The sequence below is a fragment of the Schistocerca piceifrons genome, chromosome X (assembly GCF_021461385.2).
Source record: "Schistocerca piceifrons isolate TAMUIC-IGC-003096 chromosome X, iqSchPice1.1, whole genome shotgun sequence".
Lineage (NCBI taxonomy): Eukaryota > Metazoa > Arthropoda > Insecta > Orthoptera > Acrididae > Schistocerca > Schistocerca piceifrons.
The window spans coordinates 225,549,846-225,694,024 of NC_060149.1; the positions used below are offsets into that span (position 1 = coordinate 225,549,846).

At 41.2% G+C, this 144,179-nt stretch overlaps 1 protein-coding gene across 1 annotated transcript; it reads right to left on the reverse strand.

The window, feature by feature from the left end:
* Positions 1–51,597: 51,597 nt before the first annotated feature.
* Positions 51,598–95,137, reverse strand: LOC124722264 (glutaryl-CoA dehydrogenase, mitochondrial-like). The gene is made up of 6 exons (XM_047247452.1): positions 95,124–95,137; positions 94,096–94,315; positions 75,790–76,019; positions 66,967–67,127; positions 66,759–66,881; positions 51,598–51,660 (listed from the first exon to the last, which is right to left on the reverse strand). Exons 1-5 carry the CDS (start codon positions 95,135–95,137, stop codon positions 66,817–66,819), a joined length of 690 nt encoding a protein of 229 aa, XP_047103408.1. The 3' UTR covers positions 51,598–51,660; positions 66,759–66,816.
* Between the last annotated feature and the right edge of the window lie 49,042 nt (positions 95,138–144,179).

The following is a 144,179-nucleotide window of genomic DNA, read 5'->3' on the forward strand; positions in this document are numbered from 1 at the left end:
GGGGAAGGCGAGCCAAAGGTTGCGTTTCATTGGCAGGACACTTAGAAGATGCAACAAGTCCACTAAAGCGACAGCTTACACTACACTCGTTCGTCTTCTGTTAGAATATTGCTGCTCGGTGTGGGATCCTTACCAGGTGGGATTGACGGAGGACATCGAAAGGGTGCAAAAAAGGGCAGCTCGTTTTGTATTATCTCGTAATAGGGGAGAGAGTGTGGCAGATATGATACGCGAGTTGAGATGGAAGTCATTAAAGCAAAGACGTTTTCGTCGCGGCGAGATCTATTTACGAAATTTCAGTCACCAACTTTCTCTTCCTAATGCGAAAATATTTTGTTGAGCCCAACCTACATAGATAGGAATGATCATCAAAATAAAATAAGAGAAATCAGAGCTCGGACAGAAAGGTTTAGGTGTTCGTTTTTCCCGCGCGCTGTTCGGGAGTGGAATGGTAGGGAGATAGTATGATTGTGGTTCGATGAACCCTGCCAAGCACTTAAATGTTATTTTCGTTATTCGTCATAGTTACTGTGCTGCACGAAATTGAGTACATAGCTGCAAGAAATTTTTAAGAATTTCCTGAGGTAAAATCACATTGCGTAGACTTTCCGTGTAGTTCATTTAAGGCCATAGATTATTTCGTATGAAATGTAATCAATACATATAAATTGTATTTAAAGTTGAGACCGGAATGAAATCTCTTTTCATTCTTGAGATATTGGTTGTTATATCCACGGACGGGTCGCTCGCGGCGCGCCAGAACCCTTCCTGCAGTTCAGGAATCAAGTGGTCGTAAAACTCGTCGTATCTCATAAAAGGTTCAAGATATCGAAACGACGAATTTTGTAAATGACAGCACGCAGAAAGGACTATTTTATCATATGATTAACACTCGATACGTTTTTGAAAACGTGTGAGTAGAGCGAAAACAAGACTCCCTACAACTTACACCATGAGGTTTTCTCCAAATTTTCATAGCCAAACAAAGGGTGAGAAACAAGTAAACGGGGTATCAAAGTGACCATCATGAGGTCTAGTTTGGCATGAAAATATTTAACTGCTTGAAAGTAATCAGGGTAATTAACGAAAACTTAATTAATAAGCTGAGGAAAAATTGAAATATTTTACGAATAGCTACTGTAAATGAAGTGTCAAAAATTTCATCTGTTCAAGACCAAATTATTTTGCACACGAAAAGATACATTGGTACGGTATTTAAATGTCAAAAAGGCTTCCTTCGAATCAAGTACGTTAAGAAGGCGACAAACGAGGAGTCAGTAAGATTATGTTTTCTGAATAAAACTTGAAATTAAAAAATGAAAGAAATCAGTCAAATATTTTATGAAATGATTTGTGTAAAAGAAATAAGTAGATCAGAGAAACGGTCTAAGTGCCTTTGAATGATGCTCAAAATCATGAACAGAAAATGAGGTGCACCAAACGTTTCCCTAATACTTTTTATTTCATACTTTTAGACGAATCATTACACAAAATGTTTGATTTTCTTTTCAAAAAAATTGTAAGCTTTACTTTTACAGACTATTTAGAGTAATTGAAACGCTTGGCCTTAACATTGACTGCTGATGAATTACGTTCGCAACATCAAATATCTGTAAAATTTCATGATTCATTGTAATTTATTAGGAATCAAATGTGTGTGATATACTGGGATAGGTGTGAAGATCAAGTTCTTTGGCAAGACCTTAAAAACATACTTAGCGATGCAGTGTAAACAGTATACATAAAACTTAGTATACATAATTGTAACTGAGTCAGTAAAAATATAAGAACGGTCCAGAATCGAAACCTTTTCTTTCGATAGGATCTAGAGAACTTTATTGGATCAAATTCACTTATTTCTGAGTATACATCTATATATATTTCCCATGTATTTATTTAGTTTTATAGATTTAACGGGATCCTACTACCGCCACCAGAAGGTTCCGAGTCGTCTTCGCGTAATGAATGTAAGGGGGATTCCCTCTAAACCGTTTGCTCTAAGGATCACTCGTATGCCGTGAGTCATTTTTAAGTGAGCCTACTAGTACTCGGAATGCCCCAATGGGCAAGAGGATCTTCGAATAATGTGGATAAATAGTTCGATAGTCGTGTGCGGTACAATGCATGGTGGCGGAATGCCTCATGAGTCGTTGTCAGGTGGACCCACAGTCCAGAGCGTTTTCGGGAGCGGCTTGCAAAATGTAATACAGCACCATGCCGTGCAGCCAGTTGACGGCGTTAGTTCTCGTAGTGGGAAAGAAAGTGGTATCTGGGTGTAGGAGTTCGTCTGGCGTGACAGACCTAGACCTCTGTCAAACACGTAATCACGAACAGTATACACTACCCCTACACCACAGCTAGCATTTGTTCACAGGTGTCAATTTGTTTACTTACGTTTGTATTTAGCGTAGTTAGTCGTGTAGTAGTCATTCCTCCGCATTTATTGGCTGTTAAAAGTTTTTGATCATGTAAAAAAATATATTCGTATTTAATTTATTGATGAGATAGTCGAATGCTCCTCTGCTCATTCACGTGTATTCGAAGAATTTGTCTGGTGATCTTCGTAGTTGTTGATATTTATGAAATTCTCCATGGAGTTTCCTCTCTTTGTAAATTTCATGCACAGCATTCCTTTTCGTTTTATTTTCTTAAGTAAATCTAATTCTGCAGCCTTACTCTCCAGCTGCAGTATTTTACAGGTTAGGGACGCCGTTTTCTAGAAACAGCTGGTTGGCTCTAAGCAGCAATCTTGTGGCGCGACATGGTCGCTCGCACGCAGGACGCCCAAGCTTTTCGCCCGATGCTGCTGCTTGCCACTTGAGTGTCGCATATCCAGAAGTCACTCGCTGCCGCTCGCTTCTGTCGCTCACGCAGGACACGGCCTAACTATAAGCCTTACTTGAAGGCTGAATTGGTGAGGTGTTTTGTCTTTGCGACATTTACTTCTGCTTTTAGAGTGGAAGGGTAATGGTCATGGCATTTTTTGTGGGTCCTGTCGTTTGTGAGAGAAGTGTTTTATTAGCTAGTGGGTTTTATGAATTTTCATGTTAATAGGGGTCTGGGCTTTCGATTCTGAATTCTCTTGGGTTGTAGTTACCAAGGGAACTTATCAGCGCTTTCAGGGATTGTCTACCTCTATCGTAGGTAGAATGCTTGGGCGATATTTTTAAACCTTGTTTTAAGAGGTTCTATATTGACGGCAGCGTGCAAGTCTGCAGTGGGGAAACTGGAGTCTACGTGTATGGCTCTTTTCTAGGCTCTGTTCTTTGTTGCTTGCAATCTTTTGATATGGGATTTTGCAGTGTAGCCCCATACAGGACAGGCGTATTCGAGGATAGGGCGCACTAGTCTGCATTGGCTGCTCTCTCTGTTTAGAATGGGGTGTAGTACGTGGAGCCTTTGACTTTCTTTTGCCCTCAGGGCTTCTATGTGTCTATGCTATGTGAGGCGTTGGCCATAGTCACCCCGAGGTACTTTGTCGGGCCGCCACTCTATGTTGCGCCTGTGGTGACGGAGGGTGGGGTGTGGGCGGCGGCGTGAAGGTCTCTTCCCTTTCTAATGCGTAAGCATAATTGCTTGTGTTTTTCCACTGTTCAGTGTTATGTGCCATTTCTTGGCCCATCTGCCCGTTTTGTCAAGGACGTTTTTTATCGTATAGTGACTAGGTTCCTGTTTGAGCTCTGTGCAAAAAGGGCTGTGTCATCAGCGTACTGCTCTGTTTCTACCGCCGGTTCGGTGGGGTGTCCGCTGTGTATAGGTTGTATAGGATGGGTCCTATGGCGCGACCTTGTGGTACTCCTGCATTGATGCGTCTTTTTGCTGAGTGTGTGTTGTCAACTTTTACTGCGAAACTTCTGCCTGACAGGTAGCTTTTTGTGAGTTTGACTATGTGCTCTGGGAAGCCCTGCGTGTACAGTTTATATAATAGTCCCTCGTGCCAGACTGTATCAAAAGCTTTGGCTACGTCTACTAGGACCATTCCGCAGAAGTTAATTAGTTGTTGTGGGGCAGCATGGCCTCTCTGAAAGCCAAACTGCGTCCTGGGGAGTATCTGCTCTCCTGCTATGTGCTGCTGTATGGGGACAAGCAGGAGACGTTCATATAGTTTGCTTAGCGACAGTAGCAAACTTATTGGCCTGTAACGTTGTGGAAAGATTGGATCTTTGCCTGGTTTCGCGATTCCAATCACTTCTGCATGTTTCCATTCGTTAGGGAACTTCCGTGATCTCATTGAAGATGTCCGCGATGTGCATACTCGCTACTGGGGCAGTCGTTTCAACAGCTCGTTTGTGACTTTGTCGTGGCCAGGCGCCTTGCTAGTTGGTAGCGATTTTATGACTGCTACTACGTCTTCTGCGGTGAAGAGCGGTAGAGCGTCATTTTCATCGTCTTCATCGAGGAAGGCGGCCAACTGCCTCCTGCCGATCGTGTCGTGTTCCCTATCCTGTGACTCTGCTGGTTGGAATTGTTTTTCGATGTCCGCGAGCGTGTTAGCCTTGTCAGCAGCACTGAACGTGAGGCTTCGCTCACCGTGCAGAGGGGGCATTTTTTCGCGTCTTTTGGTAAACTGTTTGGTTGCCTGCGAAAGGCTGTTGTCTTCTACTTTAAGAGTGGAGAGACATGCGGACCATTCCTGGTTCCTGTGTTCTATGAGGGCTGCTTTCAGCTCTCTCTGGAGCCTGTTAAGCAGTCTTCTGGTGCCTGGGTTTCTTGTTAAATTTCAATTCCTTCGTGATCGTATTTTTGTTCCTAAGCTGAGTAAGCAGGTGCGGTGGGAGCTGTTTAGAGGGGGGGTCGCTTTCTGGAGGCCTGGGTGTGGCTTCCTGAGCTGCATGTAGGATCGTTCCGATGAGGTGGTGGAGCGCCTGTTCTGTGGTTTCTGCTGTGGGAGGCGGGGTGTCAGCAATGTCCGTGGCCAAGTCATGACGGAATTGCTGACAGTTGGTGTTTTTGTATGAGTACTGACGCTGCTGACGCAGGTCTCGGACGGTTTCGTGTTGGCGAAGAAAACCTTTCGCCAGCCGAGGCTTCCAGCAGCCCAGGGAGTGGAACCCACCCCGAACAGGTTTCAGGCGGTGGCTGATGAGCCAGAGACAACACAAAACAACACGATAGAAACACAAACACAGAAACAAGTCACCCACCAACTCCCTCCAATTGTAGCAGAGTTTTCTCAGAATTACGAGGAACTCTTCGAGTTGCTAAAAACAGAAATCGGGGGAGGTGATGACAAAACAAAAATATCACTACACGCACTAGATGACTACAATACAGTCAAAACACTTTTCACGAATAAAAACATACCTCACTACACGTGCCCCACAAAAAAACACGAAACAAGAATATCGTCATCAGAGACCTCCCAAGACTACTGTGCCCCCAAGCAATCAGAACAGACTTGACTGCCCAGGGGTACGTCGTCGAGGCCGTGCAGCAGATGGGCAAAGTGGAGAGCAAGTGGCCACTTTTCCAGGTCACACTGCCAGACATCCCACAGAACAAAAGGGAAATTAAGATGGTCCTGGCTGTGCCTGTCAACACCGAACCACTCCGCTAAAAAAACAAGACGGTGCAGTGCTTCAGATGTCAGGGCCTAATCATATTGCCGCGCACTGCACCATGGCGATAAGGTGCAGAAAGTGCACTGAGGCCCATGACACGAGGTCATGCACACTAAAACCTTCGGAATCACAAATAAGGTGCGCGCTGTGTGGCAGAAACCACACAGCGGGTTACCAAGGTTCTGAGGTCCACAAAAGACACTCACAGCGGGCAAAGGACGCAAAGGACCCCTCCCACACACGAAAACAAGACACCACCACCCCATCCGGACACACAAAGAAACAAACACACACAGACAGGGCTTGGGTAAAACCAAGACCAGACACACCAAGGGCAACATACGCTGAAGTGGTTTCTCCCTCGAGAAACCATGAAAACGTAGCCCTATCACCACAACACCAAACACAGTCACAAGAACAACACTGGGAAACACACAACAAGAACGACCAGATCCACCAAGACAGAGGAAGCTCTAGGGAACTCCACACTCAGTTCACCCTCTCGGATCAGTTGTTAGGCATTATGGTGCAGACCATGAATCTCGTCATGGAAATGATGAAGGAATTTAGGGAGGCCCAGAAGGAGAACACTCAGATCCTCGTTGCCCTTCAGGCAGCAGTCCAGCAGTCGCTCCCCTCTGCGACTTCCACAGTGGTTTCAAATCCCATCATGGATATACGACCATACATCCAAGGCCTGACAATGTGCATCTTTAACGCAGATGGCATTGTTAATCAAGAGGTCGAGTTCAGAGAGCTCATGAAGGAGTTCTCCATCGACACATGCATGATGGGAGAAACCCACCTAAAACCGGGAATAAAAGCGAGAGTCCCCAACTACGTTAGCTACCGTAAAGGCAGGCCAACTCAAGGCGGAGGGATGGCCATATACATAAAAAGAGGGATCCTCCACCATCAAGTATTCTTACCAGCTACCAATAAAATCGAAACCGTGGCTGTGGAAGTAACCACTGCCACCGGACCCCTAACAATTGTTGCAATCTACCGACCCCCACAAGACGAGATAGACGAGGGAGATATAGCTGCTTTAGGGCAAATTGAAGGCAAACTCATAATAGGAGGCGACTTTAATGCCAAACACCTCGATTGGAACTCTAGAGTAACCTCCAGAGCAGGCGCCAAATTGCGACGACTAGTGCGCGACCACCACTTCGAAACATGGGGTCCAGTCGAGCCCACACATTTTCCAAAAAATGGAGGTAAGCCCGACGTGTTAGACATAGCCCTCACTAGGAGGATCGCGGGGTTTGTGGCCGCAAGGACAATCAACAGAATGTCCTTCGACCATAACCCAGTGATTCTAGAGGTCGATGTGGGAGAATGGGTAGCACTTCCACGTTACCAGACGTCTTACAAACGCACAGACTGGGAGAGATACTGAGAAACTGTCGCCCCTGATATCGCTCGCGCTCCGCCACCTACTGCCGAAACAGTAGAACGAGCGCTACAAGACCTAACAGGCAACATTCCACAGGCAGCGGAAGATGCCACTCCCCCACAAACGGATGGCCCGACCCCGCAGGTACAACTCCCGGAACACTTACTAGCCCAAATCCGTCACAAGAACAGAGTGGCGAAATAGTGGAAGATCACCAGAAATCATGCTACCAGGAGGCTGCTCAATCGTCTGCAGAGAGAGCTGCAGATAGCGCTCAATGAGCACAGAAACCAGCAATGGCAAAACCGCCTCACAGCTCTCAAAGTAGACGATCACACACTATGGCAAGCAGCCAAACAATTCACAAAAAAGACGCGCTAGGAAGCCGCCACTGCACGGCGAGTGGGGTCTAGCCTACAGCCATGCTGAAATGGCCAACGCCGTCGCCGACTCCTTCGAGAAGCAGTTCCAGGCAGCAGCACCCCAGGATGAAGAACATGAAGAGGTAGTCCGTCGTCAACTGGCTGTCTTCCTCAATGCTGAGGAGGACCCAGAGGACATTGCAAAAGTAATTAGGTCCTTCCCCACAAAAAAGGCGCTGGGATGTGATAGTGTTACCAATCAGTTAGTTAAAAACCTCCCACCCTCGGCTATCGAACACCTCGCGAACTTCTTCAACGAGATTACTCGTTCCTGTGAGCTCCCAGCTTGCTGAAAACACGGGGAAGTGGTCGCGATACACAAACCAGGGAAAGACTCTCTATTCCAGCAGCACTACAGGCCGATTACACTCTAGCCAACTCTCAGCAAGATCTATGAGCGCCTCCTGCTAAAAACCCATACAGGAACATATTACCAGAGAGCAACTTCTGCCGGATTTCCAATTCGGATTCCGGCAGAACCACTGTGCCCCACAACAGATCATGAGAGCGGCTGAAGCAGCCACAGAAGGCTTCAACCACAGAGGCTACTGCAGTATAGTGCTACTAGACGTAGCCAAAGCCTTCGACTCAGTATGCCATAGAGCACTACTCTACAAGTTGTACAGTCAAGGGTTCCCCGGGAACAAAGTTAAGCAGATCAAAAGCTATCTCATGGATAGAACTTTCTCTTTCAAAGTAGAAACTTCCACCTCCACCAAAAGGCGTATTCGTGCTGGGGTGCCACAGGGATCGGTCCTGGGGCCCGTTTTGTACAATCTGTACACTGCGGACACACCAACGGCCCCCCTAGTGCACACCGCACAGTACGCAGATGACACAGCCTTCTGGACTCGAAATGCGAACAAGGATCTGGTCATCCGTGGGCTACAAAGGGTTTTAGATGACACAGAAACTTGGGCCTGTCACTGGCGCAACTCCATCAACTCTGAAAAGACGCAGATTATGCTGATCACCCGGAGGCTCGAGGAAGGCGCGGACCTTCTCAACGCCCTCCCCTCCACCTTCACCTAAACGGAACCCAACTCCCCTGGCGCAGATCCGCCAAGTATCTTGGCGTAACCTTGGACTCTCGTCTTACGTGGAAACCCCACATAGACGAGGTCCACAGGAAGGTCTGTGCCAGAATGTCCATCCTACACCCAATCCTCAACACTACCAGCTCCCTTCCTTGCTCTGTAGGAGTGAATGTTTATCAGGCCCTTGTAAGGCCAGTAACGGAGTATGCATTCCCTGTCTGGGGATATGCGGCGAAGCAGCACCTGGACAAGCTCCAGAGGTTGCAGAACTGCGCCCTCAGGAGAGCATTGCATCTACCCCTGGGATTCCCCACAGACGATCTGCACACTGCAGCTGAAATCCCACTCCTGAAAGAGCGTTTCCAATATCTGGCAAGGGCCTTCCATGAAAGCTCTTCCAGATCAGGAAACATCCTCATCCACTTCCTACGTCGGTATGACATGTCCCGCGACAAGCACAAACGCCCATTGACGATCTTCGACGACTAAGTCGAAGAGAAAATCCCTATATCCAATCCCTAATCCTCCTGCCTCCCCCTTAATATCATTCATCTCGCCAACCTCAGGCAAGTACCAGACACACACAGAACATTCATCACATTACATAGACACCCAAAAACTACAGAAATAATCACACACACAAGTAAACAAGTGGAGTAAAAGCCGAAAGGCTACAAACTCCACTAAACACGTCCCCAAAGAGGGAAAAGTATCAAATGAGAGTGAGTGAACCCGACACTTCGCCTGAAGATGGCAAGTAAGAAACTTGCTGAAACGTTGCTGGAGAACAACGCATTTAATCGGCTGACAACCCGAGAAGATTTTATCATCATAAGCATGACCATGTTTCTGATTAATTTTTACACGTAACAGTGCACTGAATCCTCACAGCTGTCGTGTTCTTGGCGTAGAATTGTGACGTACAATGGACAATCGACTCCATTGCTAGATCAGATCGTAGTCCAAGATCAGTATAAAAATAACGCTTGGCAGCTAAAGTTGGTAGTAGAAACTCTTGGGTGACAACCATCATGTTTGGCCCAGACACTTTTACGGGTTTTGGTTTCCAAATTCAAGATCAAGTAAATCTAGTTTCAACCGTGATTCCAAGGAAGCTGATACATTCTGTGCGCAATATAAGCAACTGTTTGCATTAGATTTAGCAACAGAGTTTAAAGTCCATGAACCCTTAAAGTAATCAGCAGTACCTTAGATTTCTAAAGCACTTCCAGTGCCTGTTTTCCATGTACTACCAAGTTATAATGCGGAACTAGATAGATTGCAAAGTACGAGAGTAATATCCCGAGTCTCGTATAGCCTGTGGGAAACGCCCATGATTATAATGACGAAGCCAAATGGATCACTTGGAATGTGTGTCGATTTTAGGTCTACGATTAACGCTCAAACTAATGTAAATCCGTACCCATTCATAGACAAGGGGAATTGTTAAAAAAGTTGGATTGGAGCCACTATTTTTCCAAGGCAGACCTCGTTCAGACAAAAATTTTAATAACTAATACGCCAGTCGCCTTGCATCGTCCTGACAGATAGCCGTTTGATGTTGCGAGCGTTCCCACAACTCATTAAAGGTATGAGAAAAAAACCTGCAGAATCTAAAATTTTGTTTTAGCGGCTTCAAGCCCATGGCCTCCAATGCCGCCTTCGTGAATGTAGTTTCTTTGAACCAATTCTGAAATACCATGAACATATACACTCTCTAAGACAAAAGAAAAAAAAAACAGTGTACCATGAAGAAATTATCCAAATGGGATGGAAATCGGTAGATGTGATGTAGTTGTACAGACAAACAATAATTTCAGAAAACTTGCATGATTTATTAAAGTGAAAGAGTTCCATAAATTGAGCAAGTCAACAATGCATTGCTCCACGTCTGGCCCTTATGCAAGCTGTTTTTCGATTTGGGATTGCTTGAAAGAGTTGTTGAATGTTCTCCTGAGAGATATCGTGCCAGATTCTGTCCTAATCAATTGCATAAAAAAGGAGTTAAATTCCAGTTATCGGAGGCGTGCCAGAAAGCTTTCTTGCAACTTAAAAAGTGACTTGTGTTGGCCCTTTGCTTAGCAAGGTTCAATCAGGGCAAGAACTTAATGCTAGCTACTGATGAGTGAGATTGTAGCACTGGTGCAGAGCTTTCCCACAAATACGCCGATGGCACAAAACAGCTACTTGCATTTTTTGTCTAAGACATTATATGTACTGCAATGAAATTACCAGCAAATAGAAAAAGAGGCGTTGGCTGTCACATACAGCATCAAGAAGCTTCATCTATATCTCTCGCACTGAGTCTCACCTCTCACTGAACACAAGTCCCCTATTTCTATTCTGTATCCACTTAAAATTTCACGACAAGGTGGCGCAGTGGCTGCAAGATTGGGCGTTACTCCTTAGTAATTACAACTCCGAGATCCATTATCGGCTCACCACGAAAGACTCAAACGCGGACGCATATTTTCACTTGCCATACAACCCGGATGCAAAGTATGACAGGGACGAAGCACTACATTTTGCGTTAGATGCTGATGAGCGACACACCCTCGACAAATTCCCAATTATGGCACGCGAATACCAACAAATACAGGCTTTTGTCCTCTGCTCCACAAAGTGTTATCTGTCGTACAGCGGGCCTGACCAGAACGCCTACCTAAGGGCGCAGACTCACCATGGGGCACATATTTTTCGCTATGACACTGGCTTAGTATTATGTATGTGGGGTGATGATTCTGGCCATGCTCCAGCCCTGCATACTTAAGTTCCTCCACACTGCATGTTGAGCATGTGCAGACGAAAGCAATAGCGCAGCAATCAAGTGTACTCGCCAAGTCCAGAACTACTAGGCCTCTGTCCACAGTCAGCCAGCCCTGGCCCAGTGATTCAGCCCTGGCCACGCCCTGACCATCCCTGACAAAGTGCACATATTGATCTTGCCAGACCAATCTGAGCACTGTTGTTGCTAATTTCTTACAATCTCTCTAAATTTTCATATGTGGCACAGATAACTACCACAATCATGTCAGCTACCATCTATGCCTTCTCCATCATATTTACGATAGGAAGAGCACATTCCACTGTGATTTCCGAGAACCCACTTTTCAGGATTTTTGTAAATGCAACGGTATTAGAAACTGACCAGGGCCCCTCACCATCCAGAATCCAATTCGAAAGCCGAGTATATAGCTAGGACCTTCAAAATACAAATGCGCCAGATAATGATGGCAGTCGACTCTGGGGAATCACTCACCAGCTTCCTCGCAACCTACTATTTCGTTGCTGTAAACGGACGTAGTCTGGCAAAACTTTTACATGAGTGCAGACTCTGCACTCTCTTCGACCTGCCGGCCGAAGTGGCCGTGCGGTTAAAGGCGCTGCAGTCTGGAACCGCAAGACCGCTACGGTCGCAGGTTCGAATCCTGCCTCGGGCATGGATGTTTGTGATGTCCTTAGGTTAGTTAGGTTTAACTAGTTCTAAGTTCTAGGGGACTAATGACCTCAGCAGTTGAGTCCCATAGTGCTCAGAGCCATTTGAACCATTTTCTTCGACCTACAGTGCTCGACTCAGCCGTCATACTGCCCATACACACAGCCTTATCAACAGCTGGGCTCCCACGTGTGGGCTCGTACTTTCGGGCGGAACACCGTGTTGATCCAAGGTGTCGTCGTTGGTTATAGGAGGTGGCAAATGTTTGAGCTTACAGCCTTCCCGGAGCACATAGTGAGACATCACGATCAGCTCCGGTTGCAACGAGACATAGCACACCCCAGTTCCCCCACTCTGCCAACTGGGCACGGTTCATGCAACCAGGCTGGGAAAAGCCTGCCTTACAGGCTACCTGCCACGCTACAACGTCTGTCCCCGTGTTAGGCACCAGCAAGGATCGACAATAACCAGTGAGGGCAACTCCCTAAGATACTTCCAGCTCCTACCAACGCCTGAGACCCTCTCGCTAAGTAATTGCCAAAGGTTGACCATTTTCGGAATGAGGTGCCCATGAAGGCTGAGCTGTTTTGCCCACCTGGACTACAGCCGTCACCCACTCCCCTGCAGGTACGATTAAGCAGTGCCCCAGAAACAGAGGATCTGCCAGCAATTCCACTAACAGCGCCAATATCAAACCCTACCGTTCGCGACGAGGAAATACCGCGGTAGCCTTTAGCGAGTATTCTAACATCTTTCTCTCCTCTCCCTCAACGAAGTCGCCACATGCAGAGCCATTTCCGGCTTTGTGTGCCGACAAAAGGGGGAAGGGTTTAGTATTCGACAGTGATTCGGATTCCCTATCCAGTCCGAGGAGGTCAGAAATTCGGGCTTCATACCACGGCCGCCACCGTCGCTGCATAGATGTCACGGCGGCCCCTTCCACTGACGCGACAGTTCCCGCAAATACAGCGGACGCATATTAGTCCGGTAGCCCTCGCTATTCTCTCTAGCCTTCGATACAACCATTCATAGCAGAGTGATTGATCTTTTCTGTGTTTACGTTTTTCGATTCGCGTCGCTTCGTCGAGTGATTGCGTACGCTACTCTTTAGTCTTCATTTCTGGCTGGCTGTGCACATTGTGAACTCTGTTGTCATCGACCACAGGAATCGCCTGTTCGTTCGACCGGTCTCCGAGTCACCGCCATTGCGAATGATGATAAACTGTGTTTTAAGTGTGCTGAGTAGGATAGAAAACATAGAGTATTATTTATTTAGATAACCAGACTGAAATGTGGTCCCATCATCGCACAAAAAAGGCGAATATGTCCTGGGCACTGTTAGGGAACAAGCTTTTCGACTTATCTGCCAGCTTCAAAGACATTTACATCAAAATAACTTGAAATATTGGCCGTTCTTTTACTTATTAGTATTACTACTCATGTCATGGTAGCGTAATGCGTCGTGTCAACTAAAGTAACATGATGCCATGTTTTGTATCCCGCCTGGAAGGCGGCGCGTGGGTAGGAGCAGGAAACGGTAATACACGTCGGTACTGCAAGAAAGTAAAAGTGGTTTATAAATATATACAGGGCATACATAACTTTGTAATGATGAGCAAGCCTAAACCCGTCGTAAGCAGAGCAAAATATATGAAGTGAAGTGTCCCGACCGTCTGCTCTTGATCAAATGGGCAGAATCTGGAGCGGAGCTCGTAGATCTGGACAGCACCGACTAGAGGGCGCTGTCGTCGGTGTCTGTCGTAGTTCCAACCTAATAACTTTAATACGTCGTGGATCGTTGCTATCGATACCACACCATGTCGCATAACATGACACATAACATCATGTCATTCAACATGGCATTTGTTACGTCGTGCAATATGACACAATGTGTCATTAAAGTTTAGGATGCATGTGTCCCCGCTCTGAGATAATTCCTATTATAGATGTCCCCTACTCTCGGATACTTTCTATTGCAGATTCGTCCTATTCTCTAGAAGCATAGACATTTGTGTCTGTATATTCTTACACCCCTCACCATACATGTAACAGATGGAGAATTTGGGGGAGAAATGGTCCCCTCGGGAAAAAAAACTTCAACCTGCCGACATGCACAAATAAAAGAATTTTTTTAGAGTCCCCACAGGAACAAATCCACCCCTAGAAATTTTATTCCATCCTTCCCCCATGAAAACATGTTTAGCTGTTGCATATATGCTCTTCAGCCATATTATATTATACAGTATATCGTTTACTATGGCTAGCGAATCTCCTGGATTTTGGGCACGGGATCAAGGACTTTAGCCTATAAATTGCAAGATAGAGATGTGCTACCACCTTGCAGCTAAGAGAGTTCACTGCGCTGGGAAGTAGGGTTAACTTGGAAAGAAGCGCGAATACGTCAAGATATTTTGATTTAAATGTCTTTGAAACTGTCACGTAATCTCTTACCTCCCTAACTCTGTCCAGGACATATTGGCCATTTTTGTGCTCTGACAGAAACATTTTTCGTTCTGTTTCCCAACTTTTACTCTAACATAATTTTGACATTAGACTGATGTAGAATTTTGTTGACTCAGGAGATGACTGATCCGGTATAGGTTTTCTTACTGTCTTTCGAACCATGTTGCTTATATCTTAAGAAGGGTAAAAGCTTTCATAAAACAACTGGAAAACCATTAGTTAAATGTATTTGTCTACCTTCATACAAAATGTGGACCAATTCCCATAAGTCTGAGACATAGAAGTGGAGCGTGTAAAAAAACTTACAAAAAACTTGTTTTTGTCACGTAAAAACAGAATGGAGCTAGATTTTTGAAAGTGAGCTTTAAATTCTGTCGTAATGATGCATTTTTTATTTATATGATTCACTTTAAACCGTTTCTGTGCATTCGTTTCACGCAAGAACATGTTCCAAGTGTTGCGTTTAGCTCTACTTTAAACCATCGTATCTCGCCAACGGATAAAGATTATTGGGTAAAGAAAAAATCGTTTTGACTGTATCCATATATCTGCCTTCGTGCAGAGTTTTAACCCATTCGTACATGTTTAATGTATGTAAGTGGTGCGCTTGAAAAACCTTCGTGTATTTTGCACGTAAAATCCAAACGAAGCAAGATTTTTCAAACGGTTAAAACTTACATTAAACGCCCGATACGCCGGTGGACCAAAATTGAACCATGAGTCTCGTTCCAGTCAGGAGTTATTTAAGAGTGTTTTTGCGCGTCAAATCCGAACGGTGCACATACAAATGGTGACCTTAGATGAGCGTTAAATTCATCCCAATTAATATCTTTTGCAAAAGGAATTAGGCGATTCGTACAATTTGCCTAGGCTCCAGTTCCGGTTCATCGTTCAAACCTTGCTTAATATACTGTAACATAGCTACAGTGAGACAGATTTTCGAATGGCTATCAAATGGCCGCTGGTCCAGGCTAAACCAAACACTTTTTTACCTCATGTTCTTAGCTCAAATAGGAACCGAGCACCAAGACTATTCCCACCCCCACCCCCAAACCGGGATTCTGCGCACGGTATTTTCACGATTACTGGACTTCTTCATTCTTACTATTTCTTTAGAATAGGTTAATGTTGCGACTGGCTGATGTATGAGTACTAATGAAGGCAAAGACCCACAAATGTGAATGACTAAAACTAGGAGATAACACAAAATTGAGTCACGTAGCTATCATTGCAGGAAAGTTTAAAGTCTAGTATTCGGTGACATTTTCGTCCTTAGTACACCGTGTTTCTACACCGCTTGTGTGCCGAGCGCTGCGTGCACGACTCACCGTTAACTTGAACACTTTGTCCCCGTCGTGGAGTGTCTTGCTGTGAACAGTGGCACCGTCGGCAGACTGCTTCTCGAGCACCCAGCCGTTGGAATTTAGCACGATGAAGCCTTTTATTAAAGCGTCAAAAGCTTCAGTACAGTATTCCATTACTGCAGACGCAGAAAAGAAGACGCCTTAAAAGCAAGAAGCGAGACGCAGGTTTACCACGCGAATGCCTGTTAAACAGAACGTGCAGTAGTTTTAGTGCTCAGTCTAGCTGTATTGTGAATCACATTTCCTTGAATGTCCCTCCCTCTTGCGAAGACCAGCCTTGACTCATGGCTGGAGACGTTGTAGCTTGTCTTGAGCGCGAAGCCACCTGTGAGGCACTATTTCATCATCAAAGCGACTGTGGTCGTGTGCTGTATTATTATGCGAGGTTAACTTAAAAGGTTTGTATGAAACTTTTCTTTAGGTTAATAGATACTTCCAAGCAGACAGAACTAAGTTTGTCGTTCTTAATGGTGCGACACCAAAGGCAGTTAGTTTTCAGTATCTCGAGGTGGTATAATGGTGCCGAGAATACAGAATATCGCAAATTCCGGAACTCTGTAAGTAATATAATGAGAAACAGCGATTTTGCAAAAACCTTAACATTCACTGTGGAAATATGTGCATCTCGTGTTCTATAATGACAAAAGTGATCTAAATAAGCACAGCGAAAACAGACAAACACGTCGATGAGTTCGAGTGTTCAGCAACCACGTCTTGTCACAAATTCACCGTGCTCTAGAAGAAAATGTTCGTTGGTGTGTAAAACGAGCAACGGAGGGAATAGTGCGTTTTAAATACAAAGTAACACAAAAGTTGAGTGAATGCTGAACAAAAACAGAAAATATGGCTGTATACAAAGGAACGTTATGTTTATTTAGGCCAAAAACTCATGAAGAAGATCTCATCACAGTGTGAACAGATGAACTGATCTACTTGAAACGCAACAGTGTTGATTTTTAGAGCGTCGGCTTGGATTCATTAAAAGAATGACTTACGAGGAGAACACGACAAGCGCCATAGCCTGTTTTCCTAGAAACTTTGCTAAGTGGAGGAGGAGTCAAAACAAGCGAACACATGCCTCGGCTTGTCTGTAGATACTCGTCCGTTTATGAGAAAACGACAGTCAAAGTTTTCGACGTAATTTAGATGTCTTTTAGCCGCGTCAAGTTCAACAGTAGTGGTGGCACACACACTGGTGTCATGGCTTCCAGCTTTTCCACCCTGTATTCGAAAGCCGATTTTTTTTCATTTATCTACCCATGTCTGCAGAATATTACTACACGAGTGATTTTTCCTACGTATATTGAAATAGTATTGCCCTTATTCGTCCACAGACTATTTGTCCGTTCAACTAATTACACAAAATAAATGGATGAGAAAATTATTTGAAATTGTTTTCGGTGAAATTCCTTTAGTGTGTCTTGCCAGGAATATTGGTGATGTTGCGTACTTACACTTTTGGAAAAGTGATCTATCACGCATGGTTTGAAGCAAAATTGTTGCCAACACGCGAAATCTTTATCAATGTTAACGCCGTTTCTTTCTCGAATGAGACTCAAACCAGGAACTGTGACTGTGGCAAACCTTCTTCAGCCGATGCTCATGGTGTTCGTAATTTCTATGTTCCAAATGTTTCTACGATCGGTGTCATTCAAGGGAATGCATGAAATTTTCCTGAAGAATATTGTTGTTGTTGTGGTCTTCAGTCCTGAGACTGGTTTGATGCAGCTCTCCATGCTACTCTATCCTGTGCAAGCTTCTTCATCTCCCAGTACCTACTGCAACCTACATCCTTCTGAATCTGCTTAGTGTATTCATCTCTTGGTCTCCCCCTATGATTTTTACCCTCCACGCTGCCCTCCAATACTAAATTGGTGATCCCTTGATGCCTCAGAACATGTCCTACCAACCGATCCCTTCTTCTGGTCAAGTTGTGCCACAAACTTCTCTTCTCCCCAATCCTATTCAATACTTCCTCATTAGTTATGTGATCTACCCGTCTAATCTTCAGCATTCTTCTGTAGCACCACATTTCAAAAGCTTCTATTCTCTTCTTGTCCAAACTATTTACCGTCCATGTTTCACTTCCATACATGGCTACACTCCATACAAATACTTTCAGAAATAACTTCCTGACACTTAAATCTATACTCGATGTTAACAAATTTCTCTTCTTCAGAAACGCTTTCCTTGCCATTGCCAGTCTACATTTTATATCCTCTCTACTTCGACCATCATCAGTTATTTTGCTCCCCAAATATCAAAACTCCTTTACTACTTTAAGTGTCTCATTTCCTAATCTAATACCCTCAGCATCACCCGACATAATTAGACTACATTCCATTATCCTCGTTTTGCTTTTGTTGATGTTCATTTTATGTCCTCCCTTCAAGACACCATCCATTCCGTTCAACTGCTCTTCCAAGTCCTTTGCTGTCTCTGACAGAATTACAATGTCATCGGCGAACCTCAAAGTTTTTATTTCTTCTCCATGGATTTTAATACCTACTCCAAATTTTTCTTTTGTTTCCTTTACTGCTTGCTCAATATAGAGATTGAATAACATCGGGGAGAGGCTACAACCCTGTCTTACTCCCTTCCCAACGACTGCTTCCCTTTCATGTCCCTCAACTCTTATAACTGCCATCTGGTTTCTGTACAAGTTGTAAATAGCCTTTCGCTCCCTGTATTTTACCCCTGCCACCTTTAGAATTTGAAAGAGAGTATTCCAGTCAACCTGAAGAATAAGCGTAACAATAAAATATAAGAATGAATTTAAGAATTAATATAAAAATTAATATAAGAATGAATATAATAACTGATATGAGAATGAATTATAAGACTAGGAGAATTTAAAAAGATTTTAAACCCTAAAAAAACAATTCAAACATATATTATATAATAAATATATGACGCGTATTGTAAAACCCAGTTGAATTTTAGATTTAATATAACGCCCTTACGTTCCCTAACCGGATAAGAAACATTCTTGTAGCAATCTTCTGCGGACATGGGTAGATCAATGAAAAAACAAACAATAATCATGTTTGGAACACGCGGCTCAAAAGTGAGAAGCCACGACGCTAGTTGCTATGAAACCGTTTCGGTTTCAGTTGTAACGCACTAAACGGCACATAAACTGTGTCGAAAAATATGACCGTCGTTTCTGAAATACGGTCGAGTATCTACGGATCAGCCGTGACAAATGTTCGCTTATTTTGACCCCTCTTCCACTGAGTGAAGTTTCTATGAAATCAGGCTGAGGCGCCTGCCGTGTTCTCTATGTAAGGAATTCTTTTAACGAATCAAGATCGTCACTCTTAAAATCAGCATTATCTTTTTTTTTTCAAGTAAATGAGTTCATCTATACTGTAGTGCCAAAAAACTGGTTTAGGCATGCGTGTTCAAATACGGAGATATGCAAACAGACAGAATACGGCGCTGCGGTCGGCAACGCCTATATAAGACAACAAGTATCTGGCGCAGTTGTTAGATCAGTTACCGCTGCTACAATGGCAGGTTATTAAGATTTAAGTGAGTATGAACGTGGTGTTACAGCCGGCGCACGAGCGATGGGACACAGCATCTCCGAGGTAGCGATGAAGTGGGGATTTCCCCGTGCTACCATTTCACCAGTATACTGTGAATATCAAGAATCCGGTAAAACATGAAATATACGACATCGTTGCGGACGGAGAAAGATCCTGCAAGAACGGGACCAGCAATGACTTAAGAGAATCGTTCATCGTGACAGAAGAACAAACCTTCCGCAAATTGCTGCAAATTTCCATGCTGGGCGATCAACAAGTGTCAGCCTGCGAACCATTCAACGAAACATCATCGATATGGGCTTACGGAGCCGAAGGCCGACTCGTGTACCCTTGACGATTGCACGATACAAAGGTTTACGCCTCGCCTGTGCCCGTGAACACCGACATTGGACTGTTGATGATTGTAAACATGTTGCCTGGTCAGACGAGTCTCGTTTCAAATTGTATCGAGCGGATGGACGTTTGTATGGAGACAACCTCATGAAACCATGGACCCGGCACGTTGGCAGGGAACTGTTCAAGCTGGTGGAGGCTTTGTGATGGTGTGGTTCATGTGCAGTTGGAGTGATATGGGACCCCTGATACGTCTAGATACGACTCTGGCAGGTAACACGTAAGTAAGCATCCTGCCTGACCACCAGCATCCATTCTTATCCACTGTGCATTCCGAAGGACTTGGGCAATTCCAGCAGGACTATGCGACACCCCACACATCTTGAATTGCTACAGAGTGGCTCCAGGAACACTCTTCTGAGTTTAAACACTTCCGCTGGCCATCAAACTCCCCAGACATGAACATCATTGAGCATATCCAGGATGCCTTGCAACGTGCTGTTGCACCCCTTTGTGCCCTTCGGATTTATGGACAGCCCTGCAGGATTCATGGTGTCAGTCCCCTCCAGCAGTACTGCAGACATTACTCGAGTCTATGCCACGTCGTGTTGTGGCACATCTGCATGCTCGCGGGGGCCCTACACGATATTAACCAAGTGTACTAGTTTCTTTGGCTTTTCAGTGTATTAACAATCTAATGAGATCGGTCTTATGAGTATTTACCTGAATGAGCATAACAGCCCTTGATGAAGGGTAACAAATCCGGCAGTGAACTGGAACAATCGTTAATGTGTACAGAGCAAGCTTCTAAGAAAATTCAAATGGCTCTGAGCACTATGGGACTTAACATCTGAGGTCATCAGTCCCCTAGAACTTCGAACTACTTAAACCTAACTAACCTAAGGACATCACACACATCCATGCTCGAGGCAGGATTCGAACCTGCGACCGTAGCAGTCGTGCGGTTCCGGACTGAAGCGCCTAGAACCGCTCGGCCACAGCGGCCGGCAAGCTTCTAAGAATCAAAACGGCGTTTTACGTAAATCTGAGAACACTATGCCAGTGAGAAATAAATTCGATGTCCTGGCCATGTATGAAGATCAAGAAATGGTCACTAACAACGACACCTTGAGAAACAAAGCCGTAATTAAAGAACAAAACAGGAATGCTGTAAATGAAGTGAACTGAATTTAGCCTGAGTTATCTAAACCAAACGTTTCTAGTAACGTAGGAACCGCACAAACAAAAGGCATAGCAGTGCTCAGTACAGAGAATACAGAGAAGGACGGAACAGTGATAACTGTGGGGCCAGTCATGGAAGTGGCACGAACGAAATCATAAGAAAAAATCTCTACCTTCATTAGGACTGGGACCGTGTCAGCGTTAGAAATAGCCAACCGTTAGTGATAGCACATTCAAATACAGAGAAACGAGTAGCAAATTACTGATAAAGCTCTACAAGACTGTGTAGAAAATCTAACACACAAATGGTTCAAATGGCTCTGAGCACTATGGGACTCAATTTCTGAGGTCATTAGTCCCCTAGAACTCAGAACTAGTTACACCTAGTTAACCTAAGGACATCACACACATCCATGCCCGAGGCAGGATTCGAACCTGCGACCGTAGCGGTCTCGCGGTTACAGACTGCAGCGCCTAGAACCGCACGGCCACTTCGGCCGGCTCTAACACACACTAATGCAATAATCATAAACACTCCACCACGTTATGACTTACCGTCATAGTCGTGTGTCAACAATGAATCTGAGCATAAATATTTGTTTTGCAGGAATTTTAAGAATACTGGAATTATGTATATAAGTTACTTGAGACTCAGAATTCATGCGAATCATGGACTACACCATAAATAAAAAGGAAAACAGCTTTTGGCAGCGAAAATTCTGTTTTAGGATGCCTGGAAATTACAGGCACTCCTAAAACAACTTCTCAGTAGTTGCTAATTACAAACTGATTAACAAAGAAAAGCGCGACGAAAACATTTACGAAAGCCAATACACTGCGTACTGAAACCATCATTGCAAACTACAACAAGCAGCTAATGACAACCCTATCAAGAGGATACTTTCCTTCTGAGATAAACACCAAACGCAGGTCCACCCAAGCACGAATCCAGCAATAAAGTAAGGACAGCGAAAAAGACCTACCAACTAATCACTACGTGATCCATCCAGAATCACCATCGTCACCCACAGAATTGCAAACTAGGGTCAAAAAGACCTAAAACAAAATTAACAGCAGCACCAGCATCAGCAAAAACACGGAGAAAGTGACTGAGACCAAGAAGATAAGTAGCGAAATCATAATCAGTAACAACAGCAGCAGACCCTCAGAGATTGGTCTGAGATCAAAAGATGCACAATAGTGAGTCACGATTTTTTGTGATATTTGTATCATGAAACGTATATCGAAAAGATAGAGAGAGGAAGTGTTTACTGTAATCGCTAAAAATATTCTGTCTCTCCAGATCAAATTGTGTCTGCGAAGTTATCTAGACGCAGGTAACCAGCCTAGGTAAACTCAATCATCGAATTGTTTACCAGCCATCCGATAGCCCTGTGACAGTTGTAGAATCATTCAATGGTCAACTTTCAGCAGCGCGGAAGTAACCTGCTCATTCACTGTTAGTTGGAGTCGACTTTAACCTACCTAGGGTGGGTGTTTATCGAGTCGTTCCCGTTAGCTGGGAGAGGGAATCTAGTGAAGTATTTGATTTGCATACAACTAATTACATTTTCTTGATCATGTACCAGGCATCTACATATTGAGTAAAAAAATCTGAATTCAAACTATCCCAATAAAATTCTTAAAATTTTACATTTTTTCCTGTTGCTCGTTGCAAATGCAATGAATAGCGTAATACAAAAGTGCAGTAATAAGCAAATAGTCGTTTCAAGCGTATACCTCCGTTTATCATTCTTTATTTCAAAATGATCAGTACGATGACGAACATTTTTTGGAAAACATAATACTTACGTATTGTACTTGACCAAACAGCAAATGGAATGTTTTTATTAGTTGGAATCCACAATGAATCCAAATATTACATTTGTGTGATCATATGTATCGCTTTGTATGTAGAAAAACTGTATCCTCCAGTATATCAAAATACATAGATCGTCTTCTTTACTAAAGGAACCTTGCCCACCCCTGATACAGTTCACGCTTCTGTAGGTTGCTGCTTCCTGGCAAGACTTACAGAACTTTCTCTGCCACAGATGATGGAAATATCGTCCATCATAGCGAAAATAGTCTCTCTTAAAATCAGACTAGTCAGCTCTAACCATGACCCACTTAGGAAGCTTAGGAAAAACCGGCCAAATTCCTTCAACTGAACAAAATCTCCTTCCTCCTGCAGGCCGAAAGTGGTCGAGATGACTGCAGTAGCAAACTGTGCATTGGCAGCCAGGAAATCATATGTTCAGGAGCCCCTATTTTTCGGTGATGGATAAAGTTATTCTCCGAGGATAATCAAAATACTGATGCTGAAAAATTATGTAACATGCTTGAGCAAAAGATGGTTAATGTTTATAGAGGTCACATATAACTCCCGCAATTACTGTTCGACAATAAACACTTGGAGTTCATGTATTCATCACACATACATATACAGGGTGGTCCATTGATCGTGACCGGGCCAAATATCTCACGAAATAAGCGTCAAGCGAAAAAACTACAAAGAACGAAACTTGTTTAGCTTAAAGGGGGAAAACAGATGGCGCTAAGGTTGGCCCGCTAGATGGCGCTGCCATAGGTCAAACGGTTACCGACTGCGTTTTTTTTTTAAATAGGAACCTCCATTTTTATTACATATTCGCGTAGTACGTAAAGAAATATGAATGTTTTAGTTGGACCACTTTTTTCGCTTCGTGATAGATGGCGCTGTAATAGTCACAAACATATGGCTTACAATTTTAAACAAATAGTTGGTAACAGGTAGGTTTTTTAAATTAAAATACAGAACACAGGACGTTTGAACATTTAATTTCGGTTTTTCCAATGTGATACATGTACCTTTGTGAACCTATCATTTCTGAGAACGCATGCTGTTACAGCGTGATTACCTGTAAATACCACATTAATGCAATAAATGCTCAAAATGTTGTCCGTCAACCTCAATGCATTTGGCAATACGTGTAACGACATTCCTCTCCACAACGAGTAGTTCGCCTTCCGTAATGGTCGCCCATGCATTGACAATGAGCTGATGCACGTTGTCAGATGATGTCGGTGGATCACGACAGCAAATATCCTTCAACTTTCTCCACAGAAAGAAATCCGGGGACGTCAGATCCGGTGAACGTGCGGGCTTCGACGCCCAATCCACCTGTCATGAAATACGCTATTCAATACCGCTTCAACCGCACGCGAGCTATGTGCCCGACATCCATCATGTTGGAAGTACATCGCCATTCTGTCATGCAGTGAAACATTTAGTAGTAACATCAGTAGAACATTACGTAGGAAATCAGCATACATTGCACCATTTAGATTGCCACCTAGAAAATGGGGGCCAATTATCCTTCCTCCCATAATGCCGCACCATACATTAACCTGCCAATGTCGCTGATGTTCCGCTTGTCGAGCCCATCGTGGATTTTCCGTTGCCCAATAGTGCATATTATGCCGGTTTACGTTACCGCTGTTGGTGAATGACGCTTCGTCACTAAATAGAACGAGTGCAAAAAATCTGTCATCGTCCCGTAATTTCTCTAGTGTCCAGTGGGAGAACTGTACACGACGTTCAAAGTCGCCGCCATGCAATTCCTGGTGCATAGAAACATGGTACGGGTGCAATCGATGTTGATGTAGCATTGTCAACACCGACGTTTTTGAGATTCCCGATTCTCGCGCAATTTGTCTGCTACTGATGTGCGGATTAGCCGCGACAGCAGCTAAAACACCTACTTGGGCATCATCATTTGTTGCAGGTCGTGGTTGACGTTTCACATGTGGCTGAACACTTCCCGTTTCCTTAAATAACGTAACTATCCGGCGAACGGTCCAGACACTTGGATGATGTCGTCCAGGATACCGAGCAACATACATAGCACACGCCCGTTGGGATTTTTGATCACAATAGCCATACATTAACACAATATCGACCTTTTCCGCAATTGGTAAACGATCCATTTTAACACGGGTAATGTATCACGAAGGAAATACCGTCCGCACTGGCGGAATGTTACGTGATACCACGTACTTATACTTTTGTGACTATTACAGCGCCATCTATCACAAAGCGAAAAAAGTGGTCCAACTAAAACCTTCATATTTCCTTACGTACTACACGAATATACAATAAAAAATGAGGGTTCCTATTTTAAAAAACGCAGTCGATATCCGTTTGACCTATGGCAGCGCCATCTAGCGGGCCAATCATAGCGCCATGTGGTTTCCCCCTTCAAGCTAGACAAGGTTTGTTCTTTGTAGTTTTTTCGTTTGTTGGTTATTTCGTGAGATATTTGGCCCGGTCACTATCAATAGACAATCCTGTATTCAATTACCATGTCATTATTAACAATTTATGAGAAACAATCAAAATGAAAAATGATGAGACACATGAAAAATTAGATTCAAAATGACTCATAAAAAGCGTCATCTCTAAAAGTAATGGAAAACCAGTTGCAAATCATTTCTACTGTACTGTTGCTTCGATGGCCAAAAACATTACTAACGAATTAATAAAAATGAGAAAACTCAAAAAATATCTGATATCTAAAGGTAAATGGAATTTAAAATCGTAGAACTGTTCAAGAGTCGAAAAACGCAATAATAAACAAAATTAAATTGACTTACTTATATATTATCTCTTGAAATATTTATCACACTACACACAAAGGCACAAATAAAGGCAAATATGAAAATATGTGGAGGGCATTCCACCATACATCAAAATCACTTAAAATCTGATTCAAACCAAGCTAAATAATTATCCCAGATGTAGAGCTAGACAAACAAGAAATCGCTAAAGCACAAAACTTTGAATCTTTTTGTGTGACCCAATTACTGAAACCAGTATGTGAAATTTAAATGAAATACCGTGTCTAATCAATACAAAACTAAGAACCAAACGTACACATTCGCCTAAGTACATACTCCACAAGCAACTGTGTGGTGAATGGCAGAGGGTAACTTGTTCCACTACTAGTCATTTCCTTTCCTGTTCCACTCGCAAATAGAGCGAGGGAGAAGCGACTGTCTATATACCTCCTACTCGCCTTAATTTCTCTTATCTTCGTTGTACTTTCGCGACATGTACATATGGTGACCAGTAGATTAGTTCTGCAGTCAACTTCAAAGGCCGGGTCTCAAAATTTTCTCGTTGATAATATTTTATGGGAGTGGAGCTGTAGAGCTTTCATGAATGTTGAGAACTGCGTTATGAATACACAGCTGTAACAGTATATTTTATTAGACATGAAAGATGTCTGCCTAGGATCGGACCATCATGGGGTTCACTGTACCAGAGAAGAACAAAACCACATTTACCAAATTGTGTAACATTAAAGTATGCAGCTGTTACGTGAAACGACATTAAGTACATCATATATTACATCATCTTACAAAACCATCTCAGTTTAGCGTTTGCGTAATTCTAATAATAGTTATCAGATATATATTGTTTCATCACTGATAGGAGCTGCATATAATATTGAGATGACAACGGTTATGGGAAAACGGTATGTACATATACGGTATGTACATATACAATGGTGATAGAATAGCGTACACAAGGGCAGTGCATTGGCCCAGATGTCATAAATTAACAGACTTTCAACGCGGAATGGTAAATGGAGCTAGACGCATGGGACACTCCATTTCGGAAACCGTTAAGGAATTCAATATGCCGAGATCCACAGTGTCAAGAGTGTGGCGAAAATACAAAATTTCAGGCGGGAAGTACGACGATCTTCTGCGTTATGACAGTGCAGCAAAATTTTGTGCAAGCTGGTGGTGGCCCCATATTGGTGTGGGCTGTGTTCTCATGGAATGGACTGGGTCCTCTGGTCCAACTGAACCGATCATTGCCTGATTATTGTTATATTCTGTTACTGGGAGACCATTTACAGCCTACATCCAGCCATCCTGATTCAGGTTTTCCGTGATTTCCATAAATCGCTTCAGGCAGATGTCGGGGTGGTTCCTTTGAAAGAGCATAGCCGACTTCCTTCCCTACCCTTCCCTAATCTGATGGGACCGATGACCTCACTGTTTGGTCCCCTCTCCCAAAACAACCAACCAACCATTTACAGCCATTCATGAACATCATGTTCCTAAACAGCGAGGGAATCTTTATTAACGACAATACGCCGTGCCACCAGGCCGCAGTTGATCGCGACTGGTTTGAAGAACGTTCTGGACAATTCGATCGAATGATTTGGCCACCCAGATCACCTGACATGAATCCCATCGAACATTTATGGGACATAAGTGAGAGGTCAGTTCGAGCAGAAAATTCAGCGCCGCCAACACTTTCGCAAATATGGATGGCTATAGTGGCAGCACGGCACAGTATTTCTGCAGAGGACTTCCAACGACTTAAAAGGAGCTCTGACACGATATTAGGAGGTATCCCATGATTTTTGTCACCTTAATGTATAATGATTGCAGGTTGTAGTGGAAAATAGCAATGACACGGAAGCAAGCGCCTCTTCGTGATCACATCTGTTGGACTCTAGACAACTGCAAAACCATGGCCTGGTTAGGTGAGTCCCGATTTCAGTTGGTAAGAGCTGATGGCAAGGTTCGGGAGTAGCGAAGACACCTCGAAGCCATAGACCCAAGCGGCCAACAAGCGCTGTGAAAGCTGGTGGTAGCTCCAAAAAGGTGTGGGGTGTGTTTACATGGAATGTACTGGTTTCTCAGGTTGAAATGAATCGCTCATTGACTGGAAAGGCTATGTTCGGCTACTTGAAGACCATTTGCAACCATTCATGGAACTTCATGTTCCCTAACAATGAAGGAATTCTTATGATGACAGCGTGCTATGTCACCAGGCCACAGTTGTTCACGATTGGTCTGAAAAAACTTCTGGGCAATTTGTGCGAATGATTTGGTCACACAGATGACCCGACATGAATCCCATCGATCATTTGTGGGACATAATCAAGAGGTCAGTTCGTGCACAAAATCCTGCATCGGAAACACTTTCGCAATTATGGACGGATATAGAGACAGCGTGGCTCAATTTTTCTGCAGGGACTTCCAACGACTCCTTCAGTCCATGTGACGTCGAGTTGCTGCACTATGCCTGGAAAAAGGAGGTCCGACACGATATTAGGAGGTATCCCGTGACTTTTGTCAGCTCAGTGTACGTAACATTACGTTTATTTAACCTCATAGACATTTGTGTGTGGTATACTCATACACTGAAGAGAGTAGGTCGAAGAGTATTCAATTAAGCATTTAAGGTTCAAAATGGTTCAAATGGCTCTGAGCACTATGGGACTTAACATCTGTGGTCATCAGTCCCCTAGAACTTAGAACTACTTAAACCTAACTAACCTAACATGCCCGAGGCAGGATTCGAATCTGCGACCGTACCGGTCACGCGGTTCCAGACTGAAGCGCCTAGAACCGCACGGCCACACCGGCCGGGAAGCATTTAAGGCATTGCAAACATACACCAACTACTGATGAGCTAGTTTGTTAATACTACTTACATATTAACATTTCACATAACGACGAACACAAGATGCATCCATTATGCAACATTAATAATTCAATTAGATACAGGTCGCATTTTATGATTACTGTATAACATTAATGGAAACACAGACAGACACACTTCAGTCTAACCAACTCTGAAAGTTATTAGGTAGTGATCTTACAGATAACATAATCATGACATGCAGTGTCAATTAAAATCTAAATTATTTTTTTATTCCCACGTGGATGCGTATCAACATTTGGTACATAGTTCAATATTTATTATAAGTGATTATAATCATTAGTTTTGACAGTTCTGGTACCTTGTCTGCTTAACATAATACTTATTTATAATTGTATAGTATATTACAGAAAAGGACGTTTATGTGCTACCATACCATTTACTGTTCCTGATCTTTGTCATGAAAAGTTATGTAACTATGGATGATTCGTAAATAACACAGTCAGTGCGCCCGTTAGAGGTAACCAATAGTCATAGATATCTACATTACAAAAATTGTGAGAACACGTGGTGCCCTGACCAATTCTTTCTTTTATGCTCATAGTATCAACTATATCTATATTAACATGTCATTATTTATAAATCACAATGATATATAGTACAGAAACAACACGTAGACTATTAAGAAAATGGAAATGGAAATGAACGTATGGCATCGTTGGCCGGGAGGCCCCAATCGGGGAAGTTCGACCGCCAAGTGCAAGTCTTATTTCAGTCGACGCCACGTTGGGCGGCTTACACGCCGTTGATGAGGATGAAATGATGATGAGGACAACACAAGACCCAGTCCCCGGGCGGAGAAAATCTCCAACCCGGCCGGGAATCGAACCCGGGCCCGCTTGTATGGGATGCGAGCACGTTACCACCCAGGTAAGCAGGCGGACATTATGTTAATGTCACAAAGACAGCTGTCATACATTGGCAGTCTGGAGGTTTAGTAAAAAATGTGATGATCTGTAAACCTCTGTATGCATTTGGTACAGCTGTGTATTGCATAATGTAGTTCTTAATATTTATCAGTAGTGTTTCCCGAAAATAACGTCATCTTCCCTCCTAGGATTCCCATTTGAGTTCACTAAGCATCTGCGTAAGACTCGCGTGTTGATCCATCCTACCAGTAACAAATCTAGCAGCCCACCCCTGAATTGCTTCGATGTCTTCCTTCAGTCAGAACTGGTGGAAATCCCGAACACTCGAGCAGTTCTTAACTATGGGTCACAGTACAGCTCTATACGCAGTCTCCCTTACAAGTGAACCACATATTCTTAAAATTCTCCCAGTAATCCGAAGTCGACCATTCGCCTTCCCTACTACCGTCATGACGTTCTAGTGTCATTCAACGTCGCTTTGCAACGTTACACCTAGATATTTAATCGACGCGACTGTGTCAGACAGCACACTACTAACACTGTATTCGGACGTTAAGGGATTGTTTTTCCTACTCATCTGCATTAGCTTACAATTTCCTACATTTAGCGCAAAATGCCATTCATAACACCAACTAGAAATTTGGTCTAAATCATCTTTTTCCCTCCTACAGTCACTCAACCTTCCCGCACATCACAGCCTCATCAACAAACAGCCGCAGATTACTACTCACACTGTCCGCCATATCATTTACGTATATAGAGAATAAGAGCGATCCTATCACACTTTAAAAAAAATAAAAATAAAAAAATGGCTCTGAGCACTATGGGACTTAACTTCTAAGGTCAACAGTCCCCTAGAACTTAGAACTACTTAAACCTAACTAACCTAAGGACATCACAAACACCCATGCCCGATGCAGGATTCGAACCTGCAACCGTAGCGGTCGCGCGGTTCCAGACTGTAGCGCCTAGAACCGCTCGGCCACCCTGGTCGTATTATCACACTTCCCTGGGAGACTCTTGTTGATACAGTTGTCTCTGATGAACACTCGCCGTCGAGGACAATGTACTGGATTCTGTTAGTTAAGAAGTCTTCGAGCCACCCACGTATCTGGGAACCTATTCTGTAAGCCCGTACCTTCGTCAACCGTCTGCTATGGGGCATCGTGTCAAACGCTTTCCGGAAATCTGGGAATATGGAATCTGCCTGTTGCCCTTCATTCATGCTTCGCAGGATATCATGAACTGAGTTCCCCACAAGTGATACTTTCTAAATCCGTGCTGGTTTGTGGCCAGAAGCTTTTCCGTCTCAAGAAAATTTATTATATTCGAATTGAGACTATGTTCAATAGTACTGCAGCAGACCGAGGTTAAGGACATTGGTCTGTAACTTTTTTGCAGGTCTGTTCTTTTACCCTCCTTATATACAGGAAGCATCTGTGGTTTCTTCCAGTCGTTTGGGACTTTGCGCTGGGCGACACATTAGCGATAAATGCAAGCTAAGTAAGGGGAAATTGCCGTGGAGTACTCTTTGTAAAATCGAATTGGGGCTCCATCGGACCTGGTGGTTATTGGTTTTCAACACTTCCAGCTGCTTCTCAACGCCAGGGATGCCTATTTCTATACCCCCATATTGGAGTATGTGCGACGGTCAAAAGACGGTATGTTTGTACGAGCTTCCTTCGTGACTGATTTCTTAAATGAGAATTTTAAAACTTGAGCTTTCTTTTTGCTGACTTCTATTGCCCTACAAGACTGCTCAATAAGTGACTGTATGGAAGGATTCGGCCTGCTTCGCGGTTTTTCGTAGGTTCGGGATTTTCTCTGATTCTCAGGAAGATCTTTTGCTAAGTTATAACGGTGGTAATAGTTGAATGCTTCGCTCGTCGTTTTTTCGTCCAAATTAGATGCTACCAGTGTAAATACATCTAATAAAAAAATATGAATCGAAAGAAGGAAGTGCTATTTTCTTTAGCGAATATCTTTCAGTAAGCACATACTCAACGTAGATACTTAGGTATCAGTAGGTCACAAAAGTCACTCAGAAGTTAAGTCCCATAGTGCTCAGAGCCATTTGAACAAAAGTCACGCACGCAATACTTCACACCGAGCGAGGTGGCGCAGTGGTTAACACACTGGATTTGCATTCAGGTGGATGACGGTTCAAGCCTGCGTCCGGCCATCCTGATTTAGATTTTCCGCCCTTTCTTAAATCACTTCAAGTAAATGCCGGGATGGTTCCTTTGGAAGGTCAAGGCCGATTTCCTTCCCCATCTTGCCGTAACACGAGTTCGTGCTCCGTCTTCACAAAGACTTAAAATCACTTACTTTAGTTCAAAAAGGGGTCCACTACTCAGGAACACTCATCTTCAATAATTTGCCAGCAAACATAAAAAATTTAGTTACAAATAAAGATCAGTTTAAAAGGAGCCTGAAAGACTTACTAGTGGCCAACTCCGTCTACTCCACTGACGAATTTTTTAATAGAAATAAATGATGTATTGTGTATATTCATACTATTAGTATTGTTATTTCAGCAAAAAAAAAAAAAAAAAAAAAAAAATTGAAATGTTCCACATCCACGAGGATCTCCTCAGCATGGATCTATGGAACGAAAAACTAATCTAATCTAATCTAATCTCTAACGACCTCGCTGTCGACGGGACATCAAACATTAATCTCCTCCTCCTCCACAATATTTCAGATTTACATGCCATTTCACCTAGAAATAAAAATAATATATGACCCCTCCTTTAGTGTGTTTGTTTTGATGTACTGATCACTGAAAGGATCATAGCTCTCTATAACTGCATTCGTTCCCTATCCCCGTTGTGTATTCGGTGAACATATCACTTAATGGGATTGCTGAAGTGGATGGGGGGGAACTCAGCTGATTGGAACGGCGCAAGAATGTTGTCAGCAGTGTTATTACTCGACGTTTACCATAGTTGAAAGTGAGCAGTGATGCATGAATGTGGTTTATTTATAATATTATGAGGCGTAAAAGCATAGTGAATACAGTGAAAAAATGACCAATATTCGTAAGTTTTTGTACCTCATAAACGAATAAAAGCCGAAAATGAACGTGAGGGAATCGAAAATTATATTACCTGCGACGAAATATCAAAAGACAAGGGCGAGCCAGACTCAGATATATCTATTAAAAATTCCAGTTATTGCACTTATGAAGGAAATACAGACATAGCCAGTACTTCTACTGGCTTCAGGTGCTTTGATGGACGGGATAGTAGTCTCCTGGTCAATATTTCCGACGTCAGAAATAATGTTGAAAGAAAAGGTTGATGATTCCCTGAAGTATAACGTTATATTGAATCCATTGTCACCTGACGAAATTATAATTTCAGGAATGATGTAGACAGCATAACTAGATTTTTTCGGTACGGCTGCCTGTCATTATACCCATGGTTGGTTTATTCTAGCTCAGTTAAGGTTGTGTCCTTCCGGCCACGTATAACGCATGGCAGTTATCAAAAGGTTTCACGCATCTGCAAAAAGTGCATATCAGTTCCAAATAGCATAAACGTGCAGCTGAAAACTCAAAAAAAATTGTTAACGTCATGTCAAACAAAACTAAGGGTGCAGAAGAAATCACGAAAGAGAATGTTACAAAATTAGTACAGACTGATTGTGCTAGCATTAAATCAATTGTTTCTTGCATACTGTTCTGTGCATTACATGATTTGTCTTTAAGAGGGAAAATAAAATTCAAATTCTGTTTCTAAAGATTTATTGCAGTTTACAGTTAAGTCAGGCAGTGGCAGATTAATGAAATTTCGTTGGTGAGAGCGGTTTCCTAGAAGAGAAAGAAAATCCAGGGTTCCTTCCCCTGAAAGCGTATGGAAAAAACTTCAAAAACTGCTATTTTAAGTAGTTTTTATTATTAACAACATCGAAGAAATTCTAAAATGTGCTTTGTCGTAGACCAACAGGTTTTTAATTCCTTGGAATGTGTAGCATTCACATCTTTCTTCTTACTTCTACACATATATATCATTGTTAACATGAAAACCTATTTTGTCAATTAAGAGCTGCTAAGCCAATTAAAAGATACGAAATTCAGATTAGAATGAAATACTCTTAAATTTATAGTTTTTGATATGTTCACAATTACATTTTTGCCAGTTTAGTTCAGAAATATATACAGGGTGGTCCATTGATAGTGACCGGGCCAAATATCTCACGAAATAAGCATCAAACGAAAAAACTACAAAGAACGAAACTCGTCTAGCTTGAAGGGGGAAACCAGATGGCGCTATGGTTGGCCCGCTAGATGCCGCTGTCATAGGTCAAACGGATATCAACTGCGTTTTTTTTTAATAGGAACCCCCATTTTTATTACATATTCGTGTAGCTCGTAAATAAATACGAATGTTTTAGTTGGACCACTTTTTTCGCTTTGTGATAGATGGCGCTGTGATAGTCACAAACGTATAAGTACGTGGTATCACGTAACATTCCGCCAGTGCGGTCGGTATTTGCTTCGGGTTACATTACCCGTGTTAAAATGGACCGTTTACCGATTGCGGAAAAGGTCGATATCGTGTTGATGTATGGCTGGCTATTGTGATCAAAATGCCCAACGGGCGTGTGCTATGTATGCTGCTCGGTATCCTGGACGACATCATCCAAGTGTCCGGACCGTTCGCCGGATAGTTACGTCATTTGAGGAAACAGGAAGTGTTCAGCCACATGCGAAACGTCAACCACGACCTGCAACAAATGATGATGCCAAAGTAGGTGTTTTATCTGCTGTCGCGGCTAATCCGCGCATCAGTAGCAGACAAATTGCGCGAGTATCGAGAATCTCAAAAACGTCGGTGTTGAGAATGCTACATCAACATCGACTGCACCCGTACCATATTTCTACGAACCAGGAATTCCATGGTTACGACTTTGAACGTCGTGTACAGTTCTCCCACTGGGCACAAGAGAAATTACGGGACGATGACAAATTTTTCGCACGCGTTCTATTTAGCGACGAAGCATCATTCACCAACAGCGGTAACGTAAACCGACATAATATGCACTATTGGGCAACGGAAAATCCACAATGGCTGCGATAAGTGGAACATCAGCGACCTTGGCGGGTTAATGTATAGTGCGGCATTATGGGGAAGGATAATTGGCCCCCATTTTATCGATGGCAATCTAAATGGTGCAATGTATGCTGATTTCCTACGTAATGTTCTAAGGATGTTACTACAAGATGTTTCACTGCATGACAGAATGGCGATGTACTTCCAATATGATGGATGTCCGGCACACAGCTCGCGTGCGGTTGAAGCGGTATTGAATAGTATATTTCATGACAGGTGGATTGGGCGTCGAAGCACCATACCATGGCCTGCACGTTCACCGTATCTGACGTCCCCGGATTTCTTATGTGGAGAAAGTTGCAGGATATTTGCTGTCGTGATCCGCCGACAACGCCTGACAACATGCGTCAGCGCATTGTCAATGCATGTGCGAACATTACGGAAGGCGAAGTACTCGCTGTTGAGAGGAATGGTTCAAATGGCTCTGAGCACTATGGGACTTAACATCTATGGTCATCAGTCCGCTAGAATTTAGAACTACTTAAACCTAACTAACCTAAGGACATCACACAACACCCAGTCATCACGAGGCAGAGAAAATCCCTGACCCCGCCGTGTTGAGAGGAATGTCGTTACACGTATTGCAGGTAAATAAGTATCGTAGAAACATAAAAGACAATTATTTTCACAGCATCGAGCAAATCATACAGATGCTGAATTTTTACATTTGCTACTGTACCATTACAATATGAACCCAACAGGACTGATATGGGGCCAAGTTGCGGGATTTGGCCCGAGAAGTAACAAGACTAAGCCGTCAGACGTACTGGAACTAACGCACGCAGCTTTTTCGCGTCACTGCCGAACGCTTGCGGGATATAGAAGGGCTCGTCATAAAAGTAGAGAAAATGCTGCGCCTGGTTGGCTTCGTGGATTCTGTTGTTGATAGGCTCGTTGTCAACGCAGCAGGTGACACTTCCAGAACTGAAATGCTGAGAGATTACCAGACGACTGACTGTAAGTAATACCTTCAGTGGCTTCAATATTTAACTATACGGTGAAATCCTTCAATACTCTCTGACGTTACACACAACTTATGCAGAAAAATTGCCCTGCGGCTAAGTCAGGAATTTTCATCATTCTTGTTTTTAATTACAACAGTACGTTAGCTGAAAGAGGATAACCTGTTGCGGTTTTCGTCTAGTCGTCTAAGGAACGTATAGTGTGAGATTTGCAGTGTATTATTTCATTCTGCTTAAAATTAAATGACATTCGAAGCTGTATTGCTTCTCTGCTCGTCCCTTTTTACGTGTGAACTGCACCTGAGCACGTCACTGCAGGTTAACTGTACCACCTGACGGGTAAGTCGATGTGCTCGTAATGCACAGCACAAAGTACCCTCATTATCGCACTTGACAGTACTCGAGACAGCTTGGCTGCAGTCCCACGTGAAACGGAAGTCCAAAGAGATTCCAGCAGACGTGAAAGAAAACATAGTGCTATGTGTTGTGTCTAGACAAGACAGCCTAGACACAATGAGAGGAAGCCGAAAGGCACGCGCTGAAACTCACGCAGGCTGGCGTGAGGTCTGAAACAGGATACGTAATGAATGCCATAAAGAAAAGTGCGTAGCTTCGGGAATACTTAACTTTAATCCATAATTGTAGAACATCGCTCTTGATGATACATGCTTCATATAATAAATTATGAAAGCTATGGCGCCTTGCTAGGTCGTAGCAAATGTAGCTGAAGGCTGTTCTAACTATCGTCTCGGCAAATGAGAGCGTATTTGTCAGTGAACCTTTCCTTGCAAAGTCGGCTGTACAACTGGGACGAGTGCTAAGACGTGTCTCTAGACCTGCCGTGTGGCGGCGCTCGGTCTGCAATCACTGACAGTGGCGACACGCGGGTCCGACGTATACTAGCGGACCGCGGCCGATTTAAAAGGCTACCACCTAGCAAGTGTGGTGTCTGGCGGTGACACCACACTATGTTTCATCAGTTTTATTCTTATGATGAACGGATAATACATATATGAGTATCCCAGTTGCAAAAGCGGCTAAGTCAGTTTTAAAAGATTTTTGGGAAAAGCAAAAAAAAAAAAAAAAAAAAAAAAACGTAGCCCTGCTCTCACAGCAGTACTACAACGGTAGTTAATATCTAAATAAAAAAAAGAGAGAATCATAGCGACCACATCATAAATGTCTCTATATTCCTACATTAACCCCTTATTAGTATTTTTATGTAAAAATTTGTACTTACCCCGTTTTGCAACCGAATGGGCCAGTTAGCTGCTTCTGCAACACCATCGGCGGCCATGATGGAATACAGTCGGTTGCAAGACCGGCCGAAATATTAATTCCGGTGTTTATCTGGCTATGCCGGTAAGAATGGTAGACTACAGTAGTCTACTAAAATAATGCGAAAGGAAGAAAATTAAACGAACAAAGTGCTGAAATACTGTTTCATTTTAGATATTTAAAAAGATTGAAACCTTTACAAAAAAAAAAGAACTAAACACGAACTACTACAAGGTACAATATTAACATCACACAGATTTAGTCACTGAATTCAGTCTTAACACCTGTCATGAAAATGAGAAATCTTTGGAAACAAATCTTGGAGAAATGAAATACTGCAAAGAAACGATCACAAGGTAAAATGAAGTGTACAGCGCTTAAGCTAAGTTCGGGAATCGTCATGTAAGAGCTCAAAATTAAGTCATTCGTCCTCGTCGTTTTGACATTCGTCTGTTTCCATGATCTGCTGCTGCTCAAAAACATCAGTGTAGAATTTTAACTTTTCCTCCTCGGGCCATGTCTCTCCCCAGTGTAGTTTTAAGAGCCGCTCGACGTCTGTAATTTTAGCTTTTTTTCAATGGGACGCCTTTTGGAATCTCAGGAAGAATTTCTTTCGTGATACGTTTGCCTCTTTTAATAATTGAAGAATGCTTCTCCTTGCACAAGACATAATTTTCTGTTTGTTGCCTTCGTGATGATAACTATCTTCGACTTTTGAAACTGGAAGTGCCAGGATTCAGGAGCTTTGATGACGTCAGTGGCGATCTTCCTCCAGTCTCTCACTTTGCACTCTTCCAACCCCAAATGCACCACTGTGCCGAATTTTTCCATTATGCCGACGTATACTGCAAGGCTTCGATTACGCTCAATTTTGAAAATTTTCTTTCCATGTTTCCAAAAACTGTATCAGGGTGTATAAAATAATAACCGACGATCGTGAACCAAACTTCAACGCTCTCTACGTGTACTGGAGCAGCGTACAGGAACCAGTACATCAACATCCCAATCACTGTTGTATTCTTGTTTTGCCCGCCGCATCCATCCGAAAAGATGTGTAATTTGGTGACACCATGCAAATTGGAGTTAAGCAATTAATGATGAAGAGGTGAAGCAATCTGATTCGACCCTTTACAAATTAGTTCCCCAGCCAAACATACGAGGTCACATTGTCTTTCGTCTGACTGCTCGTAGAGGAACCTCGGCAAACCGTGAAATTATATAAGTACATCTGTCTGGAATAATAAGCCGCCTGAACTGGGACTTTTGGAAGGACTAAATTTTTCTAGTAGTCGTAACTTAAAATTAGTTGACCTTCGATGTCGTCCTTCAGCCTTTCATAAAAAACATCGTTCCGAACTTTGTGAGCTGTAAGCAGATGTTCCAAATTTTTCTTTTCCTTTGGCCGATTTTCCAAGTAAATCATGCTTTGTAAGGACGAGCATGTAGAGCATGTGTCAATAGAAAGTGCTCCGAAGCCAATATTTAAATTATTGTAGAATATTGTCCGGTAGTAGTCATACTTTACGTCCAGACCATGATATTTGTCACAGAACATTTCCAACATTATTTTTACATTTAATTCACTGGACAAACATTGGCGATGTAGCATTTTCCCTCTAGAATAGTGACTTTCGATCGGCTTGAATTGTTCAATGTGTCTGACAACTGCATTTTTCCTATCTTCGCACAGCTTCGTTCTTCTGTCACATCCTTTTCTTTCAGCGGTTGCAGGTGAGGAATTGTTCATTATACTCTGACAAATTTTGTTGAGTCTCATTTTTTTATCTGCAAAATCCCATGAAAGCCGCTCTGCAAACCCTGATGTTTATAGAAACTCCTTCACTTTTTTGGGAGCACAAACTCTGTAATTAGTTGCTTTCTTGATACTTTGTCTGCTGTAGGCTTAGAATCTTAGATGCTCGAGGAGATGACACAGTGACATGCTGTCGAATGTAATTGTTCTGCCATTCTTGGTTATTTTGTTCGTAAAAGTTTTGATAGGTCCGTCTTACGTCCTGCATAGTTAGTTCTTTACATTTCAGCTTTCCAGCAGGATGTTTACAGTTTGAGATATGTGGAAACCCTTTTGGTTGGTACCTACAGATAAATGAAACTGAAAGCCAACTGATAGTAGTTTTATTTCAATGCAATCAGAATTTCGGTGTTTCTATTTCCAAATACGTTGAATTTACAAGAAATGTGTTCCAGAAAAGGTTAGGTAATGTTGCCAGGGCATTAATTTCAACAACATAAAATTGTAACGAATATTTGAATATTACTCTAAGCAGTGGTCTTTCTTACCTCTTTCTTTTCTTGACGATTCGTTTCCATTGGTTTACATTCCGTCTTCTCTTTCTAGAAGTAGAGTTTCTCGTGGCATCTCCTCACTCATCATTAACGCTAATATCAGCTCTATTGTCGTCGGGTTCGTCGAAATGTACTACAATAGTAGAAATTTCCTCTTCATTATCCCTGTCCATTTCGAACTGTGCTACAATGAAACTGCCTACAAAGTCGTTTTAAAATACACAGTGGACCGAGTGTGCTGGTAGGTATTTTTATCGTATAACAATGCCTTTTCGCACTTATAGCAATGGAAGCAAAAACATATGAGAATCTAGAATGAGATTTTCACTCTGCAGCGGAGTGTGCGCTGATATGAAACTTCCTGGCAGATTAAAACTGTGTGCCCGACCGAGACTCGAACTCGGGACCTTTGCCTTTCGCTGGCAGAAGTAAGGCTGTGAGTACCGGACGTCAGTCGTGCTTCGGTAGCTCTGATGGTAGAGCCCTTGCCCGCGAAAGGCAAAGGTCCCGAGTTCGAGTCTCGGTCGGTCACACAGTTTTAATCTGCCAGGAAGTTTCATATCAGCGCACACTCCGCTGCAGAGTGAAAATCTCATTCTGGAAACATCCCCCAGGCTGTGGCTAAGCCGTGTCTCCGCAATATCCTTTCTTTCAGGAGTGCTAGTTCTGCAGGGTTCGCAGGAGAGCTTCTGTAAAGTTTGGAAGGTAGGAGACGAGGTACTGGCAGAAGTAAGGCTGTGGGTACCGGGCGTGAGTCGTGCTTCGGTAGCTCAGATGGTAGAGCCCTTGCCCGCGAAAGCCAAAGGTCCCGAGTTCGAGTCTCGGTCGGGCACACAGTTTTAATCTGCCAGGAAGTTTCATATGAGAATCTACCCAGTACTGCCAACCCAAACGTTTTAGTCACAAATGGTTCAAATGGCTCTGAGCACTATGGGACTTAACTTCTAAGGTCATCAGTCCCCTAGAACTTAGAACTACTTAAACCTTACTAACCTAAGGACATCACACACATCCATGCCTGAGGCAGTATTCGAACCTGCGGCCGTAGCGGTCGCGCGGTGCCTGACTGAAGCGCCTAAAACCGCTCGGCCACTCCGGCCGGCAAACATTTTAGTCACATGTAGCTAAAAATCGGAACTTTTTAAAAGTTTTACGTGTGAGAAGATAATATGCCCGGGTCACCAACAGCACCCTTTGTCGGCGGCCATTATCCCATTAAGACTGCCTCTTATGTAACCGAATAGGATTTGGCCGCTTTTGCAACCTAACGTGTAGAAAACATAGCCGCCTTTGCACCCGTACGCGATTTTCGCACATTTTAAAATACTTAGGACCGTTTTTGAAGCCTGATCGATACATTATTACATAGTCCGTGAAAACCTGTACAAGAAAGTGCCTCTAACTCAATTTTCGATGCTTTTGCAACTGGGCTACTCGTATAAAGGGTGATCACCTAAAACCTGTACCGCAAATATTGCGGAAATGGAAAGTGCTACTGATGCGCTGTTCTCGCAGAATGGATTGGTAATAGGAGGTTCGTATTGTTAGCCAATAAACAGGTCTTAATAATAATTCGAAAGAGTATTTTTTGTGCAAGCATAGGTTTTTTTAAGTGGGACAATGGCTGTGGGTATTAACATATTAAAAGTAAGGTAAACTAGGATGTCACTGGTGTTTGTTGCAAGATTCTAGTGCGAGTCGCTTAACGAGATATCGTATTTTGAAAAATTCCCACACTGATACTTGTTTGTGCGATTCAGCTTGCATAGTTGCTAGGTATGATGTTGTTATGTTCCCTTACAGTGTACTTGTGCGTTCCTTGAATGCACTGCGACTTGCTAGTCAGTCAGTGTGTGTCAATCCAAGTGTGAGTGGACGATGGTATTTACCAATGCAGAAAAAGCCGCCATGCTCATGGTGTATGGGGAGTGTGGGATGAATGCAGTTCGTTCTTGTACAGTGTATGCGGCAAGAATCATCTCTGGAATTATTTATCAACCTCTTCAACCAGTTACGTGGAAGTTGTACACTACTGGCCATTAAAATTGCTACACCACGAAGATGACGTGCCACAGACGCGAAATTTAACCGACAGGAAGAAGATGCTGTGACATGCAAATGATTAGCTTTTCAGAGCATTGACACAAGGTTGGCGCCGGTGGCGACACATACAACGTGTTAACATGATGAACGTTTTCAACCGATTTCTCATACACAAACAGCAGATGAGCGGCGTTGTCTGGTGAAAAGCTGTTGTGATGCCTTGTGTAAGGAGGAGAAATGCTTACCATCACGTTTCCGACTTTGAAAAAGGTCGGATTGTAGCCTGCGGTTTATCGTATCGCGACATTGCTGCTCGCGTTGGTCCAGATCCAATGACTGTTAGCAGAATATGGAATCGGTGGGTTCAAGAGGCTATTATGGAACGCCGTGCTGGATCCTAACGGCCTCATATCACTAGCAGTCGAAATGACAGGCATCTTATCCGCATGGCTGTAACGGATCGTGCAGCCACGTCTCGATCCCTGAATCAACAGATGGGGAAGTTTGCTAGGCAACAACCATCTGCACGAACAGTTCGACGACGTTTGCAGCAGCATGGACTACCAGATCGGAGACCATGGCTGCGGTTACCCTTGACGCTGCATCACAGACAGGAGCGCCTGCGATGGTGTACTCAACGACGAACCTGGGTACACGAATGGTAAAACGACATTTTTTCAGATGAATCCAGGTTCTGTTTACAGCATCATGATGGTCGCATCCGTGTTTGGCGACATCGCGGTGAACGCACATTGGAAGCGTGTATTCGTCATCGCCATACTGGCGTATGACCCGGCGTAACGGTATGGGGTGTCATTGGTTACACGTCTCGGTCACCTGTTGTTCACATTGACGGCACTTTGAACAGTGGACGTTACATTTCAGATGTGTTACGACCCGTGGCTCTCCCCGCCATTCGATCCCTGCGAAACCCTACATTTCAGTAGGATAATGCACGACCGCATGTTGTAGGTCCTGTACGGGCCTTTCTGGATACAGAAAATGTTCGACTGCTGCCCTGGCCAGCGCATTTTCCAGATCTCTCACCAACTGAAAACGTCTGGTCAATGGTGACCGAGCAAATGGCTCATCACAATACGCCAGTCACTACTCTTGATGAACTGTGGTATCGTGTTGAAGCTGCATGGGCAGCTGTACCTGTACACGCCATTCAAGCTCTGTTTCACTCAATGCCCAGGCGTATCACGGCCGTTATTACGGCCAGAGGCGGTTGTTTTGGGTACTGATTTCTCATGATCTATGCACCCAAATTGAGTGAAAATGTAATCACATGTTAGTTCTAGTATAATATATTTGCCCAATGAATACCCGTTTATCATCTGCATTTCTTCTTGGTGTAGCAATCTTAATGGCCAGTAGTGTAGTATAACCACTAGACAATGTAACAGAAAGAAACAGGTGATGACAGAAGAGGGGGAAATTAATGTTCTTGCTGCTGTTGCGGTTGATCCGCACGTTGGCTACCACTCAATCGCACGAGGAAGTGGCAAGAGTCAGGCAAGTGTCCTACGCACTCTCCCTTGATATAGGTTCTCTCTATCAAGAGGTGCGCGGAAACGATGATGAGAATCGTGTCAACTTCTGTACAGGGGCATTAAGACAGGATACTCCAGATGTATCAGTATCTTGTTTAGTGATGAACTCAAAGTTACCAATCATGGAAAGGTAAAGTGACGAAACTTGCGCTACTGGTCTATTGACAATCTCCACTAGCTTCGTCAGGTGGAACGTAAACGTGTGGTGTGGGATAATGAACCATGAGCACATTGGCTATGGAACACTGAAAGCACATAAGTGTTGCAGCCTCCTAACAGACCATGTCCCACGGATGATAGAAGATATTCCACTGCAGACTAGAAGGAACCTGTGGTACCATGTGATGACGGTCCAGCCCATAGTGCACGAAGTACTACAGCATGTCTTCACAAATTGTTTCCAGGTCACTGGGTTGGACGTAGAGGACTTGTGCCTCGGCCGGCCCATTCCCCGGATTTGATGCCTGTAGACTTTTTTCTGTGGGGAAAGCTGAAAGACGCTATCTAAAAGGACATACCAGTTACACACAATGATATGCAACAACATATTACTACAGCCTGCTTGGACATCTCCGCTGAAATGCTAGCATGTGTGCAGAAGTAGTTACATACCAGACTGGAAGTGTGTATTGCCGCTGCCAGTGGTCATTTTGAACACAGCCTGTGATGGCCAGTTGTCTCATTACTGGTCATAATCCACATACCTAGTGTATGCACTTGTGTTGTTCTTTAGTGTGTGCTACCACTGGCATTGTACAAGAGTCAGAATTGTAACTTTTCGAAATACGATATTTCGTAAACGACTCACTAGAATCCTGCAAAAGAAACACCACTGACATTCTAATTTACCCTTCTTTTAGATCCTTAATCTCAATAGGCACTGTTCCATTTAAAAAGTGTATGTTTGCACAAAAAATACAATCTCTAAGAATTATTACAATCTGTTCATTGGCTAACAATACGAGCCCCTGATTACCAACCTATTCTGTGAAAACTGCACGTCAATAGCACTTTCCATTTCAACAATATTTGTGGTGCAAGTTTTAGGTATTTCGCCCCGTATAGTATCGTATGTTGTGGGTCAGAGCAAACACGATTTAGTTTCGCCATAAATCAATTTGAAAACTGATGTTGAAGTTTGGGGTAGTGATTCAGAATTGTAAAGTGAGGGAAATTTTTCCATATGAAATTCTTAATTGCAGGAAAAAATTATTAATTGAGAGAATAGGGCCTATGATAGGACCAACTGAACATAACGGGAAAATGCAAAATCTGGAAATGTAAAAACTGGTTTTACTGTGAAGTAATTATATTGTTAGTTTATATGTGTTTATAGCATTGACGAGGTACTAAAACGGCGTTGTGACGACCCGAGCAGATAACAATGTACTCAAAATGTCAAAAATCATGTTTATGTGGAAAATATTTTCCTCCTACTGACAAAAGAACCAGGGGTCACCTTGAGGTACATGGTGCACAACCACGCATGGGCAGCACAAAGTGGTCTACCGGCCTTATCGCTTCACACAGTTACCAATTGACTCATGCGGCCATCGTGGCGGCTGGTCTTGCTTTTAGTCAGAGCTGTTTCCACGAAGAGGTTTTTATGGTAAGAAAGTTCTTTGGTAATATCTTCAAGCTGTACTGTGCAATCACTGATACTCCCAGAGAAATACAGTCTGCTGCTCTTACAATTGCCAATTCTGCACAAGCACAGATTGAGGTTTGATCTTGGAGGGGGGGTAAAAAGTGCAAAGTGCGTGGCTTGCTGTCTCTGCAGACACTCCCCCCCCCCCAATTCCCTTCCGAAACTCATCTTGCATAAGCCACTTTTAATGTGCCACATATGTCTGTGATTTTAATAACAATAAAATATAGTAATGTCTTTAAAGTAATAATAATAATAATAATAATACACTCTACAATAAAACAAAAAAAGACCCACCCTGAAGAATTATCTGAATGGGACAGAAATTTGTAGACATGATATAACGTACAGACAAATAAATTATTGCAATTTTAGATAAACTGGATGATTTATTCAACGGCAAGAACTTCACAAATTGAGCAAGTCAATAATGCATTGGTCTACCTCTGGAACTTATGCAAGCAGTTATTCAGCTTGGGATTGATTGACAGGGCTGAAGGATGTCCTCCTGAAGAATATCATGTCAAATTGTGTCCAATTGGTGCATTAGAATGTCACAATCCAAAATGGTTAGAGGGCCCTGCCCGTAATGCTCCAAATGTTCTCAACTGGGGAGAGATTTGACCACCTTGTCGGCCAAGGTAGCCTCTGCCAAGCATGAAGATGAGCAGTAGAAACTCTTGTCATGTGCGGGCAGGTATTATCTTGCTGAAATGTAAGCCCAACATGGCTTAAAGTGACAGTCAAGTTAGTATCAGGTGCCCTGATGAACAGACCATTTGGAGGCCGCTGCAGCACTTTCAGGTTTATTCTTATTTTATAAGACCTCTGTTAACATAATTTGGCGAGAACAAACAGTACTGTTCTGCAATACTGAACATACAGCCAGTGTTACACAGATTCAAAAACATTGTGTCATTTGTTGCAGTATACAGAAGTCACAGCTGCATTCCATCTCAGTGGTAAAATCATGGCTAATCATGCTCATATAATTGGCTTTGCAGGAAGCCAGAACATTTTGTTTGCGATCATACCTTTGGCAACATTAAAAATTGTCTATAAAAAAAAAGCAGAAATCTTCAAGTATCCTGTTCTGTTTCTTTGGTATTTTTCATAAGACAAGCCTTTGTTTATGGAAGGAATTTTACCAATTTACCTCTAGTTTTGGTAAATTTTTGTATGTCAGAAGCAGTACTCAAATGTGATAAGCTGTTGAAGAGGTAAAGGTAAGAATGTTCATAGTCCTGCACACAACAATAATGTTCCTTAAGTTTCAAGTCAAATAAGTAACTTAAAAATAGGTATAAAAATAAACTTCTTAAGCATTGTGCATTGTAATACATTATTTATTACATATTCAGAAATAAAAAATTGCATTTAACACATGGAACATGAACAGTTAATTTCAAAACAAAAAGACATCAGGACTTTGACTGTTTCTGCCAGTTATGGAGCATAATTAATTGACAGGTCATCAACATTCTTAATGTCATCTTCATCTCCTCGTCCAAACCTAGGGCAGGAACCAGTGAATCACAGAATTCTTGAGGATTGGGATTGGTCAAGAATGGTTTTAAATGTAGTAGATTCTTGAATTTTGCAGGTTTAAGGGGCAGTTTGCCATTGTAAAGTTCTCTCAGTATGTTTAGATCACTTTGATTGTTACACTTTCTTGTTTTCTGTGCCTTGATTCTCAGCAAAAACAGCTTTCAAATAGTTTTAAAAGTAGTTTGTCTTGTGAAGCACCAATCTTGCCTCCTTTTGGTCAACTTTAAATTTCTAATTGGTGGTGTTGCCACAAGGCACTTTTTAACATAAAACACACATAAAAAGTCTGTCTAAGTTTCAAATTTGATGTCTATGGCACAAATGATGTTAGTGAAAGGTCATGGTTTGATTCTGGTATTTCTGATGACATCCCTCCAGTCATCGGATGTCTCAGTGTAAGATTTCGCATTGACAAGACCTTTCATATAACAGTGGCCTCTTATAGCGAAAACTACTTTTACAGATGTACGTTGTTTCTGTGCATGAGCTGTGTAGTGCAGAAAATGCATAACCATGAAATTCTTGTTCTGACTTGCATTTGAGTTGGGAAAAAAGAATGATGTGTTTTACTATTGGGCTGAGATTGTTCTCATCATATGTCCTCTTCCAGGTGGCACTTTCATCATACATGTAAAATACTGAAGTTTAGTCTGATGATACATGTATATTAAAAGTTATGAAATTCAGTTGACGATGACTGTATACATCAGGTGTGGTTACATTAAGAGTAGGCAGATTCTTTTTTTAATCAACAATAATTGCCTCAATTTCTTCATGTTTTCCGGATTCTTATAGCAGTTTCTTTTGACTGAATAAAACTTCACACTTCTCACCATATGATCCTGTCTTTTCTTTGCCACAAAGCCTTCTTAGCCTTAAACGGTATTATAAATTGCCATGTAGAGACTTTAAAGAAACACTCTGAAATCTGTGGCTCTCAGATAGATGGTTGAAGTAAATATAAAACCAAATAAAATCAACTGTGTGAATAAACTAAATCCATTTTTTTTCCTTCATGAAATCTACGAGAGGAAGTCATCTTTGTAAGTAAGGTAGGTCCTGGGCTAATGAGGCATGTTCTACAGTAGTATCAGTAATGACACTGATACCTATGATTTCAATCAATTACAACTGTATGTGTCTTTTTCAGGGTATCCAAAAATAAATATTGAAGTTTCCATCAAAAATTTCTTGGAAAGTTGTTGAACCACCAGTATGTTCTTTGTTAGACTCAGTATATATTACATATAGTTTGGCTTCATCTAGCCCTTCAGGTAAGCACACTCTTGATGTATCCTTTAAAGAATAGTGATATTTCCTTCCTCTCATAGATTTCATGAAGGAAAAAAAATGGATTTAGTTTACTCACACAGTTGATTTTAGTTGGTTTTATATTTACTTCAACCATCTATCTGAGAGTCACAGATTTCAGAGAAGTGTTTCTTTAAAGTCTCTACATGGCAATTTATAATACCGTGTAAGGCTAAGAAGGCTTTGTGGCAAATGGTTACATCTGGCAATAAATCACTACCATAAACATGTGCACGTGCCTGATAATAATAAGACACACAATCACTTGCCACTGCATCATACTTTCTGTTGCACCACTGCTGAACTGGAACAATTGTGATCAGTTCACTCAAATACTGAGTCTGTTTGTTGCAACACCCAAGTTTGTTTACGTTAGATATAATGTGTGGAGTGCCACTATGAGGACATGACCGAACACCTTAAGATTTTGCATGAACCGAGGACTGGCAGCCACGTAACACGAGAAAATGTGAAAAGTGTTAATATGTAGTAAAAACCTAAGAAAATGTCCCGTTTCCGTCATTTACTATCGAATCGACCTAACACCAGATCGTCTCATTGGTCGCTTTTCTCTCTGAAATGGTTACATTTATCGTCTGCAAGCCCTTGTTGCATGCTGCGGTATGCGGAGACACTACAAGCAGCACAGTAGAACACAGAAGACGCATCTAAGTTGATGCAATCGGCCAGTAAGAAGAACAACATTTCAAGTTTTAGTTATCGATTATTGATTTCCATTTTCATGGAAAATTGTACTGAAATGCAGGAGGATCTGCAGTGAATTGACGCATGGTGCAGGGAATGGCAATTGAATATCAATGTAGACAAGTGTAATGTGCTGTGAATACATAGAAAGATAGATCCCTTATCATTTAACTACAAAATAGCAGGTCAGCAACTGGAAGCAGTTAATTCCATAAATTATCTGGGAGTACACATTAGGATTGATTTAAAATGGAATGATCATATAAAGTTGATCGTTGGTAAAGCAAATGCCAGACTGAGATTCATTGGAAGAATCCTAAGGAAATGCAATCCGAAAATACACTCCTGGAAATTGAAATAAGAACACCGTGAATTCATTGTCCCAGGAAGGGGAAACTTTATTGACACATTCCTGGGGTCAGATACATCACATGATCACACTGACAGAACCACAGGCACATAGACACAGGCAACAGAGCATGCACAATGTCGGCACTAGTACTATGTATATCCACCTTTCGCAGCATTGCAGGCTGCTATTCTCCCATGGAGACGATCGTAGAGATGCTGGATGTAGTCCTGTGGAACGGCTTGCCATGCCATTTCCACCTGGCACCTCAGTCGGACCAGCGTTCGTGCTGGACGTGCAGACCGCATGAGACGACGCTTCATCCAGTCCCAAACATGCTCAATGGGGGACAGATCCGGAGATCTTGCTGGCCAGGGTAGTTGACTTCCACCTTCTAGAGCACGTTGGGTGGCACGGGATACATGCGGACGTGCATTGTCCTGTTGGAACAGGAAGTTCCCTTGCCGGTCTAGGAATGGTAGAACGATGGGTTCGATGACGGTTTAGATGTACCATGCACTATTCAGTGTCCCCTCGACGATCACCAGTGGTGTACGGCCAGTGTAGGAGATCGCTCCCCACACCATGATGCCGGGTGTTGGCCCTGTGTGCCTCGGTCGTATGCAGTCCTGATTGTGGCGCTCACCTGCACGGTGCCAAACACGCATACGACCATCATTGGCACCAAGGCAGAAGCGACTCTCATCGCTGAAGACGACACGTCTCCATTCGTCCCTCCATTCACACCTGTCGCGACACCACTGGAGGCGGGCTGCACGATGTTGGGGCGTGAGCGGAAGACGGCCTAACGGTGTGCGGGACCGTAGCCCAGCTTCATGGAGACGGTTGCGAATGGTTCTCGCCGATACCCCAGGAGCAACAGTGTCCCTAATTTGCTGGGAAGTGGTGGTGTGGTCCCCTACGGCACTGCGTAGGATCCTACGGTCTTGGCGTGCATCCGTGCGTCGTTGCGGTCCGGTCCCAGGTCGACGGGCACGTGCACCTTCCGCCGCCCACTGGTGACAACATCGATGTACTGTGGAGACCTCACGCCCCACATGTTGAGCAATTCGGCGGTATGTCCACCCGGCCTCCCGCATGCCCACTATATGCCCTCACTCAAAGTCCGTCAACTGCACATACGGTTCACGTCCACGCTGTCGCGGCATGCTACCAGTGTTAAAGACTGCGATGGAGCTCCGTATGCCACGGCAAACTGGCTGACACTGACGGCGGTGGTGCACAAATGCTGCGCAGCTAGCACCAGTCGACGGCCAACACCGCGGTTCCTGGTGTGTCCGCTGTGCCGTGCGTGTGATCATTGCTTGTACAGTCCTCTCGCAGTGTCCGGAGCAAGTATGGTGGGTCTGACACACCGGTGTCAATGTGTTCTTTTTTCCATTTCCAGGAGTGTACAAAGGAAGTAGGTTACAGTACGCTTGTTTGCCCACTGCTTGAATACTGCTCAGCAGTGTGGGATCCATACCAGATAGGGTTGATAGAAGAGATAGAGAAGATCCAACGGAGAGCAGCGCACTTCGTTACAGGATCATTTAGTAATCGCGAAAGCGTTATGGAGATGATAGATAAACTCCAGTGGAAGACGCTGCAGGAGAGACGCTCAGTAGCTCGGTACGGGCTTTTGTTGAAGTTTCAAGAACATACCTTCAGCAAAGAGTCAAGCAGTATATTTCTCCCTCCTATGTATATCTCGCGAAGAGACCATGAGGATAAAATCAGAGAGATTAGAGCCAACACAGAAGCATACTGACAATCCTTCTTTCCACGAACAATATGAGACTGGAATAGAAGGAAGAACCGATAGAAGTACTCAAGGTACCCTCCGCCACACACCGTCAGGTGGCTTGCGGAGTATGGATGAAAGATGTAGATGTAGAAGGTGACAGAGACTCCATGAGTTGTAATACAGCTAGGAGAAGCTGGATGTTCTTTCTGCAATATTGCAGAAAGACTTGGCAGGAATGTAGCCACTTTGCATGACTGTTGGTAGTGGTGCTCACAAGAATGTAAGGTCGCATGAAGACCGGGTTCTAGACGGTCACGTCACCCTCCAAGAGGGAACATGTTTCGCACATCATACTGCATCTGCAGCTACAATTTGAGCAGCAGTTGGCACCACAGTGACACAATGAACTGTTACGTATCGTTTACTTCAAGGACAGCTTCACACGAGATGCCCTGTAGCATGCATTCCACTGACCCCAATCACTGTCATTTTTGACTTCAGTTCCATTAAGCAAGAGGTCATTGGAGGACATGGTGGAGGTCTGGTTCTGCCTTGGTGCCAGTGATGGCCATGTGTTGGTTAGGAGGAGGTCAGTTGAGGATCTGCAGCCAACCTGCCTGCGTGCTAGACATACTGGACCTACACCTGAAGTTAGGATCTGGGGTGCAATTTTGTATGACAGCAGGAGCACTCTCATTGTTATATTATGCATCCTGACTGCAAATTTGTTTATCAGTCTGGTGATTTGACCTGTTGTGCTGCCATTCATGAACAGCATTGCAGGGGGTGTTTCCTGAAAGGATAACACTCAACTACATACCTTGTCATTGCACAACATGTTCTACAGAGTGTCAAAATGTTGCCTTGGCCTGCTTAATGACCAGGTCTGTCTCCAATTGAGCACACATAGGACATGATCGGATGAGAACTCCAGCAGCATCCACAAACAGGATTAACCATCATTTACAGCATCATCCACAAACAGCATTAACCATCCCTGCATTGACCAAACAAGTGCAACAGGCGTGTAACTCCACCCCACAAACTGACATCCGGTACCTGTACAACACAATGCATGCATGTTTGTATGCAACATTCTGGCTGTTATAGTGGTTACCAGCACTTCACATTTGCAATGGCTTATCTCACACTTACGTGAACCTGTGATCTTTCAATGTTAATATAAGTCTCTTAGTATCATAGTCATTTTACCAGAACAGTTTTTCTCTGTGACTGTTTCTCTAGAAAGCAAAACAGGCGTACACTATTATTGCATATAATACTGAGGTAAATGTTTAGAAATCACTCCTTTTCTCTTCTTCATATCTTTCAGGCAACTATTGCAATATTACCATATTGTCAACATGCATGTGTGGGCATTTTGACTGTTACCTCTTACACCAATCACAAAGTAACTACTGGTGTTACCTTTCATTTCTTAATGATGTAATTAACTGTGTGTGTCATGTTGATAAATATAAAACAAAACTAGGTCCCAGCTCTCTGGCAGAAACGTGGCATCTTTTTGACAATATTCAGACTTTCATTTCAACAGAGTCATATAATAATATAGAATAAAATTTTTAATATGATGTTTTTGGTATTGCACTTTATTGAGTAAAAATAAAAATTATTTATTAACAAATGCATCATGAAAGCATTTTTAGTTCATACAATACCACAGCAACTTTGGTGTACAGAAAATATCATAATCTGCAGTCTTCAGTATTAGATTCATAGTTACAGACTAGATGTTAATTACTTAAAGCTACAGGACACTCATTATTCCAAAACTTGTGCACAAATGTCTGTGTTGCATCTTCTGATACTATGCTCCATGTGTATTGCATACCTGTACACTGATTTTTAGACAGTATGGATTCTCACTGTAGTTTTTTCCATGTTGGAGGACGATCACAAACTTTCACCATTCATGACACAAATTGGCACTTTTGGTACAACCTAAAATAAAAGAGTATTTATCAAGAGTGTTTCCAAACTGCTTACATTTATATGCAGTACACTGACACTAATAAATTTTGTTCAAAATATTAGATATTTCATTGAGTTTGATTCTCCTAGTTGTGTCTCTAACAGAAATATGACTTTCAAATAATAAACTTTCTTCCAGACAATGTAACTGCCATATAAGAAACAATATTATATTATTAATACTGTGGAGAGGCCAGAAAAATGTGGTTCCAGAAGAGGGGCAGCAGCCTCTTTAGTAGTTGCAGGGAAACAGTCTGCATGATTGACTGATCTGTTACAATAATGTCAGACAATATGGCCTTGCTGTGCTGGTACTGTGAATAGCTGAAAGCAAGGGGGAAACTATAGCCATTACTTCTCCCAAGGACATGCAACTCTACCATATAGTTAAATGATGATGGGATCCTCTTGGGTAAAATATTCCGGAGGCAAAACAATTTCCCATTTGGATCTCTAGGTGGGGACTACTCAGGAGAATGTCATCATTAGGAAAAACAAAACTGGCATTCTACGGATTGGAGCATGCAGTGTTAGATCCCTCAACTGGGTAGGTAGATTATAAAATTTTAAAAAAAGGAAATGCTTAGGTTGAAGTTAGATGGGATGGGGATTAGTGAAGTTTGGTAGCAGGATAAAGAGAACTTCTGGTCAGGTGAGTACACTGTCATCAATAAAAAATCAAATAGGGATAATGCAGGTGTAGGTCTAATAATGAATAAGAAAATATGAGGGTTGCCCAGAAAGTAGTGCACCACATTTTTTTCTTCAACAATCCTTTATTGAAGATAACAAGAATTACACACATGAAAGAATGGTGTTTCATCTACATACCCTATTTTTCCACGTAATCTCCATCCCATCCTATGGCCTTCCTCAAGCGCGAAACAAGGGCGTGTATGCCCTGTCAGTACCAATCCGGGTCCTGGTGGTGGAGCCAATGCTTCACTGTGTGAATCACCTCCTCATCAGCAAAATGTCTTCACGAATGGCATTCTTTAATGGCCCAAACAAGTGGAAGTCCAAGGGGGCTAGGCTAGGTGTGTCAGGTGTGACAGACACTGCTGCAAATAATGGAGCTCCACCAAACCACCTTCTGACGACCTCACCCTCCATGCCCAGCAACTAACTGTACTTCTGTTGACAGCATATGCTCCATAGACTGTGCACAAGCATTTGTGAATATTCACCACAGTTTCTTTCTCTGCAGTGAGAAATTCAATGATGGCATGTTGCTGTAACATGCATCTCCTACAGATGCCATTTTGAAACTGTCCTGCGGCTACACTATCTGTCAGAAGTGACAGAATCTTGACGCGCTCTCTCTCTCAGGAGACTTCAAATAATACATATGGAATATTCTGCATTTGTAGCATTGTTTTTGGCTGAGAAAAAAAAATTGGTGCTTTATTTTCTGGGCGACCCTCATAGCAATGTGGGTAAGCTACTATGCGCAGCACAGTGAACACATTATTATACACAGGATAGGCATAAAGCCAACACCCACAACAATAGTACAAGTTCATATGCGAACTGGCTCTGCCGATAATGAGGAGGGTGAAACAATGTATGATCAGACAGAATAAATTATTCAGACACTTATGGGAGAGAAAAATTTAATTGTGATGGGTGACTGGAATTCAGCAGTAGGTAGAGGAAGAGAAGGGAAAATAGTAGGAAAATATGGACTGGGGGAAAGGAACAAAAAAGTAATCTGCGTGGTAAAATTTTGCTCAGAGCATATTTTAATCATCATCAATACTTGGCTCAAGAATCAACAATCATGGAAGACACCTGAGATAATGGGAAGTTTCAGATGATTACATAACAGCAAGACAGAGATTTTTGGAACCAGATTTTAAACTGTAAGACATTTGCAGAGCAGCTGTGGACTCTGACCATAACTTATCGGTCATGAACTGTGGATAAAACAGAAGAATAGATTGCAAGAACAATGGAAATGAACACGGTAGAAGACAAATTGATAGCTTGAGAGATGAAATAGTGAAGGCAGCAGAGGATCTAATAGGTAAAAAGACCAGGCCTGCAGAAATCCTTGGACATCACAGGAGATACTAAATTTAACTCATGAAAGAAGAAAATATAAAAATTCAACAAATGAAGTGCCAAAAGAGAATACAAATGTCTAAAACATGCAATTCACAAAAGTACAAAATGGCTAAGCAGAATGATAGAGGAAAAACGTAAGTCTATAGAAGCATGTATAACTAGGGGGAAGATAGGTACCACCCACAGAAAAATTAAAGAGGCCTTTGAAGAAAAGAAAACTAGCTGTATGGCTATCAAGAGATCAGATAGCAATCCAGTACCAAGCAAAGAACAGAAAGGTAGAAGGAGTATATAGAGGGTCTGTCCATGAGAGATGTACTTGAGGGCAATGTTACAGATATCAAAGAAGACGTGGACGAAGATGAGATGGAAGATATGACACTGTCAGAAGAATTTGACAGAGCACCAAAAGACCTAAGGAGTTGACAACGTTCTGTCATAACTACTAATAGCATTGGGAGAACCAGCCATTACAAAGCCCTTCCATCTGGTTTGCAAGATGTACGAGACAGGCAAAATACCCTCAGACTTCAAATAATAAATCTAATTCCACAGAAAGCAGGTGCAGACAGGTGTGAATATTACTGAACTATCAGTTTAATAAGTCATGGTTGCAAAATACTAACATGAATTATTTACATAAGAATGAAAAAAAACTGGTAGAAGCTGACCTCGGAGAAGATAGGTTTGGGTTTTGGAAAACATTGGAACATGTGAGGCAATATTGACCCAACAACCTATCTTAGGTCTTGTAAATAGGTTGAGGAAACGGAAACCCATGTTTACAGCTTGTGTAAATTCAGAGAAGGCTTTTGACAATGTTGACTGGAACACACTCTTTGACATTCTGAAGGTGACAGGAGTAAACTAAAGGGAGTGAAGGATTATATGGAACTTATACAGATATCTCAGTTATAATAGACCAAGGGCATGAAAGGGAAGCAGTGGTTGAGAAAGGAGTGAGACATTGAGAAAGGAGTGAGACAGGGTTGTAGCATATCCACAATGTTACTCAATGAAACTTTTATTTTAGCAATTGCTGGGGCGGGAGCTGCAGTCACTGAATGTGCTGCACTCTAGGTGACTGTTATTCTATGAATACTTACCTCTCTTGTGCACAGAAAATAATGGTGTTTCTTCAAACCACAGTAAATACTCACTTGCAGAAAAAACAACTGTTTAAAATTTACCACTGCATATATCTTCAAAGGAAAAGGAACCAATAATGAAACGTTCTCTGAATGTGCACCACACCTTTTCACTGCTAATACAAAGGTATTTCCACAATTAATCAAGCTATATGTATACACATTTCAATTACTTGAAAAGTGTATCTCATCTGCCTGCATGACATTTGTTTGATTGGTTGATTGATTTGGGGGAGGGAACAAACAGCAACGTCATCAGTCCCATGCATGACATTTATGTCCATCCATATTATTTTCCATTTGTTGTGTGTTGGCCTGATGCAGCTAAGTTTATTGCAGGTCACTCTAAACAGTATGTATTGTCAAAGTTTTTCATCATCGTTATCACTGAGAAACATGGCACCACACCCTCTCAGCTACTGTTCAAAAACAGTATGAACAATAATGGAAATTCATAAACTGTGAGTTACCTTATTACGTTATGGTATGGGAAGATTTCAACTTACTAACTATAGGCTGGAAAACTCTATAATGATTATGGCAAGCAATAACAACAGGGATTTGTGTGATATTGTTATGAATCCTTATCGAAAATTTACCTTGAACAATTAGTAAGGGAAGTGACTTATAAGGGGAAATGTCTTAAATCTAGTTACAAATTGGTCATAACATTTTAATTTAGTTAACATAAAGCAGAGAATCAAAGCTGATATAGCAGTTATAGCATCACCACCATGAGTGTTATTAGATAGGTTAAGAAAGGCAGATAGATATTTCTCATTAATAAATGTGACAAGAAACAGATTTCAGATTATCTGAGCAGACAACATGAAACATTAATCATTCTGCTGTTAGCTGCCCTAAATGGTTGGTATTCCACAATTTTCACTCTTATAAACGACATAAATTGATGTTACAGTATTCATCTGTGGCATGCTAGTGTAGAATATGTGACAAATTCAGCTAAGTAAAAAGACCCAAACATTGCACATGTTAATTTAAATATGTAAACTAACTTTCAGTTTTTCCATGGTGTGAGACCACGTCATGTGTCAGGTAAAACTGATGCAGAATTCTAGAAATATTTTATTGTTTGTATTAAGGCTTGTGTGTATCATAATATATTGTGTATCTTCAAACATCTGTGAGTGCTGCAAAAGATCTGTACTACAATGTCAATTGCAAACTACATTCTGGCAGCAGAACCCATCATTTAGACAACCACTGCCTCCTGATTTCAGTTGGTACACGTGTGATAAATGATACATTTTTCAGAATTTTTGGAAGCTCTGAGTACTGTGTGTAACATATTTGACAATAAATCAATGGTTTTGAGCTATAGTTGTGTACTCTGCAAACTTTAGCAGCAATATATTTTTGGAAAATCATTTCCCCACATGAATCTGTTAATGAAGATGATTTCAACAGAAGTTTGAGACAAAGTAATCTTCAACAATTCACTGATATTTAACAAAAGCCACTTTCTTGGGTGTTGAAACTTCATATCTTAAAAAGGAACTTGGAGGCCTTGTAGGGTAATAAATCACGAAACTAAAAAATCCAAGATTAGTTTAAAGTTACTTGTTTATTGTTCAACAAAAACAATCAGTTTTTGAAAAAATAATTTAAATTTAATTGGATAAATAAAAAAAATCTACTCACCAAGAGGTGGCAGAACACACACATAAAAGAAAATTGTAATTAAGCAAGCTTTTAGAACCAGTGGCTCCTTCTTCGAGCAGAAGGATTGAAGGGGAAGAAAGAGGGGTGAAGGAAAAGGACTGGAGAGGTCTAGGAAAAGGGGTAGATTTTGGGAAAGTCACCCAGAACCGCAGATCAGGGGAGACTTACCGCACAAGATGAGAAGGAAAGACTGATTGTTGGGGACTGCATCAGATGATATTTGAAAACCTGAGACCTTAAAGGTGGAACACAGGGTAATATGCAAGACAGAGATTACTGCTTACACATCATGCATGAGTTAATAAGAGCAAAAAGATAAGTACATTGTATGTAACAGATGTGGGAGGGGGTGGTGAAAAATAGATAGGTAAGACAATGAAAGATGTAGAAAACTAAAGTGGAGTGAAGAGAAGAGTAGTTACTGTGAAGAAATGCTGGGATGGAAGAAGTTAACATATATTAAGGCCAGATGGTTCGCGAGAACCAAGGACATGTTGTAGTGCTAGTTCCCACTTGCAGAGTTCTGAGAAACTGGTGTCTGGGGAAAGAGTACAGATGGCATGTGTGGTGAAACAGACTCCGAGGTCATGGTTATCATGTTGTAGAGCATGCTCTGCAACAGGATATTGCATGCTCCCAATATACACCCTCTGCCTATGCCCATTCATCCTAATTGATAATCTGGTGGTTGTCATGCAGATATAAAAGGCCAAACGGTGTTTACATACCAGCTGGTACAAGACATGTCATTTCACAGGTGGCTCTCCCTTTGATAGTATATCTTTTGCCAGTTACAGGGCTGCTATAGGTGGTGGTAGGAGGGTGCATATGGCAAGTCTTGCAGTGAGGACGGTCACTGGGCTAGGAGCCATAGGGTAGGGAGATGGGTGCAGACGGAGCACAGGACCCGACAAGAATATTGCAGAGATTGGGAGGGCAACAAAAAGCTGTTCTAGATGTGATGGGTACAATTTCAGACAGAATGAATCTAATTTCATGGTATGTTTTTAGGAAGTCATGGCCCTGTTGAAGTAGCTGATTACACATTAAAGACCAGGATAATACTGAGTCACCAGTGGTGTGCTTCAAAGCTGTTTTTACAGTGATCAGCAATACCAGGATTGGATGGGATGGCCCAGGAAATATGCTTTTGAACTTGGCTGGTGGGGTAATTAAGTGCAGTGAAGGCTGAGGTGAAATTCTTGGTGTATTGCTCTAAAGAGTTTGCATCTGAACAAATACATTTGTCTCAAATGTCAAAGCTGTATGGGAGGGAACATTTGACATGTCAAGGCAAACGTATTTGTTCAGATGTAGACTCTTTACAGCAATACACCACCAGTCTCACCTCAGCCTTCACTGCACGTAATTACTTCACCAGCCTAGTTCAAAAGCAGATTTCCCGGGCCATCAAATCCAATCCTGGTACTGCTGATCCCTCCAAAAAAACAGCTTCAGAACACAACACTGGTGACTCAGTTTTGTCCTGGACTGGAATGCATAAATCAGTTACTTCGACAGGTCAATGACTTCCTAAAATCATGCCCTGAAATGAGATGCATTCTGTCTGAAATTTTTCCCACCACATCTAGAACAGCTTTTCGTCACCCCCCCTCCCCTCCCCCCCTCCCCTCCCCTCCCCTCCCCCCCTCCCCTACCCTCCCTCCCCCCCCCCCAATCTCCACAATATTCTTGTCAGACACTATGCTCCTTCTGCACCCATCTCCCTACCCAATGGCTCTTACCCCTGTGACCATCCCTGCTGCAAGACTTGCCCTATGCACCCTCCTACCACCAACTATAGCAGCCTTGTAACTGGCAAACATATACTATCAAAGGGAGAGCCACCTGTGAAACAACACGTCATGTACCAGCTGTCATGTAAACACTGTTCGACCTTTTACATCAGCTTGACGACCACCAAATTATCAATTAGGATGAATGGACAAAGGCAGAGGGTGTATACATGAAACATGCAGGCTCTACAACGTGACTATCGCGATCTCGGTGTCTGTTTCACCAAACATGCCATCTGGATTCTTCCTCAGACACTAATTTCTCAGAACTCCGCAGGTGGGAACTAGCACTACAACATGTCCTTGGTTCTCACCACCCACCTGGCCTTAATTTATGTTAACTTCTTCCACCTCAGCATCTCTTCACAGTAACTACGCTCTGTGTGCTCTCTGGTTTTCAAATCTCATCCAATGCAGTCCTCAATAATCAGTCTATCCTTCTCGTCCCGTGTGGTGAGTCTCCCCCAACCTGCGGTTCTGGGTGACTTTCCCAAAGTCTACCCCTTTTCCTAGACCTCTCCAGTCCTTTTCACTCACCCCTCTTCCTTCCCCTTCAACCCTTCTGCCTGAAGAAGGAGCCACTGACTCTGAAAGCTTGCCTAATTACAACATTCTTTTATGTGTGTGTTCTGCCACTGCTTGGTGAGTAGATGTTTTATCTAGCCAATTAAATTACTGTTTGTTGTTCAGATAAACATCGCACCACCCACATGCAGCCCCACTGTGAATGCTGCTCTCAGGCACTGGGTGGACTACTTGGTGTTTGCAAGTAATTGGAAATTGTCCAGACTGCTATCAAGCATTTGAAAGCCGGTGTGAATGGATGGTTGGGTAGACTTCTGTCAAAGGAGCGTGAACTACTATCCTCTCCCACGGGTACTGTTCCTTCTCCAGGAAATACAAGATGTCGACAACTAGACTTTGAGTGGTGAGTCAATGGTTGGTCCAGAGGAAGGCTAGGACTGGGAAGAACTTCAAAGTTCTACACTTATCACTTTTACCAACAGGTTTAAGGTGCTGTCTCCCACTGGAATGATAACTGTTGGGGCAGTAGGACTAAAAAAAAACATTGTTCATTGTTCATTGGTAGCATAGTAGGATAATGCAGTCAATCTACACAGGAAACTGCTTAAAAACACTTCCACATTCCATTTCAAGTGTATGGGGCCCATAAGAATTAGTACTGACATGTATATTGAATGTAAACAAGTAAAAGTAGTATGAATGGTCACAGGTTTGTTTGACTCACAGGAATGCTGAAAACCTTAAACTGGCACACACTTGAATATAGATGCCATCTGTTACTGGTAGTGGTGCATACACATCTTGCTGCCAGCCACAAGCACTAGTCATTTTTTTAATAGAATAATTCTTAGTCTCGCAGCCCAACCAAGATGATGCAGCTGTGCCAAATGAGGACACCACATGGCCTTGTCAACAGAGGTTATTAGTCGAGGCCACTGCAGGACAGCAGTTTTGCACACTACATCTCTCCACAGACTTATGGAGGCATGACACCACTGGCCACTCATGTACATCCCCGGCAGCACAGCCAACTCCTGCCCAGGGGGCAGGAGGTTTCTTCCCATGCACACCAGCCACTGCCAGACGGGGGGTCTAGTGTGGTGGGCACCCCTGCTGTGATGTCAGCAGATGGTACTTGGGGCCACAGAAGCCATAGCAGCATAAAATTTGCACAATGATGGTGCAGGGTCCATGCAACCAGCTTATGTAACAAGGTCACTGGCACGATGTAGTGCCGCACCGGCAACAAGGGTTGTGCGGGCAGACAGCCAAGCAGAATTCGGCAGCCAGCTGGACACTGACCCTATGCATCAAGCAGTTCAGATGTGTCAATAAAAGAACTTGTTACATTTGCAGCTGCCGTCCTCTGCCATCTGGGCTCGACCTCAGCTCCACCACCCATTTGCAGCATCCTGGCTTCTAGTCACCGCACCCTGCACCACGAGCACTGTACCTTAATCAGTCCCACAATCAGCAATTATTTTGTCAACACATCAGTGAAAAGATCTGTGCTCAGCTGTGAAAATAAACGTGTATGAACTTCCTTGTGTAGTCAGTCAGTGATAGGTGTAAATATCGATAAGTGAGACATGATTGTTGAACCTGTTAGAGCGCTATCGATGAGTTATCCTGCCACTGTTAAAAGTCCATTATATTCGCTAACTAACTTGGCCAACTAGTGTTATTATCTGGAGAGAAAGTGGACTGATTAGATGAGTATTACTAATGAAATTATTTTTATAAACTGCTGATACTACGAAAAAGTGTGAGAACTGGTCATCAGTTGCGTGCAACTTAATCTGAATAAATAAGGAAGAGTATCAAAATTAAATCAATGGTGTTACATTCGTCCCTGAACTGTGAGAACACCAACTAATACAATTTCAGGATCTGAGACTAAATTATTCATGCACCACTGAGGACTTGCAGCGACACTGCCAGATTGGTACCTTAGTAAGGTGGACTTTATTATTATTATTATTATTATTATTATTATTACTATTACTACTACTACTACTACTACTACTACTACTACTACTACTACTATTTTTATACGCAAACTATCAATGAACTGAAGTGACATGTAAAGGAAACGGGTCAATGCTGACACATCAAGAGTCCCAGAATCACTCCTCATCAATACGTACTTGTCAGAAGTACAAACAATGGCTTTATTGTGTTCAGGTGTGTCTTTATTGTTTATAGATTGTTTTTGTTGTGAAAAACTGTAGACAATCATTTCATTTCACACTGACTTTATAATCTGCAGAATATACCAGCCACAAACAAGAAATGCATGATAATATTCTTCAAATTACATAGACGTACACGACTGCTGCATTTGTCTCCCTGTCTGGAGTGCGGAGATTCCTGTGCCTACATGGGGCAGCCTGTGTGCACAAATCAGAAGCCCGTGTGACTCTGCGAAGTTGCATTCACCCCCTCACCTCTCCGTTCAATGGCTACATGCACCTATAGTGCGCGTCATTTATGTTGGCGGCCATGTTTAGGTTCGTTCTGCGCATCTGACATCACAAAACACAATCAGCCAATGAACAGAGAACGACGTTGCCAGATCTCGACTGCAGTGCAGAGCATGAATGAGTGGTTTCAGTTTTAGAAACGTTCAGTCATAAATAAAGTAAAAGAACAAAATCAATGTCTTGATAGCAGACTTTCATTTATAGAAAGTTTGGGAAAAACATTCTTTATACCAATTGCTTCATATTCTATTAATTAATTAAACCTAACAAGTAATAAGACTCCTAATTCAGGCGATAGCAAGGAAAGGTGTTTGTATCAATCTCACTAACCGCTTTTTCGCAATAAAGAACGGCGGTAAGTGTTTATTTCCTATTTTACTTCGACGAAGCGTCAGTAATTCATAGTCATACCAACAGTGTTTGTCAGTATTTCGCATGACGTGTTAGACTCCTCATGTAGTTACATTGTAAGATGAGCTGCGTTAGCGTAATGGTTAAGGTGTTGGGCTACTAAGCAGAAGGTTGTAACGGTTAAGGTGTTGGTCTACTAAGCAAAAGGTTGTAACGGTTAAGGTGTTGGGCTACTAAGCAAAAGGTTATGAGTTCAAACCTTGTGCGGTGCTTAATATTTTCTTTATTTAAAAACAATATCGCAGTGTCTTACTTCACGAATTTTATTCGTTTGAATGCAATTTTTTGAAATTTCTAGTGCTTTGTCTCTTCATTAACCCTTTCGCTGCTGCAGACATGTGCTCCTCGAATTCCATGCTGTGCATGATTTTGTCATCACTGGACTGCTAGCCTGTGTAGACACATGGTGTTCCCACTGCTTTGACACACTTATCATTCGATTTCACAAAAAGTATTTGGCCCAAAAATTAGATTTTTACACATCTTCTTGACTGATATCTTCCCCTCATAAATGACTTAATTTTGTTTCGATGTTCAACACAGTTATTGTGCAGCAAAATGTAGTAAACCATTGCACGAAATTTTGAAGAGTTTGCAGAGGTAAAAGTCCATAGAGTATACTTTCTGTATGGTCGATTTTAGTTGCCACAATGTTGAGATTGAAATGTGGACAAGATACCTAAATTTCATATAAAATTTACTGTATAACAATATCTCATTTAATTTAAGTACCACATAGGTGTCATATGTAATATTGAGAAATATTCCATCTTTCGCGACTGTAACAAAAGTTTTATTTACACTGGGCAAGTTTGGCTTTATTTTAAAGCACTTCAATCAACAAAAGGTATGACACATACACAATGGTACTCATGTTCTCTTTCTTGTTTTTGTTCCACAGTTGCAGTTTTACCAATGGTACTGAAATATATTCCTCTTCTGCAACTGTAATAAGCGACTTATTTAGACCAGACACATTTCTCTCTTTTGAAGCATCTTCAGAGGACAGTATTTTGTCTCCTCCATTGCCAAGTCACCTTTCATAGTTTTGTGCTGCGGTAACACAATATTCAATGTTTGTGTCGGCTGATCAGTGTTTTAGCAAATAAATGCTGTTTGTGTGTGCCACACACAAAAATTATATTTGACATAGCTCAGAACACTTCACTGATAGATGGAGTCCTAATGTTTTTGTAAGTCCACAGTTTTGTATAATGTATTTTGTCTACTTCCTTTTGATCACTTGAAGTACTTTTAAATAAAGCCAAACATGCCCAGTGTAAATAAAACTTTTGTTAGTCACGAAAGATGGAATATTTCTCATTATTACATACGACACCTATGTGGTACTTAAATTAAATGAGATATTGTTATACAGTAAATTTTACATGAAATTTAGGTATCTTGTCCACATTTCATTCTCAACGTTGTGGCAACTAAAATCAACCATACGGAAAGTATACTCTATGGACTTTTACCTCTGCAAACTCTTCAAAAATTTCGTGCAATGGTTTACTATATTTAATGCTGCATAATAACTGCGTTGAACATCAAAACAAAATTAATTCATTTATGGGGGGAAGGTATCAGTCAAGAAGATGTGTAAAAATCTAATTTTTGGGCCAAATAGTTTTTGTGAAATCGAATGATAAGTGTGTCAAAGCAGTCAGAACACCATGTGTCTGCACAGGCGAGCAGTGCAGTGACAAACGCGCACAGCGCGGAATGCAGGGAGCACGTCTTTGTATCAGCGAAAGGGTTAATGCGGCCGTGGTAGCTTTACTTCATGAACTGCGCGCTCGCCCCTAAATGTAAGCTTAGGAACTATTCTATCCTATGGCACTGCTTCTCTTGGTGCGTGCATCGTGTGCAACTGGCAATGCAGCAATCTCCCGCATCTGGGCGGGCATGCGCGAGCCGCCAAGATAAAAGAATTGAACTATCGTGCACACATAAAGTTACACAGATGTAAACACACCTTTACAAGCAGGTTAGTTTACATGCATCTAGCAGTAGTTTTGTCAGAGAAAGTTGTTGTTGCATCAAAAGAAAACTTCACCTGATAAAACAATAAATTATGAGACAGAATTTCTTCCCAGTGCCTATTTTCTGGGGGCAAAACTGTTAGTACGGCCAAAACATATAAAATTATACAAAAATACTCTAGCTTTCAAAACTATCTGCTGCTACTGCTGCTGGTGTGTGTGTGTGTTTTGTATGTTCCACATCTTCTCCTAAACCAGTGGACCAATTTCAACCAAACATGATATACATATCCATTACTGTCAAGCAACAATTGCTGAGGGGTAAGAACCACCTACCCACCACAGTTCAGGACATATGACTTCATTAACACTGAGATGCATGAAAAACTGCTACATTGTGCATGACATTTACATTTTTTACTCCTTTGCTACTAACTCTATTCACAACACATTTTGCAGACACTATCCACAAAAGCTGCTGAATGTAACTATAAAATTATATCATTGTATGATGTACAGATCAGGAGAAACTTTTGCATCATGCATGACATTTAAATAAACTTGTTCTTAAGTACTAAAACACTCCTAGTCAAGTCAACTTAAGGTAATCCCTTACACCTGCTTGTGCTTTTGGCATGTTTGAACTGTGAAGCACAAATGGCATTAGACGAAAACTATAGCTGCCTACAGAGATATGGAGAGGCATTGCCATAGTGATGTTCACAAAACTGCACATCTCACACCAAGTATACTGCTCAAATACATACAAGGTTTCATTTCTAATAGAAAATTGGCAAAATTAATATCCACGCAATGCTGGGTTTGTCAGCTAGTAAGTCTATAAAAATCAGCAGCAGGGTGCAGTGCTGTTTATGAAAGAAGACAGTATATTGAACATTTCAGAAACAGAAGTCAGTGTTTCCAGTAAATGTTCAGTATTTATGAGAAATAACATGTTCTTACGTAGTACTTGAAAGTCAGTAATAAAAGTTAGTGTGATCTTATAATCTTTTAAATGAACAGATGCATCACCCATGGGGCAAGTGAACAGCAGATCTATTTCCTAATTCTTGTCAGTAAACTTTTACTTGTGTTTTCTCTTTGTATCAAACTGATGTTAGACATATGATTTATCTATGGATAAACAATAAACTAAATAATTGTGGCTTCATACTTCTACAAACATTATTCATTGTATAGGAATCATAGCCAGAGTTAGGAAATTGTATGTCCTGTTCTCCTCATTATACACTCCTGGAAATTGAAATAAGAACACCGTGAATTCATTGTCCCAGGAAGGGGAAACTTTATTGACACATTCCTGGGGTCAGATACATCACATGATCACACTGACAGAACCACAGGCACATAGACACAGGCAACAGAGCATGCACAATGTCGGCATTAGTACAGTGTATATCCACCTTTCGCAGCAATGCAGGCTGCTATTCTCCCATGGAGACGATCATAGAGATGCTGGATGTAGTCCTGTGGAACGGCTTGCCATGCCATTTCCACCTGGCGCCTCAGTTGGACCAGCGTTCGTGCTGGACGTGCAGACCGCGTGAGACGACGCTTCATCCAGTCCCAAACATGCTCAATGGGGGACAGATCCGGAGATCTTGCTGGCCAGGGTAGTTGACTTACACCTTCTAGAGCACGTTGGGTGGCACAGGATATATGCGGACGTGCATTGTCCTGTTGGAACAGCAAGTTCCCTTGCCGGTCTAGGGATGGTAGAACGATGGGTTCGTTGACGGTTTGGGTGTACCGTGCACTATTCAGTGTCCCCTCGACGATCACCAGTGGTGTACGGCCAGTGTAGGAGATCGCTCCCCACACCATGATGCCGGGTGTTGGCCCTGTGTGCCTCGGTCGTATGCAGTGCTGATTGTGGCGCTCACCTGCACGGCGCCAGACACGCATATGACCATCATTGGCACCAAGGCAGAAGCGACTCTCATCGCTGAAGACGACACGTCTCCATTCGTCCCTCCATTCACGCCTGTCACGACACCACTGGAGGCGGGCTGCACGATGTTGGGGCATGAGCGGAAGACGGCCTAACGGTGTGCGGGACCGTAGCCCAGCTTCATGGAGACGGTTCCGAATGGTCCTCGGCGATACCCCAGGAGCAACAGTGTCCCTAATTTCCTGGGAAGTGGCGGTGCGGTCCCCTACGGCACTGCGTAGGTTCCTACAGTCTTGGCGTGCATCCATGCGTCGCTGCGGTCCGGTCCCAGGTCGACGGGCACGTGCACCTTCCGCCGACCACTGGCGACAACATCGATGTACTGTGGAGACCTCACGCCCCACGTGTTGAGCAATTCGGCGGTACGTCCACCCGGCCTCCCGCATGCCCACTATACGCCCTCACTCAAAGTCCGTCAACTGCACATACGGTTCACGTCCACGCTGTCGCGGCATGCTACCAGTGTTAAAGACTGCGATGGAGCTCCGTATGCCACGGCAAACTGGCTGACACTGACGGCGGCGGTGCACAAATGCTGCACAGCTAGCGCCATTCGACGGCCAACACCGCGGTTCCTGGTGTGTCCGCTGTGCCGTGCGTGTGATCATTGCTTGTACAGCCCTCTCGCAGTGTCCGGAACAAGTATGGTGGGTCTGACACACCGGTGTCCATGTGTTCTTTTTTCCATTTCCAGGAGTGTATTTTCCACACACAGTCAAACATCAGTTCAGTGTCAGTTATTATTAATAAATTTTATGGACAGAAAACTAGAACTTACAGTGTTGACATAAAATTTACACTTCATATTTCAGGTAAGTGTGACTTGGTGGTAAAGTGCAATCTTTGGATTGGTGACTGATTTACTTTTTCTATTCCAGGTAAACTTTGAGTAAAACACACTGGATATTCTCATTCAGAATACAGCAATAAATAAATAAATATGTACAGTATTATTTACATATTTTAGAATCACAGTGAATAAGTATTGTCACACATACCTCAGAAAATACAGCAATGCATAAATATTCAGTAGCAACACAATATTTAGTCCAGTTTTTAGCTAAATGCTTGTATTCCAGTTATAGCTCTCCCAAGAATGAGAGCATGGATATCGTTAGTACCTATAACAGATTGATCAAGTGCAGTTGTCCATTATTTGCATTCAGGAAACAAAGAGGAAAAAGACAGAAAAGTATATGACCTTACCTTCATATGTATTGACTGATTCCAGATTCAGAACATGTCTAATAATATGATATTCATCAGAAATGCCATTCCCACCCAACATGTCACGGGCAGTGCGTGCAATGTCCAAAGCTTTTCCACAGGAATTACATTTCAGTATTGATATCATTTCTGGAGTACACCTTAAAATAATATGTACAAAATGAAACTTTACTTATATGGAGAAAATGAAGATGGTTTAATATGTAAGTGAGAAAGTGAGGAATTTGTGTAAAATCTTGAGAACAGCTATTTTTATTATATTATTATGAAACACGCAATAACAAATGGCTTTTCATGTAAGACAACTTTTGTTGGTGAAACTGAAGCATATAATTAGGAGACCACTCTTGCATCACAACATCCAGTTTCATACTACACCTAGTCACCTAATAGATAGCTGCCTCATCTTGACATACAAGACAGCTGCACATTATCAGAACATGGAGTCTCCATGTCCCCAATGCATGGTTAATGACACCCCAGACCAATTCAACTGGGATTATGTGCAATCAGGACATCAAATATCCCTCAAACCACTGTAGCGTGATTTTGACCTGTTGGTATGGATTGTGTTTTCCTGGGAACGCCACATCTGGTAGGGAGACCATAAACTATGAAGGAGCATATGTGACTAATAAAAATACTGGCATATTCCACAGCTTTCATAACGCCTTCTATAACAACCGCAGGTCCCAACAAGGTCCATGTCACCTTTTCCGAACCTTCATCTGAGTTGCCACTCTGCTACTAGGAAATTCATATTTCAAACTCTAATATCTAATAGGTTACAATATAATTAGTTTGCTTTTGATAAATATTAGTGATATCAGAATATGAACATCCAATAACCTATGCTGCTTTTGCAGTAATCATTTCTAGCTTCTAAATTATCAAAATGTGACCTCTGTTGAAGTTGATCAGCAGTTTTCTGTAATCTCAGAATACGGAGTACACTGAATGACTTAGTTGCACTCTTGGCACCTGTCATGCCATGAGTACATTAATTTGAGATAGTTGCTGTGTAGGAAAGAGAGTGGTCCTGTTTTCAAAGTGAACACTTCGGCATGCCACATGACTGGCAGTCATCAAATTTTGTACTGGTCATTGGCATAACAGTTGAGAGCAGGATGTTAAAGATATGCAATATTAGCATATTTTATCAAGATCAGATCATGTGTATATGGCACGTGAGACACTCCATTTGAGGCTATGCAATTGATGGGCTTTTCATATGCCACTCTTTCAAGGGTGTTCCTGAGGACTTGCTTATAGGGAAAATAACTACCACCAATGTCATAAGTAATGAGAAATAACACAGTGATGAAAGAGATTGCCACTAGCTCCTTTAGTTAGTGCAGGTTGTAAGATTTAAGTGGTGGGCCACAGCCAGTTCAATGCAGAACAACAACAATGTCATTTTTTCCTCTGTCATTCCTTAGTTGCTTCAAATTTCATGGAGGTACGTTTCAAAACTGTAAGTCAATGAAAGTTAGATTGTTTATGCCATATACGTTTCACTTCTTTTATTCATGAAGCATCTTCAGTGGCCTGTAATACATTTTTCTTTTTATACATAAAATAAATGTATTATGTAATAGTTACAATACGTTACTATGTTACATTTCGCCATGTCTTTCTCTTGTTTTTTAGATTACAAACAACTTTTATTACACAGATCTTGTGAGGTTCAATTATCATTTGATGTTACTTCCGATTTTCAGTATTGTTAGTCCATATGTGTGGTCCTGTAGCTGTGTTCGTTTGGTCCCCATGCTCCAGCTCGCCGATTTCTGGCAGTTTTTTCACCCACATTTATTACAACACATTACTTGCACTTTTCATTTTGTGATCAATATGTGCTTGTTTACAGTATGTGGTATTGCCAACTATCACCATGTGGTTTATCTTTTGTCTTTTATGTGTGGTTTCATATTTTTCATCTGTTTTGTGTGTGTGTATTTTGTTATGTGTAAATGTTACATTATTTGTGGGAGCAGTCTTCTTTTTCCTTAAGTGAATAAGTGTGTGTGTGTGTGTGTGTGTGTGTGTGTGTGTGTGTGTGTGAGTGAGAGAGAGAGAGAGAGAGAGAGAGAGAGAGAGAGAGAGAGAGAGATGGGGAGGGGGGGGGGGAGAAAGAGTCATCAATTATTTACTCTGGTTAATGTTTCCGATTTCTGTTTATTATTGTTTTAGTGGCTAACTTGATCAGAGAGTTATTGATTACATTAATTAGGTCATTAATTACTTTCTTTTTCATTGCATGGGCTCTTTGTATGTGAAAGTTTTCTCATAATGTCAGGAGTTTTTTGTTGTGACTGTTCACTCTTCTCACATAAAATTATTAGAGTGAACGATCACAACAAAACTCCTCATATTAGAAGAAAACTTCCACATGCAAAGAGCCCTTGCAATGAAAAGGAAAGTAATTAATGACCAAATCAACACAAGCAATAACTCTCTGATCATGTTAGCCACTAAAACAATAACAAACAGAAATCTGAAACATGACAAGAGTAAATAATTGATGGATCTCTCTCTCTCTCTCTCTCTCTCTCTCTCTCTCTCTCTCTCTACACACACACACACACACACACACACACACACACACAATATTCACAAAACACACACTCTCACAATGAACAACAAATTTACATATAACACAACACACACACACACACACACACACACACACACACACACACACACACAATAAATGAAAAATGATAAATGTGGGTGAACAAACACCAGAAATCGGCCAGCTGGAGTATGGGGACTGAATGAATACATCTCCAGAACCACATATGGACTAACAACACTGGAAATCATAACACCAAATGATAATTTAACATCACAAAATTTGTGATACAAACGTTGCTTCTAATCTATAAAACAAGAGAAAAACATGACAAAATGTTACATACTTACATTCTGCAACTACTACATAACACATTTATAAAAACTAAAACTTTGTGTTCTGCCTTATGGCAGGTCTTGTCATGGAGGAAGCCTCATCAGAGAGGTCCACCCCACGAGCGTCTAGGGAAGTGATTCCAGTGGTGGTTTCCTTTTGCCTTCCACAGATGATGATGAAATGATAATGAGGACAACAAAACACCCAGTCCCTGGGCGGAGAAAATCTCCAACCCAGCCAGGAATTGAAACCGGGCCCCATGACATGACAGACCGCCATGCCGACTTCTCAGCCATCAGGGCGAACACACATTTATTATATGTAAAAAAAAGAAATATGTATAACATGCCACTGAAGATGCTTCACAGACAAAAGAAGCAAAAGGCATATGGAGATAAACACACTGCCTTTCATTTAGTTGCATAGATGGAACATACCTCCATGAACAACAATGATGATTGGTCAGCACCCACAATCATCCTCTCACTATAATGTGTAGAAGTCACCACTCTCACATGCTTATTGAACATCAAAGAGCATGGCTATTCATATCATCACTGGACACTGACAGTAAAGAAAGTTACCTGAACTGACGAGCTGCAGAACACACTGGTACACTCTTATGGCGGGGTACAATTACACCAAAAACCAGGTGAGCTGTTTTTCCAAAAGAACACCATTCAGGCCAGTAGCAGTGGTATAACCATATGGTGGACATGTACGTGGAATGAAATGTGGTTCCTGGTATGACTAACATTGTTCCTCACTGGTGAATGATACAACCACCTTCAGCCCAATCAGGTGCACACTAAATCTCTCACCTCCCTCTCCAGGTGACTTGTACCTTTAGAAAGACATTCCCTTATCTAGCTGCTCCCAAATTGGAACACTGCATGAAATGAGAAAGTTTTCTGGTCCTCCAGGTCACCTGACCTTAATCATATTGAGCACATATAGGACACCATATGTATGTTTCTTGGATCCATTTCTGGCCAATTTCTGTGTGTTGTGGTCAACAGTTGAGTAGTTACGGATCAGGGTGGCTATCTACACACACTGTTTCACACAGCCCGAGCAATGACATGTCACTGCTGTCATAAGGCCAAAACGTTTTGCTAGATGCTATTAGGTTATATTCCTCATTACTCCATAATACCTCTTGTATTATGACATCCCCCCTGGGTTACTAGGTGAGCTCAATCTTGACAGAAGGATGTTCATAATATTAATATTATAGGCAATCGGTGTGTGAGGAAATTTCTTAAGCTTGGTCTTCAGTTTTTCCCAATACCCACCCGTCATCCGTTTAAATTTGTTGAAATACTCCAAGACAGTCACTGTGTGAAATGTACTAACTTATCTCATGTTTAAAACAATTTTATTTTAATAGTAAAAATTGCACAATTTAAATTGAGTTTGTTGTATATAAATCAATATCTTGTAGGAATGAGTCATTTTACATTCCATCACAAATTATTTTGTGAATATTGTTATGGCATCAAAATTTATAAGGTTTTTTTTTTTTTTTTTTTTCTAAAATATGCGGATCTGATTTGGTAATTCTTACCCATCACCTTTAACACATTAGAATTACATAAATTCTTCTATAGAACAGAAGGAGGTGTCAAGGAGAAACTTTCTCAGTTTGTTCTCAAATTCTGCTTTGCTGGCTGCCAGACATTTTATATGCCTCATTAAGTGATCAACAATTTTTGTTGCAGCATTACACCACCCTTTCTTTTGCTAAAGACAACCTTTATGGGGAGTATTGGATGTCATTTTTCTTTGTGGTATTGTAATTATGTACATCATAATGTACTGTAATGAACTGCAATGGATTATTTACAACAAACTTCATGAGGTAATAAATATACTGTGAAGCAGAAGTGAGGATGCCCAACTCCTTAAACAAATGTCTACAAGGTGATCATGGGTAAGCTACCACACATTATTCTTGTTGATAAATAATTAAACTTTAAGTGTTTCATGATACAACACTGGAAAATTCTTACTCTCATCAGTAAGTATGACAAGCACACTTTTAGGATCCATTTTAGAAGTTCTGGGCATGTTATTCATCTGCAAATGTGTCACATGACACACGAAAGTCATGTTTTTTTATCAGCAATCACATTAAAGGACTTCTTGAAGTTTTCAACCTCAGATGATTTTCACGAGTATTATACAGGGTGATTATAATTACAGTTAAACTTTCAAAACACTGTAGAAATAACACCACTAGTCAGAATGATGTCAAATTGCAATGGAAAATTATTGGAGAAGGGGAAAAACCTATGGCAGATGAAAAATATAGTATGAAAATTGATCAACAGATGGTGCTTCATGTGACAGAATAGGTAAATGAAAACACCTGTCATGCGCACGACACATTGAAGTTGGTATAAACACTCCAGGTACACGGCTTTTCCTCCTTTCGCATCTGCGATGTTCGCAATGACTGTCTCAATGCAGAATCACGCTCTGCTTGTGAAGCTGTATTACAAGAACGATGACTGTGCACACATCATTCTGTGGAAGTACTGGACACTGTAGGGTTTTAAAAAAGGTGTTGGTCCAATGACTGCCGTGGGTCTGGAGAAAATTATTCATAAATTCGAAAAGACGTGTTCTTTTGGTGAGCAACCTGATAGACAGAGGAAACAAATTGATTCGACGTCAGTGGAAGCAGTGGCCACAGCAGTGCAGGAGGAGACAAGTAGTGGTGTGCAAACGTGTAGTGCATGGAGAATTGCCTGAACATTGGACATACCCATGAGCATTGTGCGTAAAATCCTACAAAACACTCTTCTTTGCGACACATTCAAAATTACCCATGTGCACGAGTTGCTTCCTGTTGACCTGCCAGCAAGAGAGACCTTTGCTTGCATGGAAGTGGACAATGATTGGCCAGGGAAGATTTTGTGGAAAGATGAAGCCCACTTCCATCTGACAGGGTATGTCAATACACAGAGTTTTCGAATGTGGGCAAGAGAAAATCCACACGCAAATCAACCGATTCCATTTCATCCTGAATAGGTCACTGAGTGGTGTGGGTTTACGGCATCATTTATCATAGGGCCATATTTTTTAGAAGAGACAGGTGCTTCTGCTAAGTGCTATGAGTGTCTCTTGCGCAATCTAGTTATTCTAGCTCTCCAAAAGCCTGGATGTGTGGATGGGATCATTTTTATGCAAGATGGCACACCTCTGAACATTGCAAATCCAGTTAAGCAGCTGCTGAAATGCCATTTCAGAATTGCTAGAATTATCAGCCGCCATTTTCTTACAGCCTGGCCATTGTGATCACCTGATCATAACCGTATGACTTCTGGCTGTCCGGCAGCCTGAAAGATGATGTGTTCAGTGTTCCGACTGCAAACTTCGCTGCATTGAAGGCACGCACTGCGCAACACATTCTGAATGTGATTCCGGAAACACTTCCATCAGTTGTGTAACATTCTGTTCCTCAATTTCAACTTGTTGCAGAAAATGGTGGACAGCATACTGAACATTTTTTGGACCAGTCACACAGAAATTAATAATGTGATCTGATTTTGATTGATGCTTTTTGTACGGTTTTTGGTCTCAGGACAATTAAAAACTGATGTAAGTGATGCTTTTTATGTGATTTTTGGCCTCAAGACAATTAAAAACCAATTTTTCCCATCCAATGTGATATGAACTTGCCGTGGTGGATGGGCTTACGTAACTAACAGTATCACACCTGTACACGCATGCAAACTGAGTAGTTAAGTTTGTTTAACGTCAAACGTACACCTTAGGCATTGTTGTATGATTCATTTGTCATTTGTAGTCGACCACTATTAAATTATAATGCTTACAGTGCCATATATTGCTACATATTGTAACTATTTATTTTCTGTCTGCCATATGTTTTCCCCCTTCTCTAATAACATTCCGTTACAATTTGACGTCATTCTGACTAGTGGTGTTACTTCTACAGTGGTTTGAAAGTTTAATTTTAATTATAATCATCCTATATTATATCTTGCGTGATTGCCCAATTTTGGCCTTGCAGGCCATTTTCAAGCATTGTAGGTGTTAATGTGTTGTGCAGTTACCCTGTTATTAAACAGTGCATACAGCCGATCTGAAAGCCAGCACATGACGTGCAAGTATGGCTGTGGTACCCCATGTGAACCAAATACGCAGTTACATCAATTAAATATCTAGGTGTAAAGTTGCAAAGCAATATCAAATGTAACAAGCACATGACATCAGTTGCAGGGAAGGCAAGTGGTCAAATTTGTTTTATTGCAAGAAGTCTTTTTAGTATGGCTCATCTCTAAAGGAGGCCACATACAGAATACTTCTTGAATACCACTAGAGTCTTTGAGACTCTACCAGGTAGGATTAGAGTACATCGAAGCAATTCAGAGGCACGTTGTTAGATTTGTTATTGATAGGTTCAATCATTATATGAGTATTATGGAAATCCTCTGAGAACTTGAATAGGAGTCCCTGGAGGAAAGACGACATATTTTTAGTGAAACACTATTGAGAAAGTTTAGAAAACCAGCATTTGCAATTGTCTGCTGAAGAATTTTACAGCACCTAATGTACATCTTGTGTAAGGAATATGAAGTAATCATAAGGTAAATTTGGGTTCATACACAAGCAATTAGACAGTCTTTTCCCCCTCACTCCATTTGCGAGTGGAACAAGGAAGAGAATGACTCGCTGCTGTGCAAGGTAACCTCTGCCAAGCACCATAAAGTGGCTTGTGGAGCATGTATGTAGATGTAGATGTCTACATCAATTTATGGAAGTAAAGGAAAACATAAATAACTTTGAGAGGATCTGAACTCTCCTCCATCATATTTGTGTCCAGTTCCTGTAATTAGTACTCTTCCTTGGGAACTTTGCAGTGTAATAATGAACCTCAGAATATACTGTAACTAAGTACATGATTTCACAGTACTCTAATCAAATGAGTCATTTAGTTTACAAAGGACTTACTCAGTGAAAAATATAGTAACATGCTAGCCATTTATATGATCGTCCTTTAATTAATATTAAGCTATCTTTAATCTCTATTTTTCAACATACATTGATTTATACTTCACTATATGTGCAATGTCACATACACTTTACAGTCTTGTACATTCACAAATTTTTCAATTGTATACAAGCAAAATGGCACAGTGTAAGACACTCAACTCATTCGGTTCAAATCCCCACCTGGACATCCTGATTTAGGTTTTCCTTGATTTGTTTAAACAGTTTAAGGCAAATGCTGGGAAAGTACCTTGTAAAGGTACTTTTAAAAGGGCACAGCTGATTTCCTCTCCAACCTATTTCTAATGACCTCATCATTGACAATGTTAAGCTCTAATATTCCATCCTTTTCCTATGGAGATGGAGATGTCAAGCAGACATGATTTCAGTTTGCGTTTGAAGTTAATTATATTGTATATTAGATTTTTCACATACTTGGATAAGGGGTGAATTAATTTTGGGACTGCATAACCCACTGCTTTCTGCATCACACTAAGCCTGAGTGAGTTTTGTTACCAGGAATTTCTGAGTTGAAAGTGAACATCTTCATTACCAAATGAATTACATAGCATTTCTTGTGTAACTTTGAAAATTATGACATAAAAGTAGTTACAAGTCAATGTGTCTTTATAGAGGCAGTTAATACCACAGGACAGAATTCTAGGATGAAAAATGTTATTTTTCTTTAATATACCTTATATTTTACCCTTATTTAAAAAAATTATTTTCAGTAATGAACAAGTTTGGATTATCTAAGTTTTTTTCAACATATTTCAAATTAAGTTTTGATTTGATTGAATATGTTGTTTTCTCTTTGTGATTAAAATCAGCAATATTACAAATTCTTATTCCTCAAAAATTAGTACACTTACAAATTCTTATCCTTCAGGCGACCCACATGAAGACATGCTTGAAGACCTATTGATATTTCTGTAAGCATATCTGCTAATTTCTTCTGAATGAGCTGGGTGGCTGCTAAAGGCCGTCCAAACTGGTGACGCTCTAGTGTATATCGACGTGCTTCTGCTAAGCAAAACTCTGCTGCACCCAGGGCTCCCCAACCAATACCATAACGAGCATTACTAAGACAGGTAAAAGGTCCCTGGGGAAAAAGGGCACAAAAAAAGAACCTTAAGTTACAACAGATCCAACACTTACAATAAAAATGTGAAATATGGAAGAGTTTATTTTGAATATAAATAGAACACACAGAAAAACTTTATCATCTTCACTTCAAACATCAGGCCTTTTTTAGTTTTGCCTGTTACAGTATGCATCAATTCCTCAGTATTCTTCGAGTTCATTATATCCACATTGTGTAAACTGTATGAACCAAATGAGTATTGATTATATAATCCAATGTGCCTCAACTAGGAATACATTTGCCATGTTTACCAAGATTCATCCACAAGATAACAGATCGTAGGGATGAGAGGTTTTTTTTTTTTTTTTTTTTCTTTTAGGCTTTGAAGAATAAATTGGATCAGCCATCATAAATGAGTGTAATGAATACAACTTTAATCTACATGACAATCTGATTGTTGATTTGGAAATTATGTAAATATCTGGAGATGTGTATTAAGGTCAGTGAGAACCTAGGGATGAGAGTTACTTTTTTCTTCTAGGCATTGAAGAATAAATCGGATCAGCCATCAGACATGAGTGTAATGGATACAACTTTAATCTGTGTGACAATCTGATTGTTGATTTGGGAATTATGTACATATCTGGAGATGAGAATCTAGATTATTCCATGATTGAACTTAGAACATCCAAAGTGATTGTGTCAACAATTTGCTTACAGTACTTCATGAAATCGGTGCTCAGCTGCAGGATGATTTGCCTCATAATGGGGAAGAAGAAGATAATTTGAAAAAGAGTAGCAACATAATTGTACAAATTTTCTCACTTTAGATGAAAGAGTAGTGTCTCAAACTACTTGTATTTTCTTAAAATTAGTAGAAATGGTCATACATATTGCAAATCTTTAACTGGCAATACAATTATAGAAAATAATTAGTTTTATTTCCTACAGATGAAATTATGCTGTTTTGATATCAGCCTGTAAAAGCAGACATAAGTTTGTATCTTTCAACTTTAAACCTGCCTATCTCCTACCACTTACTTTTCAAAATATTTTGGAAGACTATTTATGATCATATTTATTGACATGTTGCAATTCCTTTCTGATTCCTTCCCAATTTGGTTTCCATATAAGATACTTCACAGAGGATACTATAATCATTTACAGGAATAAAATACTTTGTTAACAGTATCCTCTGAGAATCTTTTTGAATTTTTGGACCTCTTCCAGGTTAGACTTACAAAATTAATACAGCATGGGAAATCAGATAGTATAGACTCTTTCAGTGTTTTACCCTCAACCTATTCTTATCTTGATTTTTCATTAATGGCTTTCCAATGATGGTAAATAATCAGGCAGCAATGGTTGCCAATAAAATAGCTGTACAGATCAAGTATTACTACTACACAACACAAGCCACAAAAATGTCAAATTTGTTAATACTATTTTATAATAGTGAATGACACTGCAAGTCATTGAAATGAGATAAATGTGCTGGAAATTCAGAACATCCAACATGTAAGGTTCCTATGTAGCCAAACAGACAATTAAATTGGCAGCTTATTGATAACTAACTGAAGCAACAAAGTTTGCTCCAAAACTTATTTTCTGACAGTATGACAGACAAGTGATTCTGTTATATTCTTTGTGTATTTCTATCATCTGCACTAATGAAAAGAATTTACATTTCATAGGCTATAGTTAAACAGAAGAGGGAAGTTCCACGATTGTAATAGGCTTGTCTCTCTCACACACATGGCAAACATGAAAAAGCCAACACACATTACAAAAAGATTGGTAGAAAAGGACTCGCCAAAGGTGGATGTACCAGAATTAAATGATGCTAAATATACAATTATGTACCAGTTTCTGAGAAGACATAAGAAAGGAAAAGAAATACGCCTGATTGGCTGACTTTGAAGTAAAGATGCTGTAAATACAATAAATAGCTACAAACCCACAAATGAATCCATTTCAAAAATTTACAGTCACAATGTACTATCTTTGCATGACAAGACTATGAAATACACAGCTCTTGTTTTCTTTTTATTTACACATCAAGTTCCGTAGGACCAAATTGAGTACCAAATCTCCAAGGTCATGCAACATGTCAGAACATGAAATTACAACATACAAGTAATAACAGATAAAATAAAATGTATATGAACTCAAAAAAAGACAAGCCATAAGTTTGAGTAAGCACAATCAACAATATAACATAGGAATGAGCTTAATTTTTCAAGGAACTCCTCGACAGAATAGAAGGAGTAACACATGAGGACACTCTGCAGTTTCAATTTCAAAGTGCATAGATGACTGCTAAGATTTTTGAACTCCTGTGGTAGCTCATTGAAAATGGTTGCAGCAGTATACTGCACACCTTTCTGCACAAGGGTTAAGGAAGTGCAATCCAAATGCAGATTGGATTTCTGTCTAGTATTAACTGAGTGAAAGCTGCTAACTCTTGGGGATAAGCTGATATTGTTAATAAGAAATGACAGTAAAAAATAAATATACTGAGTGGCCAATGTCAATACCCAGACTAGTGAACAGGGGTCAACAAGAGGTTTGCGAACTTATTGCCCAAACTGTGCATTTCTGAAGCACAGATATCTTTTGAGAATGATAAGAGTTACCCCAAAATATAATACCATATGACATAAGACTTATGTCATAAGTGAATGAAAATAAGCAAAGTAGACTAACTTTCATGTTGAACGATCACTTACTTCAGATACCATTCGAACAGTAAAAATGGCGTCATTAAGTCTTTGGACAAAATCCTGAATGTGGGCTTTCCATGACAGTTTACTATCTATCTGAACACCTAGAAATTTGAACTGTTCAGTTTCATTAATCATACGCCCATTCTGTGAAATTAAAACGTCAGGTTTTTTTGAATTGTGTGTTAGAAACTAAAAAAGCTGTGTCTTACTGTGATTTAGAATTAGTTTATTTTCTACAAGCCATGAACTTATGTCATGAACTGCACTATTTGAAACTGAGCCAATGTTGTACATAACATCCTTTACTACCAAGCTAGTGTCATCAGCAAACAGAAATATTTTAGAGTTACCTGAAATACTAGAGGGCATTGCATTTATATAAATAAGGAATAGGAGTGGCCCCAACACTGATCCCTGTGGCACCTCCCATTTGACCGTACCCCACTCAGACTCCACATCACCACTATTCTCAACACTGTGAATAATGACCTTCTGCTTTCTGTTGCTAAAGTAAGAAGTGAACCAATTGTGAGCTATTACCCACATTCCATAATGGTCCAATTTCTGCAGCAACATTCTGTGACCAACACAGTCAAACACCTTGGTTAAATCAAAAATATGCCTAGTACTTGAAACCTTTTGTTTAACACATCAAGTACCTCACAGAGAAAAGAGAATATAGCATTTTGAGTTGTTAAATGACTTCTAAAGCCGAACTGTACATTTGATATCAAAATGTGTGATATAAAATTATCAATTATCCTTACATACAGAGCATTTTCAATGACTTTAGCAAACATTGATGGCATAGAAATAGGTCGAAAATTGTCTACATTATTCCTTTCTTCCTTTTTATAAAGCGACTTTCCTACTGAGTACTTTAATCATTCAGGAAACTGACCATTCCTAAACAAAAAATTAGAAATATGGCTAAATACAGGGCTAACATGTGCAGCAAAGTACTTTAATATTCTGCTAGGCACTCCATCATATCCATGAGAGTCCGTAGTCTTCAGTGATTTAATTATTCACTCAATCTCCCCCTTGTCTGTATCACTGAGAAATATTTCAGACATCAATCTCGGAAAGGCATTTGCTAAGATTGTTATATGATTTCCTGTAGAAACTAAATTTTTATTTAATTCACCAGCAATGCTCAGAAAATGATTGTTAAATACTGTACATATATCTGATATACAAGTAACAGAAACTGACTTTATATTGCCAACCTTGTGCTGCTGACCGGACACTTACTTCACAACTGACCATATGGTTTTAATTTTATCCTGTGAATGAGCTATTGTATTTGCATGCCATGTACTCTTTGTCTTCCTAATAACATTTTTAAGCACCTTGAAGTACTGTTTGCAATGCACTACTGTAGCTTGATTGTGACCACTTCTAACGTTTTGATATAATTCCCGCTTTGTTCTACATAATATCCTTACCCCACTAGTTAGCCACCGAGGCTGCCTTTTACTGCTAGTACCCTATTTAGCCCCCCCTCCCCATGAACCATGGACCTCCCAAGTGGGGAGGCTTGCGTGCCTCAGCGATACAGACAACAGAGGGGTATCTGTCGAGAGGCCAGACATATCTGTGGTTCCTGAAGAGGGGCAGCAGCCTTGTCAGTAGTTGCAGGCGCAACAGTCTGGATGATTGACTGATCTGGCCTTGTAACACTAACCAAAATGGCCTTGCTGTTCTGGTACTGTGAACGGCTGAAAGCAAGGAGAAACTACAGCTGTAATTTTTCTCAAGGGTATACAGCTTTACTGTATGATTAAATGATGAAGGTGTCCTCTTGGGTAAAATATTCCGAAGGTAAAATAGTCCCCCATTCGGATCTCCAGGCGGGGACTACTGAAGAGGACGTCATTATCAGGAGAAAGAATACTGGCATTCTATGGATCGGAGTGTGGAATGACAGATCCCTTAATCGGGCAGGTAGGTTAGAAAATTTAAAAAGGGAAATTGATAGGTTAAAGTTAGATATAGTGGCAATTAGTGAAGTTCGGTGGCAGGAGGAACAAGACTTTCTGTCAGGTGAATACAGGGTTATAAATACAAAATCAAATAGGGGAACTGCAGGAGTAGGTTTAATAGTGAATAAAAAAATAGGAGTTCGGGTAAGCTGCTACAGACAACATAGTGAACGCATTATTGTGGCCAAGATAGACACGAAGCCCGTGCCTACGACAGTACTACAAGTCTATATGCCAACTAGCTCTGCAGATGACAAAGAAATTGAAGAACTGTATGATGAGATAAAAGAAATTATTCAGATAGTGAAGGGAGATGAAAATTTAATAGTCATGGGTGACGAATTCGATAGTAGGAAAAGGAAGAGACGGAAACGTAGTAGGTGAATACAGATTGGGGGTAAGAAATGAACGTGGAAGCCGCCTGGTAGAATTTTGCACAGAGCACAACTTAACCATAGCTAACACTTGGTTCAAGATCCATAAAAGAAGGTTGTATACATGTAAGCAGCCTGGAGATACTGATAGGTTTCAGATAGATTATATAATGGTAAGACAGAGATTTAGGAACCAGGTTTTAAATATTAAGACATTTCCAGGGGCAGATGTGGACTCTGACCACAATCTATTGGTTATGAACTGTAGATTAAAACTGAAAGAACCAGAGGTTGTACAGAGTTTCAGGGAGAGCATAAGGGAACAACTGACAGGAATGGGGGAAAGAAATACAGTAGAAGAAGAATGGGTGGCTTTGAGGAATGAAATAGTGAAGGTAGCAGAGGATCAAGTAGGTAAAAAGATGAGGGCTAGCAGAAATCCTTGGGTAACAGAGGAGACACTGAATTTAATTGATGAAAGCAGAAAATACAAAAATGCAGTAAGTGAAGCAGGCAAAAAGGAATACAAACGTCTCAAAAATGAGATCGACAGGAAATGCAAAATGGCTAAGCACGGATGGCTAGAGGACAAATGTAAGGATGTAGAGGCTTATCTCATGAGAGATAAGATAGATACTGCCTACAAGAAAATTAAAGAGACCTTTGGAGAAAAGAGAACCACTTGCATGAATATCAAGAGCTCAGATGGAAACCCAGTTCTAAGCAAAGAAGGGAAAGCAGAAAGGTGGAAGGAATATTTAGAGGGTCTATACAGGGGCGATGTTCTTGAGGACAGTTTTATGGAAGTGGAAGAGGAGGTAGATGAAGATGAAATGGGAGATATGATACTGCGTGAAGTGTTTGACAGAGCACTGAAAGACGTAAGTCGAAACAAGGCCCCGGGAGTCGACAACATTCCATTGGAACTACTGACAGCCTTGGGAGAACCAGCCCTGACAAAATTCTACCATCTGGTGAGCAAGTTGTATGAGACAGGCGAAATACCCTCAGACTTAAAGAAGAATATAATAATTCCAATCCCAAAGAAAGCAGGTGTTGACAGATGTGAAAATTACCGAACTATCAGTTTAATAAGTCACAGCTGCAAAATAGTAATGCGAATTCTCTACAAATGAATGGAAAAACTGATAGAAGCCGACCTCGGTGAAGATAAGTTTGGATTCCGTAGAAATATTGGAACACGTGAGGATATACTGGCCCTACGACTTATCTTAGAAGAAAGATGAAGGAAAGGCAAACCTATGTTTCTAGCATTTGTAGACTTAGAGAAAGCTTTTGACAATGTTGATTGGAATACTCTCTTTCAAATTCTGAAGGTGTCAGGGGTAAAATACAGGGAGCGAAAGGCTATTTACAATTTGTACGGAAAGCAGATGGCAGTTATAAGAGTCGAGGGGTATGAAAGGGAAGCAGTGGTTGGGAAGGGAGTGAGACAGGGTTGTAGCTTATTCCCGATGTCATTCAATCTGTATATTGAGCAAGCAATAAAGGAAACAAAAGAAAAGTTTGGAGTAGGTATTAAAATCCATGGAGAAGAAATAAAAACTTTGAGGTTTGCCGATGACATTGTAATTCTGTCAGAGACAGCAAAGGACTTGGAAGAGCAGTTGAACGGAATGGACAGTGTCTTGAAGGGAGGGTATAAGATGAAGATCAACAAAAGCAAAACGAGGATAATGGAATGTCATCGAATTAAGTTGGGTGATGTTGAGGGAATTAGATTAGGAAATGAGACACCTAAAGTAGTAAAGGAGTTTTGCTATTTGGGGAGCAAAATAACTGATGATGGTCGAAGTAGAGAGGATATAAAATGTAGAATGGCAATGGCAAGGAAATCGTTTCTGAAGAAGAAAGATTTGTTAACATCGAGTATAGATTTAAATGTCAGGATGTCATTTCTGAAAGCATTTGTAGGGAGTGTAGCCATGTATGGAAGTGAAACGTGGACGATAAATAGTTTAGACAAGAAGAGAATAGAAGCTTTCGAAATGTGGTGCTACAGAAGAATGCTGAAGATTAGATGGGTAGATCACATAACTAATGAGGAGGTATTGAATAGAATTGGGGAGAAGAGGTACTTGTGGCACAACTTGACTAGAAGAAGGGATCGGTTGGTAGGACATGTTCTGAGACATCGAGGGATAACCAATTTAGTATTGGAGGGCAGCGTGGAGGGTAAAAATCGTACAGGGAGACCAAGAGATGAATACACTAAGCAGATTCAGAAGGATGTAGGCTGCAGTAGGTACTGGAAGGTGAAGAAGCTTGCACAGGATAGAGTAGCATGGAGAGCTGCATCAAACCAGTCTCAGGACTGAAGACCACAACAACCCTATTTAGGACATTCTAATGGAAAGCAGCTCTCAAAGAGCATCAGAAATGTGTTAAGGAAAGCATTATATTTGTCATCTATGTTACCAGCACTATAAACATCCTGCCACTCTTGTTCCTCGACAAGGTTTAAAAAATTCTCAATTGCTTTTGGATTAAATGGTTCAAATGGCTCTGAGCACTATGGGACTTAACTTCAGAGGTCATCAGTCTCCTAGAACGTAGAACTACTTAATCCTAACTAACCTAAGGACAACACACACATCCATCCCCGAGGCAGGATTCGAACCTGTGGCCGTAGCGGTCGCACGGTTCCAGACTGTAGTGCCTAGAACCACTCGGCCATCCGGCTGGCTTTTGGATTAACTTTCCTGCATAGTTTGTAATTATATGTGACATTTGTTTGAGTACAAAATCCTTTTAGTGTTAAAATTGGTGCATCATGGTCTGAAAGGGCATTGACCCTTTTACTAACAGAATGCCCATCTGGTAATGAAGAATGAATAAAAATGTTGTTTATGGCTGTGCTACTGTTCCCCTGCACTGTAGTTGGAAAAACACATTCTGCATCAGATCATATGAATTTAGGAGATCTACCAACATCATTTTTCTTGCACTATCATGTACAAAATTTATACTGAAGTCACCACACACAACTAATTTCTCGTACTTCCTATAAAGTGAACAAGAACCCCCTCTAGCTTGGGCAGAAATGCTCTGAAGTCAAAATTAGGGGACCTATAAACAAAAACAATTAAAAGTTTAGTTTCACTAAATTCAACTGCAACTGCACAACATTCAAATATCTGTTCAGTGCAGTGCCACGATACATACCTCTATGGACGCAAAAGGAATACTGTTTTTTACATACATGGCCATTCTCCCACTCCACAATGAAATCCTTGAAAAACAGCCAGCTAACCTGTATCCTGGTAAAGGAAGCCTCTGAATCGTCAAATTATTTAAGTGGTGCTCCGATATACGAATAATTTCATAGTCAACATCTATAAGCAGTTCACTAACTTTATCTCTAATAGCTTTAATATTCTGATGAAATATGCTAACTCCTTCTCTACTTGGAAACATGACATCCTCTGAAGGTGAGCCCTTAGAGGGACTTCCTTTAAGCAGGTATATCCATCAGCTGACTTCATTCAAAAACGGTGCAGCTCTAACACCAACTACTACAGGAATTTTTCCAAGAGTGTCCTACCACCACCCACTACACTTGCACCTATAAGCTTTGCCAGTATCCCCTTCCCAAACCTGTTGAAGTGCAGGCCATGCCTAGTGAAACCTGATCTACTGATAAACTCAACTGGCACCAATGCAATGTGACCCATGCCCTCTGCCATCAGTGCCCTCTCCAGCCCAATGTTAACGTGCTTAACAGCTGCATTAAGATGAGGCTGATCATGATGCGGAAACAGTTGCATGAAATGCAGATTGATGCCATCAGTTTGAGTAGCTATCTTTATCAGGTCACCACCTACATCACATTCCCTGTCCCTATCAAGGCTATTCCCTGCACCAGGTCTAATTTGGTGCGTAGCTTTGTGTATGTAATTAATTTCCTAATTTATTTTGACCATTCCTAGTTAATATCTTTTGTTATGGAGTGAAATCAGTAATTTTTTCAGGACTTAAATTCTATTGTTTACTTATAAACAAAAATAAAATCTGTAATAATTATAAACATTTGGAAGAAGAACTACTAGAATCCTTTAAGTATTTACTTGGCTCTATTCGAAAACATGTTAGCAAAGTCAGCCCTTATTTAATTCCAAAATAATTACCAGATTGGTCAAAAGCATTGTTTGCATAACTAGATCTGCTAATTTCATTATTTAAACAAATAATTTGGCCTAATCTTTGTGGTAGAGAGAACTGTTAAAAAGGAGGAATTTTTCGATCTATTCATATAATTGAATGAGTTATGTTTTAATTGTAATTTCTGTAACTTAAAACATCAAAAAAGTATAGTCTCAGTGCCTATTTACTGTGAGGATTTATAAAGGCCCTATGTTTGGTCCTGAGACAGTCCGTCCACGGCCAATTTTCAGAGGGAAATTATGTACTGCTTCAAGTAACAACAATGCATCAAATTTAACAGTGGAATTAGTGTAACACAAATAGGCCATGTGTTAAGGCAATGACAATGTCTGTTCAAGTTATTTGAGAAATAGTGTCACACATACCTTATTCTTCTGCAAGAACTGCGAACTGTGTGGTTAGGTTTATACTGCTCATAGATGTTCAACAGCAAACTATCATAGCAGTATGCTGATGTTTGCCTGCAACCTATTAATGAGGCTTATCAAAATTTACCAATAGTGAGCTATGTACTGTTGGGGGTTGTGGACAGTGACAGTAAAGAACTGTGAAACACAACTGTGCAACTGTTAGCTACATTAATTACAGTAGTCAGTGTTGAACTTCCACCCTCCAACCCCCCCCCCCCCCCCACCCCCTATTTTTTAGCCAGTATAACAATGCAGTACGTCGACACCAAGGACAAATGAAGAAACAAAGCAGGTGAACGTCACAAGCTTTCAGCCAAGTGCTCATTGGCCTTTTCCAAGAGGTATGACTGCCAGTGGGCTGCTGGTACACCCTTATATATGCTAGCTGCCAGCTGATATCACTGGTGCTCACAGCCTTGCCATATATGGGCATAATTTGACTTGGCATTCAATATGCCCACTTCAACCATGTGATCCCTGGATTCCACATCATTCTGAGCTGCAGGAGGCCATCTCCATTAAGGGCGTTATTGATGATTTTTATTTCAGTGGCTTATTTAATTACACAGTCCCAAAAGCCATTAGTGTGAGCCACAACAGTGGTTTCATCGAATTTGATCAAGCGACCGTTTTCTAAAGCATGTTCAGCTAAAGTCGATTTCTCAAGGTAGTGTATGCGATAAAGCCTCTTGTTCTTCTGTCTGCATTGTTCTACCATTCATACCGATTTCCAACATATGACTGGCCGCACTCACAAACCATCTTGTAGACCCGAGGTATTCTGCGACCTACTCCATCTCTAACTGGTCTCAGGACTTCCGAATATTTATCAGAGACCTGAAGATCAATTTGATTTTGTGTCTTTTCAGTAGGTGGCTTGTCTTGCTCAACATGGACCCACAGAATGGCAAGAAGACATGTTTCTTTTCCCACTTTTTGTCGGTGGTCTTATTGTGATTCTCACTTGAAAGCACTCCATTTATTTGATGAATGTTGTAACCGTAGTTCCTGAAGACCATACTGTCACCCTCATTAAGATGAAGATGGTCAGTCTGGTTGATAAAATCATTAGACCACAGAGCTGTGGTCAAAACACACAATAACCCTGAAAGAGTGGTTTGGTGTGGGGCGGTAGAGGGGTGACGAGGACCGCGGTGGCCATCGTAGGGTTGTGGACCACTCTGGCTGCGGCATGGATGGGGCCTCTCTGTCGTTTCTAGGCCCCCGGTTAACATACAATACAATACAATACAATACAAAACAACACAATGATGATCATTTATGAGTCACTGCAAGCTTAATATCAGTAACATGTATTGTCTTAATACAACTGGCCAGAGCCAATAGTTTTTCTTATTGCACAAAAAAAGTATTTCATTCTCCTCCATCTATTTTTCTCCTTTTCACATCAAAACTAAGAATATTCCTGTTACTGTCAACTGGAGATACTACAAACACATTTTTTGTGTTTTCTTGATTTTATAAAGTGTGGTCAGTTATGTTGTTGTTGTTGTGGTCTTCAGTCCTGAGACTGCTTTGATTCAGCTCTCCATGCTACTCTATCCTGTGCAAGCTTCTCCATCTCCCAGTACCTACAGGAGGCTACGTCCTTCTGAATCCGATTAGTGTATTCATCTCTTGGCCTCCCTCTACGATTTTTACCCTCCACGCTGCCCTCCAATACTAAATTGGTTATCCCCCGATGCCTCAGAACATGTCCTACCAACCGATCCCTTCTTCTAGTCAAGTTGTGACACAAACTCCTCTTCTCCCCAATCATATTCAATACCTCCTCATTAGTTGTGTGATCTAACCATCTAATCTTCAGCATTCTTCTGCAGCACCACATTTTGAAAGCTTCTATTCTCTTCTTGTCTAAACTATTTATCGTCCATGTTTCACTTCCATACATGGCTACACTCCATACAAATACTTTTAGAAACGACTTCCTGACACTTAAATCTATACTCGATGTTACCAAATTTCTCTTCTTCAGAAACGCTTTCCTTGCAACTGACGGCGTACATTTTATATCCTCTCTCCTTCGAGCATCATTAGTTATTTTGCTCCCCAAGTAGCAAAACTCCTTCACTACTTTAAGTGTCTCATTTCCTAATCTAATACCCTCAGCATCACCCGACTTAATTCGACGACATTCCATTATCCTCGTTTTTCTTTTGTTGATGTTCATCTTATATCCTCCCTTCAAGACACTGTCCATTCCGTTCCACTGCTCTTCCAAGTCCTTTGCTGTCTCTGACAGAATTACAATGTCATCTGCGAACCTTAAAGTTTTTATTTCTTCTCCATGGATTTTAATACCTATTCCAAATTTTTCTTTTGTTTCCTTTACTGCTTGCTCACCTCACCAAAAGTCTTGTTCCTCCTGCCACCGAACTTCACTAATTCCCACTATATCTAACTTTAACCTATCCATTTCCCTTTTTAAATTTTCTAATCTACCAGCCTGATTAAGGGATCTGACATTCCACACTCCGATCCGTACAACGCCAGCTTTGTTTCTCCTCATAACAATGTCCTCCTGATTAGTCCCCGCCCGGAGATCCGAATGGGGGACTATTTTACCTCCGGAATATTTTACCCAAGAGGATGCCATCATCATTAACCATACAGTAAAGCTGCATGCCCTCAGTAAAAATTGTGGCTGTAGTTTCCTCTTGCTTTCAACCGTTCGCAGTACCAGCACAGCGAGGCTGTTTTGGTTAGTGTTACAAGGCCAGATCAGTCAATCATCCAGACTGTTGCCCCTGCAACTACTGAAAAGGCTGCTGCCTTTCTTCAGGAACCATTCATTTGTTTGGCCTCTCAACAGATACCCCTCCGTTGTGGTTGCACCTACGGTACGGCTATCTGTATCGCTGAGGCACGCGAGCCTCCCCACCAACGGCAAGGACTATGGTTCAAAGGGGGAGGTGGTTGGTTATATAATTGATATCAATGGGTTTCTGTATATCATTCAGGTTCTTAAGGGCAATTGTAGCCTCAAAATGAATGGAAATCGTGTTTATGACATGTTTTAACAACATTGTGTGTAAAGTTACTCCATTCAAAGAGTACATGCATATTCAAATGCAGAGATATGTAAACAGGCAGAATATGGCACTGCAGTCGGCAATGCCTATATAAGACAACAAGTGTCTGGTGCAGTTGTTAGATTGGTTACTGCTGCTACAATGGCAGGTTATCAATATTTAAGTGAGTTTGCACGTGGTGTTATAGTCGGTGCACAAGGGATGGGACATAGCATCTCCGAGGCAGCGGTGAAGTGGGGATTTTCCCATGTGACCATTTCACGAGTGTACGGTGAATATCATGAATCCAGTAAAACTTCAAATCTCTGACATCGCAGCAGCTGGAAAAAGACCTGCAAGAACGGGACCAACGACAACTGAAGAGAATAGTGCAGCGTGACAGAAGTGCAACCCTTCCACAAATTGCTGCAGATTTCAATGCTGGGCCATCAATAAGTGTCAGTGTGTGAACCATTCAATGAAACATCATCAACATAGTCTTTTGGAGCCAAAGGCCCACTCGTGTACCCTTCATGACTGCACGACATGAAGCTTTACACCTCACCTGTGATCATCAACACCGACATTGGACTGTTGATGACTGGAAACAAGCGGATGGATGTGTAAGGGTATGGAGACAACCTCATTAATTCATGGACCCTTCATGTCAGCTGAGGACTGTTCAAGCTGGTGGAGGCTCTGTAATAGTGTGGCGCGTGTGCAGTTGGGAGTGCTATGGGGCCCTTGATATGTCTAGAGATGACTGTGATAGGTGACACATGCGTAAGCATCCTGTCTGATCACCTGCATCCATTATTCATGTCCACTGTGCATTCCAACAGATTTGGGCAATTCCAGCAGGACAACTCGACACCACATACATCCAGAATTGCTATAGAGTGGCTCCAGGAACATTCTTTTGACTTTAAACACTTCCACTGGCCATCAAACTCCCCAGACATGAACATTATTGAGCATATCTGGGATGCCTTGCAACGTGCTGTGCAGAAGAGATTCCACCCTCTCACACTCTTATGGATTTATGGACAGCCCTGAAGCATTCATGGTGTCAGTTCCCTCCAGCACTACTTCTGACGTTAGTCGAGTTCATGCCACATCATATTGTGGCACTTCTGCATGCTTGCGGGGGCCCTACACAATATTAGGCAGGTGTACCAGTTTTTTGGCTCTTCAGTGTACTTTGCAAGATATTTGGCAGTATTGCCTTATAATGGATAACTTTACACACGTCTGGAAATTTTAAATGGAAAGAAAACAGAAATCTGAAGTGGCATGACACTTTTCATAGCTTTATTGACTTGTTGGAACCTATTACAAGGATAAATGCAATATGGCAAGTCATTTAAATTTTAAGTTTTTATTATGTAAATTGAAAATAATGCTTCTGCTGTGTCTGGAGCACGAGTTTCTCACCTTCACTTTTATAGTATTTCTATAGCAGGATGAGGCACTACTAACCTTGATTTCACTTCAATAAAGACTGGATACATACATAAAAGATTGCAGGTGTTCTTTGAACTACAAAGATCATCTTTGTAATACCACAGGTTCATCAAGTAGCCCCTAGTTATTGATTTTGGAGATATCTCCAACATCAGGCCATACAAATGTCTATGTTGAGTCACCTGTCATCTTCACGAACTTAACTTGAATCTCATCATAAGATAGCACTTGTCCAATAATTTCCTCAGTAACCTTATTTTCTGCTTTTGTTTGCAGTCGTCGTAAAGTTACCCCCACCCAAGCAAAAGTCACACACCTTTGCTTGTTTTCAGCTTGCTAGTAAAATGTCTCCACTAAAAAAGTGTTTCACCTACTGTTCCACATAACTATGACATGGCAATGACAGTTTCTAAGCAATGTAAAAATACGTAAAGATGCTCACATCCAATTAACTGCATTTATCATCCTGCATCATGATGTATGAACAACACTGTCATGATTTTTCAATCCAGTAAAGTTCACTATGTCTTATCTAAGCAGCCATTTTACTCAGAATTTCCAAAACAGGCCATGGGCGGCACCCCACAGAACTTAATGGAAAGTGTGTAAAGTAACCCAGGTTGCATAATTTAACCCAGTTTATGGTACATCAAATTCAGTCGTTATCTTAAAACCATTGCAGAGTATACCCTTGTACGTTTCATCCTCTCAGAAACTAAACTCTGCTTATATTCTGCTAAACACAAAAATAGTTTTATACATAATCACTATTATGAATTTGAATATTTTATTTCCATGCATTCAAAAGACAGCAGTAGATTTTAAGCAACTTTCTTCTTCTCTGAATTTCTAATTCTTCTGAAGCACACATAAATTTGATAATTACTGAAGATTTTTGTACCCAAATGTACAAAAAACTTTGGACGAAAACAGAAGGCATTCAGCCTGATCCATCTATTTGCCATGCTTTCTGTCAAACTACAGCAAGCTGTAGTCTCAAAATAAAATGGCACAAAACCTACAGCACTGCTCCCTGTCTAGCACTGCTGCAATTGCATTCTCACAATGAGTGGCTTTTGGATATTAGCGAGATCATGAAAACCAATCCTCTGCAACAGTTAACATGTTCATCTGATGATTAGATTATAGTGTATGTTTTAGAGTTCAGTTGTTACATCATATTTCAAAAGAAAATATAAAACTGACAAGAATATTTAGAACATACAGAGTGAATATCGAACACACACAGAGACTGGCAATAGCAAGAAAAACTTTCCTGAAAAGCAAGATGATGTTAACAACAAATACAAATTTAAGTGTTAGGGAGCCTTTTATGAATGTATTCATTTGGAGTGTGGTGTCATGTAGAAGTGAAAGGAAGAAAATAAATGGTAAAGAGAATATAAGCTTATTTGGTGCTACAGAAAAATCCTGAAGATTAAATGTATAGATTGGATAAGTAACAAGGAGGTACTGAATGGAATTAGACATCAAAGAGCTTAACATCAAAACTTGCCTAACAGAAGAAAGAGATTGATTAGACACATCCTGAGGCATCAAAGAATAGTTTAATTTGGCCTAGAGGAACGTGTCAGGGGTAAAAATTGCAGGGGGAAATCAATGTTAAATACAGTAGGCAGGTTTAAATTGATGTAGGGTGCAGTAGTTATGCAGGTAGTAAAAAGTTTATACAGGAAAACAAGTCAGTCTTCAGACTGATGAATTCAACAATTACAATAAGCACTCTGTATTACTCGGCAAGGTGAATCAGTTACCTGGCTGTAATGGGAACTACTTGGCGATGTGACTTGTTACAGTAACGTTCCAGTCCATCTCAGAGTGTGAGCACAAAAAGGGACTGCAGAAAATACCTTTGTGGAAAGCCATGACTACTTGCTATTAATATCGTTAATATTACAGGCAATGAAAACAAGAAAAGTGTGATAGTGCTGACACAGAAGGTGATAAAAGATGCATTCAGTTAGGGAATGGTGTGCAAATTACAGAAGGAGGGATATGATGCCAAGTGGAGTAGGACATCAAGTATGTGCTCCAAAACAGAATTAGAGAAATGCATACAATAAATATTTCATTGGTGATCTAAATAAATTGCTGCAATATTATGGCCATGGAAGGAAATACAATCTTTGCAGAAATTTCACAGCTGTTGTTTCACTGAATTAGCCTTCCCTACTAGAAAAGAAACTCTAAGAAAAACTGTTCCATCTATGGGATTTGATTTTAGAAGTTGCTAGAATGAATGAGTCATGAACATACTAGCAAAAAAGCCCATGATATCAGACTTTTAAAAAAAATTTATAAAATGAAGCATTAGCATAAAGTGACCAATGGTTTACTTAGATGAGCCATGGATCGAGACACACTACACTGTGAAAAATATTGCAAAGTGGCAATGTGTGAACAGTGTCATCAGACAACAGTGCCAGAGAGCGTTTCATTGTTGTGACTGCAGAGTTTCATTTTTTGTTCACATATTCTCTGTGACAACAGGAAAACTTCAGACTATCATGTAGAAATGGCAAAAAAAATACAAATCTGTAGAGACAAAGAAAACCAAACTTTCACATTAATTATGGAGCAACAAACACTTTCTCTTTATTCAATTGGTAAACTCTTGCAAAAAATGTCCCTTCTTACTGCTGTCATGCCATCTAGACCTAAATCCTACAGAACTATTATGAAATCTTGCAAAGATAATCGTGATACATCACACATCTTACTCTCTAACCTGAAAAACTTAACAGCTCATGCCTCTGCTGCTAATAAATAAATGTTGTTTGTCATCTAGCTTGGTGCATACCTTTTGATGTAACACTACTTTGGTGATTTATGCATCAATTTTTCTGGTTATAGTTGGCATTACAAGGCTAAGTGGGTTTCCTTCCAAACCTTTCCACCTACGAAAAATTTGAGATGGTCACTGGGAATCAAACACAGGACCTTGGCATTACTAGGCACAAATGCTAACCACTAGACCACAATGTCACTTTGCTTATGTGGCTGTGACATTATCTTTTACTGCTGTGTCCTTAGAAGACTTGAAAGTATACGTATCATGCCAAAAAAGTGTGTGATGATGAGTGGAGGAGACACACTTTGATGGCCAAGGAACTGAAAATATAAATAAAATCACTCAGCACAGATTCAAACAAAAAGTCAGCATTGTCATCCTCCAATGAAACAGCAGCAAAGAATCAACAGATACACACGTAGAAAATAGCGATGTCACTGGGGAAGATAGTTTTCCAGATATTGCCCTTCTTACTGCTGCCCACTGTGAGCAGCCAAGGTGAGATATACTATGTGTCCCAATTCCGGTCTTATTCTAAATGGGTACTTCATTTAGATGTGAGTATAGACATTTAGCGTGCGACAGCACTCCTCTTGTAACAGTACTGGAAGGTACACAATTACTACCTCCCCTCCTTGCTTATAGGGCATGAACACAGGGGCACCGGCACCCTGGCCAGATAATTGGATTGCTTTGCTGGGTAAAACTTCAGCTAAGGGAATTAAAATACACTCATCTATGGAATCTAAAGGAAGTTCTAGACATTACAGGCATAATAAAGAAGAAAATTGTAGAAAATAAAGTAACTTTTGCATCTGTTGCCTAAAGATGCTTCTACTAGAATAAAGAAATTTTTCTTGCTGTTCTGAGTTAATGCATACACAAAACATGACACTTTGCCCTCACTTGTTCCTACCAACACACAATTCTCATTTAACAAAGAATTAAATACTGCTCTTGGTTGGTGTCGCAACGTAGTTGTCAGTCTCACACATTGCAATTCTTGACTGAATTACTCTGCCCATATTCAGTATGTTCTGGTATAAGATTAGGGATCATGGTAGTGAGTTATGGTGACACATGACAAAAACAAAATTCAAGCTTACTTTGAAACTGGTCACACCAGGAAGAACGTTTTCCTCTGGAACTTCAACTTCATCTAAGAAAATCATTCCTGTAGCAGATGCCCGAAGTGAGAATTTGCCTTCTATTTTGGGTGTTGCCAATCCTTTAGCTCCATTCCATTCCACAATGAATCCTCGTAACTTGCCGTCTTCACATTTTGCCCAAATAATTAAAATATCTGCAACTGGGGCATTGCTTATCCTGAACAGACAATAAGTTACATAAACATAGATGCAGTATTACAAGTACACTTTTCAAATCAAAAGAAATCAACACAATGGAAACTCATCATAGATAGTATTAAGGAACAAGCATATGACAATATGATGTGTCTGAAATACCCAAATATAGCTACAGGTATGTACTATTATGCATGCCCACTCGGTTAGCTGTGCGGTCTAACGCACTGCTTTCCAGGTAGGAGGCATGCCGGTCCCCGGCACAAATCCATGCAATGGATTAGTGTCGAGGTCCGGTGTGCCAGCAAGTCTGTGGATGGTTTTTAAGACGGTTTTCCATCTGCCTTGGCAAATGTGGGCTGGTTCCACTTATTCTGCCTCAGTTACACTATGTCAGCGATTGCTTCACAAACACTTTCTCCACGTACGCATACACCATCATTATTCTACCATGCAAACATTGGGGTTACTCTCGTCTGGTGTGATATGTTCCTGGGGGAGGGGAGGTGTCCACTGGGGGCTGAACCGCGCAATAACCCTTGGTTCGGTGTGGGGCGGCGGTGGGGTGAGTGGACTGCTGTAACCTGTTGTGGGATTGTGTACCACTGTGGGCTATGGCAGGGACGAAGCCTCTCCATCATTTCTAGGTCCTCAGTTCCATACAATACAATATTATTATGCATGATTATTAACATAGAAAAGCACCAGTGTAGGATTTTTATAACATAAGAAATGATATTATTATTATTATTATTATTATTATTATTATTAACCTTTATTTGTCTATGATACCTTTACAGCCTAGAACATTGTAATTGCTGCACACTTACAATGATGATATCATGTCGTACATATAAGGAATACATAAGCTAAAATAGAAGCACATTAGATGCCATTATATAAACATTCAACGCCACTAATACACTGCAACATTCAAAAGTAATACTACTGATAATGGAGTTCAGAAATGTCTGAGTGGATATAAAAGTCTTTTAATTAACAGCTGTTTCAACTTGCTCTTAAAGAAATTTCCACAGAGCTGCTTCACATTATTTGGCAACCTATTATAAAATGCAAGTGGACTTTCATTTGTAGCACTTTTGTTACTCAGTATCATAATAACAACACCTTATGAGACCTTAGTTTCTCCCAGTGTATAGAATGTCGTCACCCAGCTGCATTCCCCTAAGTTATTTGAATACACCTTGTTCATGTATTGCATTAATAAAATCTCTATTCATTATGCTTATTGCATCATTCTCTTTTACAAATATAATTGTCATAAGCATATACCTTTATTGTATAGTCAATAAATTATACTTAATATAGTCCCAACACGACTAGTGTTTGCTTACAGTAGTAATAACCATAACTAGTATCTTCTGAAGCCTGAATATTTTATCCATGTAGACTGTGGGTGCTCCACCCCAAATTTCAGTCTCGTGTTGTAAATGAGAAGGGATTAATCCATAGAGCATTTGTTTAATAATAGGAGGAGTTATATATTTTTCAGGTGTTTTAGCAACCAAATATTTCAGCTAGTCTCTTTACAGATGTAGCTGACAGACTCTTTTCATGTAAGACACTCATCAATAACAATGTCTAAAAATTTATGTTTATTGGATGTTTCAACTGTAGACAGTGATTCAATATTTATATACACTTGAGACTGGTTGCAATTGAGCACCAACTTTATCACAACAGTCTTGGCCTTATTCGGCATAAGTTTATTCATGATCAGATGTTCCATGATTAGTTCAAAGTTGTCTTTATTGTTTTGGAATGCTATCTGCTCATTGCGGCTGAGGATAATAAATGCTGTATCAGCAGCATAGTTCACTAGCTTTAAGTTTTATGATCTAAGAATACTTCCCTGGGAACTCCAAAGTTGAGAGTCTTGTATACTGATTTTACTGTGGGGCATTCTTACTTCCATTCTTATAAGATAGTTTAGCATACTGTCTCCCATCTCAGAGATAACTTATGAATTTTAGTGATACTGCTATTATACCGCTAATTTGGATAAAAGTACTGTATGATTTATAGAACCAAATGCCTTATGCAAATCTAGAATTAATACTTGCAACACTTAATACAGTGAAAAACCATACTTCAACATAATTGTTTCTTTTGTATCTGCACAGGCACGACAACGTTGCAAAACATAGCCATCAGCACAAATGTCACTAATCTAGCCAACTGTGGGCACTCAACCCAGGAGCCTGGAAGCTGGACCGCAGAAGAGGATAAACTCAATGTGCAAGTTGATCTATGGGGGAACAGGGAGTCCAAACACCATGTAGAGACACAAGGAGAAAAGCACAAAATGCAACCAGCATGAATTACCAAACAAATAACATGTGGAAACAAGAGCATGCTGCAATGTGGAAGTCAGGTCAGTGTTAATCAATCACTCCATAGGAACTCACTGGCCCAACCTATCGTCCCTGGCAAGTAAACACCTGAGTCAGCAGTTCTGCCCATATGACACTCCACACATGACGTCCATGATAGCTTCTGCACTACTCTACCACAGAACCCACTGCAGTTCATCTGTGTCCATACATTTGTCTGCTGGTGGGGATACCAAAATTTCAATTGAGCAACACATTATTGGCTAGTTCTACAGCCCTGAAAGTTCTCCTTGGTACCCAAGCCACAAAACATAATATCTTTATTTATGCCAATGCAATGTTCTTCTACATGCACATTGATACAGGTATTTCAACGATTGGTGGTCCATTAAAGGTTCCCTTGCCTGAAGTGAAGTTCAGTACATTTCTATCATCTGTTCTATGCAAATAATTGAGGTTCAAAAAATTTTGAACTCAGGTCTACATTATTCATGTAATGTCCTGACAAACTGACAATTATTCTGGTATATGTTTCAAGTTTCCTGTTGTTGTTGTTGTTGCTGTTGTTGTTGTCTTCAGTCCTGAGACTGGTTTGATGCAGCTCTCCATGCTACTCTATCCTGTGCAAGCTTCTTCATCTCCCAGTACTTACTGCAACCTACATCCTTCTGAATTTGCTTAGTGTATTCATCTCTTGGTCTCCCTCTACAACTTTTACACGCCACGCTGCCCTCAAATGCTAAATTTGTGATCCCTTGATGCCTCAGAACATGTCCTACCAACCGATCCCTTCTTCTAGTCAAGTTGTGACACAAACTCCTCTTCTCCCCAATTCTGTTCAATACCTCCTCATTAGTTATGTGATCTACCCATCTAATCTTCAGCATTCTTCTGTATCACCACATTTCGAAAGCTTCTATACTACTCTTGTCCAACCTATTTACCGTCCATGTTTCACTTCCATACATGGCTACACTCCATACAAATACTTTCATAAACGACTTCCTGACACTTAAATCTATAATCGATGTTAACAAATTTCTCTTCTTCAGAAACGCTTTCCTTGCCATTGCCATTCTACATTTTATATCCTCTCTACTTCGACCATCATCAGTTGTTTTGCTCCCCAAATAGCAAAACTCCTTTACTACTTTAAGTGTCTCATTTTCTAATCTAATTCCCTCAGCATCACCCGACTTAATTCGACTACATTCCATTATCCTCATTTAGCTTTTGTTGATGTTCATCTTATATCCTCCTTTCAAGACACTGTCCATTCCGTTCAACTACTCTTCCAAGCCCTTTGCTGTCTCTGACAGAATTACAATGTCATCGGCGAACCTCAACGTGGGCTACAACCCCGTCTCACTCCCTTCCCAACCACTGCTTCCCTTTCATGCCCCTCGACTCTTATAACTGCCATCTACTTTCTGTACAAATTGTAAATAGCCTTTCGCTCCCTGTATTTTACCCCTGCCACCTTTAGAATTTGAAAGAGAGTATTCCAGTCAACATTGTCAAAAGCTTTCTCTAAGTCTACAAATGCTAGAAATGTAGGTTTGCCTTTTCTTAATCTATTTTCTAAGATAAGTAGTAGGGTCAGTATTGCCTCATGTGTTCCAACATTTCTGCGGAATCCAAACTGATCTTCGCCGAGGTTGGCTTCTACCAGTTTTTCCATTCGTCTGTAAAGAATTCGCGTTAGTATTTTGCAGTTGTGACTTATTAAACTGATAGTTCGGTAATATTCACATCTGTCAACACCTGCTTTCTTTGGGATTGGAATTATTATATTCTTCTTTAAGTCTGAGGGTATATCGCCTGTCTCATACATCTTGCTCACCAGATGGTAGAGTTTTGTCAGGACTGGCTCTCCCAAGGCCGTCAGTAGTTCCAATGGAATGTTGTCTACTCCCGAGGCCTTGTTTCGACTCAGGTCTTTCAGTGTTCTGTCAAACTCTTCACACAGTATCGTATCTCCCATTTCATCTTCATCTACATCCTCTTCCATTTCCATAATATTGTCCTCAAGTACATCGCCCTTGTATAGACCCTCTATATTCTCCTTCCACCTTTCTACTTTCCCTTCTTTGCTTAGAACTGGGTTTCCATCTGAGCTCTTGATATTCATACAAGTGGCTCTCTTTTCTCCAAAGGTCTCTTTAATTTTCCTGTAGACAGTATCTATCTTACCCCTAGTGAGATAAGCCTCTACATCCTTACATTTGTCCTCTAGCCATCCCTGCTTAGCCATTTTGCACTTCCTGTTGATCTCATTTTTGAGACGTTTGTATTCCTTTTTGCCTGTTTCACTTACTGCATTTTTATATTTTCTCCTTTCATCAATTAAATTCAATATTTCTTCTGTTACCTAAGGATTTCTACTAGCACTCGTCTTTTTACCTACTTGATTCTCTGCTGCCTTCACTACTTCATTCCTTCTTCTACTGTATTTCTTTCCCCCATTCCTGTCAATTGTTCCATTATGCTCTCCCTGAAACTCTGTACAACCTCTCGTTTAGTCAGTTTATCCAGGTCCCATCTCCTTAAATTCCCACCTTTTTGCAGTTTCATCAGTTTTAATCTACAGTTCATAACCAGTAGATTGTGGTCACAGTCGACATCTGCCCCTGGAAATGTCTTACAATTTAAAACCTGGTTCCTAAATCTCTGTCTTACCATTATATAATCTATCTGATACCTTCTAGTATCTCCAGGATTCTTCCATGTATACAGCCTTCTTTTATGATTCTTGAACCAAGTGTTAGCTATGATTAAGTTATGCTCTGTGCAAAATTCTACCAGATGGCTTCCTCTTTCATTTCTCTCCCCCAATCCGTATTCACCCACTATGTTTCCTTCTCTCCCTTTTCCTACTCTCGAATTCCAGTCACCCATGAGTATTAAATTTTCGTCTCGCTTCATTACCTGAATAATTTCTTTTATCTCATCATACGTTTCATCAATTTCTTCATCATCTGCAGAGCTAGTTGGCATATAAACTTGTACAATTGTTGTAGGCGTGGGCTTCGTGTCTATCTTGGCCACAATAATGCGTTCACTATGTTGTTTGTAGTAGCTTACCTGAACTCCTATTTTTTTATTCATTATTAAACCTACTCCTGCATTACCCCTATTTGATTTAGTATTTATAACCCTGTATTCACCTGACCAAAAGTCTTGTTCCTCCTGCCACCGAACTTGACTAATTCCCACTATATCTAACTTCAACCTATCCATTTCCCTTTTTAAATTTTCTAACCTACCTGCCCGATTAAGGGATCTGACATTCCATGCTCCGATCCGTAGAACGCCAGTTTTCTTTCTCCTGATAACGACATCCTCTTGAGTAGTCCCCGCCCAGAGATCCGAATGGGGGACTGTTTTACCTCCGGAATATGTTACACAAGAGGACGCCATCATCATTTAACCATACAGTAAAGCTGCATGCCCTCGGGAAAAATTATGGCTGTAGTTTCCCCTTGCTTTCAGCCGTTCGCAGTACCAGCACAGCAAGGCCGTTTTGGTTAGTGGTGCAAGGCCAGATCAGTCAATCATCCAGACTGTTGCCCCTGCAACTACTGAAAAGGCTGCTGCCCCTCTTCAGGAACCACACATTTGTCTGGCCTCTCAACAGATACCCCTCCGTTGTGGTTGAACCTATGGTACGACCATCTGTATCGCTGAGGCACGCGAGCCTCCCCACCAACGGCAAGGTCCATGGTTCCTGTTAATAAGTCGTAATTCTTTCATAAAGTACAATGTATTCCCTTCCACAGAGAAGAGCAAGCAATAAGAACTGAAATAGACCAGCAATAACTTCAGCAACACCATCAACTACTTCAGTAACAACTAAACAAACAGGAGAGCCAATAAAAAAGTTTGGAATAATGCAGTCACCAACAGTCTTAGGAGATACACGCTTTAGTGTCCCTACTACCATGTCCAGCGTCATTTGTGCCATTCCAAGAAACACAGGGGCTTGAGACTCTTACAGGCAATACCAAAAGCAACATTTTGAGGTGTTCCAGGTGCATTGTGTGAATGTATGTAATTCACTTTTGTAATGGTTCTGCCACACATCTGTCACTGGCAGAAAACTTGAGAGGCTATCATTTCTTATACCAGGTAAACTCTTATATTATTATGTTAATTGCTAAATAATATTTTAACATTTTATTTTAGACAGCGAAAATAACCACTAAATTTTTGTACTATTCTGAACCACACAATGATAAAATTACTGTCATAACAAAGCAGCAAGAATGGGGACCAATGAGAATATGTTGGGGGCAACAGAAAGGGAGAAAAGACATGGGAGTGTGTCCTCTGTGACAGAAACAAACAGAAGGCTGTCAGAGGTGGGAGCTTTCCACTGTTTATGGTCAAGATACAGGACAGCAGTAGCAGCCAGCAGGGGGTCTTCAGCATGGACTGGTGAAGAAGGACATGGCACCTGATCCCACATAACGCTGCCATTGTAGGTGATGCAGCCACTGCCATTATGGACACTCCATCCAGAATTAGGAGCTCATTCAATTGTTAAGTCCTAGTCTCCAAGATTACAGGGGTAATAGTCTCAAAAGGCCAAAATGGCTGTCATTTGCTATGCTACACAAAGGAAGCATCAACTACCATTTTGTAAAATGATCCCTGTTGCTTCAGAGACTTGCTGTAAGGACATTTTATTAACTGAACTTAATGCTGTAGCAGTGGTTCAGAAATTCATTTATGTAAGCTACCATGTTTGCTGAGAATACGTAAGTCACAAGATATTTGAACCTGTGAGTTATCATCTCCCAAGTCACCGTAAATTAGTGACTCAACCCCTTTTGCAAAATTTCTTCTAAAAAATATAGTACGGAAAGATATCACAGCAGCTATGGAGTTTAGTGGCATCATCTTGCCAAAAGTGCTATGAAGACATCACAACTAACTGAACTTTCCAACTACATAGAACTGTAACCACAATAATTTAAAAAAATAGAGTTTACTGTTTCATTTACCTTTCACTTGATTAACTCTGTCACTATTAACTTTTTACTGGACTGTATACTGAACTCTTATTTTTTCTCAATACTATCTCAGAAGCAAAACTGGTAAGAAACTTGTATTTTTCATCTTATTCATGTATATGTTTGGACTCAACTTTTTCCATGAAGTTGAGTGTCACCTGTCAGCACTGTTGGCCACAGAACTCAGGTTACTGTGGAGCAGAGATATGAATGTATCAAGTTTTCCTTTGCAGGAAAACAATTTCATAACTACTATGACCAAATGTGAGAAGAGCAAGGGAGGTTGTAGAGAGTGAAAGTGATGGAGGTTGAGGCCAGCCTGTTGCCAGGGGCAGAGAGGTTTTTGTATGGGCATTTATGAACCCAGTGTAGTGGGAACACAGTATAGCACATATCTATGTAGAACTAGCATTTCTATTGTTAATAACTTTTCTCATACAGCTCAGGATAATAAAAAAATAACTACTAATTTTCTGTCTAAAATAAAACATACAATCTTATTTTGTAGTAAATATTATCTTAATTATCTCTTTGTCTGCTGTGTAAAAGACTCAAACTGTTGTGACAGTGCCATGACATTTAACAGTGCCGCCACGACAGTACGCGCAAATGGCGATAGAGGCACTCCGCAACTCGGCTGAGCGCGGGAGTGCCACCTAGCTACGAATGGCGGCGGCCGCATGTCACGGCACGGCAGTCGAATAAGAGATACTGAGTTGTTATCATGTAACCAGCTATTGCTTCTAAGTGAGTGTGTTTGAATATCCACGCAATTATTGGGGATTAAAGGTTATAACACTTTTTGGCAACGAGGTCGGATATTTTCACTGCGTTGTGGATTTGTGTGTTCGTGACGGGGCAGACATGGAACAGCTTATGCAAGCGCTCATTGAACAACAAACACAGTTGACGGCTGCTATTCAGGCATTGTTGACATCGCTTACTCATCGTCTGGCTTCCTCTTCTCCGCCTCCATTCTCTCCATACGATGAGGCTGCTGAAGACTGGGATGATTATGCGAAGCGTTTGCGGCAACACTTCTTGGCTTTCGGCGTTGTCGACGCTCCTATGTGTAAGTCGTTATTTCTATCTTGGATTTCCCCACGGATCTATCAGCTGCTATCTCAGTTAGCCCCTCTGCGGGAACCTGCCTCTCTGTCCTTCCAGGAAATGTGTGACTTATTGTCTAACTATTACCGAAAAAACACCCACGTCGTTGCCACCCGTGTGGCGTTCTACCAGTGTCGTAAACAGCCCCATCAATCATACCGGGCTTGGGCGGTGGAAGTACACGGTCTGAGTAGGAAATGTCAGTTTGTCACGGACACTCATCATGAGTCTTATGCTGATTCAATGGTTAGGGATGTTATTCTACGGCTTGCTCCTGATAAAGACGTTCGGCAACATGCCCTACAACTGCCAAACCCGTCGTTGTCGGAAGTTCTAAGCATCGCTCAATCCTTTGAAGTGTCTCACACTGCTGGCGCGCAAATAGATGTGTGGTGTGATGTAGGCGCTGTACAGTCAACTTTCGACCCGGACAATTTGCCTGTTTCACAGGAGAACGAAGATGTGGCGGCGGTTCACTCGCGTAAGCAACGTCGCGTTGGGCCGCAACGCTCGCAGCGACAACAGCAACCACGGAAGCAGGTTCGTTGCGCACTTCCTTCTTGTCCACATTGTTTCGTACAGCATGACAGGGCCGTGTGTCCAAAATGTTGGGCCACGTGTAATTCATGTAGGAAAAAAGGCCACATTGCTTCTGTGTGTCAGTCCCCTAAAGTTCCTGTCAACGAGGACAAGGCATCGGACATGGATGTTAACTGTGTGCTTTCTCAAACAAATAAGTTGTTTGTTACTGTTCGTGTTCTGGATAAAGACATTCGCATGCAAGTGGGCACTGGCTCTGCAGTAACTCTCATTAATTCTCGCACGTATTTGGAGTTGGGCTCCCCTCTCTTGTCTCCAGTTACGCGAAATCTGAGAACTTATAATAAACAGAAAATTCCCATCATTGGCCAGTTTGATGCTTCCACTGCCTACAAGTCTGTTGTTCGGCCCCTCACATTTTATGTAGTGGATCATGTGGGCTGTAATGGAACTGACGAATAGACGTCATTTTATTTTATGATACACTATTAGACGTCACTTTATTTTATTATTCACTAAAGTCATGTTATAAAAGCTTTTGCTTAAGATAATACTAAGTTAGGTGTTGCGATCAATAATCGATATTGGAATTGTATGTTCTTTGTAGCTTATGACCGTGTTCTTTGGTCTACTACGGGCTTTCGGCCACTTGTGTGTTGGCCACGGTTGAGTGTAGTTGTGCATATAGTTCTTGCAATAAATGTGTTTGATACAAAGAAACCGTGGAATACTGCGTCATTTTTCGATAGTCCAGTAATAATTAAAAAACCCGCACCTTTTTCTTGGACCCAAAGCAGCCAAGGAATCATCGCCTAGACAACAAGAAGCCACAAGGACAACGCAGACACAGCAGCATCAACAAAGGAGACATCATGGCCAGCTCTACTAAATTACTTTACAGCCATTAGCTACACCGTAACGGTGTCCTTATGGAGTTAACTTTTCCTGCACAGTAGAGCCGGTTCGTGACAGGGCACTGAAAACCTGTTCGGTTATGATGCTTTCCAGTTGTTCGGGTTCTCCGTTGATGATGATGTGCACCTCATATCTGAGGATATTCCGTATCAACAGCTGGATGGATTGGGTTCTGAATTTTTGTTCGTGTTCTCTGCTGGCCTGGGTCGTGCCAAGGATTTTGAAGCCCACATTACTCTTAAACCTACAGCTTGCCCTAAGTTTTTCCTGGCACGCCCTATTCCGCTAGCGTTGCGTGCACCTGTCAAGGCTGAGATAGACAGGTTAACAGCTTCGGAGATTCTCCTTCCTGTTACCTCCAGCGAATGGGCATCACCAATCGTGGTGGTTTCTAAACCAAACGGGAGTCTGCGATTGTGTGGTGATTTTAAAGCCACTGTCAACGCTCAGAGCCTCATTGACACTTATCCCCTTCCCCGTCATGAGGAGTTATTTACCAAGCTCACTGGGGGCCAGTTCTTTTCCAAACTTGACTTATCGGAGGCGTACCATCAGTTGCCATTGGATGCTTCTTCTAAGGAATTTCTCGTCATCAACACTCCTTGTGGGTTGTATCAGTACCAGCGGGTACCATTTGGCGTCGTTCGCGCGCCGGCCACTTTTCAGCGGTTTTTGGAACAGCTCACGGCTTCCGTTCCTGGCTGCATAAACTATCTGGATGACATTCTTGTCACGGGGGCCTCCACTGAGGAGCACCTTCGCAATTTGCGTTCACTGTTTCGGGTTTTGCATTCGGCTGGGTGGAGGTGCAATCTGGACAAGTCACAGTTCTTCCAACCCTCCATTGTGTATCTTGGTTTCCACTTGTCCCGTGAGGGTATACGTCCTCTACGTCAGCATGTTGCGGCCATTAACGCTCTACCCCGGCCGTCTACGGTCAAAGAACTTCAGGCGTTTCTAGGCAAGATTGCTTGTTATCACAAATTCATTCCATCCGTGGCGGCGGTCGCTCATCCTCTGCATCAGTTGTTATGAAAAAACGTCCCTTTCTGCTGGTCCGACGAGTGTGAGCAGGCTTTTGTCCGCCTGAAGGCTCATTTGCAGTCAGCGCCTTGTCTTGCCACATTCCGTCCGGATCAGCACTTGGTTCTGGCGACTGATGCGTCACAGTATGGCCTAGGGGCTGTTCTCGCCCATCGGTATGAGGATGGGTCGGAACGACCCATTGCCTATGCTTCCAAGACCCTCAATGATGCGCAACGGCATTACTGTCAAATCGAAAAGGAGGTGCTCGCTATCATTTATGCTCTAAAAAAGTTCAGCATTTTTTTGTATGGTTCTAAATTTCACCTCATCACTGACCACAAGCCGCTGGTCTCTCTGTTCAGCCCATCGGCGTCGCTTCCGGATAAGGTAGCTCACCGCCTGCAACGTTGGGCCTTATACTTGTCTCGTTTTCACTATGAGATTCACTATCGCCCCACGGCCCAGCACGCCAACGCTGACGCATTGTCGCGATTGCCGATGGGCCCCGACCCAGTTTTCGATCGTGATGAACTACTCTGTTTCCACATTGATGAGGAAGAACGTCGTGCAGTCGAGGGTTTTCCACTCACAGGTTCGCAGGTCGCGTCAGCTACTGCGCAGGACATGGTCCTGCGTCAGGTGATCGGTTTTGTTCAACGGGGTTGGCCGGACAGGACCCAGGGCCGGGCATCGGATCCCCTTTGCAACTACCATGCCTTGCGCCTTCGTCTGTCTGTTCGTGATGGTGTTGTTCTTCTGGCCACGGATGGTGCATCTCCATGGGTCGTGGTGCCAGCTTCTCTTCTCAAAGATGTTCTCAAACTGTTGCATGAAGGCCATTGGGGTATTTCTTGGACTAAGTCCCTGGCCCGCAGGCACATTTATTGGCCCGGTATTGATTCGGACATCGCCCACATGGTTGCTGCGTGTGGTCAGTGTGCTCAACAACTGGCTGCACCTCGTACAATGCCCTCTCCGTGGCCTGATCCAGCGCAGCCATGGGAACGGGTGCACGCTGACTTTCTCGGCCCCTTCCTCGGTATTTATTGGCTACTGTTGATTGACGCCTTCTCGAAGTTTCCGTTTGTTGTTCGATGTTCGTCGGCCACCACTGCGGCGACGACGCTGGCTTTGTCCAAAATCTTTGTGCTAGAAGGTCTTCCATCCACGATCATCACAGACAATGGCCCTCAGTTCTCTTCGCAGTCCTTCTGTGATTTTTGTACTGGACAAGGGATTCATCATGTTACAGCACTGCCCTTCCATCCGCAATCGAATGGGGAGGTCGAGTGCCTTGTCTGCAGTTTCAAAAGCCAGATGAAAAACTTCCGTAGTGATTTATCCACAGATGACGCTCTGCTGCAATTTCTGAGTTCTTATCGCTTCACGCCTCTGGGTGATCGCAGCCCTGCTGAACTCTTGCATGGCCGCAAACCGCGCACTCTACTGCACCTGCTTCACCCTGTCAGGCCTTGTGCTGTGTCCCCTAGTGCGGGAAAATACTTGGTGGGTGCCGACATGTGGGCATGAGAGTATGGACCTCACCCTAAATGGATTCCAGGGGTGGTCAAGGCTCTTCGCGGCCGCCGGCTTTGTGAAATACATACGGACGACGGCATGGTTGTTCGTGATTACGACTAGATGCGCCCACGAGTGGTGGCCACGCCGGTGCCACCACCCCTTCCTTCTCCTCCACCAGCCCGAGAAGCCAGTCCTGTCGCTGCTGCTGATCTACCGTACGTGTTGATGGAGCCGCCGTCGCTACCATTGCCGAGTACACCGGAACCGGCCCCAGTTGCGACGCCGCCTTCTCCAGGACCCATCTCGCTGGAGCACAGCCCCAGGTCCATGACACCTATGGATTCTGCTCCGGAGTTTTCACCCATCTCATCCATGAGGCACATTCCACGCACGAGCTTCTGTCCTGGACATTTTCGACCATACTCTCGTGTCTCTCCGCAGGATCTTCTCGGGGCCTCACAAGAGGCCATGGATGTCTCCGTACTGTCCATGTCTGCAAGGAAGTGAGTGTTTTTTTTTTCTTCAAGAGGGGAAAAGTGTTGTGACAGTGCCATGACATTTAACAGTGCCGCCACGACAGTACGCGCAAACAGCGATAGAGGCGCTCCGCAACTCGGCTGAGCGCAGGAGCGCCACCTAGCTACGAACGGCGCCAGCCGCATGTCACGGCACGGCAGTCGAATAAGAGATACTGAGTTGTTATCATGTAACCAGCTATTGCTTCTAAGTGAGTGTGTTTGAATATCCACGCAATTATTGGTGATTAAAGGTTATAACACAAACCCTTCCATCTTCATACTCTTCATCAATATTTTGCCACATTTGATAACTTTTGAGACAAAAATTAGGTCAAAATATAACAGAACCGTTACAATTTCTTGTCATGGATAGAGACACAAATATTTAAGGTACTGAGAAAATATACGCCATTAATGAACCCAGTCTCGTTGCCTATGGCCCATTCCAGTCATATGTCAACAAGGAAAGCCACTTTGTTGTATATCAGTGCCAGAAGCATCAGGGGCAACTTTATGAGGTACTATATTTGTGGTTTGACCTGTAAATGCCATTTCCATGAAACAAATGAAGATCTTTGTATAAAATGTTTTCAGTTTTCTTGCCATGTGAAATCAGAGTAAAATCTAAAAATTTTGATGATTATATCAATCGACTTCATCAACAGTACCTAACAGCAACCACCTGATGGATGTAATCATTAAAACCTAAATGTTTTACTATAATTTCAAGCAGCAAAAAGACTAAAAACACCAGATTCTATATGTTTAAATTCTGAATTTGAACAGTCGTATACAAACTTCCTAATGCACAGTGGTACTGTCCATTTTAGGAACTCTGTTGTGAGTAATTAAAACTAGATGATCACACAGTAGAAGACTATCATACAGATTTGGAAGTTGCAATGCCAGGAGATTTGAAAGTAGAAGTGCCGTACAGCTCAAACTGCATCACTTCCCTCACGTTCAATACCATCAACACCCCATTGGCAAGCCATGTGGGTTGATCATTCATAGCAAAAGAGGCTACTCCCAAAGAAAGCAACAGAGTGACAACACAGCAAAGCTGGTTTGTCACTTATGTACATAGGATGTGACAATCTAACTTGAAGACATCTGTAGGCCACATAAATTTAAAAATCCTCAGCTATTTGTGATCTCAGCCAGTGTGGACATAACGCAGTCACTTAGTCAGCTTTAATGATTATTGCAAACACAAAACTATGTTCCATTTGGAAACTTCATTTCATTTGACCCCATAATTAGGGATGCTGTTAAGTCAGTGTCCAATGCAATTCCCTACTAAGTATTCAGAAACCTCTGCCATTAATTTGCTATGATTTTCTCACCTGGATCAGGGTGTGCTACAAGTTATGAAGCCAACCATGGACCTTGGTGCAGTGGGATGGCTTGTGTGCCTCCAAGATACAGTTACCTGCACGATAGGTGTAACCACATGTGAGGGGTGTCTGACTCAGATTAACATAGGCCTCCTGAAGAGAGATAGCAGGTTGTTCAGTAGTTGTTGGGATGATTGATTTATCTGGTATTGTAATATTAACCAATATGGCCTTTCTATGTTGGTACTCCACTGGCTGAAATCAAGAGGAAACTACAGCTATTAGATTTGCTGAGGACACACAGTTCTATTGCATGGTTTAACGGTGCTGGTATCCCCTTGTTTAGAGGGCCAGTAATTTGATAGCAATAAATGGGAAATGGGAAAAATAGTGGGAAAATATGGACTAGAGGAAAGGAATGGAAGGGGAAGCAGCCTGACAGAATTTTGCACAGAGTATAGTTTCATCATTTCCACACTTGATTTAAGAATCATGAAAAGAAATTTGTATGCAAAGAAAAGACCTTAAGACACAAGACGGTTTCAAAGTGAAAAATATTTCAAGGGACAGATGTGGACTCAGACCATATTATAGTGGTTACAGACTGCAGATTAAAACTAAAGAAATTGCAGAAAAGCAGGAAATTAAGGAGATGGGGCTGCCTAAGTTAAAGGAACCAGAGGTGGTTGAGAATTGCACTTGGAGCATTACGAATTAACTGAAACAGGCAGAAGGAATACAGTAAAAAATGAAAGGGTAGCATAATGAAAGCAGCATAGAATTATAAAGGCAAGAAGAAAGGCCCAGTAGAAATCCTTGGATAACACATGAGATATGGAATGTAACTGACCGAAAAGAGAAAATACAAAAATGCAGTAAATGATGGTGTCAAAAGGGAATGCAGATGTGTAAAACATCTGACTGACAGAATTGCAACATGGTAAAGCAGGAATGACTAGGGGAGGAATATGAAGCTGTAAAAGCATGCATGACTACAAGAAAGACATATGCTGCCTAAAGAAAAATCATAGAGACCTTTGCAGAAAACAGAAGCAGCTGTATGGATGTCAAGAGCCCAGTTGGCAAGCTACTACCAAGTTAAGAAAGGAAGGCTGGAAGTTGGAAGGAATATGTGGAAGGGAAATAAAGTTGAAGACTATATTATAGAAAGGGAACAGGAAGTAGATGAATATGAGATAACACATTTGATTCTGCAATAAGAATTTGGTAGACAGCTGAAAGAGCTAAGACAAAACAAGGCACGTAGGGTGGATGACAATCCCTCAGAATTACAAAGAGCCTTGGGAGAGCCAGATATGAAAAAAACTAGTCCACCTTGAGTGCAAGATTTGTAAGAAATATAAACTTATTTCAAGAAAAATGTAATAATTCCAATTCCAAAAAAGGCAGGTGCTGGCAGGTGTGAATATTACTGAACTATCAGATTATTATTATTATTATTATTTCTTTCCTTTCTCAGACATTATGTATGGTTAAAAATGGAAAGTGACGCGGACCTTGATCAAGTGTGACTTCCTTTTAACTGTACGGTATATGTTACATTGCATTTAGGAACTTTTGGGTAATTGAACATGTATCAATAATTACAGATTTCTGTAGTTGTATATATACATTTGGATGTAGCAGTATTGCATCGATGTACTGGTGGATATTGTGTGGTATGACTCCTGTAGTTGATAGTATAATTGGTATAATGTCAACTTTATCCTGATGCCACATGTCCTTGACTTCCTCAGCCAGTTGGATGTATTTTTCAATTTTTTCTCCTTTTTTTTCTTCTGTATATTTGTTGTATTGGGTATGGATATTTCGATCAGTTGTGTTAATTTCTTCTTTTTATTGGTGATTATGATGTCAGGTTTGTTATGTGGTGTTGTTTTATCTGTTATAATGGTCCTGTTCCAGTATAATTTGCATTCATCATTCTCCAGTACATTTTGTGGTGCATACTTGTATGTGGGAACGTGTTGTTTTATTAGTTTATGTTGTATGGCAAGTTGTTGATGTATTATTTTTGCTACATTGTCATTTCTTCTGGGGTATTCTGTATTTGCTAGTTTTGTACATCCACTTGTGATGTGATCTACTGTTTCTATTTGTTGTTTGCAAAGTCTGCATTTATCTGTTGTGGTATTGGGATCTTTAATAATATGCTTGTTGTAATATCTGGTGTTTATTGTTTGATCCTGAATTGCAATCATGAATCCTTCCATCTCACTGTATATATTGCCTTTTCTTAGCCATGTGTTGGATGCGTCTTGACCGATGTGTGGCTGTGTTAGATGATACGGGTGCTTGCCATGTAGTGTTTTCTTTTTCCAATTTACTTTCTTCATATCTGTTGATGTTATGTGATCTAAAGGGTTGTAGAAGTGGTTATGAAATTGCAGTGGTGTAGCCGATGTATTTATATGAGTGATTGCTTTGTGTATTTTGCTAGTTTCAGCTCGTTCTGGAAAGTATTTTCTTAAATTGTCTACCTGTCCATAATGTAGGTTTTTTATGTCGATAAATCCCCTTCCTCCTTCCTTTCTGCTTAATGTGAATCTTTCTGTAGTTGAATGTATGTGATGTATTCTATATTTGTGGCATTGTGATCATGTAAGTGTATTGAGTGCTTCTATGTCTGTGTTACTCCATTTCAATACTCCATATGAGTAGGTCAATATTGGTATAGCATACGTATTTATAGCTTTTATCTTGTTTCTTGCTGTCAGTTCTGTTTTCAGTGTTTTTGTTAGCCTTTGTCTATATTTTTCTTTTAGTTCTTCTTTAATATTTGTATTATCTATTCCTAGATATTTATAGGCATCTGTTTTATCCATCGCTTCTATACAGTCGCTATGGTCATCCAATATGTAATCTTCTTGTTTAGCGTGTTTTCCCTTGACTATGCTATTTTTCTTACATTTGTCTGTTCCAAAAGCCATATTTATATCATTGCTGAATACTTCTGTTATCTTTAGTAATTGGTTGAGTTGTTGATTTGTTGCTGCCAGTAGGTTTAGATCATCCATGTATAGCAAATGTGTGATTTTGTGTTGGTATGTTCCAGTAATATTGTATCTATAATTTGTATTATTTAGCATGTTGGATAGTGGGTTCAGAGCAAAGCAGAACCAGAAAGGACTTAATGAGTCTCCTTGGTATATTCCACGCTTAATCTGTATTGGCTGTGATGTGATATTATTTGAATTTGTTTGGATATTAAGTGTGGTTTTCCAATTTTTCATTACTATGTTTAGGAACTGTATCAATTTAGAATCTACTTTGTATATTTCCAATATTTGTAGTAACCATGAGTGGGGTACACTATCAAAAGCTTTTGGTAATCAATGTATGCATAGTGTAGTGACCTTTGTTTAGTTTTAGCTTGATATGTCACCTCTGCATCTATTATCAGTTGCTCTTTACATCCTCGTGCTCCTTTGCAACAGCCTTTTTGTTCTTCATTTATAATTAACTTCAGTCATTACACAGAAATTAATAGCACATACAACACAGAACAAAATTATAAATGAAGAACAAAAAGGCTGTATAAGTGGGAATGCATTTACATCGATTGGACGAACATTATGAAAACAAACACTCGAAACCGACGTTTCACGTAAGTCACATGCAACGAAAAATCTGTAACGCAACCATCTGTGTGTGGCGTGTTTATAATTACGTTTTATTTATATTTTAGGACAATTCATCTATAAAAACACACCAAATGTCAGAAATAAAATCGTGTAAACCGTCTGATGATGAGTCACAACGATTCGAAACCGGTAACGGTTTCCTTTGAATAAAGGAACTCAAAGTAAATTTGTGGCTGGTTGCTGTCCTAACACCATCAACATTTGTCTTCAAACAACAGCCACGGTCTCCAACATGTCATCATATGACAAAATTTCATTAAGCTGAAATTTTTCTTCTATATGTAACATGTGTGTCACTTCGTGTTCTATTTTTGCTTGTTCTGGTGGTTGTCTTAAGATTTCGTTTTCCTCTGATTGTTTAATTGATGCATGTTGTTCTTTGTTTATTTGCTCTGGGATGTTTGAGTCCATTACTGTATTTTCTTCTTCTTCTGATTCCACATTATTTTGTTCTAGTATTTGTTGTACTTGTTGTTTGATGTTTTCTAATTCTGACTGCGGTATCCTGTTATTTTTCATTATTACATGGATCTGATCAGCTAGTCACTGTTCTGTTAAAAATTTTAATTCTGGGTATCTGGTAATAAATGTTGCATATACTTGTGATCTGTATCCAGTTGTGTTGGTTCCTAAGTTTGTTGCTTGGTAATAACAGAACATGAGGTGTCGGTTAACTTTAACTGACCATCTCATCCTCTGTCTTTGTTTTCCTTCTAGACTGGTTGGAGGAAGCATATCCTGCAAAACACCTCTATTTGGATTTAAATCATTTTCCGTGTGGCTAGCAGTGTCGTTACCATTGTGGACGGGCATAGGGTTCAAGCATCGTCCCCGACCATGACAGCGCTTGTTTGAGGCTTCATTAGTTCTGTCCTGAACCAACTAATCACACTAAAAGGGGGGTTAGCCCGATTAGTGGTTTGTTCTTTTTGTCGCCTTTTACGACTGCCAGAACATACCAGAGGCCTATTCTTTCCCCGGGCCTCCACGGGTTTTATTATTATTATTATTATTATTATTATTATTACTATTATTATTCATGTATGGGCCCAATAGGACTACGCAAGGTACAATCCATCAATGTCACTTTTGATGGTTGGCCTCCCCTTTTGTGTGTAAATTTGTTTCATCCTTTCAGAATGACGTCTCTTTCTTTCAGCAGATCACGATGTTGCAGTCCATTTTCTAATTTCCCTCTGACCAACTTTCCAATCAAATATCTTATGCCTGAATGTTTCTCTACATGTAATGTCTGCCTGAGTTATACCAGCTACTTTAAGATCCTCCTTCATTGCAGAAATCCATTTAATTTGGTCAGTTATGGCCTTATTTCTGTTTTTGTAGAGTTCTACTATTTGTTTTGTCAACCTAGTGGGTGCCATTCTTTAAATGTGTCCATAAAATTTAAGTCTTTGTTTTCTCATGTCACCATGTATGTCTGTGTATTTTTCTATTGCCTTATTACTTCTCAGCCTATAAATATCTCCAGCAGTAATTTTGGGCCCTAATATTTTTTTAATAATCTTTCTTTCTTTTGAATTTCTTCAATGTCCCTCTTTCTATTTAAAATTAACATTTCTGCCCCATAAAAACATTCAGGTTTGACACAGTGCTGTAATGCCTAAGTTTACTGAATTTAGAAAGTGATTTTTTTGTTATAAATATTTTTTGTTAATCTGAATGCAGTTGCCATTTTTTGACAGCGATTTTCATTTGCCGCTTTTTTCAGATTGATTTCTTCTATGGTTTCCCCCCAAGTATTTGAACTGAGAAATCCTTTTTAATTTTCCATCTTTTGTGGTCACAAATTTTGGTGCTAGTTTCTTGCATGTCATATATTCTGTTTCTTCAAATGATTTTTGTAGTCTTACTTTTTTCTACAACTTCGTTAAGAATTTAAATTTGTTTTTGACCTGTGGTAATATCACTAGTTAAAATTGCCAGATCATCTGCAAAAGCGAGGAAATCTACTCTAATATTACTTCTACCTAACTTGATTGATTGATCTATATTTTGACTTGATGTTTGCTATCGCCATTCTGTAATTACCAGTTAAACAGTAATTGGGAGAGTCCAGCTCCCTGTCTAACACCAGTTGTTATATCAAATGTTTCAGAAATTTCTCACATGAATTTAACTTTAGAGCTAGTGTCAGTTAATGTTTCCTCATTAAGTGTGAGAGTTTTATTATCTAGCCCTTCTTCCTACAAAATGTGGAAAAAGAGATTCACGATCAACTGAGTTGTAGGTCTTTTTAAAATCCACAAATGTACTTACAATATTGTTACCAGAAATTCTTTGGTGCCTAAGGATTAGTTTTAAATTAGGAATTTGTTCTGGACAGGATCTGTTTGGTCTATAGTCTCTTGGTATTCACCAGTTTTAGGTTCTAACTATCCTTGGGCTCAATCAAGTAAACATTGCGAGAGAATTTTGTATGTGACCAGAAGCGGAGAGATTCCTCAGTAATTATTAACATTGGCTCTATCCCCTTTTTTATGCAATTGATGAATCAGGGCAATTTTCCAGTCCTCAGGTATTTCCTCAGATTGCCAGATATGTCCTATTAGTTGAGTGATCTATTTTATAGTGTTAGGGCCAGCTTATTTTTAGTAGTTCTGCAATTATACCATCTTTTCTGTAAGCTTTATTGTTCTAAGTCTGTTAATTTGTTTAATTATTTTAATTTCATCAGGTTCTTTAGAATTAGCGTTGGTGTTATTTTGCTGTGGTTGGAATTTATTCGGTGGTTCTAGACAGCTTAAAAGTTTTAAAAATAATTAGCAAATGCCGTGCAATTTTCCTGGTTGTTAAGAGGCAAACTGCCATTTTCATTTTTGAAGCAAAGACTTTGAGGTTGGTAACCAGTGGGTATTGTTTTGAATGTCTTATAAAAGTTTCTTGTATTGTTCTTTTGGAAGTCTTTTTGGTTTATAAAAGTTGGGCATTTTCACAGTTTCTTTTAGTCTGTCGGATTAATTTAGATGTTCCTTTTATTACAGTTAGAAAGGTGTTGCACATATTTTCAGTTTTGTTACTATTCCAATTTTTAATGCCTCCCACCAAGGGTGTTTTTGTCTCTTTCGAAGCGGAATTAAATTTTGTGCTGGTTTGATGAACTTTTCTTTTAGGCTTTGCCAATTGTTGGATTGTTTTTTGTCAAGCTCACTTGTTAGGTTTGAGGTTATTTTAGCAGTGTCAAATTTTGGGATAGCATTTTTTGTTTTGAAGAGTTTTTGAGGATGAAGTTTTACTTTTATTCATGTTAAATAATGGTCAGAATCAAGATTAGCCCCTTTCCTAACTTGGAAATTTAAAATTTCTTTGTCGTTAGGGTGTGAAATTGCTACATGATCGATATGAAATTCCCCAATAAATGTATTGAGCTCCTGTCAAGCTTTTGTTTAGAAGGGTTCTTTTTAAAATGTGCTGATGTGATTTTAAGGTTAAAATTTTTGCATGTTTCAACAAGTGTTTGACCATTTTGGTTTGTCTACTTATGAGCAGGAAATCCATCCACCATTTTCTTATATGTCCTTCTCTTTACCTAGTTGAGCATTAAAAGCACCCATTAAAATTTCAGCATGGTTTAAGGGAATTTTCAAGATGATGCTTTCTAACATTTCCCAAGCTTCATTAACTTATTCACGTTTTTTACAGTTATCTTCGCTGACTGGCATATGGCCATTAATTAAAGTGTACGCTTTATTTGCACATTTAAGAGAAATTGTTATTAGTCTATTATTAATAGGTTTTACTTCCGTCATTGAATTAAAAATATTTTTGGAGACTGAAAAAGTTACTCCCAGATGTGGTGTATTCTTTTATCAGTTTTACTTTTAAAGAGACAATAATTGCAAAAATCCATGGTGTTATTGTTTGTCATTCATGTTTCTTGAAGTGCCAAAATTTGAATCTTCTGTTCTTTTAATGTATCTCCCAATTTATGAAGTTTACTTGGTTGCAAAAAATGTATTTGTGTTGGTTTTAAGATGGTGAGAGGACTCTGACTTCCTCTGTTGAATCACACTGCATTTTAACCTGGCTACCCCAGAATCTGAAAGACCAGTCATGCTAGAAATACTGTCAGTGGATTGATGACCTGGTGTAATATTGTGATTATCAAACTGCTCCATGATGATTGTACCTGGAATAAGATGGGGTTGAGTAGACTCACTGAGTGAACTCAAAGTGTTAAGACTGGAAGGGTTGGTTCCAGAATATAAATTTCAGCCACACAGCTGGTGAGCAGACACTGACCACTTTGTGCTTGCTACAGGACAAACACAAAGTGGACTTAGTTTTATTTTGCCTTGGTCCAGGACTGCTTATTCTGCATTCACAGCTGTCTACCATATCTGATGGAACGTTCACTATCCGCCACCTGTGACCTGTCCAATATCGTAGGCAAGGTTGGCTTCTTAGACTTTTAGTTACAGTCTTGAAACCTGAAAATCAGCAACTGACAGTGGCTGAAGGAGAAAGAATATAAAATGCAGACTGGGAAAAGCAAGAAACATGTTTCTGGAAAAGAGAAATTTATTAACAACAGATACAAATTTAAATGTTCAAAAATCGTTTTGAAGTGTATTTGTCTGGAGGGTAGCCTTGTACAGAAGAAGAGAACAGAAGCTTATGAAATGTGATGCAAAAGAAGCAATATTTAATTTGTAAAAAAAAAATGTTATTTTAACATTTTTCTGAGCATTTTAAAAGTGCGAATACAAGTTTTGCTACAGCTGCAATAAAAGTTCTGTCATAGCAGTCTCAAAATCTGTGGTTCTGACCTTTTTTTTTTTGCCACATGTACCAGTACAGAGTACCGGTACATACCATCACAAATCAAGCACTGAACAGATGTATACTGAAAATTAGATGGATAGACTGAATAACAAATGAAGAGGTACTGAATCAAATTGGGGGTTGGGGGAGAAATCTGTAGCACAACTTGACAAAAAGAGGGGATCAGATGATACATTATACCCTGAGGTATCACGGAATTGTCAATTTGGTAATGGAGGGAAGCACGGCGTGTAAAATTTTAGGAGACCAATGCTTGACTACAGTGAGCAGGGTGAAAAGATTTAGATCGCAGTTTATGTAGAGATGATGTACAGGTGATCTAATGACATATAAATTATGCTTATTTATATTTACAATGAAGCACCTTTCACAATAGGCCTACACAGATGAACAACTGCTGTGTACTGGATACCACAGATTTTTTAAACTATATATAGAAATGTAATAACAGTGGTGAGAAACTGTAACATTCATACCACAAAAAAAGCTTTTATTTTGATATGAAAGAGCAAGATTTAATTTTGATGACTGTAAGAAAATGGAAGACAGTTTCATGTAGAAACTGTTTCAATAACTGTCATACATTGATTTATCCATGAATATAAATTGGAAATAAATACAAATGTTCCCAATGGAAAAACCAAGACTCAAATTACTCAGAATGAAAATGCTTAAGAAAGAGAGATGGGACCCAGGAATCTAGTTGTTTCACATTCTACCAAAGAGTGCATAAGACATCAAACATTAGGAGATTATCTCAAAGACACTAGAAATTATTTAATGCAGAAATAACCTTATACTATTAAGATAGTGTAATAAACTAAATTAACTTGTGAGGAAGCAAGCTGGTTTCAATTCCCCTCTTGTTTTGCCATCTGCCTCCTTAAACTAATTACCATTATCATACATGAGTATAATCTGTATTTTCATATAAGAGAACAGTTGGCCCTCAGTTTTAAAGAATTTAACACCAGATCTAATTCTGGGCTTAGCTTTAGGTATGTAATTGATTTTCTCATTTATTTTGACTATTCCTAGTTAGTTCTTTTGTTATAGGGTAAAATCTGTAATTGTTTCATAACTTAAATTCTACTGTTGAAATATTAACAAATATGAATTCTGTAGTAATTGTAACCATTTTGAAGATGAAATGCTAGTATTCTTAAAGTATTTATTTGGCAAAACCTGCCCTTCATTAATTCCAAAGTAATTAACAGTTTTGTCAAACGTATTGTTTACATAACTATATATGTTAATTTCATCATTTAACCAAATAATTTGACCTAAACATTGTAGTAGAAGAAACTGTTAAAAAGACAGAATTTTTCAATTTATTCAGCTAATTTAATGTGTTAAGTTTTAATTGTAATCTCTGTAAATTTAACTTCGAACAATGTGTAGTTTCAGTACCTATTATTGATAAGGACCCGATTTTTGGTCACGAGGCAGTCAGTCCACAGCCGAGCTTCAGACGTGAAACCTATGTTGGTTAGAACAACAACAATGCTTCAACTTAACAATGAAATAAGTGTTACACCAATAGGCCATGTGTTAAACCAATGACAGTGTCTGCTCCATTCGTACCTGATTATTCTTCAAGAACTGTGGACTTTGTGGTTAGGTTTTACTGCTTGTAGATGTTCAACAGGAAACTATTGTAGCAGTATGTGAATGTTTGCCTGCAACCTATTAATGAGGCTTATCGAAGGTTAAACAATAGTGCACTGGCCATATCACTGTGTTTTACTGGGAGGGGGGGGGGGGGGGGGGTTGTGGGTTGTGAACGGCAAAAGTAAAAGACTGTGAAAAGTAACTATGCATCTGTCGGATACATTATTTACCATAGTCAGTGTCCAAATTACAAACATCATTTTTCAGCCAGTGTAGCAACACAGTATGTCGACACCAAGGACAACAAACAAAGAAATAAAGTAGGTAGAACCGTTACAAACTGAGTAGTCATTTTATTCATTAATGTGTATATACTGAGTTAACATTTCCACATGAATGAGACCAAATTAAAAATAATCAGTCACTTAATCAATCAGTAGAACCAATTTAAAGCTAATGGATTTCCTAGGAAGTCAAATCTCACCAATATATTAACACACACAGCTCAAAAACTCTTTCTGAGAATGGAAACTGAGCTGCAATTTAAACACTGCCTAAGAACCACCAGTAGAAACTACAGTAATGAAAATATAAATCACTTTCTCCATTACTTCAGCAAAGAAAACTGGAAAAAGATTTACAACTGCAAACACACGGATGGAAAAATTAATATAAAACTTAATCAGAAATTTTTCCTACTATTTTTAATTGTGCTTCCGTCCAACACAGAGCAAAATATACACAAAGAAAACAAAAAATAAATGGATCACTTCTGGAATTCTGGTATCCTCAAAAGATATTACTACACAGGTTGTCCCAACAACTCACGTCACCAGAATTTGATACTTACTGCAAAACCTATAAAAATATCTTCAAAATGGTTGTCAAACAAGCAAAACTAATGGCAAATGACAAATACATAAAAAATTCCACCAATAAGATGAAAGCCATATGCCACTGGCAGTCCCAAGCCCGGGGGCCTCATGTTGCAAGTGATGAGGAAGGAGGAGGGGGAGGAGTAACACCTCGTTAAAAAAAACCTGTGTCCATCTGGCTCCAGATGGTAGAACCCTGTAAGTGCCCCTGCCTAAGGTTCCTCGGTGAAACCTGGTCAACGCTCTCGAAGGTGGAAGAGGAATCCGATTCCCAATGGCGGAGAGAGCAGAAGAGCCTAGTGGAGTTAACCGTGAATTAAAAATCAAATCAAAATCCAAAAGCGTCTGTTCTCAAATTGGGCACCTTTTGGTCAGCGTCTGTCTCCATGTAAGGGGCAGCTGTGAATAATCCTCCAGGGTTAACAACCTTGGTTGTAAAAAATGGTGGCTCTAGAAGTCACCATCAGGACTCAAAGAATTATCAATCATGAAAAAGTGTGATGTGAAACTAATTAGCCCAGGTGGTCAATCCACCGCACATTAGTGCGCAAGCAGACATTTTGATTCTGATGATTCTGCAATGTCACACAAAGATGAATCGGAACGTCTTGGAACCTCAAACAAAATAAAATACAGGAAAGCAAACTACTTAGCAACTTTTAATGCAAATTCACTTTTGAATGTGGGGAAACTTAAGACTCTAATGTACACATTAAATGAACATAGAATATTCATTATGGCTGGGCAATGGACCAGGTTCTTGGACGAGGAGAGCTTTGAATCAGGAGGATTCAGGATACTTAAGGAGAAGACAGGGACAAGAGTTATGAAAAATGTTCCCCACCTTGGGACAGGTTTCGTAATTGACAAGAAAGTATAGGCTCCATTATAAGCTTTGAGTCTCCCTCTGAAAGGCTATCCACACTCACGTTTAAGTCAACCAACAAAGTATATACCATTGTAAATGTTCACGCCCCTATAAACATTGACAACAAAAAGAATAAGAAGAAGGTGGAACTATTTTGGAACAAACTAGATGACATGATCCAAAAGGATCCCCAAAAAACATATCATCATCTTTCTAGGGGATTTTAACGCCCAAATGTGGAGAGAGAAAAGGTTGAGGAATATAGTGGGGAGATACCTGGCACATAACAGGATGAATCAAAATGGTATCAGGCTCATCGAATTATGCCAGGCGCACAATTTGGTCCTGAAATCAACTAGCTTTAAGAAATTACCAAGAAAGCAGAAGACATGGGTTTCACCTAACCATCTCCTGGGAGAATTCCAGTTAGATCATGTTGCAATAAAGCAGAAATTTCGTAAGGAAATCCAAAATGTTAGGGTTCTCAAAGGGGCCAACCTCGATTCTGACCACTATCTATCTAAAGTGAAACTGAAGATCATCCCCAAGAATAACTTTCATAGCAAAAACCTTGCATGAAGGAGATATGATCCAGAGAAAATAAAGGTGAAGAAGGAGGAATGGGGCAAGTTAACCAGTGACCTAGAAGACCAGGACTGGAAACAGATGGAGAAGAGACTTATAACCAAGGCAGAGCAGCTTGGTCCTGTTACCAGGATGAAGAAGCACAGGTGGTGGAATGATGAGTGTGATAGACTACTTGATCTGAGGAAGAAGACGTGGCACATCTGGCAAACCAAAAAGGATGAGAGTGCCTGGCGGCACTTTGTGGAAACTAGAAAGATGGTGTCCAAGGAGGTCAAGAAAGTTAAGAAGGAGCAAGAAGACCAACTGCTCAGGAAGATAAATGACGAATTTGCTAAGAACAACATGAGAAACTATTATTGGATCTTCAGGGAGAAGCTAAACAGATATGACCTCCCCCCCCCCCCCCCCCACCTCAGGACAAAAAAGGGAACATAGGATAGTAATAGGGGCAACTGTAAGATACTAGCAAAATACTTCAAGGAACTTCTAAACTGTGAGGAACTACACCAAAAGACGGCGTTCAATGGTGGACCGAAATCATCCCCCAACCCAGGCTCTAAACCCCCACCTGTAAGTGAGATCCAAGCAATACTAAATCATATGGAAAATTTCAAGGCATCAGGTGAAAATCAGATAACAGCCCAATTATGGAAGTATGCAAGCAAAAATGAAATTGTCTTACTGCAGAAACTTTTTGAAGAGATATGGAAGAAAGGAATCATTCCAGAGGAATGGAAAATGGCCCTGATACACCCTCTTCACAAAAAAGGTCCTATATCTGACCCCAATAACTACAGAGGGATTTTCGTGGTGGATGTGACCTACAAGATATTGTCCAGAGCTCTACTTAAAAGAGTAGAATCCTAGCTGGATTGCCAGATTGGGGAGTATCAAGCAGGGTTTAGGAAAGGAAAATCTTGCCCTGAACAGATCTTAAACCTCAGAAACATTTTAGCATATCAGAAGCGGAGGGCAAAACCATATATATTGACTTTTGTAGTCTTCCAAAAAGCTTGTGATTCCATAGACAGAGAGTCGTCGTTCAATATTTTGGAGGAGTTTAGCTTGGATGACAAAACTCTAAATATCATCAAGGAGACACTAACGAATACGTCCTCTAAAGTCAGATTCATGGGCGAATTGTGAATTTTTGTGAATTGTGTTTTAACCATCTCATGACGTACATTTGCAATCCACTTGGTTTGCGTACAGGAGACATGTCAAAAATTTATAAAACAATTACAATGATTTTTACATTAATAAGTAATAGCACTATAATAAATAACAGCACTATAAGGATAACACATTGTACCCAGCTCAAATTTCCCATTTGTCCTGCATGAATTCATCCACTGAGTAATAACACTTCAGTGTCAGTACCTCATATAGTTTTCTTTTAAGTGAACCTAAATTCACCTGCATCAACTTGTTCCCTTTTAATTTATTACAAATTTTCATTCCCATGTATTGAGGTCCCTGGGCATACAGTCTGAAGCGGTGGATGGGGAGCATAAAATTTTCTTTGTTTCTGGTATCATGTGAATGGACAAAATGGTTTCTCTCAAATAATTCATGTCTGGTGTACAAAAATTTAATAATCTCATATATGTATAAGGATGGCAGAGTTAATATTTTAAGTTTTCTAAATAATGGTCAACATGATTCTTTGTGATTTGCAGTGCACATATTTCGTATGATTTTTTTTCTGTATTTTTAGTATCCACACTATGTTTGTCGAGTTACCCCAAAAAACATTACCATACCTATTAATCGTTTCTGAAGTAGCTTGTATATGCTACTTTTCGTGTGTCCATGTCAGTTGCATTGCAAATGCAAAGCTGCTCAGTTTATTTGCCAGGTATTCAATGTGTGCCTGCCAGCTCAAATTTTTATCTACATTTAAACCTAAGAATTTGACTGAGTCAACTTCTTGCATACCTTGGTTGTTGTGTACAACCTTAATCTGCTCACATTTTGACTGTTTGGTTCTGAACTTTATCATGTGAGTCTTAGATATGTTTAGATTCAACCCATTTAGCTGAAACCAAGTTTCTAAGGTACTGAGGGTACTGATCACAGATTTGGGAATTTTTTCCGAGTCCTGATCTTTAACTAAGACAGAAGTATCATCTGAAAACAGAACTGATGGGGAACTGATATTTAATGGTAAGTCATTAACGTAAAAGAGAAATAGGACTGGGCCTAATATGGATCCTTGTGGAACACCCTGAGATATTTTTTTTCCAGTCAGAAAAATAATATGTGCCATTTGAAGAAATGCTAACTCTTTGCTTTCTGTTGGATAAGTAGGAGTTAAGCCATTGTAGGGCACTGCCGCTAATGCCATACTTTACAAGTTTGTAAACAAGCAATGCATGGTTTACGGAATCAAATGCCTTTGTGAGGTCACAGAAAATTCCTGCCACCTTATTTCTCTTGTCTAACGATGTGCTTATTTTCTCAATGAAACTGTTTACTGCATTGATGGTGTTTTTACCCTGCTGAAAACCATATTTATTGTTTAGAATAACAGAATATTTTGCAATGAAGTTTTGGATTTGTGCAACAGCAAGTTTTTCAAATATTTTAGATAGGACTGGGAGAATGGAGATAGGACGATAATTTCCCATGATCTCTCTTGATCCCTTCTTGAAGAGTGGTTTGACTTCAGCATATTTCAGTACCTCTGGGAAACAGCCCTCTTCAAAACACTGATTTATTGTCTGAGCTAGTGAGTTTGCATTTCTATTGTGTACCACTTTAATAACTTTAGTGGGTATTCCATCCCAACCTGCAGATTTTTTGTTTCTTAATGTTAGAATAGCATTTTCTACATCCTCCACAGAAACTTTTGAGAATTTCATAAAGTTTTTAGAGTTTTTGCCTAGGCCAAAGGGATTTACTTTGTTGTGATAATCTCTTACATCTACATTAGACTTTGCTACATTTATAAAAAAATTCATTAAAGTACTCTGGCATTTGAGCTGGATTTACAATAGTATTTCCTTCAATGTCAACTTTTGAAATTTCTTGGATACAGGCTTTAACACCTAACACAGATTTAATCACAGACCACACAGCCTTTGTCTTATTTTTATGATTTAAACTTAGCCTGTTATTTGCCAGTTGTTTTGCTGCCTTGACAACTCTTTTAAATATAGTTTTATAGAGTCTAACATATTTAATGAAAGCAGTATCTTCATTACATTTTAGTTCTCTGTGCAGTTGCCTGTGAACTGTCAGAACCTTTTGAGATGAGAACAGGGGTCCGACAAGGGGATGGTCTCTCACCAGTGTTGTTTAACTGTGCAGTCGAAAAGGTTGTGAGGCAATGGAATGCAAGAATGAGAGGGGAATAAGACTTGGAACAAAAAACAAAGGAAGCACGATTAAGTGTTTGGCATTTGTTGACGACATGGCGCTGCTTGCGGAAACATGAGAGGAAGCTAAAGAACAAATCGCCAAGTTACAAGAGCAGGCAGGGAAGATAGGACTTAAGATTTCTCACGAAAAAATGAAGATTATGACGAATATAATGGTTACTCCTAAGAGAATTAAAGTAGGGGCTCAAAAAATAGAGTTGATTAGGAGTTTCAAGTACCTAGGGGAATGGACTAAATGGAACAACCTTGAAGGGAAAGCAATAGAAGCAAGAAGGAATAAAATGGAACTAGCTTTCTCGAAAACCAAAAACACATACAATAAGAAAGCCCTCTCTTAGAAAATCAAAATAAGGCATTATAGCACAGTAATTAAGCTGGAAGCACTCTATGCAGCAGAGACACTAGTCATAGGGAGGAAAGGGCAAATGGAGAAATTGGAAATCAAGGAGAGGAAAATTTTGAGAAAGACCATGGGTCCCAAATTCTGAAATAACAAACAAGTTTTCTATAGAAACAAAGCCCTGTACGCAAAGTCGGATAGACTCTCAAAAACCATGAGGAAAAGGAGGATTGATTTCTATGGACACATACTCTGAATGAATCCCAACAGACCGTCGGTCCAGGAATCTACGCACACGACGACTGAAATGTGCTGGTGCCCCATCATGTTGGAACCACATGCGTTGTCTTGTAGGGAGCCGGACGTCTTCCAGCAATTCTGGAAATGCTCTGCCGAGAAAATAGTAATAGTGCCTGCCATTTAATGGCTTAGGTAGCAGATACGGCCCAATTAAACAGTCCCCAACAACACAGACCCACACATACGAAGAAACGCACTTGATGAGTGCTAATAACTGTGGCATATGGGTTATCCTCACTCCAAACATGCGAATTGTGCATGTTGAAGACTCCATCGTGCCCGAACGTTGCTTCATCGGTAAACAACACAGAGGATGGAAATGTAGAATGCGTTTCACACTGTTCCAGGTCCACTGCGAAAACTGTGCTCTGGGTGGATAATCAACTGGTTCCAGATTGTGGACACGCTGTAAGTGAAGTGGACGTAACAATTGTTCTAGAAGGACTGTTCTTACATTCGTCTGATTCGTCCCCATGTTACGTGCAATTGCACGAGTGCTGATTGAAGGATCCTGCTCCACATGCTGCATGACAGCTTCCTCAAATTGCAGCGTTCTTACCGTGCGACGGCGTCCCTGTCCAGGTAACCTGCTAAATGACCCTGTCTCACGCAGACGTTGGTACACAGCAGCAAAGGTCGGGATACGGCGATTAGGATATTGTTGTTGATAAACCCGCTGTGCAGCTCGTCCGTTGTGGTGCGCTACGTAGTACGCACCAACCATATCAGTGTACTCACTCCAGGTGTATCGCTCCATTAGTAAACAGAGACAATGCACTACTACACTGGTGGACAGCAGTTGCCTGCAACTGAAGAGCGTAATACGCCCTCTAACAACTGAAGATCGTAATACGGCCTCTAACAACTGAAGAGCGTAATACGGCCTCCACTGGTTTAAATAATCCTCATAGGAAAAAATGACATTAGGGAAAAATATTTGTATTGCGGTCCCCTAGACCTCTCAGAGTTTGTCGGTTTAAATACTTTTCACCCTGTATGACAGCGACCCAGTCCAGTTATCAGGATAAAATATGATGGGTAGCTCTCCAGAAAGTGTGTTTATTATGTTTTAACCGGTATAATGACGTATATCGACTTAAAAGTTTAATGGTATCCATTTTATCCGAAATCGTCGGCTACAAATTTCCTCTGCGTGGATCCACTTTTGTAAATAGCTCTCCTGCTACTTAAATAGTTTAGTTAACGAGTTCAAATGTGTTTGCGAGCGCTTATTTTCTCGTGTTTGGTGTACGGTAATTTTTGTACCGTGCGGCGGAGCCACACGGAAGACAATTATTGTGCAATAATGCACATTAATTAATATTTCAATTAACAATCAATTAAGTAATTTCTTAACTACTGACCTGAAAAGTAATCAATAAATTGTGTGCTGTGGATAATTCTGCAATGAACATTTTGAATGATTTCTTTTTCAGCATCTACTTCCCGTTCTAAAGCCTGCACACATATGCAAATATTTGACTTTGTGGCAAGATGTACAGCGCCAGACACTGACAGTCACCTTGCGGCTGTAGAGTCAGAATTGTCTCAAGTCGTAGGCATTCCGTTTCAGCTGACTGCTGAAAATAAAAAGCAATTGCGATTAATTTTGTCGAAACTGTGGACGAGGTGGTACCAGGCTCAACGGAAACGCTACCTATTTTGACATTCCCAATAAACAGTGATTGGACGGATCAATTACATTTGTTGTGGGTACTGTCAGCATTCATGCTATCGTTCATTTCGACACTTTTTGCTTTATAGTAGTGTGACAATACTAATTTTGCATTGTAGAATGGCGTAGCCACAGAACAGCAGCTCAAACAGAAGACTGAAAGAAATACGTCTGGTCGGATTCGTTCCTTACCTGATGACTTTACGGAAAAAAGGAAGCGTCACAGGATGCAGGAACTCAGATCATCGACCAGCAGAGCCGAGTTGGTATACGCTAGATAAATGAGTCTTCGTTCGGACAGTGCCCATGCAGCGTCCAGTTTATTGAAAGTGGCTACAACAATTTCACCGGAGCGAGACATCAAATACCAGAAGGCGCGAAGCACAACACCGATGCTGAACGAGATATCTGGCAACTTAGCTCTGAACGTCATTGTCTCGGATAATATTACTAAGGCAACATATCTCATGGTACGAGATGTGACGAATAAAAACCATCGTTCGTCAATGTATCCATCGTATACCAAAATATTGTCAGATAACAAACGTTGTTATCCACCAAAAACGAGTATAACTGAGACCACAGGCATATTTGAGAGTGAGACTGATTGGCGTGACAAAAAAAAAAAAAAAAAAAAAAAACCGCAACGAGAACAGTAGTGATGCAACTGTGTTCTTCACTTTGTTCGCACCTTTGGAACTACATCAACATCTAAATCTACGACAATAACAGCAGTCCACCTTACGGCGCGTGACGGAGGGTATTCCTGACACTACTAGTCGTTTTCTTTCCTGTTCCACTGGCAACAAGAATAAGGGAAAAACGACTGTCTATGTATCTCCGTATGAGCCCTAATTTCTCGTATCTTTTCTTCGTGATCCTTACGTGCGATGTATGTTGGAGGCAACAGAATCGTTCTGCAGTCAGCTTCAAATGCAGGTTCTATAAAATTTTCTCAATAGTGCTCCTCGAAAAGAACATCACCTTGCCTCCATGGATTCCCATTTGAATTCCCGAAGTATCTGCGTAGCACTTGCGTGTTGTTCGAACCTACCAGTAACAAACCTAGCAGCCTTCGAATTGCTTCTATGTCTTCCTTAAATACGACCTGATACAGATCCCAAACACTCGAGCAGTACTCCAGGATAGGTCGCACTAGCGTCATATATGCGGTCTCCTTTACAAATGACCCGTACTTTCCTAGAATTCTCCCATTAAATGGAAGTCGACTATTCGCCTTTCCTACCACAATCCTCGCATGCTCGTTCCATTTTGTATTGCTTTGTAACGTTAAAACGACGTGACTGTGTCAAGCAGGACACTACTAATGCTGTATCCGAATATTCCGGGTTTGTTTTTCCTACTCATCCGCATTAACTTAACATTTTTCTACATTTAGAGCTAGCTTCCATTCGTCACGCGAACCAGAAATTTTGTATCCTCCTGCAGTCGCTCAACTTGGACATCTTACCGTACACAACAGCATCATCAGCAAACAGCCGCAGATTGCTGCCCATCCTGTCCGCTGATCATTTATGTATACAGAGAGTAATAGCGGTCCTATCACACTGCCCTGGGGTACTCCTGACGATACCCTTGTCTCTGATGAACACTCGCCGTCGAGAATAACACACTGGGTTCCAACTGCTGTGTCTGACAAAGGAGATAAAAGTCTCATTTGGAAAAATCCGAATCCATCATCGACACGTTTTTGCAGACCGCAAAGATTCCAAGTTTTGAAAGAGTCTGTTCAAATGGCTCTGAGCACTATGCGACTTAACGTCTGAGGTCATCAGTTGCCTAGAACTTAGAACTAATTAAACCTAACTAACCTAAGGACATCACACACATCCATGCCTGAGGCAGGATTCGAACCTGCGACCGTAGCGGCCGCTCGGCTCCAGACTGTAGCGCCCAGAACCGCACGGCCACTACGGCTGGCAAGAGTCTGTTGACAATATTCGTATTGATAAACAATATGTGAAAAACCAGATTCAGTTTCTTGCCAATGACAGAAATATGGTGGATAAAAATGACTTGGTTTTGACTGCGGTCGATAGCACAGTGAAAACTGCTGTGACGGACACTTTACTGTTGGCCATCGTTGTTATATTTGTAAGGCGACATCCAAACAAAGTTGATTCACTTGTGGATAAGTAGATCAACTCCGCAAAACTTACTCTCGGAGTGTCTTCACTCCAGGTCTGGATAAAGTTTAAGGATTGGTTTACACACTTAGATTGCAGAACTGCTACGACGAAACGGAGAAAACATGGAAGGCTCGGTCTCTAGAGCGGAAATAGCGTCTCGCGGCTCTCGAAGGGAAAATTCAAAGCGGTTTCAGACACAATTTCGGTTGGCTCATTGACGTTCCCAAACAATGACTGGGTACATTGGTGAAATATATGGTAAAACTGTTAAGCGCATTTTGACGATGTGCCATTAATTGTACAGATTTTGGGGATTGATGAATAGCTTACGGTGAAAAGCAAATTAATCTTGCAGACAATGTCAAGCGGGCGTGCCACTGATGTTGAGAAATTTAAACCGTACTGCTTTAATGTCCCCAGACGCACCATTACGTTTATTAAACTCATGACTCGCGATGCTGACATCTGTCCAGTTTTGATTCACAGATATGCCATAATCTAAGTGCTCCGTTGCCGATTAGCCTGCTGTCTGCAGATGCGGAGAGAGCTCGACATAAGTATATCCTGTATCGTCGAGAATGTGTTACGCGCAAATGGGCCCATGAAAAAACGATGTATGAGGTATGCCATCGGCTTCTGGCGCCTTCAGATCCACTCATCTCAAGCTTTCAGAAAATTACGGGAGAAGATAAACGAATACCATCTGAGGTAAAAGATCTTGTTTTCGAACCATGTCTCAGTGAATAAACCAACAACGACCCTCATGACAACGATAATGACGCAAGCCCACTGTGTAGTGCCCGGAGAGCACTTGTTCATTTCCGCTACTGCGAAATATATTTCTTCTACTTCAAGCTCTTTGATATTACGAAAGACCTACAAAATGCATTAACAAATGCGGGAAAATTCATCTGTTGTTGTCTATGAACACAACATGCAGTAAAAATCTATTAGTATTGTTATTGCGAACTGTATGCGCTGTTCTGTGTAAGTATAGCGCTTACGTTAGTTGTAATGGGACCAATTTATGTTGTATTTGTGAAATGCTTCTACACTCCATTACTGAACACAAAAATTCTTACGACTTCAACAACTACAGAATATGCGGCTATATGTAACAACAAAAACATTAAAAAAAAAAAAAGCGAAGCGATATCGTTTTCGTTCAGGCACAAAACTATAGCGCTGGCGGTGAGATAAGTAGGAAACGAGCTTGAGGGAGAGAGGGAAGCATTTACAGACAAGGACAGAAATGGATATCATCCCATAATACAAAACATTCTCCACCCTTGGTGGACAACACCGGCAACGCAACGGCAATACGGCGGCAACTATCTGCAGCAGCATTCAACATGAGCAATACTGCGCAACCATAGCGCGTAACTGCTGTCTGTTGCAAGCACATAACAGCAAAGTTGACGGCAACGCTATTCCGGCCAAATATTGCCGTGAAATACAGCCCATCTAAACGCACATTAACGCTTGGCGGCGATAACTGCTCACTAGACTGGGCCGTGTTCATACTCCAGTGGCAGTAAAGTTTTATTCACTGTTGTCCTCAGCAACGCTTTGTAACTATTGGCAATGCGGAATGTTGCTCCCTGTTTCTTCCACCACGCCTAAGCGCAGTCACGTTGGTATCCCACCGACTCGGGACTAACCACTGAAGGCGATTCTACTTCATCACATTGCAGTGGTGCCAGTTGAATCTATCAATAGATCGGGTTTCACTAGGCATGGCATGCACGTCAAAAGGTATGGGAAGGGGAGGCTGGCAAAGCTTATAGGTGACAGTGTAGTGGAGGGTGGTGGGATCACTCATAGAAAAATTCCTGTAGTAGCTGGTGTTAGAGCTGCACCTTTTTTAGATTACAGTCAGCTGGTAGGTATACCTGCTTAAAGTAAGGCCCTTTAACAAAGGAATCACCTTCAGAAGAGGCCAGGTATCTAAGTAGAGAAGGAATCAGCACATTCCATCAAAATATAAGAGGTATTAGAGATAAAGTTAGCGAACTGCGTATAGATGTTGACTCTGACATTATTGGTATATCGGAGCACCACTTAAATAATTTGACAATTCAGAGGCTTCCTGTATCAGGATACAGATTAACTGGCTGTTTTTCAAGGACTTCCTTCGGGAGTGGGGGAGTGGTCATGTACGTAAAAAACAGTATTCTATTTCAGTCCGTAGACGTATCGCGGCACTGCACTGAACAGATATTTGAATGTTATGTAGGGGCAGTTGAATTTAGTTACTTCTAATTGTTGTTGTTCATAGGTCCCCTAACTCTGACTTCAGATCATTTCTGCTCAAGCTAGAGAGGGTTCTTGGTTCACTTTGTAGGACGTACCAAAAATTAGTTAGTATTAATTTCGTATATGATTGTGCAAGAAAAAGGATGTTGGTAGATCTCCTAAACTCATATGAACTGATGCACCCTGTGTTTTTTCCAATCAGGGTGTAAGGGAACAGTAGCACAGCCATAAACAATATTTTTATTCATTCTTCATTACTAGATGGGCATTCTGTTAGTAAAAAGGTGAATACCCTTTCAGACCATGATGCACAAATTTTAACACTAAAAGGCTTTTGTGCTAAAACACATATAATTACAGAATATTTAGGAAAGCTAATCCAACGGCAATAGAGAAGTTTTTAAACCTCATTAAGGAACAAGAGCGGCAGGATGTATATAGTGCCGATATCACAGATGACAAATATAATGTTTTCCTTAACACATTTCACATGCTCTTTGAGAGTTGCTTTCCAGCAAAACGTTCTAAACGGGATGCTAGCAGTAAAAGGCAGCGTGGGTGGCTGTCTAGTGGGATAAGGATATCATGTAGAGCAAAGTGTGAATTATATCAAAATGTTAGAAGCAGTCACAATCAAGCTACAGTAGCCCGTTAAAAACAGTTTTGTAAGGTGCTTAAAATGTTATTAGGAAGGCAATGAGTATGTGGTGCGCAAATAGAATAGTTAATTCACAGGATAAAATGAAAACCATATGGTCAGTTGTGAAGGAAGTCTCTGGTCAGCAGCACAAGGTCGACAATATAAAGTCAGTTCGTAATAAAAATATTTGTGTTACTCAAAATGGTTCAAATGTCTCTGAGCACTATGGGACTTAACATCTGAGGTCATCAGTTCAAATGGTTCAAATGGCTCTGAGCACTACAAGACTCAACATCTGTGGTCATCAGTCCCCTAGAACTTAGAACTACTGAAACCTAACTAACCTAAGGACATCACACACATCCATGCCCTTGGCAGGATTCGAACCTGCAACCGCAGCAGTCGCGCGGTTCCGGACTGAGCGCCTAGAACCGCGAGACCACCGTGGCCGGCAGGTCATCAGTCCCCTAGAACTTACAACTATTTAAACCTAACTAACCTAAGGACATCACACACATCCATGCCTGAGGCAGGATTCGAACCTGCGACCGTAGCAGTTTCGCGGTTCCGGACTGAAACGCCTAGCACCGCTCGGCCACCGCCGCCGGCATTTGTGTTACTGGTAAGTCAGATATACGTACAGTACTTAAAAATTATTTTCGGAGCAGTGCTGAGGGAATTAAATAAAAACTTAGTTTCTGCCGGGAATCATATAACTCTCTTGGAAAATGCCTTTCCGAGATTGATGTCTGAAATACTCCTCGGTGATACTGACACGGGGGAGACAGAGTCAATAATTAAATCACTGAAGACTAAGTACTCTCATGGATATGATGGAGTGCCTAGCAGGATATTAAAGTACTGTGCTGCACATCTTAGCCCTGTATTTAGCCATGTTTCTAATTTTTCCTTTAGGAATGACCAGTTTTCTGAACGATTAAAGTACTCAGTAGTAAAGCCGCTTTATAAAAATGGAGAAAGGGACAATGCTGACAATTTTAGACCTATTTCTATGCCATCAGTGTTTGCTAAAGTTATTGAAAAGGCTGTGTGCGTAAGAATAATTGATCATTTTACATCATATAATTTACTATCAAATGTACAGTTCGGCTTTAGAAGTCGTTTACAACTGAAAAATACTACAATCTCTTTTCTCTGTGTGGTACTGGATGGATTAAACAAAAGGTTTCGAACGCTAGGCATATTTTTGATTTAACTAAGGCGTTTGAGTGTGCTGATCACAAAATATTGCTCCAGAAGTTGGACCATTATGGAATACGAGGAGTATCTCACAATTGGTTAACCTCTTACTTTAACAACAGACAGCAAAAGGTCATTACTCTCATTGATGAGAATGGTTGTGATATGGGGTCTGAGTGTGGTACAGTCAAATGGGGGATGCCCCAGGGATCAGTGTTGGGGCCACTCCTGTTCCTTATTTATGTAAATGATATTACAAGTAATTCTAAAATATTTCTGTTTGCTGATAACACTAGCTTGCTAGTAAAGGATGTTGTGTGCAACATTTGCTGTGTTTCAAGTAGTGCAATTCATGACATAACTTCAAGGTTTGTAGAAAGTAAGCTAACGCTAAATCACAGTAAGAGTCAGTTTTTTATAGCGTCTTACACACAAATCAACAAACCCCGACTTTTTAATTTCACAGAATAGGCAAGTGATTAGTGAAAGTTAACAGTTCAAATTCCTAGGTGTTCAGATAGATAGTAAAGTGTCGTGGAAAGCCCACATTCTGGATCTTGTTCTAAGACTTAATGCTGCTATTTTTAACTATTCGAACGGTATCTGAAGTAAGCAATAGTTCGACACGAAAATTAGTCTACTTTACATAGTTACATTCGCTTTTGTCGTATGGTATTATATCTTGGGGTAGTTCTTCCCATTCTCAAAGGATATCTTTGGTTCAGAAACAGGCAGTTCGGGCAATATGTGGTGTAAGTTCGCGAACCTCTTGTCGACCCCTGCTCACTCGTCTGGGTATTCTGGCATTGGCCTCTCAATATATATATTCTTTACTGTCGTTTCATATTAACAATATCAGCTTATTCCCAAGAGTTAGCAGCTTTCACTCAGTTAATACTAGACAGAAATCCAATCTGCATTTGGATCGCACTTCCTTAAGTCTTCTGCAAAAAGGTGTGCAGTATACTGCTGCATCCATTTTCGATAAGTTACCACAGGAGTTCAAAAATCTTCAGCAGTACTCCACGTGCTTTCAAATCGAAACTGAAGAGTTTCCTCATCGGTCACTCCTTTTATTCTGTTGAGAAGTTCCTTGAGAAATTATGTCGATTCCTATGTTATATTGCTGACTGCGTTTACTTAAACTTATGGTATGACTTTTTTCGGGTTCATAAACATTTTATTTTATCTGATATTACTTGTATGTCGTAATTTCATGTAGTGACCCGTTTGACAAGCTACCCTGTGCTTACATTTCAGCAAGCTAATTCGCGCCAGCACATAGCGAAAGTTTCTCCTGCTTTTCTTCGTACGCGCCAACCATGGATTGGCAGCAAGGTCGCCGGATCTCTCTCCAATTGAGCAAGTTTGGAGCATTATGGCTAAGGACATACAACCAGCTCGGATTTCGAAGATCCAACGGTCCAGTCGGACAGAATTTGGCACGTTATCTCTCAGAAAGACATCCAACAATTCTGTCAATCAGTGCCAGGCCAAATAAATGCTTGCATAAGTTCCACACGTAGACCATCGCGTTGTTGACTTGCTTATTCAATTTTTCTGAAATTGCAATCATTTTTTCATCTGTATATGTACATCACATCTACCAATTTCCATGCCATTAGAATAATTCTTTCATGGTGTGTCGTTTTTTGTCTTAGAGTGTAATTGTTGTATTATCCATCTAACTGACATAATATTCCAATTCGCAATGTTATTTTCGTTTTTGGGGGAGGGGAGGGGGGAGATGGGCAGTACTAAAAGTGGATGAGGGACAGGAGGTTGACGTATGAAATGTTTGGCTACAGTACCAGAATACTTAGAGCTTTCACTGTGTCTACATACTCACAATCGTACTTTGAACCAAAGAGGTATACACAGCTGCTCGTGAAAACTGCAACACCACAAACATAGCATGCAACAAACACCACATTGGAATGATGTGTACAATATACTTTGCTACCGAATTGGTTAACATTTCAGCACAACCACACAACTGTATGGACCACTCTCTAGTAGCACCTCTGTAGGGGCTGGAGCGTATTTGTTTGGTGATGGTGTAGGTGGTAGTGCACCAGTGGAAACGCTGTGCACAATTAAACAATATAACTTTATTTCATCTTCAATTCTACATGAAGCAGGCACACTTCTCCTCGTGAGCTCCGGACGGTGCAGCTGGCTTTGGCTGCTAGGACGGCGCTCAGCGATCCTACGTCAGTACTCTGTCCTGATTGCGAAGGCGAGGCCATGGCCAATTGTAATGGCGGCGCTTCCCCGGCGGAGCGACACTCCAGGGTGCCTGTTCTGTATCTTTCCCCCATTGTACCGATCGTTTCGGTACTCAAGAGCACCGAACCGTCTAGTACTCGAATTAGAGTCCCTGCATTATTCAGTATGCATTTCGGTAGCGATACCGTTCAGGTCTAGAGAACCAAAGCGCTGTTGTCGGTGCGTGTCGCGCAAGCCAATCAAAAGCAAGCGGCCGCAGATCCGCGCATGCGCACTGCAGCGCGCACAGCGCCACAAACACAAAGCGGCTAGCAGACGACACAGGCGCGCTATTCTTCCAAGTACCGAAAATTGTGATTACCTTGCCATAACGCATGCGCCGCATTCCATCAAGCCGACATGCCCGCCTTCATCGCCCTTGCCTCCTCCTTAACAGTACCAGGTGCAGTATATCCATCTCCATGATTCTCAGCTGAAATGCATATGAATTTTTACAGCTTCTCTGACCGCATGTTTCCGTGCATGCATAATAACGATAGCGTATTTGACTGTATTCTGCAGATTGTCGTAAATGCCGCATTATGTCATCTTATTCTCATTCACACTGACATCGTGTTTTGGATTTTACGCTTCGGAAAATGAGTTAGGAATAGTGCGTAGCACCACATTGTACTAATACATCTATAAAAACACCCGAAAAATTGATTCTGAGAGTTTCAAAGAATAAGAAGATAAACAGAATGTGATTATAACTCGCTCCTAGAGATCCAAATGATTACGTAGCCCACTTCCCTATATGATACGTCAACGATTTGGGTCTTAAAAACAAAATTGAAAAAACGCATTTTCGAGGTCTCCTGTTTATAACATGCATCTCATGAATGAGAATGTTTCGTATATGGTGCAACAGTCTAAAAATATTACGGCAGATATCTTTCATCTCTGTCTACTGTGGCTGAGGATTCGATCGCAGATAAATACTTGTGACAAGCAAGATTATGAAGATGACTGCTGCTAGTTACATTCCCAGTAATTTAAGTTCTGCTCTTAGATTCCTGTCTAACCGCATACTCGGAAATCGCTACATATTCGGAAAAAATGGTGAATTATTTCTGACAAGAAAAAATATAAAGGTCACTGTCGGTTGTTTCACTCACAGAAATTTCATCTCCGACAATTTCATATTTCGTGTTTTAAACACACAGAAATCACGAAATCATTACTGAGGAAGTGCGCTCTTACATGTAAGTAATAACGAATATTACTGAAAAATCTTAACTTACACGAATAACAATGTCTCAGAAAGTGTTGCATATGTGAAGGGGAAAAAAAATTTTTGCCTCCACACATGCGCAAACCCTTGTCCTTTCGTAGTGCTTTCCCGCGCTCTAACCACTGGCCCACTCCACACAACGAAAACATAGCGCTCAATTCTTGTACTATTGCGTAGAGGAACAAAGGTTGACTTCATTGCCAAACGGTGCTGCGTTGGTCCATAAATGACCTTGTGGATGACATCGGAAGTTCACTGAGGCTTTTTGCAGATGATGCTGTGGTATATCGAGAGGTTGTAACAATGAAAAATTGTACTGAAATGTAGGAGGATCTGCAGCGAATTGACGCATGGTGCAAGGAATGGCAATTGAATTTCAATGTAGACAAGTGTAATGTGCTGCGAATATATAGAAAGAAAGATCCCTTATCATTTAGCTACAATATAGCAGGTCAGCAACTTGAAGCAGTTAATTCCATAAATTATCTGGGAGTATGCATTAGGAGTGATTTAAAATGGAATGGTCATATAAAGTTGATCGTCGATAAAGGAGATGCCAGACTGAGATTCATTGCAAGAATCCTAAGGAAATGCAATCTGAAAACAAAAGAAGTAGGTTACAAAAAAAATGTGTGTGAAATCTTATGGGACTTAATTGCTAAGGTCATCAGTCCCTAAGCTTACACACTACTTAACCTAAATTTTCCTAAGGACAAACATACACACCCATGCCCGAGGGAGGACTCGAACCTCCACAGGGACCAGCCGCACAGTACACGACTGCAGCACCCCCGACCGCTCAGATAATCTCGCGTGGCGAAGTAGGTTACAGTACGCTTTTTCACCCACTGCTTGAATACTGCTCAGCAGTGTGGGATCCGTACCAGATAGGGTTGATAGAAGAGATAGAGAAGATCCAACGGAGAGCAGCGCGCTTCGTTAAGGATCGTTTAGTAATCGCGAAAGCGTTACGGAGATGATAGATAAACTCCAGTGGAACACTCTGCAGGAGAGACGCTCAGTAACTCGGTACGGGCTTTTGTTGAAGTTTCGAGAACATACCTTCACCGAGGAGTCAAGCAGTATATTGCTCCCTCCTACGTATATCTCGCGAAGAGACCATGAGGATAAAATCAGACAGATTAGAGCCCACACAGAGGCATACCGACAATCCTTCTTTCCACAAACAATACGAGACTGGAATAGAAGGGAGAACCGATAGAGGTACTCAAGGTACCCACCGCCACACACCGTCAGGTGGCTTACAGAGTATGGATATAGATGTATTTGTGGGAAAAAATACACAAAGGCACTAGTAACGTCAGTTCACACTCATGTAATATACGCAAGCTGAGCCAATGTCTTGATATTTAATTATCTTTAAACTCTTATTTGCATAAAAAACACAATTATTTTGAGAGAATATTGACCGGAAACCTTTTTTTTTGTTGTGATCATTCACAGTAACAACCTAACCTAACCATATTTCTAACAAAGGAAAATAGTCTATTATGAACTCACTTTCCAACCTGATGCGTCCTTTCGTGATTCTTTAGTAACGCAATCACTAAATCCAAAGCTAAAACCGCTAACTATGTTTAAAACAACAAATTATAGGTGTACATAAACCACACATCACCGATAGACAGGGCCAGACCGAAGTCCAAAACTTTCGCTACAATTGTCGTAAAATCGGTGGGAGGACCGTTCGGTAACAAGTCTCAGAAGCTTACTGAATAGAATATTTCGATAAAGAACCGAAAATGACGTCACTACCGAAACTAACGTACTACACCGATCGGTATGAACGATACAGAATAGGGCCCCAGGAGACGGCCCCGGTGCTCTTCGCTGCGCAGTTGCGGAGAAGACTGTGCGCGGGTCTCCACCCATGCCCCACAGACAGGCGGCAGACGGTGGCTGACGTTGTGACGCCGAGTCCCTCCCTGAGTTCGCTGTTTCAGCATCGGCGGCAGCAGACACGAACAGCAGGCGGCAGACACAGCGTGGTCTCGAACCAGAGGCTGCTGCTGGCGATGCGCAGTCGTCTATTGGTCCAGTGGTGCTCCAGCATCGTAGTGCGGCTATCCCTGAATCGGATAACTTCCTGTCCTCAAATTCAGCCTCATTTATACTCCGTTACTGCCCATTTGTTTCTCTAACGCCTGATGTCTAGTCACATTTCCCATAACAGAGAGACCTGCTTGAGTGCAGTGGCAATGACCCACTTACTACATCATTCTTTGCTGCGTGGGGCAGTTTACCATTGCGCTCAGCTACACTTGCTTCACAAATCATGCATCTGTTATTGTGCCCTACTTGTCGACGTAGCATGGCTGACAGCCAGCGCTGAGGTCATCAGTCCCCTAGAACTTAGAACTACTTAAACCTAACTAACCTAAGGACATCACACACATCCATGCCCGAGGCAGGATTCGAACCTGCGACCGTAGCGGACACGCGGTTCCAAACTGAAGCGCTTAGAACCGCACGGCCACACCGGCCGGCAATACTCCGTGGTGGCCTCCATGCTACTCTCAGCGCTTACAATAAAGATTTAATACTTTTACCGGAATTCTGGGTAGTGTTACTACGCACTGTAGTAGGAGTAAGACTATCTACAGTCTGTATATGTGGGTGTCTCACTCAGAATGTTGTTTGCTTGTTAGATGATCGTGTTATACCTCATGTAAGAACAGAAACATCTACCAGCATGTGTAAAAATTCGACAGTGACAGCATCGTGAACATTCGAAACAGTGGTTTATCGTTCCGTGATATCACTACTTCCGTTGATTGACATCCCACGATTGTCAAACAGATATGGAACTGATGCATTCAGTAGATCGCTGTTCAGCAACATGAGGGATCTCAACACTCACATACATCTGATGCCCAAGATACAGACATTTTGTTCACTCAGCTGTGCAGGATCACAAAGTAACTATACATGCGTTGAATCAGGAAATAGGTTTATTTGCTACAGGACAAGTATCCACACGGAGAGTGCGGTGACCTCTCGAGCACTATGGACTACCAGTGCGGAAACCATTACTGCTGCATCCCTCGACACAGCAGCTGAGGGAGGTGTGGTGCCAACACTGGACACAGGAGTGGCACCATGATGTCCTTTCTGCATATAGATTCACGGTTTCCATCAGTCCCGTCATCGCCATATGTGCCGCAATACCTGACATAATGCTATTGAGGGCCATAGGGTACAGGACATGTCAATTTCTGGTTATCCGATGACGTCAATCAAGATGGTGGATTTTTGAGGGTAATTTGAATTTTGGCGGGAAAGTGCCACTCCCCCAAACCCATAAAAAATGGCACGAAGATCAAATTCCACCATGGCAATGTATCACAAACCCGCTATCTCTACTAAGCAAAGAAAATGGTGGGAAAAAAGGACTTGTTTTTATTATTTAACAAATTTCAGACAGGTGTGACTCCACTGGGTCTGGACTGCAACTGGCAGAGGGTGCTCTCCTGACGTCAGCTGATGACGCAAGTACCGTCATTCAAGATGACGGCACCCAGTGTGTTCATCGCGAGCTCCATAGCCCAACTGATTTACTTCATATCGTGCCCACCAGAGGGCGCTACCATGAAGTTGCGTGATTACACAGGATCGTCTGCTCTCTCTCGCGCACGCGCGTTATAACTAAACACACGCCGCGCCACCGGCCCGCGGGCGTCCGACACCTTAACGTCGCACACCCTCGGCCTCCACCTCCATGCACACGCCGGACATAGTCTTCTGTAAATATGCTAACTAAAGTAACACCCACATCGCGCATATAACCTATCAATTACCCAAGTACTTAATTCCATTTCAATTTTAATCATATTCAATTTACAATTTCAATATTCAATGATCAAATGAGAAGTTCCACAATTTCCCACTATCAGCACGGTGTTCATTCACGACCTAGCACCCCCACCCCTAGAATGCTGCACTCCTACTGGCTACTGCATTAGTCACGTGATTCGACTATATTGGTAGGAATAGGTGTTCACTATACTTTCAATTACCTAGTTTCATCTACTTTTCAAAGTCCAGACCGCCACCTCTTTCTAGGAACCGGCGCCGATTTTGAATTCTGGCAGTAAAGAAAGGTCACTTGGGCTTTCACTACCAACCTAAAAAAATGGTTGCAAACAAAACTCACTGCCATTAACCTAAGCCTCCAGGGCAACCTCTTCCTAGGGGTTGCTGGTAAAAGGACTCAAGCCACACTAGGCAGATGGAGAGGAGAAGGAGTGTACTTTATTTATTTCAGAGCAAAAATGGCTCTGAGCACTATGAGACTTAACATCTGTGGTCATCAGTCCCCTAGAACTTAGAACTACTTAAACCTAACTAATCTAAGGACATCACACACATCCATGCCCGAGGCAGGATTCGAACCTGCGACCGTGGTGGTCACGCGGTTCCAGACTGAAGCGCCTTTAACCGCACGGCCACACCGGTCGGCTATTTGAGAGCAATTTATTTAGGGATGGAGTATATGTATCACAGAACACACGCTCTGACATGCCCCACAGCATACAGACCTGCAAACTACTCCTACATAACTCATGTATAACGCTCTACACACACTCTTGCTAATTGTAAACCGTCAAAAATAACATATTGCACAACCTACAGACATGCGAACCACTCACAAACAATGCAATGCATTTACGTCAAGATAGCCAAACAACTCCTAAATTGTCAAAATAATAATCCATCTAAAACACTCTGCTTGCTAATCGTCAACAGTCGAAATCATACACCAGTCTTTATTTAAACAATTAGAGCCAGCACCACCACGAAGTGTATTCGCCACTGAGTCCATAGCCCAACTGACTTAGTTCATATCGATGCTACTAGAGGACGCTGTAGTGACGTCAGGTGATGACGCAAGTACCATAATCTAAGATGGCTGCACCTAGTGGGTTCACCACGACTCCAGACCCCAGCTGGCTTAGTACATTTCGTCGCCGCCAGAGGACGCCACCGTGACACCAACTGATGACTCAAGTACAGTTATCCATGATAGCGGCAAACAGTGTGTTCTCCACGAGGTCTAGTACTCAGTACCACAAGCAGAGGACACTGTCGTCCGTTTCCTGACGTAAACCGAGATGGTCAGGGATAATGGTGGCAAAACGACTCAGCCTGCTCTGTGCTGCTGGGCAGAGTAAGGATGGAGTGCACTCTACTTATTTTCAAACAACTTATTTAAGGATACAGTATATCTATCACACTCACACAAAACATCCACCGCGATGTGCCTGGGGTCATGTTCACAGCCCACAGACACGCAACCAACTCGTAATTTCAGTACACAATAGCAAACTGCTCCTAAATAATTCTTCACACTGATGTGTAGACACGCTCAGTACTCGTAAACTGTCCAAATAGCGCACAGCAGGTACTACAGAGCCACTTGCGAATTAATGCAATCAACGCACCCAACACAGTCCACTGCCCCCTGTTCAATAGAGTACACAGGAGGTAGCGATAAGTGATGCATCCGTCAGATGTGAAACCGCGTACAGCCCCTGCTCGGCTTCCGCAAGCATAAGGTAGATGCACCCCCATTCATACGTAACACATGAGAAATTCCTATCCAAATACGTCTTCACCTACACACACGTGCTGACGTGATCGGGCGGAAGCGCAACCGCGAGCTGCAGCCGAACGCAGGCCAAAGTTGTATGCAGGCGCTGTTAATGACCGAGGTCTTATTTACAGTGCGCGCACTCCAAGCAGAGCCGTGCGCGTTCGGCATTCCTTGCTACCCTCACTCTAACTGCAGTCCGGCGAAGGCGCTGCAGAATTCCGTTCCACAGTAGCAGAACCTGCTTTCTCCTTAGCAATTCTAATGGACCATACATGACGTTTGACTCACGCTTCACCGCGTGTAGCTATATACCATCGCAAACGCATCTAGCAACGTTATCAATCTTATATTCAAGTCACATTGCTATCTAAAATAATAACCAAGTCTAACTCTACTAAATTCTATGGCCCTACAGAAATAGTTAACACTCGCTTTCTTATTGTCTCAGCTTGTATGTGCCAAAATTCCTGCCCTAACAGAACCTATTTACCAAAATATCGCCGAATCTAGTATTCCTCCCAGACATACAGTGATAGCGTTCCTGCTCTCAACATACGCAAATGTTCTGATCGCTCCTAAATCCCACCACAATCAATCGAGCATTTTCTTCCTGGGGCTTTCAGTCGTTATTTTGCAAAGATTGCTAAATTGCACTGACAGTTCCCTCAGTCTACACACGCCCAACCTGTTCTTTCTTTCTACAGACGCTACACTGATTGGTAATAAACTATTTTACACTGATCACCATTTTGCACCAACAACTAAACATCGCAAAGTTGTCTGCATCAAATACATACGATACTCGCAAGAATATTGGAGCATCAAACCGATCTCCAACCAGGGAATATTTCACCGAGTACTGTCTCGATCTAGTAAACATGCAGTTCATATCCCCCACCATACCAAATCATCCCCTTTACATCAGCGAACCGAAGTCACTCCCTCAGAACTGATATGAAAGACAGGCTCGTTCCCCCCGGCACAAACGCGTTACTATTTCCGCTTTCTTGCTCGCATTTCTACAGACATCTCTAGACTCTTCGATTAATAGAACAACCATATTTTCGCCATAATATTACACAATTTTCGCCGTGCTTCCCGATATGAAGAGGACAGCAGTAGCCTCCCGATCGGTAACGCAACATAATGCACAAGATATAGACTACACATTATTTCTCCGCAAACACCAAATTTTAGCGAGGTGTAGCATGCTGTAAACAATTGACTAACTACAAACAAATAGAGTAAAATAATATTTGCACATTCGAATACCGAAGTCGGTGATGTAACAGATTCCAGATGATTAATATTGCTTACAAGCCAACTAGGGTCTTTCCCACGTCTAGGGAACAGGTAAACATGTGTCCAACACACCGCAATCGATATTCCCTCAACTAAATAAAGGCACCAAATGTGCAGAAGCAGTCGACCGAACAATTTACAAGGGAGGGAATAACAGTCCACCGCAAACGCACCATCTTCTCAAAGTTACACTTGATCACGAAAGTCGCCCAGCACATACTTAGTTCGCTATTCGGTCGTCTAGAAGATGGTAAAGTTAACTATGATACATTCCTACAATCCAACAGGCCTCTGCATTTGAAAGACTGCTACCATTAACATGGGAACGCGTATCAATACCACCACAGACTTTGCATACACGAACACATTCTAGAAAACCCCTCACATATTTCTCGGCGCTGTTACCTAGGAAGAGGTGGCGGTCTGGACTTTGAAAAGTAGTTGAAAGTATAGTGAACACCTATTCCTACCTATATGATGCCGAATCACGTGACTAATGCAGTAGCCAATAGGAGTGCTAGGTCGTGAATGAACACCATGCTGATAGTGGGAAAGTGTGGAGAGAGAGCAGACTATTTTGTGTCATCACGCGACTTCATGATAGCACCCTCTGGTGGGCATGATATGAACTAAGTCAATTGGGCTATGGAGCTCGCGGTGAACACACTGGGTGCCGTCATCTTGAATACCGGTACTTGCGTTGTGATCTGACGTCAGATGATCGCCCTCCTGTGGCACCAATATGAACTAAGCCAGTTGGGTTCTGGAGGTAGTGGTG

What these genes read in the sequence shown, in the direction of transcription:
- LOC124722264 (XM_047247452.1), bottom strand. An exon ending in CTGGTGTGACCAGTTTCAAA is followed by an intron (nt 76,020 to 94,095) that starts GTAAGCTTGAAT and finishes CTTTTTCCCCAG; the next exon opens with GGACCTTTTACCTGTCTTAG. An exon ending in ATCAGTCAATACATATGAAG is followed by an intron (nt 66,882 to 66,966) that starts GTAAGGTCATAT and finishes AATCTGTTATAG; the next exon opens with GTACTAACGATATCCATGCT.